This window comes from Manis pentadactyla, chromosome 2 (assembly GCF_030020395.1).
Source record: "Manis pentadactyla isolate mManPen7 chromosome 2, mManPen7.hap1, whole genome shotgun sequence".
NCBI lineage: Eukaryota > Metazoa > Chordata > Mammalia > Pholidota > Manidae > Manis > Manis pentadactyla.
Window position 1 is genome coordinate 220,882,681 of NC_080020.1, and position 127,689 is coordinate 221,010,369.

Below are 127,689 nucleotides of genomic sequence, written 5' to 3' on the forward strand. Positions count from 1 at the left end.
ACTGGCTATAGATCAGAGGTGCCCAGGTTCCCAAGACACCCTTTTCAGTTTCAGTTAATTTGCAAGAGCAGGTCACAGAATTTAGGAGAATACTTTACTGACTAGATTACTGGTTTATTGTGAAAGGACACAATGCAAAATAACCAGACAGAAGGGATGCATAAGGAAAGGTATGGCGGAAAGGGTGTAGTTTCCATACCCTATCCAGGTGTTACCCTCCAGCATGGTCACATGTTCACCAACCTAATTGAGGTCTATTGTTTAGGGGTTTTATGGAGGCTTTATTATGTAGGTTTGATTGATTAAATCTTGGCCATTGGTGATTAGTTCAACAACCAGCCTCACTCACCAGAAGTCAGAGGAGGCTGGAGTCCCAACCATCAGATTACTGGGTTGGTTTCCCTGGCAACTAGCCCTGCCCTGAAGGGCTTTCCAAAAGTCACCTCATTAACATAAACAAGTAAAGTTAATTGGGACTTGTTTTGAATAACAAAAGACACTTTCATCTATCCTCATTTCGGAAATGCCAGGGATTTTTAGAGCTTGGTGTGAGGAAAGGGGATGAAGACCAAATACAGATTTATTACATCACAGTATCATAGTAAGCCTGCTGCACTACCATGAAGTTTTCAGTAACATTTTTTAAAATTTTGTTATCATTAATCTACAATTACATGAAGAACATTATGTTTACTAGGCTCCCCCCTTCACCAAGTCCCCCCCCCACCCCATTACACTCACTGTCCATCAGCATAGTAAGTTGCTGTAGAATCACTACTTGTCTTCTCTGTGTTGTACAGCCCTCCCCGTACCCCCCATACATTATACATGCTAATCATAAGGCCCCCTTTCTTTTTCCCAGCCCTTATCCCTCCCTTCCCACCCATCCTCCCTAGTCCCTTTCCCTTTGGTAACTGTTAGTCCATTCTTGCGTTCTGTGATTCTGCTGCTGTTTTGTTCCTTCAGTTTTTCTTTGTCCTTATACTCCACATATGAGCGAAATCATTTGATACTTGCCTTTCTCCACCTGGCTTATTTCACTGAGTGTAATACCCTCTAGCTCCATCCATGTTGTTGCAAATGGTAGGATTTGTTTTCTTCTTATGGCTGAATAATATTCCATTGTGTATATGTACCACATCTTCTTTATCCATTCATCTACTGATGACACTTAGGTTGCTTCCATTTCTTGGCTATTGTAAATAGTGCTGCGATAAACATAGGGGCACATCTGTCTTTTTCAAACAGGGCTGCTGCCTTCTTAGGGTAAATTCCTAGAAGTGGAATTCCTGGGTCAAATGGTATGTCTATTTTGAGCTTTTTGAGGAACCTCCATACTGCTTTCCACAATGGTTGAACTAATTTACATCCCCACCAGCAGTGTAGGAGGGTTCCCCTTTCTCCACAACCTTGCCAATATTTGTTGTTTGTATTTTAGATGGTGGTGATCCTTACTGGTGTGAGGTGATATCTCATTGTGGTTTTAATTTGCATTTCTCTGATGACTAGCGATGTGGAGCATCTTCTCATGTGCCTGTTGGCCATCTGAATTTCTTCTTTGGAGAACTGTCTGTTCAGCTCCTCTGCCCATTTTTTAATTGGATTATTTGCTTTTTGTTTGTTGATGTGCATGAGCTCTTTATATATTTTGGATGTCAACCCTTTATTGGACCTTTCTATCTGATAGATATCAGATCTATCGTCATTTATGAATATATTCTCCCATACTGTAGGGTACCGTTTTGTTCTATTGATGGTGTCCTTTGCTGTACAGAAGCTTTTCAGCTTGAAATAGTCCCACTTGTTCATTTTTGCTTTTGTTCCCCTTGCCCAGGGAGATATGTTCACGAAGAAGTCACTCATGTTTATGTTCCAGTAACATTTTATATCTGTTTTTTCCTGTGGGAATGCATTTCTAGTCTAATGACAACATGAGAAAATACAATTTAAAAATATTTATTTAATAAATATACAAATAAATGTATAGCATAAGGAATACTGTCAAAATATTGTAACAACTTGGTATGGTGATAGCTGGTACCTAGAATTTTCATGTATATAAATGTTGAATCACTGTGTTGTACACCTGAAACTAATGTAATACTCTGTGTCAACTACCCTTCAATAAAAAATAATTATCTACAAAAATAAATAAATAAATAAATAAATAAATATACTAATATATTTAAAGAATATAGAAATTAAAAATCTATTTTTAAAACTTGCATTCCTGGCAGCCTATAAAGTAGAAGATACCTGTAGATTTTCCTTGACAACATCCATAGACTGGTGGTGATTTATTTTGGAGTTTATGAGCATAATTTGACTCCCTGACTCACCTTTTCACAGCCTCAGAATCACTCCGATGGTATGCAAGTCATACTCTGGGAATTATAGAAGTGTGGCTTGCCTATGATAGTACAGTCTCCTGGTCCAGTTTTGCTCTTGCGTTAGTCAGAGACATTGGACCAAATCTTAGGCTTCCCTGTGTCTAGGACCCATCTTTCTTACTTTAAGCTGAGGAGAGCGCTTCTCTACTATGAAAATTCGAGGACTAGCCAGGATTTCCCCCTGGGAAACCACAACGAGCTGGGAGAAGCCCACCCTATCCGGGCTTGTTCAGTCAGGGAAATGCCTCTGGCTCTCCCTCTACTATTCAGTTGGCCTCTCCTTCAGGAGTCAAGAGAACACACAGGATTATGACAGCACTGGCCTCACACACACATTCAGAGAATGCAAGCAAATAGACCACAGCTACCACAGCTTATCCACGCTAGAACAACTGTTTCCAGACCCCAGAACATGTTGCAATCCAGATTCCCATTGTTTTATCATCTGTTATGGAATAACAATAGGTAGTTGAGGTTTGGCTGACAGTGGGGTCTTTATTTTGTGTAAGCTTTAGGACTAAGGAATGGAATTCAAGCCTGCACTAGCCATGCAGTTCCTTAGAATACTATCAGAATGACAGAAGGAAATTGTGGAAACTACTTGAGATGGGAGATGAAAGCTTTGGAAGAATACTGTACTTTAGACTGGATGCTTCATGTGGGGAGCAAGGGATCATCCTGTTTCATGCAAGGTTACCAGACTAAGAACATCAAAGAGCTTTCCTAATAGTTTTGAAAATGGGAAATTGATATAAAGCCATTCTCCACAAATGTACAATTCCTTAAGAAACTGGGCTTTGTCCTGAGGGCAAGGTAAGGTAAAAGAAGCTCACCGTAGGATGCAGAGGCTGGTCAGGGCTCTTGCTTTGCTTTAGCCCAGAGATAGGGCTCTAACAGACCAGGTTGCTGCAATGCAACAAGCCCGGAAGCAAGGTGGATGTCACCATAGTTTGCTATCTTCCAGGACATTCATAGTTGAACAGAACGAGCTGAACTCCATGAAGAGTCGAATAAACCCTCAAATGGGTGGCATGGGCCTTGGCAAAGAATGTTCAGGAGGATCTCTATTAAGTGGCCAAAATCTAGAGCACTCAGCAAGAATCCAGTGTAAGCACTGAAAAAGTGTGAGTTGGTCCTGCCCCCCCATGGTTTCCTCAGGCTACAGAAATGCAGCTTAAAACTACACCTGACCTCAGATGGTAGTTCTAAACAGAAGACACATTGGCCCCATGGAGTGAGAAAGGTGTCAAAAATATTTCACCTACACTAGCTCAAAGCACAAAGAAGGTGTGCCAGGTCTAACCTTGAAAAGCAAGAAAAAAAGTTGCCTTTCCATTAGACAAACATACTACAAGGGGAAAAGAAATAAGCAAATCACATAAAAGACTGAGAGCCCAGTCTTAGAGAAATCAAAATCTAAGGACAAAGGCCCTCCACAAGAAAACTTGCACATGAATGTTCACAGCAGCATTACTCATAAATTGTTATAGTATTATTTGACCATAAAAAGCAGTGAAGTACTGTGTCACATGCTACAGCATAGATGAACTTTGAAAACATTATGCTAAATGAAAGAAGCCAGTTTCAAAAAACACACATATTTGATTCCATTTATATGAAATGCCTAGAATAGCAAATCATCTACACAGACAAAAAGTGCATTAATGATTATTTAGGACTAAGGGGTTGGAGGACAGCAAACTAATATCCTAAGGGCATGTGGTTTCTTTTTGAAGTGATGAAAACTTTGCACATATCTGTGGATATCCTAAAATCCATTGGATTATACATGTCAAATAGGTAAATTGTATAGCATGTGAATTATAGCTCAACAAATCTGTTTAAAAAATACAAGTTAAGAATGTTGTCTAAAAGAGACTCATTTAGACAAACAAAAAAATAAGATGCAGAAAAGCTGGCAATACAGGTGTGGGAATAGATTTCATTAAAAAAAAAAATGAAGCAGTCACATTTTCTGCAAATGCTAATAAAATAAGTTCCAAAAGATGATGCATCAGTTCAGGTCCAGAAAACAGAGACCACATCAATTATTTTAACAGAGAATTTAACACAGGGAATTATTAAACAGGCATTCAAGACCTGGTGAAACAAAAAGGATGAGTGAATTAACACAGAGTTAGTAACTGTAGCTACCACCTTAGGAGAAATAAAGGAAAGAGAGGGCCATTAGCTGAATTCAGAAACAAAGCAGGAGCCTCACGGAGTTGGGACTTGGACCTCTGAGGAGGGGCTGCCCGGGCTGTTCCTACCGCCTCAGGAGCTCAGAGAAGCATCCACATGGAACTGCTGCGGCTTAGTTCTCCGAGGAGAGACACTGTCCAGTAGCTGCTGATACCTCCGAGGGGGTGCTAGAAGGCTAGTTCTAGGAATCTGCAAAGAATTTAGAAACTGGAACCAACCACTACAGTTGGGCAGAAGCATTGTTTTGGGATCATTCTGACAGGAATAACATGCAAACTGGGAAGATCAAGAGACTTTTCTTTTCTTCCACCTTCTAGTCTCTTCCCAGGTGACCACTACTGACAATGTTGACCAGGGAACCAGCTGGTAAAGAAGTGCCATTTGCAGAATTCAAACCTCAGCATCTCAAAGTCCGGAGCTGAGAGCCAACAGATCACTAGTACAGATGATGAGAGAACACCAAAATGACATGAAAAGTATGATTGGAGAGATAAGGGAGCACTGAAACCAAAATAATTTGGCTGAAAATTGAATTAATAAGATGGTGAAAAGGCTTGATTTAATCACAGTGAATTCAGAAGAAGACAAGGATATTAAAGCAATTAGCAAAGAGATGATACATTTGGAGGACAAAATGTTTTTTCTTTCCCCCCATTTTTTTTATTGGCATCTTCACATTAGCTTTACAACTTGTAGTTGTATAAGATGTCTCAAATAAGAATAATCATTGTCTCTAAAGTAGAGATCTATCAAAGATCGGAGAAAAAAACATTCATTTATTAGAGAAAAATTTCCCTGAAATGATAAAAAAAAAACTTAATTTCAAATATCAGGGTTATATCATAGTATCAGGAAAATCTCTTCAAGACTGATTGATAATGAGACATATTGTGGTTAAGACACTAAGCTTCAAAAGTAGAGAACAAACTCTTAGGTAGGTTAAAATCAAACCAGTCTCAGACTTTTCCATAAAACTCTTCCACAAGACCAAGGTCCACAAAGTCCTGAGGCATAAAAACAGCCTGATCCAAGAATAGTTGTTTAAGTTTAAATAAAACAGGAAGGCATTTTTAAGCATGAAATAAGGAATATGAGGCTATGATGAAAGATTGTAAATAGACACAAATTCTTTGTAGCTTCTCCCATCAAAAGATAAGTCTGTTCTTATTCATCTTTTGCATCTGGGCTGGTTTTATGATTTGTTCTGGCCAATGACTTCTAGCAGAAAGCACACTGTGAATTCCAAGCCTAGGCCTCAAGATGCATTGCAGCTTCTGTTCTCTCTCTGCCACCACGTGAACAGGTCCGGGCAAGCCTGCTGGAGATGCCTTGGTTGATCGCCAGACTGGAGCCCTGCAGCCCTAGCCAGGCCACCTGCTGACTGCAGTTGCATAGGTGAGCCCAGGAGAAATCAGAGGAACCTCCCAGTTGTACTCAGCCCAGCTGACCAACCCACAGAACTGGGATCTAGGAAATGATTGTTGGGGATGGTTTGTAACCCAAGAAAAGACTAACTGATACATGATCCATATAACCAAATCAGAATGAAGTCAGAAAAGAAGCAGTGAACAATAAATACATTTAAATACTGAAATTAAGACAAAATAATAAGGAACTGATGGATAAAAATAGAATATAAATGATACAAGCCCTGACAAAATGAAAAATAATATAAGCCAAAAATTAGAAAGCGTGGTGTGGGTAAATTTGTAACATTTCCAGAATATCTCGCCTGGCTTTAGTGCATTTGCATATCATCAGGGGTGGAGAGAAGTTCATCTCCATATCAATGGGTAATTACCTGGGCAACCGAGGGTGTGTCTGAATTTGAGAGTTTAAAGGGAGGGACTGGCTTGCTTGCTTGCTTGCTTCTTCAAGAGCAGAGGGACGGCCCTGGACTGCAGTTTGTAAGCAATAAACAGGTTTTAAACTTAATTTCTCCCTTTGACTGTTTTTGATTTTTAGAGATATTTTGCCCCGGGATTTCCTATTCCTGGACTTACATGTGGGGAAGAGGTAAAACAAAGGAAAAAGTGTTAATCTATCTTGTATAGCAGGGAGCTTAGTATGGCCAATACTGAAGCATATAGTTCGAAAGAGTGACTCTGTCCTATTAATGATTTTTATCATTTGGTTGACCTTTGAGAAACCTTTTATGAATCAATCTCTCTTGTGACGAAACATATCTCTGAGCAGTTCTATTATTTCTTTTGTTACTTCTTTTGTTCAAGTAAAACTAAATTCAACACTGTATTTAAAAATAGCATGTGTAGCTTGAGCCAATTTCTGTATTGTCACTCTGTCTTTGTAGCTATCCATCTTTCTATCCAGTATTTAGGCATGTCATCATGGTGCTCACCAAATGTGGATATTAGTATTTCTGGGATATTAAATTGGGATGATTTGAACATTTCTGTATTTCTGGAAAATTTTTAAGTGCTTATATTATTTTTATAAATACAACAGAGTTATAAAAAGTTTACAAGAGGTTTCATAAGTCCCATTCGAGAGGGGGCATTTGCATAGAGAATATTAAAATTACATTATACTCTAAGATGTGATCTGTCTCAACTGCTGGTTCTCAATGGCTACTGAGAGCTTAACCATAACTACTCTATCTCAATCATAACCACTGAGGAGCTTTTTAAAGATACTGATGTCCAGGCTTTAGCCCAGACCCGTTAAGTAAAAACCTTTGGAATGGGGATTGGAAACTCATATATTCAGGAAGATTCTGATGTGCAACTCTGACTGAGAACCACTTATCTGAACAGGCCCTATAGGTACGTTTCTAAGCTGCAATTCATGTTGCTGTAAAGTCAGGGCACTGATTCCATCCTATACCTCTTCTAGGCCACAGGAACATCCATCCACAGGACCTCTAACTAAAGAAGACAGAGAGAATGAATGCTCTGGGTAGAATGAATAATCTAGGTAGCAGTCCTAGCCACTGTCTGGGTTCCTTTGTGGTCACAAGATGCCTTTCAGCAGGAACTGGGGCTACATGCTTTCTTGTTTATATCCAGAGGAGAGAATGACAGGATTTTCCCCCCAGATACTTAGTTAGCACATCTGTGTGTCTCACTGCCTCAAAATGGATGACACACTACTCATTATGGAATCAATTCCTATCAAGTGAGATGGAATTACTGTGATTGGTTTACTAATGGTTCTTAAACTTTATTGTGCAGAAGAATTGCTCTGGACTCTTGTTAAAATGCAGATTCTGATTGAATAGGTCTGAAATAGGGCCAAGATTCTGCATTTTTAACAAGTTCCCAAATTATTAGAATGGCTATCAGGCTCAGGTACAACGTCCACCTTAACTATCAAGCACACCTGATACAGTAGCTACGGAGCACATGTTTTCCTTGTAGATGAATCTAAAAGAGAAGCCAATTATAATCAGAAGGTGATTAATGAGCAAGGCCAGACTGCAAAGCATATGGCAGGCACAGAAGCAAGAAACTGCTCACAGTGGATAGGGAATCAGGAGCTGGAGATGGGGGGAATCAGATCACTAAAGGGTTGGGCTTTAATCTGTGTTCTGCAGAGCACAAAACCTCCAAGAGGTTTTCCATGAAAAAATAGTCTCCTAGAGTCAAATATGTTTGGGAAATGTTGCATACTATGTCTCACACTTGGATATCTACAATGTGTATTTTGATTTTAAAGATGCTAAGAAGTCTGGCAGTAAAGAAGCCTTTTGTCAAATAGAGATAATATCTCATAGACAGGATATATTTTGTGGAGCCCAGTGCAAAATGAAAATGAAGGGCCTCTTTTCCAAAAACTATTAAGCATTCTAGATGATGACAACAGAGTATTAAACCAATTGTGGGGCCTTCTAAAGCTTATTGCCTTGTGAGACTGCACATGCCACATGCCCATGAAGCTGTCCTGCCCATGGGGATATTGGGAGCATTACATGAGACAAGGTATGGAAAGTGCTTTAGTGCTGGCATACCATAAGCACTAAAAAAATCATAACTATGGTACACACAGCTTTAATTAGGACACTGGGTTGTAATGCAAACTCACTTCATCTAGCTTAAGCTAAAAAAAAGCAGAATTACAAGGATCCAGCATGTGTTTCAGAATCTGAGGGTAGAGGAAGCCAGCACGGTACAGGAACGAAGGGGAAGAGAAACATGGTCAGGACTTTTCTCTCTCAACTCCGCTCTTCTCTATGGGTTCCCTGTCCACAAGGTGGGACAAGCCAACCCAGAGATTCCAGGTTCAAGAGAATTCGCCAGAGGACACGGAGGTCTCTGAGTCCCAGTTCTTAAGGAGGGCCTCTGACAGGTCCACCTACTTTCACCTGGACTAAGCAACTATATACAAAGACTCTTCTGCAGTTATCAATGGAAGGGGAAGAAGGCAGGCAAAATCTGTAAGTCATATTTACTCAATCCCTCATACTTACCCGATCATGGGGCATTTCTTAAAGAAATATTTATTAGCACTGAATAGAACACAACTTGGGGAAAGCAGTTGTGGATAATACGAAACAATGGAATAACTGAGGAGAGACATGAGTGCCAGGTACCAATTTTCATTTTAGATGGCAGTGAGCAGAACTGACTGGAGGGAGTGAGACTGAACACAGAAAGGTTTAGAGTCTGCTTCAGAAATCCAGACCTGGGAAGCAAGGCTAATATCAATGGGGATGTAGGGGGAAAGACTATCTAGAGAAATATTTAGGAAGTAAAAATCAGTGAGGCTTAGCTAGTTACTTCTAAGGGGAAAGCAGTATAAGGAGAGACAAGGTTGGTTCAAAGAACCAGTATGGGGGAACTAAGTGGTGGCAATCACCAGCTACTGAGATAGCAAGAGTTGGGGTGGGGATGGATATAAGTTTAGTTTTTAACATGTTTGGTGCCAGGAAGAATATTCAAGTGGAAATATCTAGAAGCCAGAAATTTGGGCCAGAGTTGAAGGCTTGAGATGGATTTCAATGTTATACCCTTTATGGCACTAATTAAAAACCAAAAAACGCATGCATCCAACAAGTGATGATTAAACACCATAATATATAGCCCAGACACTGGGGACATAGTGTAGACAAAACACACATAATCCCTGAAGGCTCTTGTGGAGCTTACCCAGGAAGGTAAGAAAAGTGATTATAGCAAAAACAAAACTCTGTTTCCTAAGTACAGTGTCAGGAGAGCCAGGAGTTGTGCAAACCACGGAGAACAAGTCCGACACCGTGCCAAAGCCTACCACATTACAGCTGTGTGACAGGTACAGGCCACGAGTTGGGTCTCTAGACTGGAACCACCGCTACAAAAGCCACAGGGCCAGGCGTACAGCGCAGATTTGGAGTCTGTTCTGCGGAGGGGAGTGAGCTCGGCGAGGGCGGACTGTGTATGTCAGCCGCGAGTGAGAATCACTGGCCCAGCTGGAGAACGACCTGTGTGTCCTTTGTGTTTACTCCGGCCAGACACTGTGGCCTGACGGCAATGCGCAGAGCTGGCTCATTTGCCCAGGTGGCAACGACTAGGCGAATGACAGCCCACTTAAAGGGTTCACTTTTCCACCCAAGATGCGTCTCCATCGTCTTGCCGCAGGGAGAGGGTAAGGGTGATGCCCAAAGGCCTGGGTTACTGTCCGGTTCCTGTGGGTGCCAGCATCCCGGAAGCACGCGCGAGTTGTACATCGCGGTCGGGGGCGCTGACAACCGCACAGTTGGGGAAGAACAATGAGCTACCGGGGAGGAGGCGGAGGGTAAGCAAATTCGGGAAGTCGAGGCCCCACGCGGGAATACAGAGCAGAACGGAGCTTTTGGACACACCACGCCTGCGCCACCCGAGCAGGGCGCACGCTCCATCCTGGCGCCACAGTCGAGCTCAGAAGCAGCGGCTAGCCTACAAGGTTGGTGGGGCGTGGGGAAGCGCAAGCTGGAGGGACAGCAGAAATGCGCGAGCGCAGAGAGCGTGCGCACGCGCAGAGCTCCCGCTGGCCGGCGCCGGGAGTGCGGGACAGGCTACGGAAGCCTCAGAGAAGAGCCGCTCCTCGGTGAGTGCGCCCCACCCCTTTCTCCCGGAGTGCACTGCGCGCGCCCGGTGGGCGGGGGGGGAAGGGGAGGGGAGGGGAGGGGAGGCGGTGGTAGCCATGTTGTTGTGAGTTTCTGTGTCTCACCCTCGGTACCTCGGTGGTTCAGAGGAGGAGGGGCAGGAGAAGGAGGAGGTGGGGTGGGGGGGAGGGAGGTAGGTGGAGATTTTTTTTGCCGCCACCGGAGGCGGAGGAGGGGAGGACGGCCTAGAGCGACGCCGCCGTGTGCCCAACGGTCGGGGTCCCCGGCTGAGGCAGCGCGGCCGCAGCAGCCCTGTAAGTCAGTCGGCGCTTGCTCCCTCTCCCCGAGCTCTGGCGCCGCAGGGGCTGGCTCCTGGAGCTGTGTGTAGCGGCCTCAGAGGGAGCAGCCCGCCGGCGGGAGGGCGGACGGGGCCTGCGGGGTGTTTGGGACCGCTGCGGCCTGGGCCGGCTCGCACAATGCAGGGGGAGGGGTGCCGGAAGAGGGGTGTGCTCTCGGCGCGGGGGGCTCTCGGCTTTCCCGCTTCCTTCCCTCCCCCACGCCTCAGCGTTGCGGCGCTGGGGGGGCCCTCCCAGCTCTTTTGGTTTCTGAGCGCTTGGGGTTAGAGACCCAGCTGTCTGTCCACCCAGCCCTGGGGTGCGGAAAGGGGGGAGAGGCTGGTGGATTTAGAGAAGTGTGCGAGTTGGAAGTGGGCGAAGAGGAAGGAGTGGGCTTATGGAAACAAGTGTGGGAATTCTCCAGGGCCCCAGTGTATGCAGGGAGAGCTTGCGGTAGACAGGTGTGGGTATGAAACAGCGACGGGAGTTCGACTTGTTAGGTGCCATTTGTAAGGAATGCTACGTTTTTGCGATGGAAACCGATTTCAAAACTCGGAAAGATACGTAAATAAAAAGCAAAGAAAAGAGGCTTCGAACATTTTAGCAATCGTTTCCTATCTAAATTGGGTCAATTTTGGGAAAATCAAATGTTGAAAGTTCTATGCCCAAACACTAGTGTAAAAGTGCTACTTTTGAGAACTTGGCTAAGGAAAACCCACTTTTCTTAGCTTTTCTTTCTAACACATATTTAAACATTTTGGGAGGTAGTATTGCGGACGTATTGAGTGTATAGTAAGACAGTCATGCCAGTTGAAACCGGGACTTCAACTTCGTGAGGTTTTAACTTAAGGAAACTGGTGGTACGTATTTTCGGTAAAGATTTTTAGAGAAAGCTTTAGTAGAAAAATGCTTCTGCGCTTTTTTAAGAGAAATGTAATGCCTGTAAAGGTATATCAAGGAAACAGTTTTAACAAAGGGAGTTACCTAAGTATTTTAAAAGCTTGTTTACTGCCTACATTCGTGTTTAATAGGTGACTCCTCACCATGTGACTTGGAATACTGGAGGAGGATTTAAGGAATTCTGGCTAGGAATCCTGTTAAAAACACAAAGACAAATATTTCAAATTGGCTAGATTTTTGTACTTAGTCTTCTAATGTCCTGCTTTTTAGAAATTATTTGCTTCATCCAGTCATAAGAAATAGTTGTTGGCATTTCCCGTATTGCAAGAATGTCTTTAAAAGTCCAATTTTCGGTGAAATTAATTTATTTAAAATTGTCTTTTGGTGTCCTCGAGGATGACCAAAAAGTGTAAAAAAAGTTTACACTAATTTAAAATAAAGTTTAATTTCACGACTTTGGTTCTTAAAGCTCTTAAGTTCGGTTTTCTTATTAGCATAAGTCTAGCTGTTTTATCATCGAGTAAATTTGCTTTTAAACTTAAGCATATTCAAAAAATTTAAGTTTTAATACATGGCTTAATTTTCTGAGTCCAGTGTTCTCTTAGATGTCCAATATTTAGTAAGATTTCAACTTTTAAAGTCTATAAACTACTGCCGTATTTAAATTGGTATTACAAGATAGTCACTTTAATAGGCCATTTTTTTCTTAGGCATTACAAGTGTATAAGCCAAATAATGCAGTCTTAACACACGTACTAATTTTAGGGTTTTGTTTCTCTTAAACCTTCCATACTTGCTTATAAATCTTTCTATTGTTGAAGGATAATTTGTCTTCCTTTGTAGGTAGGTACTTACCCTAGTGAGCAGAGGCAGTTATTATCAAGAGATTTGGGCCAGGTTTGACATCCAAAACCAGTCTTTTCGGTGACCAGCTTGCGGCACTGACAAAATCTGCATAATTTTAAGTGAAGGTTGGTTCCTGTCTCCTGGGCTCAGTTTCTACATATTACCTAATTCAGTGACCTTTGAACTTGTTGGATTTCTGAGATATGAAACTATTCTATTTTTTCATGTGCTTAAGACTTAACAGGTATTGTAATACCTGAACTTTTGTATCTCATATGGCTTTGCCTGTCTTGTATTTCACAGTTTGAGGCCCTTTTACTGACAGGTGTGAGAAAGATGAAAATTGTACTTTTAAATGGGTAAATTAGTTTGTGACCTATTAGGTTTCTTGCTGTTTTAAGAGGGCATAAAAATAGTCTAATTTGCTCCTTTTGTCCCACGTTCTCCCTCTCCCCTTTGATGAATTTGTAAGAAAGAGCTGATCAAATACAGCTCTGTGTCTTTCCTCTTTTTTCTCTTTGGGAGTCTGCCCCCTGCAGAAAGCACTTTGTTCTGCTTCTTTATGAGGCCACCAGGGATAGACTCTGCCCCTTTCTAGAGGAGGACCCTGGTTATCCATTGCTACCTGTGCCTGGGTTAGGGTAATTATGGGATGTGGTGGTAGGAAGACCAGTGGGTCTACGTCTAAATTAGGCTTTCCAGTTTAGCTTTATCAGTAATAAAGGAGAAATTTGGATTGCCATCAGTCTAATTTCTGTATCTTTCACTTATGAATTCTGATGTGGAAAAAGTTTTTCTCGAATCCTGTCATTTAGAAGCTAGTATTCTAATAAATATTTTTATATTTAGCCATTGAGGTTGATGGCATTTTAGTATTTTGTGCAGAGAGTGAGTTTACAGAGAAACAGTATTTTCAAGCTTTTCCAGTGAAACACTGTAGAATTATGAATTCTTTTTCTTCTCAGAATTTTGGGTGGCAGTGTGTTTAGAGACATATGGTTAGTGTATTGTTTCCCTTAGTGACTTTTTCTTCCAATAACCCAAAAGATCCAACTTCTTTCTAAATGAAAAAGTAAGATGTGCTTAATTAACTACATGTGTCACCTTCCAGCATCTCTTCAATTCTTAATGAAATGCAGAAATGTTTGTCTTTTGTGCCCCTCCCACTGCCTTTTTATGAAAAGTTTATCTGACCCTTTCCTGGCTCCTTTTTATATTTTTCTAAAGTGCTCTAAGGAATAAAAAGGATTGATTATTCAACCATGTTGTTGGCAAGAGGATAGTTCCTTTAGTGTATTCCACCTCTGCAAATTTAGCTACTGTAATCCCATCCATTTTCAGTTTACATGTCACAGATTTTCACTTAATTTACTTTTACCATTCTCGTGTGGAGAGATAAAAGATTTTAGAGTAGAGTGCTGGAAAACATCCAAGTGCTTACATTCTTATGTGCATATTACCAGGATTTCATAGTAGCTGCCTAGTGTGAAAAAAGGGAAAGAAGTGTGAAAGGAGAAGAGATAATGTCAGAATACTTTGTGAATTGGACAGAAAAAAAAAGTTACCACCTACCTAGAGCAAAATACATATTTTGACCACAAAAACCTCCAAAAATCTGCTTCCTGGAAGGGATTTGGTGAAATGACTATAAAATGACACAATAAAACCACCTATGCAACACCTTTTTAGGAGAATAAAACCTGTGATTGACGGCCAAAGTACGTAAAAGGTGTGGGAGGTTACTTTCTTTTTTTAGATCTTGAAAAGCCCACCAATAAGTAAGGAACTTCTTAAGGACAGATCTTTGAGATTCCTATTGTAGTATACATCTTATAACCAAGAGTAGCAAGTTTTAGATCTCAAAGTTGTGATCTCTAATTTTAAACACTGTTTCTGAAAGACTTGTTAGGGATCAGTGGGAGATAGTCTTAAACTATGTAAGATGCAACTGGTTTTATTCATTCAGAAATTAAAGCAAATGAGTGGTAGGCTGGCTGACTCTTAAGTATAGGTCTTTGCTAGGCAGTCAAATGAGGTAAACTGTAGGTAGAGAAAAATACAGACTGTATTGTATGATTTTGTTAAATACCTAGAAAGAATTATGTGCAGATAGGAGCTACTTGCGACTTGTATATTTGGTGACCAGGTCATTTATTTTAGCATCTATATAGAATTTTATCAGTACTTTTAGCATGATTAAACGCTAAATGCAAAACATTGCTTCCTATAGTAAAACCGGAATGTTTAAAACCAACTTGATGTAAACAGAATTAAGATTTGTTGAAGTTCTGAGAGGATGGTAGCTCCAGGTTTTGCATACAGGTGTTTTCTTGGACAACCTTGTGGTTGATGTATAATTGCTTTATGTCCAAAGGAAAAAAAGTCTTAGATGCCGTCATTAAATCTCTAAAGTGGCTCCTACACTAGCAAAAATAGGAGTACCATAGGATCTTGTCAAAGGTAAATTGCTAATTTTTATTAAAAGTCTGGTTGAGAAGATACTCATGGAGTATTATTTGAGGAATATTCAGTCTGTTTGTAACTGTAGATATTCTAAGTGTATCCTTTTATCAAACTAGACTACTAGAAACTTAACATTTTTTGAGGTGTGCAGGCCTGTGGTGTGCCCTACTATGCTTAGGTGTTGGGTGGTATCTAATTGTGCCTAAGGAGTTTATAGTAAAGTGGAGATGAAGATAATTAAGTTTGTGGTTGCAGTGCACTAAGCACCATTGAGGTGGTATTTACAAAAGAGCTGTGGATTCTCATAGGTAGACACTGCAGTGGCCAGGAAGAGCTTTCCCCAGGAGGTTGAATCTAAAAAGACTTAGAGAAGTTAATTTAGTCAAAAGATGGGTGAAATGGTATTCAGCCAGAGGGTATATGTAATGTTCCTGATAGAGGAGAATGGCAGAGCTTAAAGTATGGAGGTAAGAGAATTGAAAAGATAAGACTGGAGAGATAGGTAGGGGCCCACCAGATTTAAGGTCCTTATCTAATTTGGACAACCTGAAAGATTTTGTAAATCCAAGATGGTAATTTGAGAAAATTTAGACCATATTGTCCCGGAACCCTTACACAATTACTGGGGAATTGTTTTGTATTATGAGTTAGGTACATGACTTCCCTTGAGGGACTATTAAAAATGAAGTTATGAGACCTTGCATCTCTTAAGAGAATGTAGTTGAAAATATTTTCTGTTACAATTTTGTATCCTCTATAATACCCTGTATGGTAAATTCCTTTTGAAGCTTAGTGCTAGAAATAAGGTTGTCTCCGAGGAATTGGTATTTCTTTTTATGGATAATGAGAACTGTATGTAATTTGCTGTGTTTTTCCTGCCTTTTATCTTTGTATCTTCAGAAGTTATTAAAGGTTTACTTACAATTTTTGTTACTCAGTATTTTGTTATTCAGTATTACAAAATAACATTTTCCAAAGATTAGTTTTTGTCTTACTATGTATATCTTTAATGAGATACTTAGTCTGCCTTCTTCCAGAGTTTTTTATTTAAATGAATACAAGTAAATTTCATTTAAATTGTACTCAGTATTTCTACTACAGACCCTTTTTTTGGTATAAAACTTAATATGTCTTGAAACAAACATAGATATGGTTTCTCTTCATATATTGCAGTGTAGGTGTTTGGGGTTTTTTGTTTTCTAAGCAACAACTTAAATTTTTGTTTTTAAACTTCAGTATCTTTAGGAAATTTGGTCCTCAAAGTTATTGGGAAACAAATGATCTCTAATTCAGGGCTTGTCCTTGAATATTGGAAGAACTTTAAAAGTCACAATCATACTCATCACCTAAAAGATCCTTCTTAATTCAGATATTTGTACAGCTCCTGTTTTTTTACACTTCATAATAAACTAAACATTTCTTTAAACTTTTAACTGTTACAAGTTACTGTTTTTCCTAGACAAAGATTAAGACAGTTGAAATAATGTTATATAATTTACTTACTCATTTTTCTTTTTTTTGGTAATGACTAGAAATACTGCTTCTCAAGATACTTCCTTTTCTGTTAACATATTTACAGAAGAGTATTATGATAATACTGAACTAAAGTTAAGCAGTTTTAACTGTAAGACTTCTCTGAGCCTTTACTATGCTAACAACAAAGAGTGAATTACAGAGTGATGGTGTGTGCTCAGCTTGCAAAAGAACAAGTGGGTGTTGGAGAGCAACGTAACTTACGATGTGTTGGACAAGGAGCCTCTTATTTCAGAGAACACTGAGTTTGTGATTAAGGAACACATTTTGAAAAATTCTAAAAAAAAAATCCCTTTAAAATGGCATTAAAGGCTGCTGCTTAAAATGGTTTTTATTTTTTTCCCAGTTGTCTCAGACCATGCATTCAAATGACTTCCTTTAGTTTTCAGTTACAAGTTAATTAAAGTGTCGTAAATTATTTCTCCTTCCTGCTATATTGATTCACACTGATAATGTGTGACAGTTGAAAATCAAAAGATCAACCATTTAAGCCAGGTCTTCAGTTGCTGGGCATTCAACCTAGTACTAATATGAACTGAAAATAAAGTAAGACCGCTTGTACTGTATTGTGTGATAAAACCTTTGAACTGTAGTGCACATAAACTGTTAATATGGACTTTTAAAAAACTTTGTTTAAAAGTAACTTAAAGGACACTTACAGAGAAGTACAAAGATAAAGCCAGTAGTACCTCATCCTCTTCCAAAAGTTAGGGCTTTTTTTCATCCTCTGTGCATACATATAGTCTGTATTTTCCTTCCCTTTTTTTTAAACAAAAATGATATATGATACACTTTAGGCAACTTGGTACTTTTATTTAATGCTCACAGGCATGTTACCATTTTCTACTACAACTTTAATTTTAATAACTTGTAATATTTAGTGCATGGGTTATTATTTTGCCAAACCATTTTTCTGTTGTTCAGTTTCTATATTTGAACAGCTTCAAGCAGTGCTGTAGTAAATATTGTTAAACAATTCATTCTTTCATGTTGGTTTATTTATGTAAGGTAAACTTCCAGAAGAGAAGTGGTCAAAATATTTTACATCAATTTTTAAACAAAAAAATTATTTTCACTCATTAAAGCGAGAGTCATTAAAATTCTAGAAAACACTTACATTTCAGTTTTACATATTATCTCATTTAGTCTTCACAATAACCCTATAAGTTGAAGTGTTGTTTTCATTTGCAGATGGGGAAACAGAATTAGAGAGTTGTGATAAGTTCATTCAGCTAGAGGCAAACATGGAACATATATTCTAGGTTTTTTGATTCTGGGTTCTGTTTCTGTTACACCATGATGAATGGTACAAATTATTTAGTTGGAAAACCGCTAGGGTGTTGTGGATATACTCCTTAGCCGTAGGTGGTATGGTGTTGTATAAGGATCCCAGTCCTCTCTGCACAGAGCATCATCACCTGGAGAGCTTAAAAAATAAATAAAATTCTGTTCCTGTCTTTCTGCCCAGACTGCTTCAAGTAAGCATTGGATAGTTGGGATCTGAATACAGTGTGTTTAAAGCTACCTAGATTCAGATGCACTGTGATGGTTTGAGAACCAGTGACCTTAACATTGGGGTGCTCATTTCCCTGAGGGATACATGAAGAGTTTCCAAAAGTTACCACAATTAGTTTTCTGGAAATCAGTTAACAGGCCCTCTTCATATGTACTAAGAAAGGTGTAGTTCTGATCCATTTCAAATCTTAATATGTGTTTTACTGGTGGTTAAATGTTCAGGGTGTAGCTTCCTTTAGTGATTTAATTTTGTTTATTCATTTCTGTTAGGAATGAAACATAGCAGAGAACTGGAGTATGTGGGCTTCCATTAGTATTTTTTGAAGTCAGAGCAATGATAGTCTTGGATGGTAGGGCTACTGGCAGATTTTTTTTAACCATTTCATCTCTTCCCTAAGCTTTTATCAAAGAATAATCACAAGCAAAAAGTAATACTATAAGCTACTTTGAAAACTAGCAATATGTAAATCATGTTTATCACAGCATACTGTTAAATATATTGAGTTAAATGTATGACTTGACATTCTGTCATTGTTACATGTACATAAATTAAATTGTTACATTGTTACATAAATTACGGAAATTTTCAAACACGGGTAGTAGAGATCACCTTCATATCTATCATCCATATTCAGTTTTGTGTTTCTTGTTTATACCCACATTTTATGTTTTCATTTATTTATTTATTTATTTTTATTTTGGTATCATTAATCTACAATTACAGAAAGAACATTATGTTTACTAGGTTCCCGCCTTCACCAAGTCCCCCCAACATACCCCTTCACAGTCACTGTCCATCTGCGTTAGTAAGATGCTGTAAAATCACTACTTGTCTTCTCTGTGTTGCGCAGCCCGCCCCGTGCCCCCCACGCACTATACATGCTAATCGTAATGCCCTCTTTCTTTTTCCCCCCCTTATCCCTCCCCACATTTTATGTTTTAAAAGTGTATATCAAAGCAAATCCCAGACAATATGTCAGCTTAAGCATAAATTCCCTTACAAATGAGGACTTACTAAAAAGTACAATCCTCTTGCTATTATCACAACTAAAAATTCCTTAAAATCATCTAATTCTCATTCTGTTTAGATTCCCTGATATTCTCTAAAAAAGATCTTTTATAGTTGGATTGTTAGAATCAGAATTCAAACAAGGTTTACACAATATATTTGACATTTAAGCTTCTTAGTCTGTATAACATCCTTCTCTTCTCCCTTTCTAAAATTTCATGTCACAGATATGCTAGTGAAACCAGGTGATTTTTCCTTTTTTCCATGTTCTGGATTGGGCATTTACCTTCTTGTGCCTTTTATTGATGTTGTTCTTCTATTTGTCTCCTATTTCTAATAAGTCAGTATTTAGATCCAGCAGGTTTATTAGATAGGTTGAAGTTTAGTGTCACTTTTTTTGAGGCAGTAATTATTCACAGGTAGTGATGCTGTTTCATATTACATTATGTATGAGGCATATAATATCTGGTTCCATTTCAGGGTGATGGCATATTAAATCACTTAAAATAATGTTAATTTAGAAATACTGCTTTGGGGTAGGCTCATTTCATAATATACCTGACATTTCAATGTATCTTTGACTCCTAAGAACCACTTTGTGTTATTGTAACAGTTTTCTAAAACATCACGTCACCTTCATTTCTATCTGAAGTCATTTGACCTCCTCTCAGGTGATATCTAAAAACATCAAAAACTAGCATCAATTGAGGTTTTTTTAGTGAGTAGATTTTCTCTACATTTTAAACAGTATTTTGTTTTTCAAAGTAAAGTGATTTTCACAAGCTCTATTTTATTGCTTTAAATGGAATGCCTTATAATAAGAGAGACTGTAAGGACTTCAATGTATATGTGTGGATTCTTTGAGAGAATTTTAAGGAAAAAAAAAATCTTGCCTTCTATTTGCATATATATATATATAAATATGTACTTATCCTATTTTGCCTCTTTGAGAATATAATCTCAAAGAGTTAAAACATTCTTGCACAAAAATATTACGTAAGTTCTTATTGAATGTCTAAATGCCATTATAATCTAATTTCTAACTTAATTAGAAGATTCGACCTGGGGTCTTTGAAGATTTCTGGTTTCTGGGAGTCTATATTGATAACACTTTTTTTGGGGTTCAAATTCATCCAAAATGTAAAACTTGACTTTTACTTAATCTAGTTGAGTCAGTAATACTATTCTTTATGCCAATTGAACAAGCATATATAATTCCCTCATGAAGTACATGGACAATCAAGTAGCAAATATCAAAAACTGTTGATGTGGATCTTGGCTCAAACACTAGCTAAGTGACTTTTCCAGCATCGCTAGAGGAATGTGTGATTCAATTCATGCCCCAGAAAAACAACAAATTACTAGGTGTTGATGGTGATTAGTAGAAACTTACAATGTTAATTCTTTGACAGATAATGGTCTACTACAAATGCTTAAACCTGAATTTAGATTTGTTTACTTTTGTCATATGGATAAGAAAAGACATTGCTAAACAAATTAATTTTGCTGGCAAATTTGCAAAAGTGATTTAATATGCTGAAAAGATGAAAGAGATGAAGGTATTCTTAAAGTCATTAACCTGTTTGTTTGCAGCAGACACCACTAATGTTCAATAATTATGTTCATTAAAAACAGTCCAAGGAGGATGACTACCAAGACTTATTTCATAAGCAGCTTAAGTTACTCTTTGTGTTTATTGACATTTATTTATGTGAATTAAGCTTCTCTATAATTTTGTTGTTTTTGTAATTGATACACAAGGTAGCAAAAGCCTCTAGGTATTAAAGGATCTACTTGGTGAAGTAGTATTAATGGGAAGTTACATTAAGTCATTTTATTTTTTGTTGGTAAATGTCCAGTACAAAAAAGCTGAGGGAAGGTCTTGTTCACTGTCTATTATAATGTGCATTGTGCATTAATATATATAAAAGTATTAAAAAATTGTCACTATCTAGGTATTGATTCCATGATCTAAATTTACATTTCATAAAATGTAATTTTTTTCATTCAATGTATGTTGAACATTTAGATGGCTAAGGCAGTTTCTAGCCCCCTTGATGCCAGAGTTTAATTTGTGATGACCTTGAAAAAGAACTAATTATAATACTATGAAAATGTGATTAGTGTCATATGGTAGTAGAAAATGCTTTAATACCATTTATTGTAGCACTAATTGGCTTTTCCCCCTTACGTTTTATGGTAGACATATGGTGAGGAATTGGATCAGATGTTGTCTGAGAAGAATTAGTACTTTTAATGATATAAGGGTACTTTTTAATGTATATTCTTGATTCTTTACACAAACTATTTATAGTTTTGGATCATACATTAATAAATATGAACATTCACAGAATTTAAGTTGTTATTTGAGGTACTTTTATTTTTCTTACATAACTAGTAATGCTGCCTACAGGAAAAATAACTAATATTGTTAGATTTTAGAATTTAATGAGACAACTGTTCTTTTGTTAGGAATCAACCATAACCTCAAAAACTAAATTTTTTATTCAGATGTACGTCAAGGTTACACAGGGTTTTGGCCATAGTAAAGTTATTATGTACCTTATATAGTAGCAAATTCCAATTGTTTATTAAAGAAAATGATACTGGGAAATCTCAGGTTTAATAACAGACAAAAAATTAGACTTTACACCTCAGTACTGTGTACCATAACTCCTAGATACATTTTTTTAAGTAAACATACTCAATTCAGTATTATATAACTGTATGCCAGATATATATTCTGTTGCTTGTTAGAAGAAAAGGTTGTTCTGTTTCCCCCTAAAATCTAACCATTTAGGGTAAAGTTGTTAAATTCGTGTGCAAATTCTTTTCTCTTGCCATCAGACAATTCCAGCATTTCTAGCTGCATAGGACATAGCAAATTGGCATTTTGCAAAACTTTGGAGTCCCACTTGCTGGAATATATGTGACACAAACCCAACCTTCACCTTTATTATTGTTAATATGGAGGTTATTGGCAGGAGAGTTGAATCAGCGTTTATTGTCTTTCTATTACATTGTTTTGCCCACTTCTTTATTCTCTTCCTCAGTGCCTAAAATTTTCCCAGAAAAAGACCCCTGCAGGGAAACAAAATAAAAAATGAATAAATGGGACTAAATCAAACTAAAAAGCTTCTGTACAGCAAATGACACCATTAGAACAAAAAGGCATCCTACAGTATGGGAGAATACATTCGTAAATGACATACCCAAGAAGGGGTTAACATCCAAAATATATAAAGAGCTCACATGCCTTAATACCCAAAAAGCAAATAACCCGATTAAAAAATGGGTGGAGGATTTGAACAGACACTTCTCCAAAGAAGAAATTCAGATGGCCAACAGGCACATGAAAAGATGCTCCACATTGCTAATTATCAGGGAAATGCAAATCAAAACCACAATGAGATGGCTGTGTGGCCACCACTGATTGGCCTCACACCAGTTAGGATGGCCAACATCCAAAGGCAAGGAACAATAAATGCTTGCGCAGTTGCAGAAAAAGGGGAACCCTCCTGGAAATGTAAATTAGTTCAACCATTGTGGAAAGTGGTATGAAGGTTCCTCAGAAAACTAAAAATAGAAATACCATTTGACCCAGGAATTCCACTCCTAGAAATTTACCCAAAGAAAACAAGATCCCAGATTCAAAAAGACATATGCACCCCTATGTTTATTGCAACACTATTTACAATAGCCAAGATATGGAAGCAGCCTAAGTGTCCATCAGTAGACGAATGGACAAAGAAGAGGTGGTACATATACACAATGCAAGATTATTCATTCATAAAAAGAAAACAAATCCTGCCATTTGCAACAACATGGATGGAGCTATAGGGTATTATGCTCAGTGAAATAAGCCAGGCAGAGAAAGACAAGTACCAAATTATTTCACTCACTGGTGGAGTATAACAACGAAGCAAAACTGAAGGAGCAAAATAGCAGCAGACTCAACAGACTCCCAAGAAGGGACTGGCGGTTACCAAAGGGAAGGGGTTCATGAGGGTGGATGGGGAGAGAGGGAGAAGGGGATTAAGGGACATTATAACTAGCACACATAATATAGGTAGGTCACAGGGAAGGCAGTATAGCACGGAGAAGACAGTGATTGTAGCATCTTACTATGCTGGTGGATAGTGACTGCAATGGGGTGTGGGGGGAATTGATAATATGGGTGAATGTTGAGACCACAATGTTGATTATGTGAAACCTTCATAAGATTGTGTATCAATGATACCTTAATAAAAAAGACTCCTGCACTGGGGCAAGAGTCACCCCAAAAGTAAGAAAGGATCCATAGAGCTAAGAGACCTCTTACATTTATCCAGAGGTTCTTTAATTTATGACCTCATGTATTTGGACCCTAGATGAAAACCTGGAAATAAGCCAAAAAGAGCTTTAGTAAGGCTCAGGTGTTTACTCTTGAGAAAATTTCTTACAAGTGTACTTTGTTCCCTTTTATATTATTAATAAAAATTTCCCTCCTCTCATTCATAGGTTATACAGATTTATTGTAGAAAGATAAAATACAGATAAATAGATGAAATAATTGGTGTACTCCGATCACTTAAGGAGTGTATGGATTTTGGTTTATTCCCTTTCAGTTTTTCTTAATGTTACTGTGTAAACATTTCCTGAATTAGAAACTCAAAATATTTAATAGCCACGTGATACTCTGTTTTATATAAATATTGTATCACTTATTGTGGGGCAATTGTGCAGTTCATAATTTCAGGATCTGCAAACAATACTACAACAAACATTTTTTGTACATAAAGTCTTTTTATATTTAAGTTGTACTCATAGGATTGATTGCCAGAGTTGGGGAAACTGGCTCAAGAGATATGAACCTATATATATGATGCCAAATTGCTTTCCTAAGAAAGCATAACTTTTACGTGTTTTTGTGTGTGTTAGAGGTAGTTTTCCTTCTTAGAGCTTGTTTACTCTTACAAGGCTACCATACTTGAATATCTGAGGCTATAGATTACTGCAAATTAAAAGCAACCTAATTAGAAAGGGTCAGAAGTGGCACCGTTATGTTCAAGTCAGAAGTTCAGTCCTCACAACAAGGTAGGAGGCTGAAATGCTAACAAAGCAGATGCAGGAGCCACAGACATTGAGCACCACACCCCAAAAGCTTCAGAAAGTATGAATTCTTTCTAGAGTAGTTTGTAATGATCTCTTAGTAATGACTAGTATTTCTTGAGCACTTTTTATTAATAGCTTACAAAACACTTGAGTACATTCTTTCATTTGGTCTTCTCAACAGATAAGTATATTGTTTAGGGATTAGACAACTTGGAAACTCAAAATGCAAACTCATAGTCTGAAGCTAAATCACATAGTATTTATGCTCTACTGCTTTGATTTACATATAATGCTTGTCTATTATGCTTTAAGACAATAATAACCAATATTAGAGCCATTTCCATTTTAAATAATAAGAATTTTATGTTTGGGGCCCTAATGGAACAGTTATGTTAATAAGGATGATATTTTTTCAGAGGGTACATATAAATGTTATGTGGAAGAATTTTTTTTTTAATTACTAATTGGTATGATAGTTGTATGTCGAGCCCAGACTTCAGGGCTTAGTATCATTTATTGTATGTTTATAAGTTGAATTACAAAGTCAAAATTATGTGGGTGTATCGGCAAGCTGATAGAATTTAAATTTGAAGCATTCTTAAGAAAGCTGTATAAAATGAAGTCTCTAGGTGATTGAAAGTATGTGATTTCTAATAATATGTTAGCAATATTCGGATGCTTTCAGATTCTTAGTCATTAGATATGAGAAACATTTAATGCTTGGAAGAAGTTGAGGCTGCAAAGAATGGGAGATCTAGAAAATATAAGATCTGTAAAAGATGAGGCTGTAGATAAAGTGAGGTCACAAATGTAAAACCAGGGAAAAAAATATAAAGGACAGATTCTAGGGCATTATGGGAAATCCTATTAAGTACTTACAGAATAATAGAATGGATTGTGTCCAAATTTAGGGAAATGTAAAGAAACATTCAGAAACCAAGGATGGTTTAAGTGGACTGTACTAGATATTAGAATGAATTGTGTCATTAAGATGGAGATCTTTGTGTATGACAAATGTAGGAGGACACCTTTGGACCAAAATTCTTTTGATATTGGGGGTGGTGGTGGATATATATAAATACTCCCACCTCCAAAATATATATGTATTTAAAATATTATGTATGTATGTATACATAAAAGAATATTTTGATCTCTAACGGGTTTGCTTTAAAACCTATAGTGTCGTGATGATACGGATAGAGATGTTTATTATAGTAGGTATTGGATGTGCATGTAAATTGGTTCATCTACATGTGTTAATAAAACTCATAATACAGTGTTGAAGTTATTGCTTTAAATGGCCATATGTATTTTGAAGAAATTAAGAGGAAAAAATAGTCCTTTGTACTTAGGCACATATTTATCATTTTTTGTGCTTTTCATTCCTTCTTGGTGATCTCAGTTTCCATCTGGTATCATTCCCCTTTAGCCTGAAGAATTTTATTTTTAAGCATTTCTTGAAGGTGAAGTCTATTGTAACAGGTTTTCTTTTTATATAGAAATGTCTTTTAGCCTTTATTCCTGAAGGATATGTCCATTAAATGTAAACTTTTAAGTTGGCATTTATTTATTCTTTCAGCACTTCAAAGCCTGGTCCTTTATTAAATTCTGGTTCCCATTGTTTCTAGTGAGAAGTCAGTGATCATTCATATTACTTTTCTCCTTTATGTAAAGTTGTTTTCCCTTATGCACTTTCAGGATCTTTGGTTTTCAACCTTTTTATTTTTTTATTTGTGTGGGTATGGTTCCCCCCTATTTATCTTGCTTGGGGTTCACTCTCTTGAATCTGTAAAGTTTGCTTTCAGCAAATTTGGGGGAATTTCTGGCCACTGTTTCTCAAACAATTTTTCCACCCCATTCTCTCTCCACTTTTTTTTCTCCCTCTTTTCAGGTAGGAAATCTTCATTATTCTATCTTCGAATTGACTGACTCTATCTCCAATCTGCTATTAAGTTCTCCCAGTGAAGTTTTTTAAACATATTTTTCAGTTTTAGAATTTCCATTTGGTTTTTATAGTTTTTCTTTCTATGCTGAAATTTTGTATTTTTCACTCATTAAGAACATACTTTTTCCTTTCATCTTTGAGCAGTTTATAACAGTTGCTTTGAGAGCTTGGCTAATTCTAACCTCATTTTGGGATTGGTCTTAATAGATTTTTTCTTTGAGGTCATATTTTCCTGTTTCTACATTATGTCTAGTAATTTTAGATTGTGTTCCAGACTTTATGATATTCTTTTTATTTATTTTTTCAGCATACAGAGATATTGCAATATTATTGACTGTATTCCCTATGCTGTATTTTATCCCTGTGACTAATTTATAATTGGAATTTGTGCCTCTTCATCCCCTTACCACCTATTTCACCCACACCTTTCCTCCGTGGTAACCACTGATGTGTCTTCTCTGTGTCTACAACTCTATGTATTGTTTTATAGATTCCAGATATAAGTGAAATCATAGTATTTGTCTTTTTATGCCTGGCTTATTTCACTTACATACTGCCTTCTAGGTCTGTGTATTTACCCAAAGGAAAAAAAAAATCACTGATTTGAAAAGATACACACATGCCTATGTTTACTGCATTATTTACAGTAGCCAAGATATAGAAGCAACCAAAGTCAAGATTTTATAGAGTTAAATACCTTTAAGAGTTTAAATCAAGTCTCCTGTTTCCTGGTAATTGGAGGTGTCTAGCTCCTATCAGACCAAACCCTTCTGCATATAACTATAAACTGGACAAATTATAAAAACAATTTGAAGGCAATGGAAAACACCTACCAAAACAAACTGGAGAATAGTCTGCATTTAAAGGACAGAATTTATATACAGAGTTTATTCCCCTACTTTCTGAGACTTAACCTCCTCAGTTACCAGCAGCTCTCTTTGCCCCAAACCCTATCCTTTATTTCTTCAAGCTTTTAAGACTGGCTTTCTTATAGGAAAAATTTGACACCCCACTTCCACCCTCAGGGCTGTCCTTAGGCAAAAAAAAAAAAAAAATCCGTTAAAAACCCTCACTCTGTGCCTGTCCTTTAAACTCTTAAAGGTATTTAACTCTATAAAATCTTGACATATTTTTTTCCCTCTACAAATTCTTACATGTTGAAGATGCCCAGCAAAAGCTTACTTGATCTAATGAAAGGGTGAATGGAATGTTCACTTTGTGAAAACTTAATGCATCCAGCTTTTCTAGCAGGCTAAGAGAAAAGAATAGCTTATTTGCTATCCATATATCTTTGATGTAGTATTTGTTCAGATCTTCTGCCCATTTTTAAATTGGGTTTTTTGTTCTCATTTTTTTAAAGTTTTTATTATATTCTGGATACAAGCATTGGATATGTGATTTGCAAATACTTTTCTCTTAGTCTGTGGTTTGTTTTCATTGTCTTACCAGTGTCTTTTGTAGAGTATGTTTGTATTGATGAAGTCAAATTTTTAGACATTAGTTTTTCTTCTATGGACTCTGCTTTTTTTTTTTTTGCTATCATTAATCTGATTACATGAAGAACACTATGTTTACCAGGCTCCTCCCCTCACCAAGTCCCCCCCACACACCCCACTACAGTTACTGTCCATCAGCGTAGTAATATGCTGTAGAATCACTACCTGTCTTCTCTGTGTTGTACAGCCCTCCCTGTACCCCCACCCCGCAACACTATACATGCTAATCGTAATGCCCCCTTTCTTTTTCCCCACCCTTATCCCTCCCTTCCCACCCATCATCCCCAGTCCCTTTCCCTTTGGTAACTGTTAGTCCATTCTTGGGTTCTGTGATTCTGCTGCTCTTTTGTTCCTTCAGTTTTTCTTTGTCCTTATACTCCACATATGAACGAAATCATTTGGTACTTGTCTTTCTCTGCCTGGTTTATTTCACTGAGCATAATACCCTCTAGCTCCATTCATGTTGTTGCAAATGGTAGGATTTGTTTTCTTCTTATGGCTGAATAATATTCCATTGTGTATATGTACCACATCTTATCTATCCATTCATCTACTGATGGACATTTAGGTTGTTTCCATTTCATGGCTATTGTAAATAGTGCTGCGATAAACATAGGGGTGCATCTGTCTGTTTCAAATGGGACCTTCTTAGGGTAAATTCCTAGAAGTGGAATTCCTGAGTCAAATGATATCTCTATTTTGAGCATTCTGAGGAACCTCCATACTGCTTTCCACAATCGTTGAACTAATTTACATTCCCACCACAGTGTAGGAGGGTTCCCCTTTCTCCACAACCTCGCCAACATTTGTTGTTGTTTGTCTTTTGGATGGTGGCCATCCTTGCTGGTGTGAGGTGATATCTCGTGGTTTTAATTTGCATTTCTCTGATGACTAGCAATGTGGAGCATCTTTTCATGTGTCTGTTGGCCATCTGAATTTCTTCTTTAGAGAACTGTCTATTCAGCTTCTCTGCCCATTTTTTAATTGGATTATTTGCTTTTTGTTTGTTGAGGTGTGTGAGCTCTTTATATATTTTGGATGTCAACCCTTTACTGGATCTGTCATTTATGAATATATTCTCCCATTCTGTAGGATACCTTTTTGTTCTATTGATGGTGTCCTTTGCTGTACAGAAGCTTTTTAGCTTGATATAGTCCCACTTGTTCATTTTTGCTTTTGTTTCCCTTGCCTGGGGAGATATGTTCAAGAAGAGGTCACTCATGTTTATGTCTCAGAGATTTTTGCCTATTTTTTCTTTTTTTTTCAGTTAAGGCCTTTATAACATGTTTTTTTCTAAGAGTTTATGGTTTCATGACTTACGTTCAAGTCTTTGATCCATTTCCAATTTACTTTTGTGTATGGGGTTAGACAGTGATCCAGTTTCATTCTCTTACATGTAGCTCTCCAGTTTTGCCAGCACCATCTGTTGAAGAGACTGTCCTTTCCCCATTGTATGTCCATGGCTCCTTTGTCATATATTAATTGGCCATATATGTTTGGGTTAATGTCTGGAGTCTCTATTCTGTTCCACTGGTCTGTGGCTCTGTTCTTGTGCCAGTACCAAATTGTCTTGATTACTGTGGCTTTGTAGTAGAGCTTGAAGTTAGGGAGTGAGATTCCCCCCCCCACTTTATTCTTCCTTCTCAGGATTGCTTTGGCTATTCGGGGTCTTTGGTGTTTCCATATGAATTTTTGAACTATTTGTTCCAGTTCATTGAAGAATGCTGTTGGTAATGTGATAGGGATTGCATCAAATCTGTATATTGTTTTGGGCAGGATGGCCGTTTTGACAATATTAATTCTTCCTAGCCAGGAACATGGGATGAGTTCCCATTTGTTAGTGACCTCTTTAATTTCTCTTAAGAGTGTCTTATAGGTTTCAGGGTATAGGTCTTTCACTTCCTTGGTTAGGTTTATTCTTAGGTATTTTATTCTTTTTGATGCTGTTGTAAATGGAATTGTTTTCCTGATTTCTCTTTCTTCTATTAGTTTATTGTTAGTGTATAGGAAAGCTACAGATTTCTGTGTGTTAATTTTGTATCCTGCAACTTTGCTGAATTCTGATAGCAGTTCTAGTAGTTTTGGAGTGGAGTCTTCAGGGTTTTTTACATACAATATCATGTCATCTGCAAATAGTGACAGTGTAACTTCTTTACCAATCTGGATTCCTTGTATTTCTTTGTTTTGTCTAATTGCCGTGGCTAGGACCTCCAGTACTATGTTAAATAACAGTGGGGAGAGTGGGCATCCCTGTCTTGTTCCCCATCTCAGAGGAAAAGCTTTCAGCTTCTTGCTGTTCAGTATGATGTTGGCTGTGGGTTTATCATATATGGCCTTTATTATGTTGAGGTACTTGCCCTCTATACCCATTTTATTGAGTTTTTATCATGAATGGATGTTGAATTTTGTCGAATGCATGGATGTTGAATTTTGTCGAATGCTTTTTTAGTATCTATGGAGATGATCATGTGGTTTTTGTCCTTCTTTTTGTTGATGTGTTGGATGATGTTGATGAATTTTCTAATGTTGTACCATCCTTGCATCCCTGGGATGAATCCCACTTGGTCATGGTGTATGATCCTCTTGATGTATTTTTGAATTCGGTTTGCTAATATTTTGTTGAGTATTTTTGCATCTACGTTCATCATGGATATTGGTCTGTAGTTTTCCTTTTTGGTGGGGTCTTTGCCTGGTTTTGGTATTAGGGTGATGTTGGCTTCATAGAATGAGTTTGGGAGTATTCCCTCCTCTTCTATTTTTTGGAAAACTTTAAGGAGAATGGGTATTATGTCTTCTCTGTATGTCTGATAAAATTCCGAGGTAAATCCATTTGGCCCCAGGGGTTTTGTTCTTGGGTAGTTTTTTGATTACAGCTTCAATTTCGTTGCTGGTAATTGGTCTGTTTAGATTTTCTGTTTCTTTCTGGGTCAGCTATGGACTCTGCTTTTGATGTTCGTCTTAAAAACTCATTACCAAACACAAGGTCACACAGCTTTTCTCTGTTTTCTAGAAATTTTATAATGTTAAATGTTACATTTAGGTGTATGATCCATTTTGAGTTAATTTTTATATTAAGGTGTAAGGTGTGTGTTCAGGTTCCTTTTTTGCTCATGGACATCAATTGTTCAACCACTAATGAAAAGAATGAAGAGCCTCTTTTAATAGCTAACTTCTGAATGCTTATGTGCAGCACACTGTTTTAGGTGTTTTATGTTATCTAATTTAGTTTTCACAACAAGCCATGTGATAGTTGCTGCTATTACCTTCCCATGAAGAAATTGAGAAAAAACAGTTCAAGTAACTTGTCCAGAGTTACAAAACTACTGGTTGCCAGAACTGATTTGAATCCAGTTCTGTCCTTTAGTAAGCCACAATAAGGAGTTTGAACTGTTAAATCAGGGATTAAATTATGGAAGTAACACAATCAGAGTATTAATTCCGAAAGATGACTAATAACATTTTGGAGATTAAATTGTAAGAGAGTATTGCAATATTTTAAGTGTTGATGGTCTAAGCAACTCAGGTAGCTGGAAAATGGATAGATTTAAGTGAGGTAGGAAGTTGACTTTAGTCATTGGATATTGGTATGAAAAAGGAAGTAAGTTATAAGTGGGGGAGAAAAAAGTTGAAATTTTGTTCAGGGAATGGGAGAAAGGAGATAATTGGAAATTTTAGAAGAGGAGAGAGCTTTGGTTTATAAATACAAATGTGGGAGCGAGGGTCCTAAGTATATATGTATTTGGCTCTCAAAGCAATGAGAGTGGGTGATATTGCTTAGGATAAAGGGTAGAGAAGAGAGTACCTTGGACAGAATACTAAGGAACACTAATATGTAAGAGTTGAGCAGACAGTCTGTGAAGAAGCCTGAGAAGAAGCAACTAGACACAGGAAAGTAAAAAAGATTTATCATAAGAGAGAAAGTAGCAACAAAGAGTAGTATTACAAGAGTATTACTTCTTCATCTGACTTCTCAGACCTTTATTTGATTGTAAAATCAAATACTGAGGAGTATTAGAACAGACTGGAGAAAATCATTGGATTATATTTTAAGGCCCAAAAGTTGGAAGGTTATGAATTTGTAGTGACTTTAGTCTTGAATGATTTTCTCCAGCAGTACTTAATCCTAGGAAGAGGCAAAGGGCCTCCTGAGTCAGAAACAGACTGTCACATGAAAGATAAAAACAATTTAAACTGTTAGAAATGGAAAGATAAGAGTATATGTTTAATTTTAGTTTGAGGAGAAGGGAAAGGAATTATTCCTAAGAAAACCTCAATATTATAACTACTCTCACAGCTGATTAATTTTATATGTTGCTTTGAGGTAGAACTGGACCACCACTTAAATTTTTTCAGTTAAGTTTTTATCATTGGCATAAGATCTACAAATAATGAAATGCTGAGAAATTTTGAAAACTCTTAACTGGAAGAAATAATGCAAAATAATTTTGTAATAGGAGCTATAACATAGAGAGACAAGAGAACTATAGTACTTGAGCTTGCTTTTACTAGTCTTTACTTTCCATCTGTTTTCCTCAAGAAATTAGTAAGGATTTCTTTTGGCACACAGAACAACTCAAGAACCCATGGCCCCAAGTTTTCCCACAAATTTTAGTGTAGGTTGCTGTTATGTGCTCTATTTAGGAAAACCGGTCTTTATCGAGAAACTGATTCTTGCCCATCTCAGCCCATGCTAACATCAGTCATAGCAATATAATCTAAAAATAGTTGATGCATGTATAATGTGGGGGGGCATGCGGAGGGCTGTGCAACACAGAGAAGACTTAAGTAGTGATCTACAACATCTTACTACGCTGCTGGACAGTGACCGATGGGGTTTGTAGGGGGGACTTGGTGAAGGGGGGACCCTAGTAAACATAATGTTCTTCATGTAATTGTAGATTAATGATAACAAAATTTAAAAAAATAGTTGATGGCAGTCTATTGTTTAGATTTTTCTTCCTGCTAATTTTTTATTTTGTTTTTGTTTTTTAATAGGTTTGATCTGTGGATGAAATGAATCATGATTTTCAAGCTCTTGCATTAGAATCTCGGGGAATGGGAGAGGTAAATATTTATGACTACTAAGAATGTATATCTCACTTTGATTATTGGAGCCATTAAGACTTACTTTTTTTAACCATAAATTTTCTTGCAAATAGTGGTTATATCAAATTCTATGGGTTTTTTAAATCTCAGATTATACAATTCTATAGTTATAATTATAAGCTTTTAAAAAAAATTTTTAGTAATGTTTAATGAGATGATCTGTGTCTAATTGATTTGATTGACTTGTTTAGGTAGTCTTGTATTTTGGTAATGAACCATATTTACTTTGCTCAGAAAAGAGATGCCTTTATTTTTGTCCTGTCTGGTTTATATATATATGCTGTGTTTGCTTTAGCCACATATGGTTCACTATTCTCTCTTCCCAAATCTGTTCTGTTTACTGTTTGCTTAACAAACTTCTAATTCTCTACAAGACTCTACTGGAAAAGACTTACATGTTCCATTGCTGTCTGCAGCAGAATTAATTACTTCCTCATCTGACTTATCAGACCTTTATATATTTATTATATTACTGGTTACAGTTCATTTTATTTTATATTAGTCTCCTCTTTAGATTGTTAGCTTTGAAAGACTAGCACACAGTGGGCATTCTAAATCTTATCAGTACTGTTAATTATGATTTTTGTTGAGGCATTCCATTTAACCTCACCATTACATAATTAAGGCATCAAAAATACCCAGTTTTCCATGTATCTAATGAATATTTAGAAAACTTTAATTGTTATGAAAACCCTTGGGGGTCACATCTTTATTTTGTCATGTTCTGTAGTAATCAAATAGTCTGGATTTTGATAATCAAAAATAGTGGTGAACAGACCTAAGATGTGTAATAACTGCTTGTCCCTGGAGATTATTTTACTTGATAGATTAGAGACTTTCATAAGACTCAACTCCATTCAATGCTGTGCTCTTCAGATGCAGAAAGAGTCCAGTCACTTCTCTGGGCCACAAGAGGGCACCCTGCAGCTAGCTAACCCCCCCCTTCTCCAGAACAGCGTTTTTCAAAGAGTTTGTCATTTTCAGAGGACTGATTTAAGGGTGAGTTAAGGTGCTTAAGCATAAGTACTGCCAAAGTAAACTTGTTAGTCCAGTGCATAAGGTAAAATTCTGGGCCCTAAGAAAAACTTGAGAGAGGGGACAATTTTTTAGTTCAAAACAAAACAAACGATCTTCATTGCAGTGCTGTGGCTGCTTAAGCATTATTTACACAATGGCTGAGTGAAAACAAGCTGTTGAAAAGGGCTTGGTGTTTTCCCTTCTCCTTCTTTTCTTTGGTCTTTAGAAAGCTAAAGAAAGTATCTTAAAAGCAGGTTTGAACAGTGTTTCAGCATAATCTGAAAAACTTGATTTTTTTTTTTTAAGAACAAAGTCACATAACCTTAATCCTATTTAGACCCCTGACACACACTTTACTTCCCAGATCTACATTGTGTGTATTTACAAATTCACTCCTTTTTTTCTCTCTTTCTAAATAGTATTTGATAAATCCAAAAACATCTTTGCAGTTTAAAAAAATGTCATGAATAGACAGTGGTTGAAAGAGATTAATTAGATACTTTGCAGGGCAGGTGGGGGAGGGATATTTGAGGTTTTTAGAAAAGAGAGAAGCTAGGTTGAATAGTATGTTAAATGGTCAAAGCTTAAATTTAGGCTTTCTTAATGGAAATGTCAGATATGCAGAGTAAAAGTGAGTAGGGTTTAAGCTGCCTGTTTTTCTAGCAGATATTAGGTCAGTGCTTCTATGACCTTCATCTAGTAAAAATGTATTTTTAAATAAGCTGTTACTCACTAAATTTTTTTCCCAACAGTTTACCAACTATTTCTGTTACCTCTACTAGCTAAGAAACCTACTCAGGTTTCTGTCTTTGGGTTCTCTCTCCCACAAGCCTTTCTATCTTTCCTCATCTCACAGGCAGCAAGGAACCTTCTGGGATTTCCTTCTTTGCCTGTCTCTCTCTCACCAGTCTTCTCCTCCTTTCCTGACAGGTGAGGTTTTTTTGTTTTATCCCAGAATTCATTCATTTTAATAAATTAAAAGCAGCCCTGAGTTTCTGACCTTTAAGTTTTCTAAAATTGCTTGTGTATTTTTTAAATGCAACATCCTTTTTTTATAGATTGCCCTATTTTTCACTTTTTAAAAATACAGTTTTCCTTTTATGTCTGAAGTTATTGTAAATCTCTTTAATGTACAAAACACTGCATTCCATATAGGACTATTTTCAGATGTATTGGTTTTTATAGGTTATGGTAGCTTTGCTGAACCATCATCAGAAGGGCAGTCTCTTTTGGTTATTGATTCAGAAATAGGAACAAATTTATATTCATCCATTCATAAACCCATCCTTTCCATATTTTTCCACAGCACATTTCTGTCAAAAGACCTGATTTATATTATGTCAATATGGCTTAAAAAGAGCAAAAAATCCATAGGAGTTTAAGCTTAACTTCATTAGCATAGTGTTTTAAAACTACTTGGCAGAGGCATATGCTTATTACTTTTTATATGTATATCTAAGTTCCTGTTTATATTTTAAGTAAGCAGAAAGAGACCTCTGCCTGAAATTTTTTAGGGAGCCCAGTATTTAACTTTAAATCACTTGAGTTGATGTCTTTTGTTTGGGGCGTATTCAAAGCTTGGTATGATAACTAATGCTCCCTCCTTTCTTTTCTGATGCAGTAATGTTTAAAGTAAATATATGTACTAAGACCCCACCCAAGTAGTGCGGTGAAGTGGATTAGGGGAATAAGGAAACTTCTATTCTCTTTTGGATCTATCATTAGTGCTGTGAACTTGAATAAGACTGACTTTTTTGAAGACAGTAATAGAAGTAACCTTTTGTATGAATCACATACATCTCTCAAATGCTCTCACACTGAGCTGTTAGGGATAATGGGAATGGAAAATATCTGTTTCAAATAGCTCATCGTAGTTTTACGTATGTAAATCCTTATGTTAACAGTTCTGTCTTAAGCTTTATCCACTATAATGAATACCTACATTATATGGGCTGAATATCATGATAATACCATAAGTTTTTATTTTTTCATTACATCTAGTGGTGGCCTAATACTGGAAATTTTCAGAAATACTGATGAATTAGACTATGGTTGAAAAGAACCATCTTCTGTGGTAATTAAATGTAAAGAAAATGGGCCTTAAACAGATAATGGATTCAGATCCTTATGCAGCCATTTACTAGCTATATGTGTAACTTTGAACAGCTTAACTCTGATTATGTTTCCTTATATAAAATGTGACTGTTTAAGGCAACTTTGCTTCATAAGTAGTGGGGTTTCAAGATGCCTCTAGGATACTCAAAACAGACTTAAAGAGGCAAACAATACATAGACAAGATTTTTGTAATGAATAATATTACAGTCCTTAAAAATCAGGCAGTTAAATGTTGCTGGCCAGGGTGTTAGTCATGTTTTATAATAAAAGATTGATACTTCTGATAGGATACCTACTATTGTTTTGTCTGCTATGTGCTAGATGCTGTTTTAAGCAGTATATTTATTTCTTTCTAGCCTCACAGAAACTATGGCAGTAGTTTTATTATTATCTTGACTTTACAGATGAGGAAACTAAAGCTCAGAACTGTTAATTAACTGGCCCAAGACCATGTAATAGTGCTTGAATACCAGTTTGAACTAGAGAGTGCATTGAGGTTTACATACAATACCGATTCCCATTGGAAATGATCATATCTAATAACATTTGCTGGTGCTAATAAGGGATATTAGGAGTGGAGATGAACTGGAGAAGTGGTGTGATCTGAAAAAGTTAAGAAGTATTGGTGTGTTTTATTAACAGAAAAATTAATATTAAAGGCTGAGAAGTCCTCATTCTGGAGTTCTGAGGAATTACCTTGTGTCATAACATAATTTTTACTAGCATTCCCCTTTCTCGAAAGGATCCTAACTTGGGTTTTATAGAGCAATTTAATTTAAAACACCGTGATGTAGACATAGCCTTTTAAATCCCTATGATTCTTAGCCTTATGTTAATTTGGTTGGTTTGGTGATTTACCAAAACAGTTTGTGTTAACTCAAGTATCAATGCACCTCATAAACTCTAGCAAGAATTTTATTTATTACTTATTTTGAGGCAGTTTGCTGGAGTGTTGACTGACTTCTTTGAAGATTCCGGCAAGCCAAATGCTTTTTGTAGGAAAGATCTAATAAAATGGTAGACAGTTGGGGGATGAATTTGTATGTCCACCCAATCATTTCTGAGCTGAAAGGATAGAGGAGCAGGTTGACAAGAAATCCTGAATCACCTGTGGTTTGTTGAGAAGTTTTGTTAGTTAGGAAACTAATATGAAGTAATATTGGATAATATATTTTATAGATTTTTAAGATCCCTTAGTCCTTGTTTTCTGTAACATGCTTCCTCCTATTGACTACAGTGAAAGAGTCTCCAGGGGCAAACCTCTATTTTTATTGCTGTTTGAACCAGTGTACCTGTTAATGTTCTCTTTTTTTTTAACTGTTCTATCCTGAATTGTTGCCTTCCCCTATATTTAGTCATTTTAACTTATTCTCGGTCACAAGCTAGTAGTTTCTCCAAAAGTATTTGGAATCAGTATCTAAATTGTCACAGAAGGCTATTTCTGAGTGTTAGTTAAAGGCCTTTGTTAGAAGTGTTGATTTTATTAACTACTAGATTGTTTTCCTGTACGTGATAACTACAAATGTTTGTAAAATGAAGAGGAATTCATTGCACTAAGTGCTTGACGTAAACTCCTCCCCACCCCAGTTGTAGTTTGCGTTTTAAAGCAGTGGTCTGTGAGTTGCTACTGCAGCACTACCAGGAACCTTATCTCAAGACTTTGAAATAGTTCGCTCAAAGAGAATCTATTATTTCTTCTATCTCAGATTAGGTTGTGTCAGCTGCTTCTATGTCTGTGATAAATGCTTCTATTAAGTTGTTACCACGATTTTTGATTCCTTATTTGTTACTTTTATCTTGATATTGAAGCATTTTTCTTCACGAAATATGGGGTAAAAGCATTTCTTTGTTCTCTCAAGGACCATTTTCTTATGCCTGAAATGGCTTGCTTATACAATATTTTTAAGGGATTGAATTTTACTATGAGTAAATGTTAAATACATCAAGTATAACGTTTTAGTATTGTAGTATCAGCTTTACATTTTGAATATTTTCATGAAATTTACATGCATATGTACATGAAACTTTTAGAGTGAGATTTCTTAAAAATCAGAAGAACAGAGGTTGCATTTTACTGGGATCTTTATTAGAGCAGATTATTGTTTAAAATATATGTACTTTAAATATAAATCATTTTGTAGCTCAGGAATATCCTAATATGCAAAAACATTTCTTCTTTAAAATAGCAAAGTTAGTTTCCTTTAAAATTAGAAATAGTTCAGCAAAAGATTGGTAGGTTACAAACATGCCCAAATTGAATTTTTCCCCTTTCTTCAAAAAAGAAAGCTGCTCCTCCTGTTTTTTCTGTTTTGGTGAATACCATTTACCTTGCTCCCAAAATTATAAGTTTTATCTCCTTTTTATATAGGTTTTATATCCTTTTTATCTCCACCTGCCACCCACCCCCATTTCTATTCATATCTTAATAACTCTCCTAAGTGTGTTTTAAATCCATTTTATTTTCTCAGTCAGTACCTCTTTTTGTTATTGTCATCTTGGCCCTGTTGTAATTCTGAACCTATCTCCTTGCCTCTAGTCTAGAATATCCATTATTCTTAAAACTTACAGCTTGAGTTGCTTTCTAAAACATTAATGTCATTCTTGTCAACTTCTGTTGATATTCCCAATTGCTTCAATGTAACATATATTTCTTTAGCATGTCATAATCTGACCTAGATAGCTTTACCCGCATTAATATTGATCTTCCCACATTTATTCCTAAATCTCATATCCTGTTCTACACACTATGTATATTCTCAAATTGTTACCTTTGTTCATGATTACTATGTCTTCCTCACTTTCCATTCACACTTTCAGTCCCCAGCACACACACACGCACAGAGAGTCTTCTCTCTCAGATCCAATTCAGGTTTTACTACGTTCATTTTATTTCAGTTTTTATTTTTGTGAACTTGCTAAAGATAAGGTCACCATGCCTTTCAGGAGGCAAACAGGCAATTTAGTGTGATAAGTGTAGTAAAAGAAGTTATAAACAGGTTAAATATGAGCACTGCAAGACTGGGCCCCTAATTATGATCTGAGAGGGATGGGTATCTTAGGAATGCTTATTTAAAATGCCAAATACACATCGCAGAAAACCAGTAAACCAGTTTATCATTTTCAAATAAACATATGTACCTCCAGTCCACCTTCTCTGAGTGTCAGGGAAGGTAGAGAGCAGAGACCTGGATGAGTATTTAAGTATCATTAGGAATTGGCCTAATGTATATTTTGAGTACTGTGTGAGTGGTTGTATCAGAATTTTTATATGGTGTGTATGCCATAATATAGGATAGAGTACAGGGCCTTGAGATTTTTATCTCGAAAGTATTTGAGGGTCTTTCCTATGTGTCTCTTCCACCATCCTTAACTTCCTGATTTGGGAATGGATAGATTGCTGTTATTCAGGACCTAGGAAGAGTTGGAAAGTTCATTACCATTGAATAGGTGAAGAATGAAAATATATTTTCTATCATGGAGGCTCTAGGATAAGGGGTGATCCCTAAGGCAGTACTTAGAAATCAAGGAAAAATTTTAACCACATGTGTAGATATTTTTATTGTATTATCTGTATCGAATAAGAAATGCAGTAAGTCTTTGAAAAAATTTATAAAGAAAATCACATGACTGTAAAACCACTTGGAAAATGTAGAAAAGTCCTAAGTGGACATTGATGAATTTCAGGTCTAGAATTTTTAGGGCCAGTACCTAAATATAAGTGGGGATTTACTTTATTATTAACAAAACAAATTAGAAAATAGGTCACTTTGAATTTTCATTAGCATTGAAAACTTACATATCGGTAGTAAGCTTGCTTTCCCCCACATACTAGTTTTTTGTAATTAGAATAAAGTTTAAATGTAATATTTTTTTTTCTCCCAAATAGCTTTTGCCTACCAAAAAGTTTTGGGAACCTGATGATTCAACAAAAGATGGACAAAAAGGCATATTTCTCGGGGATGATGAATGGAGAGAGACTGCATGGGGAACTTCTCGTAAGTTATTGGTGTTATGTGTGAGAATTATGAGTTTACTTGAACTTTTAAAAAAACCCTGTCTACCCCCCAACAATACTTGGAGAAAACTTGTGATGTCTTTGTTAAGGATTTCATAAATCATTATAACACATTTTCTTAGGTAAATTAAGCCTTATCTAATGGTCCACTTCATGATTAAGTGTTAGTCATAAGGTTTTATAAAGTTTGGTTTGAAGTTAACTCTGATTATAAAATTTTGACACATTAGTATTAGAGAATATTAAAATAGAGAATATATTAATTTAACCATGGGTATTTTCAACCTTATATTTCATTAACTTGTATTAGAGTTTTACTAGACATTAGCCACACCTAGAAAGGAAGTATAAACTCCTTTAGGTAGAATTCCCAGAAAGGGAGGAGAGTGGATGTTTTGCCATCTAAGTAGTAGAGAGAGAATTAAGTCTAAGAAACTGAAGTGAAAAAGAACTGGTAGGTAAAGAGTATAATTCACGGGAGTGACAGTATTTGTAAATTAAAGAGCATGGCTATGTTCTTAAAATAGTACTGATTATATTTTTTAATGTTTCTGATTAGTAGAATTTTAGAAATGAACATATGGAACTACCAATATGTATTTTACAAATAAGTTTTCTCTTTTTAAAACTGAGTTTAATGAAGATTGCTAAAGGTATATAAAATTACCAAAGTAACAAAAACAAATTTCTGGATGATAATTATCAAATTAACCTTATATTTTGAGTGCAAATTATCAGATATTTCTTTATTCTCCATATCATTAAAATATATTCAAAGATTTTCAGGTCCTTTATAGTTTTAAAATTTGTTTTTAAACTAAAATAATTGCCAAAAAGTTAGGAAGTGCTAGAACATTTTAATGATTAATATACTTTTACATCTAGTGGAGAAATCAAAATTGGAGAAGATTGAAAACTTTGGTAACTACGAATTTAGACTAAAATTTCTTTAAAATACTAGGGATTTTCTTTGAGTTCAACCAATATATATATAATATGTTAGATTTTGAGAACAAATAAAATATCCTTGCCCTTAAAAATTTTTTTTCCTGGGTTTGAATTAACCTATATGAAATTGGACTCATAATTTAAATTATTCAGTTATTAGGACTGGGATACATTTCTCCCACAAAAGGTACTTTTTTTCCCTAAAATCATGTGCTTGAAAACTTGGTTGATAGACATGTTTTGTTTTTGGTTTTGAAGATTGAATGGTTAATTACTTTATTTATCAGAACCAAATATTTTTTTTAAGAGATTCCAGGACAAGCATTTTGAGAACAACATAGTAAAGAGAGATTATTTTTAAGATTGATGGTAGGGAAATATTTTTGGTGTGTTCTATTTGGAGGACAACTAGTACTAGCAATAAAACATTTAAGCAACATGTTTGTATATCCCTGATATTTCTTTTAGTGTCATATTTATAATTTTACTTTCTTGTACCACTCCCTTTCCCAATTTAGCTTTTTTAATTGGTTAAATTTTGAAGGTGAATATTAGTCTTTATCAGAAGACATGAGAAAATGAGAAACGGAGTCATTCTGTTTACTGAACAAATATTTATTGAATGCCAAGTTGTACACACATGAATAACATATACCTTGTCCTGAAAGGAATTGTCATTCTCAGAAAGATTAATATTTTCATCTCACTGAACTGAACTACTTGTGATTGTTCATTTCCCTTATGTTCTCCTGGCACTTCCAGGCCTTTGAACATTCTGATTTCTCAAACTGAAATGCTCTTTCCACCCCCATCCTCACTTTTTTGCTCACTTTAACTCTTTACCCTTCATCTTTTTTCCTTTAGGATTCACTCTAAGACTGGGAAGGATTGATACCCCTTCTTTCTGTTCCCATAGTATCCTGGATTACTCTCGAAGCACTTTTCCTCTGTTATGACTGCCTTTTCATAAACCTATGATCTCTTTGAGCGCAGGGGCTGTCTTATTTGTTCTTGGATTCCCCATACATTGCACAAGGCTTAGCATACCAAAAATAGTAAATCAGTATTTGAAATGGATAAAGGAATGGGTGAATTACTGAATGAAAAAATGTAACAACTAATCTCATACACAACAGTACTGAATGGAAATGTTTTAATGTAGATTTTAAAAAGTAGCAATGTCATTTAAAAATAAATACAGCTAATGAAATGTTGACTGAGTAAATGTGATAGTCAGCCCTTTAAGGACTAGATGTGATACTGTGCATGTTCATAAACAAGTCAGAGGTAGCTGGCAGCTTCCTGGTTTTAAAAAAAATTTTTTTTTGGCAATCTGTGAGTGTTGCCTCAAATGTTTTATTGTATTTGTATTTCATTTGCTCTCTGCTCTTAAATATTGCCTTTCCTCTGTCACAAAAACATGTAGAAAAGGTATTCACACCAGATGAATAATGCTTTAAAAATAAATGGGAAACTTTTAAACTAGAAGGAATTTTAAAAATAATCTTTAGGTGATACTTAGTTTTTATACCAAGAATAGAATATTCCTTGATTTTACTGGTTTTTTCGAAATTATTTGTGTTTACAGAGGTACAACCATGTGTTTTGAATACATCCAGTGCATAACTGTGAGTTTGAAAAGTGCCTCTGCCAATTTAGGAGGAGCTATTTTTATTATTCTAGGTTTTATCCTTTAAGATTTTTGTTTTCAATTACTATGAATCACCAAAAGAACTTTAACTTTTTACTATGATGCTTATAGGCAACTGAGCCTTCAGATTTAATGTTTCTGTTTTCATTGGCCTTCTTAGTATGATGGCTTTTCACATAGACTTTTACTTTTTTTTTTTTTTAACCAAATGGCCTTTTCTCTCTGTATTCCAAGAAATGTACCCAGGCCATGAGTCTCAACAGAAAGAAAAGCTTTTTATAAATCTAAAATAATATTCTAGATAAAACAGTATGATTTTTCTTACTTTAGTGTACCAACAGGTATACATACATTTTGGTTAGTTTAAAAGTACAAATGTGTAATTGTGTTCTTTCTTTAAAACAGACCATTCAATGTCCCAGCCTATTATGGTACAGAGAAGATCTGGACAGGGTTTTCATGGAAACAGTGAAGTAAATGCAATACTGTCTCCGCGATCAGAAAGTGGAGGCCTTGGCGTGAGCATGGTAGAATATGTATTAAGTTCTTCTCCTGCTGATAAATTGGATTCTCGATTTAGGAAGGGAACTTTTGTAAGTATTTTAAATAAAGAAATACTTAATAACTGCTTGATGGTTATTTGATTTGTCTTTAAATCAGTTTATTTTTCTGGCCCTTACTAAAGCTGAAGAAAATTTGTAGCTGTTGAAGCTCTTCTTGTTTTCTCTTCTTGGCCACTTCTTGAAGTCCATGAACCAATAGAACCACTGGGAATATTTATAATCTTAACTATGTTACAAAAATGAAATCATATTAATTAAAAAACAAATTTCAAGATTAAAATTGCTTATCATGATAGTACTTGATCTGAAAGTAAGCAAAATTATCTATGCATTAAGTAGAATTTTTCTCATTTGTGGTGTTACTGCTTTTCCAGCACCGCTATAGTTAAGGTTGCCTTAGCCCTTCTGTTATAAATCACTGGTTTGTACTCAAGTTTTTTGACCTTTGGTAAATTAGTTGACTACAAAATTAAAATAAGATTCAATGGTTTTACTGTTTACATGCACATAGTGTAGTTTTAGGTCACCGTATGGTACCTTTTTTGTGTTCTATTAAATATTCAGAATCAAACAGATTCTTTTTCCTCAGGGCACTAGAGATGCTGAAACAGATGGACCTGAGAAAGGAGATCAAAAAGGCAAGGCTTCTCCATTTGAGGAGGACCAAAACAGAGATCTTAAACAAGGAGATGATGATGATTCTAAAATAAATGGCAGAGGTTTGCCAAATGGAATGGATGCCGATTGCAAAGATTTTAAGTAAGATTTTAACTTTCTCAAGAAGAAAAACATATCTTTAGAGATTATTACTTCTAGCTGATGTGACTGATTTAGATACTTTTCCAATTTTGGTTTATTTTATACCTTGTGTTAATCTGGAGGCAAGATTTAATTTCTTCATATGGAATACTAATGATTATGAGCCACTTAAAATTCTTCAAAACAGTCTAAAACAGTGCATTCCATTGAAGGAGTAATGTTAGAAGTTGCTGTTACCTTTCTGCTAATATTGGTAGTCTAAATTGTAACTTTTTCCTCCCTGCTAAAACTCAGTGATTTTTAGGTGTGATCTGTAATTTTACTTGGCAAACTCTTTGTGGTGTTGAGCACCTTTCTTTGGAGTTTCCTTCTAGCCCTATATTGTATCCCCTATCTCCCATTTAAGTCTTAACCTTGGACATAAGGAAACCTAATTAACTTAGGAGCTATGATCCTTGTTATTACAGTATATGAGTTTGTGCTAATAATTGATATTCCTGAAATTAGGAAGTAGGGGGCATATTAGAGACTAGAAAATGTTAGCTTTAAGCTCAGAATTCTTTGAGGTGTTGCCTTTTAGTTGTCCATTTATGACAGTTAAGTATTTTCTTCTAGCTTTGGTCTTTAGATTAGGCACATTTATCTAAATATTAGGGAGTTTTTCTTCAGACTGATTTCCTGTACTTTAGACTTCAATAGTCAGATGCTTTGGAGCCTATATCTGAAAATGAGCTGTTTCTTTGAGAATTTGTAAACCATGGAATCTCAGTTAACTGAGTATAGGTACATGTGGGTGGTATATTTTGACCTTTATTGCCTTTAGTTATCAAAACCAGAGTAACAGTGCTGCTTAAAAACGGTACCATTAGTATCCATTCTAAGTGCAAAAAAGCATCCAAAACCAGTAAACCTCTTTTGACGAGAAATAAATTTAGTGCTGTTCATTTTGTTTTAGAACCTGCCTTATCCTGCTTGTGCTCTTCTGCTATTACCTAATCTAAGTTTCAGTCAAGGGCATGCATGTAAAATGAAGTTGATTATAAACCCTTTAGAATATACATTTATAATTGAAGTGTTAATACGCCATTAACTATAGCAAGAAAATAGCACCACTGATAGCACAACGACTTTTTTCTGTTGTATCCTCTACTTTTTGCTTTATTATAGTTGTTTTGTATGAAAGGCTATACTTCTCCATATTAATAAGAACTTTACATTTATTAGCTTTCTGATCTTATTCCATTAAGTTTGGGATATGTATTTAAAATTGTTTATGAATTATCTTAGATACAATATTGTACTTGATGTTGTAAGAGCTGTCTGTGGCCATGTGGTCAGAGTGCTAACACATAGTTAATATGTGCATTAACTGATACATCATCAATATGTATATACATTACTGGAGTAGAACTGAAAGAACTAGAAGGCTTTCTTTTTTTTAATTGGCTGATTTTAAAGAAGATCCTTTCAGTTCTGTTTTTTTTCCCCCATATATTCTGAATGAAAAATGAACTTTTGGAATATTCACATGAAAATTTAGGAATGGTTAAAAGTGAAAGGAGCTAGAAATTTGTCTAATGTTAAAAGGACATTGGTTGATTTTTTTTTTTAAGTAAAATGTAAGTTCACCTAAATATCTGGAAAGCAGTTCTTATATAAGTAATTGCTTTATAAAATGCTCCTTACATGTTAGTAAATTTATCCCAATGTAAAGTAACTGAAGTTGGGAGCAGAGTTACATGGGTGTAACTCTTTGAAGGCTAGGTAAAATACGTATTGCCATTTATTTAAAGTTCTTATGTTCAAATATACAATGAATTTATGGTTTCTCAGGACAGATTTATTTCTTGTGAGGAAAAGGATCTTGTTTAAAATACTTCTGTACAAGAAAAGAGATTCTAAATGAGGATCATTTATGTCTAGAAATAAAGTAAAAATAAAGTTTAGACCATGATGGATGTTGATACAAATAGAAGAGTCAGTGCTTGAAATTTAGTCCAATGTTAATAAACCTTTCAGGAAAATTGAGGCTAGTCTGTATGCAGTTGCTTTTTTTTTTATATGTAGAATTATACTTTTCATTGATATGTATACTTAATTTTTGATAAATTATGTCATACATTTCCATTTCTTTCTGATGACTTAAACTCAGACAATTTGGTACAATAAAGATGATTTTTGGAGAGCTGTCAGTATAGGGTTTTCACAAGTAGGTTTCTTGTTCTTAGTTGGAACAACAACAAAAAAAAACATCTCTTCAGTCTCCTCAATAAGGAAACCAAGGCCTGGTAGTCTAAATGATTTGCTCATATTTAAAGACAGAGTTGGAAGTCAACCTTTTTGTCTTAGTTCACGGCCCTTTTCTGGGCACTGTGTATCCCACATTTTACACTCTGAAGTTATGAAGACAGTGATGAAGTCATGAAACTGGTCTTTGTAGCCAGTTTTTTCTGAAATATTATTAAGCAAGATGTTATGGCAAAATTATGGGCAAGAGAGAAGTACATATAGTAGGTAGGTTTTATTTTTGAGCCTTCCCACATTTGTTACTTGAGAGTTGGCTATTCATACCCACCATTCATTTTGTCTATGATTCAAAGCAAAGTTAGCCAATTTTATTATCTGTAAAATTGAGTTATTTCCTTATTCTCTTCAAATTGAGAGAATAATCATTGATAATACAAAGAAACCATATGAGTCCAATATGAGTTCTTAAGAAAACTTAGGGAAAAAAATGTGATAAAATAGAATGGTTAGTGACCTAGAGTGCCTAATCTGTCTTCTGTATTCCACAGCCATTTGGTTTTCATGGTTTTCCTACTTCCCTATTTCAACTTTTGACTGATTTTTTACTTTTACCCATAATGCCGTTCTGTTTTCTTTATATAGTCGTACTCCTGGAAGTCGTCAATCCTCTCCAACTGAAGTAGTTGAGCGCCTGGCCCCCAATACTAATCCCCCAGAAGGATTGGGGCCTCTTCCTAATCCTACAGCTAATAAACCACTTGTTGAAGAATTTTCAAATCCTGAAACTCAGAATCTGGATGCCATGGAACAAGTTGGTCTGGATTCCTTACAGTTTGACTATCCTGGTAATCAGGTACCAATGGACTCTTCAGGAGCTACTGTAGGCCTTTTTGACTACAATTCCCAGCAGCAGGTAACTCATACCTCTCCTTTAAAGAAGCTCCTCTTAATCATGTTGGGTATAGCCTGAAGTGCTATGAGGCATTGACATGAATAGGGGTGTTCTGGAAACACTTAATGTTGTATTGAATAAAATGTCATTTTAGTTGAGAAAGTGAGTGTAATAGTGTTTAAAATATTCTATTTCCAGCTTTCTAAATAAAAACGAAATGCTTTGAGACTAATCTTTGTATTAAACTTTTTTCTAACAGCTCTTCCAGAGGACTAATGCACTAACAGTTCAGCAGTTAACTGCAGCGCAACAGCAGCAATATGCATTAGCCGCAGCTCAGCAACCACACATAGGTGAGTTTTCCTGAGTTACCATTTTGGTTAGACTGTTAGAAAATGTTGTTACAGTGTTTTAGAATGTTCCATTTTTCTTCTACTGAATGGTATTTCATTACTTTTTGAAATATCTCATTGAGACCAAAGAGTAATAGATTTCAGGGCAAGAGTAAAGATTAAGTCAGGAAGAACTGTTTCTGATTATTACTTGTGTCCTTGGTTAAAGAAAAATCTAAAACTTCATGAAAGCTGTCAGTGCATAAGTTTCTTTTTTCTCAATATCAAGTCGAGAGAGCCTAACGTGGAAATTCAAATGTTGTTTTTGTCCATTATAAAGCCAGAATATACATTAAAATGGTTTGGAAATTGGAATCCTGTCCTAAAACGTTTTCTTCATTAAGCTGTTTGTTCTTTGGCCATTATTCTTTACTGTAATGTGAATTATTAAAATTACACATTTGTTACTGCTAGAGTTAAAGTATTGGTACATGTCCATATTGGGGTTTTTGTTGTTGTTTCTAAGTTTTTACTTTGAAATGCAGGTTCACATGAAGCTGCAAAGAGAGCTCAAAGAGGTTCCTCACTAGTTTTCCCTGAATGGGTACATCTTACATAGTTATAGTACAGTACCAAAATGAGTATGACATTGGTAAATATGTGCATATAGTTTTATGTTACTTTGTCAAATCTTGGATCGATGTAACTAATACCATGTCTATTTGATTTTAGCTAACCTTGGTCTGTTAACTGGTTGGAAAAGTTGTGAATACTCTCAACATCAGAATCTATGGAAAGAGGGAATATAAAGTTGGTTCTCTTCCCTTAACTTTCTATTGCCAATCCAAGAAAGCCTCTCAGGTCCCAAGTTTTATTTCTGATTTTTATCAAAGATGGACCACACGTTTTTAGATGACTTCTAATAGCAGCATGTACTCTTCCCCCCAGCTTCCTTTATCCCTGTACTTAGTCCTTCCTTTTCATTGTTAGAAATGTATTAACTCCTGTCTACTCATGGCTGTTCGTACAATACTTTATTTCTTGAAGCTTTATGGTACTGTTTTAATACATGGCAAGGTAGTACACCACCCATCATTGCTCTTCCTTTTTGGTTTTAAATTTTCTGTTCTTATTTGCATTTTCTTATGAACTTTGGCATTCACTTACTTCCAAGAAGATGAGGTTAAAATTGTAAATTAGGAAAAGTGGACATCTTTATGATATTAAGTATTCTTATGGAGGACAAGGTACATCTCTACTTAAAAGTTTGCTTTTGTGTTGTTTATGAATGCTTTAAAGTTTTTGTATCATACAAGCTTGCATATTGCTTGGTTAGTTTGTCCTTAGGTTATTTTATCTTTTGCATTCATTTTAAATGACCTTCTACCTTTAAATTGGTATCTAGGAAAGTTCTTGATTTGCAAATAATAAATTTTTGAATGATGTTTTCTAATAGTTGAATCATCCCTGCATTCTTGGGATAAAAAAAGGCTAATGTGTAATTCTTTAAATTAACTCTTTCAATTTGTTTTATTTAGCCTTTTTGCATCAATAGTGTGTTAATGAAATCAGTCTTTAAGTTTGTGTGTGTGCATTTTTGCATTTTTTTGTAAGATTTTGTATCAGTATATTTGCTTCATAAAAAGGACTTAGAAATACCTTTTTTAAAAATGAATCGGTGTATTTTAAATAACACTGAACTGACATGATCTTTAAAGATTTGGCAGAACTTTTTTTTTATTGTAATTGACATTTCAAATTAATGGTAAAAGTATATTTGGAAAATAGCTTGGAGATAATTGGGCCCTATTCCTGATAGATTAAAAAGGTATAAAATTTAAATAAAAAGGTATAAAAGATTGATGTATTTTGCCTCTTTGATAGACAGTCATGGATTAAAACAAAAAAATCTTTAATGCTTTATTTTGAGTCTCAGATTGACAGCAGTTTAAAAAGTCTGATAAAGGCCTATTTTGGCAGGAATGTGAGTGGCATTCTCATATTCTCCTGACAGGAATATAAATTACTACAACTTCCCTGGAGGCTAATTTGGAAATAGATCAAGAATTTATATGTATTTGCCCATTTAAGTGAATTTTCATCATAAGTATATGAGAATAATGCAGAGACTAGTATACTTAAAGAATAATAGGATTACTTACAGCAAAAGATTGTAAACTATATATATAGTTATCTCAATAGTAGACTGGTTAAATCATGTTCTTTCTATAAAAACAGAATATATCCAAACAGTCATTAGAAAAAAATGAGCTAGATGGGTCATCTGTTGACATAGAAAAGGGGAATCTATCGTTAATTGGCATTCTGAAAAAAGTGTATTAAAATCACATTATAACTTAGAATATAAAATGTGTGTGTGTTAAAAAATTTAGAAATATATTTATACATACATGTATATGTAAATACAACTAAAATCAGATATATATATACAGGCAAACACAAATATATGGTCGGCATTTATTTTGGTGTTTAATGCACAAGCATATTGTTTTATGTTTAATATGTTGTAAGTATTTCTAAGTGAATCATGTGAACTTGAAATATAGGTCCTCCTCTTTTCAGCAGAAAGTTCAGTATATATCCATTAGGTCAGACTAATTCCATGTTTTTCAAATATTTGAACCCTTCATATCTGCGTTATATAATTATGGAGAAAGTTGTGTTAAAATCATTTCTAAAATTGAAAAAAATTTAGGAGGATATAAACTAACTTGTCTCAAAAGATTACATGAGGACTTTTGGCTTTCTACTTTGTATACTCCAGTAGTATTTGAGTTTTTAAAAACCATATGTTTTTAACCATAAAAATATAGAATATAAAGAAATTAAGCCCTGGCTCTAAGATTTTCTGGTGGTATGAATAGAACACGAATACTAATAAATCATTTTCTATTCACTGATAAAGAAAATTCATGATAAAGGAACTGAAGAGAAACTTTGAAACCTTTGATTGACCTAGGATATAGTTAAGAATGCAACCCAGAACAAATGATTTTTTTAAACAGTGTAAGGATTTTGTTGAACCTCAGTTTAATTCTTGCTTCCTTTATTAAGAAATAGATTTTTCAAATGGGTATGTTAAGGATACCAGTGTTGTAGGGTGTGACCAGTATTGTTAAAATTAAATACATTATAGAAGTTAACAAATAGAAAATAGGGTACATTGGAACTTCATAAGGATAAGGGTGGGTTTTTTTTGAGATGTTTGTTTGTGGCATATATGTGTGTATATTGACAGTAGGTCAATATGAAACATAATTCATATTGTGAGTCACAGCCAAAAGCTTAAAAGCCACTATAAGTTAGAATTTAAGTTTCTGAACCTTGATTTTAAGGTCTAGATTTTAAGATAAATGCTATTTTTTAATACCTTTTCAAAAATTACTTCATATCTACCTGTTTTTATACCCATATTCCCTTCTCCTTAATTACCTTTTAAACTTGAGGCTTTTTGAGCTCCTTTAACTTTAAAAACAACCTTTTCTGTTATTTCTTCATCTTCTACTTGCTCAATTATTTTCAGAAGGGGCAACTGTAGCAGCACAGTTTCAAGGTAATTTGTTATCAGCTTATATTAAAAAGTCCACAGCAGTGACTCTTCAATACTAGCAGTTTATTCTCTCAGTGAACATTTAAGGTTTTTTTTCTTAGCCTTTACTGAATCGCTGTTGGCATATATTAGACTCAGAAGTGGGCTTAAAGTCATTCTCCTTAGAACTTCATTGTTTTCCAATGGCTTTCAAGGTAAAGTCCAAACTAATAGGACTCAGGACGCTCTTCCATGGGTCTTCGCTCTGATTATAGCTCCAGTTTTATCTTACCATACATTATTACCCCTCTATCCTACCCACACCTTCCAGAGCTTGTTAGATGCCCTTCCTCTGTATGCCCATAGCACTTACAGTATATCCCGACTGCCAGTTTACTTGTTTTTCTCATTAGATGAAGTGACTTGTGAGGGTAGATCCTGTCTGTCTTGCTCATTGTTGAATCCTTAGCTTACAGCATGACTTAATAAATATTGAATAAAAAACTACTGTTCAACAATAGTAGTTTTAGCTCTAAATGTTTATTGGGTGTCTGTCATGTGTTAGTACTATACAGTCATTTCATATTTGATATCACATTTAATACAAAAATCCTCTAAGACAACTGGTGATACATCTGTTTCATAAATGAGAAACCTTAGAGTCAGGTTGTGTTACATGCTCAAGGCTACTCAGTAAATAAGAATCTGAACCATTATACACATTTTCCTCTCCCACCCCAAATTCAGAGTAGGAGTGTTATTCCTAATAAAATCATACTTTACATTTTCATTCATTATTTCTCCCCCTTTTAAATACAGCTGGTGTATTCTCAGCAGGCCTTGCTCCAGCTGCGTTTGTGCCAAATCCGTATATTATTAGTGCTGCTCCTCCAGGGACTGATCCGTACACTGCAGCAGGACTGGCTGCCGCAGCAACATTAGCAGGTAACTGTCGTCCTTGTTGCTTGTGAATTTAGTTCTAATTTGGTACAGGATTTACCTTTGTTTATTTGGGCAGTTTGAAGTTCTTAGGAATACCTGAAACATTTATCCAGAAGAAATTCTAGTGAGTTAGTTTATTTTTCAACCGTAATTCTTTTCTTCCTGTACATAGTTGATTTACATTTCAATTTTGTAGTTTCAGAAATCTTACATCATCAACACAAACCTTCATTCTGTGACCGATCCCATTACCCCCAGAGATAATGCAAAGTAAGGCTACTTCTCAGAAAATTAACAGAGGGTAGGTGCTGTAAACAAATACTCGGGAAGAGTATGAGATAAAGAGCTTCAAGCATTCTTGAGAGAGTTAATATCTAAAAAAAAACCTTTATTTAGCAATGTTAAAATGTACAAGTGAGCTGAGGGACAAAAAGGTGGGGTGGTGCTGGGAAGAACTTACTGAAAACTGTCAAAGCCTGAGATCACTGCTCAAAATCTGAAATAAAAACCAAAACAATGCAGTGTTACATGTCATTTGTATCTCAGTAAAGCTGGAAAATAAGTTCATTGTTTTTTTTTTTTAATCCAAAACTGTATATATTGTCTATTTAATTAAGGGATGGTTGTGTGCTCATTAGGCATGGTCTTACTGAGCAAAGCAATTTGCTGATGTACAGGGTTTTGGGGGAAAAGTTGTTTTAGGTTGAGTTGGTTATAGAGACAGAAATGTAGGCATGGTTAACACTGGTTTCTGAGGCAGGAACAGGGTGATGTTAGCCACAGAAATGTGTTCAACTTGGGAGAATCTGCTGATTGGCTGACTTTTGTAACTCCCAGACTGTCACTGATTTTTTGTTTTTACTTTCAGAGAAAGTTCACTGAAGTGAACTGTCAACTGATTAGACAATATAAAATCTTTTTCTGGTAGTCAGTTATCAAGAACAGTCAGTCTTCTCCTACGAGTTTGGGACTTGTTTTAAGACTCAAGACTTTGTTTTAAGAAGTGAAAAAAATGTTAATTTCAAATTCTTGTTTGATAAATAGTAGACAAATTAATCCATCACATTTGGTTGTTTGGGGTATATATCTGCATATGATTCCATAAGGATGGAAAATTTCCAGGTGCCATTTATCTGGATGTTAGTATGTAAAGTTCTAGCATATCATACTTACGGAGAATCATTAACCTCTGGAACCGAAAGAAACAACTTCAAGAGGTCATTCGTTTTGAGATAAGCATTCTAGGCATTCTGGAATTAGGCTTTCTAATACCAAGGCTGCCCAGTAGAAATAAAATGTGAACCAGGTCATATATTTAAATTTTTCTAGTATCCACCTTACAAAAACAGAAAACAGGTGAAATTAATTTCAGGGATATGTTTTGTTTAGCCCAGCATATCCAGAATACTACATTTCAATGTGTCATTAATATATTTAAAATTATTAATAGATATTTTACATTATTTTTTTACACTCTTTAAACCCTGTGTATATTATATACTTAAAAAAGAACATTTGGGCTATATAATTTTTTGATAATTCAATAGACAAGTGTTTCTGGCTACTGTTTTGGACAGAGATGTTCTAGGTAGATGTCTGACTCTTGTTTGTTTTGACAGTATATCCTTCCTTTATAAATCCTTTCCAGTGTTTTAACAGTGCTTAAATTATGCTTAAAATATATATTTACCTATAACATTTTAAATGTTTTCCATTTAGTTATTCAGTCGATTATACTTGGCTTTATTTTCCTCCAAGAAAAAATGAAACCAAGAATTTGACTTTAAAATATACAAATTAGATACACTAAAATCCTATCCATGGAATATTAGGATATGTTTATTACATCAATTAGAAACCATAACATCTTACTCATTAGTTTAATGGTGGGGCTTTTGTGCATGATGCTATTTATTCTTCAGGAATCAAATGTTAACTTGAATAAAGTAGAATAGAGCAAGGTGAATTCATTGTATTTTTTTCCCATTTTGCATTATTATGTCTGTGGCCCTCTATGCTTATACCACTAATTCTTCCTTGTCTTGACACACTAGTCCCATTTTCCTAACCACAGAAACACTGATATTTCATTCACTTTCATGTGATTTTTCAGTTTTGTGAGAATTGTAACAAATTCTGTTTCAAATACAAATATTTCTCAAATTTAAGGTATACAGTTGTAGCAAACTTGGTTACGGAATATTCCCCAGTTTTATATTACAGATTGAAAATCAAAAGATAAGTGTTTTATTTTTGTACTTCTTTTTAATAGTCAGAAAGTAACCTTTTTAAAGAGAAGTGATGAATTGAGCATAGGAATTTTTACAGTTTTACAGTGTCTTATGTTCCCTAAATGTATCACCTGTGTTTGCCGATGTCAAACCCTTAAACTGGCATTTAGCAAATGTTGAATAGAGAGTTACGTATCCTGTTAGTTCATTGGTCCTCTCGAATTTAGCTTCAGATATCTCCATGAAGGCCACTGCTGTCACTACTAAATATTTTCTCTTTTAATAATCAATGCCTGAATGAGAGACTTCCTTCCTAATAGAACTGGGAAAAAATAGAAAGGGTATAGCAGGTGTAAGTGGGTAAAGGACTATAGCGACATCTGCTCTGAGTCATATGCACTGTCCCTTTTTATGATCTAATGGTAATCTCATTTATCTATAAAAATGTAGTGACTGTTTTTCTTCTGTGGGGGGTGGGGCGTGGGGTTTAGGTCCAGCAGTGGTTCCACCTCAGTATTATGGTGTTCAGTGGGGGGTGTATCCAGCCAATTTATTTCAACAACAAACTGCAGCTGCGGCAAACAACACAGCAAGCCAACAAGCAGCATCGCAAGCTCAGCCTGGACAGCAGCAGGTATAAGTCTACCTTCATTAAGTCCACAAAGAGTCTTGGCAGTTCTGTGAGCTCCTGTGTCTAGGATCTGTGTCTTTTCATTTTCTTGATGTGTAACCTAATGCCTACCACATGGTTAGCATCCAAGTATTGACTACATGGTGGCCTTTTTTCTAATCAATATTGTATGAATTTGAAGATCTGGTTGTGTTCCATTTCTCTATTTGTTACTGAAATTGTCTTAATCTATAGCAATTTTTAATTTCATAACTTATTATAGTTAGTAATGTCACTATCAAAGTAACTGTCACTCTCATTTTCTTCTGGGTATTTATTTAAAATCACTGTTTTAAATATTTATATATTTCTGACCAGGAAGAGGAGATTACTGAGTACTTTATATTTTTAATCAAGAAAAGATAAAATATTTTCGCTAAAGGTTAGATTTAATTGCTTAAAACAGAAGATGTTTATCCCAAAGGATTTTTCCCAGCTCCTTTCTAGAACTGTTTGATAAATGTAAAAACTGTTGATAAATATCAGAATTCTGGTTTTCAAATTCATTATATTTATACCAAAGAAGCCACTTAAAGATAAGTGTAGTGTTACTTGGCAGTTAAATTTTATTCTGAATTTCCTTTAATTAAGTTTAATACTAGGTTGATGTTCCATTGAAGCTGTTCTTTGGCTCAGTCCTTATAGATTATAATATAGCACAGCATCACTTAATAAATTGTTTTTTAACCTATCTTTTTTGGGCAAACATAAAAATATCCCATACATACACCTGTATGTGATGCTTACTTACATGGATGAACTTAAAATAATCCTTGTCCTGAATTGTTTAAATATTTATCTTCGTGAAGTTAATGTTCAGCAGTCTTGCATATAATCACATTATAACAGCTTTAAATAACAAGTAAAATGTGACCAGCCTTAAGAATTTGATTTTGTTTTGATGTAATCTTGTGTTCTTTTTTTTACACCTAAAGTGAGCTTTTACTCACTTTTATTAAAGCTTCTGAATTATGAAAACTTGGTTCATTTTTGAAGTTTCTACTCATATACCACAGTGTCATACACAGACTAATTGAATAATCACACTCAATATACTCTCTCCTGTGTTTCAGTTTTCAGCCTTAAAAAATAATAAAACCTTAATTGAATTTTTTTGTCTTCATCTAAGATTTTGCTATCCCCCCACTCAAACAAATTTGTCTTATTTTAATACTAATTGGTAAGCTAGAGAACACAAATACTAGAAATAATTTTTCCCAAAGAGCTTCTAGAAACTCATGTTACTTATTAATAGATTGGTCTAGTATCAAGAGCCACTAATGGTATTTTTGAGGCTATTTTGTATTTTGTCTTGCTAACTTGACGTTTCATTTTATGTAAGTATGTTCAGAGAATATCTACAGGCTCTTTGTGATATATCCAGAGGTGTTCAAGGTAAATTTATTTGTTATTTTATAATTTCATTTTTAAGGAAATAATTTGCCCTTTGTAGGTTCTCCGTGCTGGGGCAGGTCAGCGTCCTCTTACTCCCAATCAAGGCCAGCAAGGGCAGCAAGCAGAATCCCTTGCAGCAGGAAATCCAACTTTGGCTTTTGGCCAGGGTCTTGCTACCGGCATGCCAGGTATATAGTTGGTGATTTAAAATGTTAAATATAAACTCTCACACTAAACAGTGAAAAAAGTCAAGAAGTGTCTTTAAAATGTTGCTTCACTTGCAATAAATTATTTAAAACTCAGATACCAATAGTTGAACTCAATACCATTTATGAGATTTAAAGATAGGAACAGCAAACGTATTAAAATTCTCAACACAGCCATTTTTTTCTTACTCTGTTTATAACATAAGCCATAGTATCTTTGCAGCCAAACATAGCCCAGAATTCTCAATGCAATACTTCAATAAATAAAATCAGCTGGTTATAGAGTTGGTATGTATGACAAAACCTGTTGGCCATTCCTGCCATGTAATAAGAATAGTCAGTTAATATTGAGAGGTTTGCTGCTAACATTTTCCACTTTGGACATTGTTCAGTCTTTCCCATTTTTAGTGTTTTATACTACTGGTATTTAAAACCTATTAAGAACAGTGTTTACTATAACATGCCTATGAAAGCCTACTACAGAGAAAAATTGAAAAAATGTCTTACCATTGCCACAGTACAACTTATAGAAAGGGCCAGCAAAATACTTCCTTTGTGAAGTAGATTTTTATGAAACTAGATACAGAATTACTACTTTAATCTCAAGAAGGAAGATGGAAGCAAGATATTTTTCTTAGGCCAATAAAAGCATCACTTGTTAGGTTTTTAAAGTGAGATTTAAAGGCTATATTTGAATATCAGTAGGAATGCATCCCTCACTTCCCAGTCTATTCCTTCATTCTCTCCACTCCTGAAGACTCACTTTTTTCATATGCTGTTATTTCACTTTCAGTGTATGAGCAGCTACTCCTCTTACTATATAGATTGCTTGAAATGTTAGTTCCAGTTCCTTCAAATGTAGTGTAGTTAAATTTTCTATTCAGATCATGTAGGAAATGTGTTTAATGTGTTATTTTGAGGTTTCCTATACAATTATTGTCATTCTATTTTCTCTGCAATTCTAAGATCTGGGTTTATCTATTGTTAAGCACACTGGATAAAGAGCAGATGTTAGTATTGCTGTCTGTGAAGTATAAATGATAAGAAAATGTGAGGGCATTCTCATTTCCTTTTTGAACCCAACTGCATGCTTGCTTTGTGAAAGCTACTGTTGTGGAGCCATTGTGGAGACTGGCAAAGGCAGCCCTGTGAGGAATGGACTGAAGCTGAAGTTGTTGGGAGGCACATAGAGGAACATGTAGACAGGACTAAAAGGAAAAGATTGAAGTTCATGAAAGCCACAGCTACGACTGCTCTAGGTTCCTCATGAGTTTTAGCTACAGGTAGAAAGTGGAGAAGAGTCATGCAGCACAGCAGTCTTGCTGCACTAGATTCTGAGCAGGACCTTGATTTAAGAGAGTGCTTCTGCTTTGTATGTATTTGCTAATGCCTCTACCTATCGCTAACTATTGCTGATTTTTCTAGACTTCAGTTGGTCCTATTCATTTTTTGTAAATGCCTTTGCTCCCTTTCTTCAAGTTCAACTCATGTTCTTGTTAACACAAAAACATCAAAGTATTTTGCTATTAATTTTATCAACTTTGGTTTTCTCAAAATTTATTTTTTTATTTACCTTCCTTCTTTCCGTGCCCTGAGAAAGTTCTGTTGCTTTTTGGCTTTGTTTTTGTTTTATTTAACAATGAACAAATAGAGTTGTATTTGTTAGCATAACATAAGTGTTACGCTACATTGTCTAAAAACAATTGACTATCTTTGGACTGATGTTAAAATTTAAAAAAGTAAGTCTTTTAGGAAAAAACAGGTTGTTTTACCTAATCTTCTGAATCACAAAATTTAGTCCCTTTACAAATGTGAATGTAAAAAAAAAAATTCTCATAAAAGGGATTTACTAGAATTAGTGTTTGTATACCTAAGTGACTTATCAACTGTTGACATGATTCCTTCACTCTAAAACCTTCTTTTCGTTCTTCCCAGGACTATGATGAAATAATTCTCACTCTCCTTATTCAAACGTTACATAATTAAAAAGTTTAATGAGCTAATAAAAGAGCTCATTTGAGAAACTTTGTGTTTCTTTTAAGTCTCCGTCTTTAACTTTTCCACCTTTTATTCTTCTTCACCTCTCATCCATAAAATCCCTAGTTCTTTTAATATATTAATTATAAACTTTTAATCCTGCCTTGATCCTGGGTGCCATCTGTTTTTTTTTTCAGTCTTGTATCTTCAGTCTTTATCCCTCTGCCACTTCCTTCCCTTATATGCATAGTGCTAATTGTCCTCTTCATTCTAAAAAGCTTTATCTCTATTTCACTCCCCCCTTGGGCCACTTATCAAAATTTGCATTCTACCCACATGACTTTTAAACCCTGACTCTATAATTCCTTTTAGTAGCTTTGATATTAACTCAGTGACAAATTATAAAGTAAGACCTTCTCTCCTCCATCCTTATTTTTCTCAATTCTTTGTTGTATTTCACATTACTAACTATGTCCAACTCATCCACACCTCTCTATTACTTCTTTTTTTTTTCTGAAGTATCACTGGTGTACAATCTTATATTAGTTTCAAATATACAATGCAATGGTTTCAACAGGTAGCCATAGTATTAAATCCTTACTCCCACTAGTGCAGTTACTGTCAACATAGGAAGTCGTTACAGAATCATTGGCTATATTCTTCATGCTGTACTATCATCCTCGTGACCAAGCTTACATTATGATTGAGATTTCATGCCCCTTTATCCCCCTCCCTACCCACCCACCCCATCCCTCCCCCATGATAATGACCACCAGTCACTTCTCAGTGTCTGTGAGTCTACTGCTATTTTGTTGGGTTTTTTTGCTTTGTTTTTATATTTCACTTAGCAATAATACCCACTAGATCCAACCATGTTGTTGCAAATGTTAGGATTTCTTTTTTTTTAATGGCTGAATAATACTCCATTATGTATATGTACCACATCTTTTTTATCCATTCATCTGTTGGGTACACTTTGATTGCTTCCACAAATTGGCTATGGTAAATAATGCAGTGATAAACATAGGTTTTTCAAATCAGAGATGTTGTTTTCTTTGGGTAAATTCCTAGAAGTGGAATTACTGGGTCATACAGTGTTTCTAGCTTTTTGATGAACCTCCATACTGCTTTCCACAGTGACTGCACCAATTTACATTCCCACCAGCAATATAGGAGGGTTCCTATTCCTCCACATCCTCACCAACACTTGTATTTCTTGCCATTTGGATAATGGCCATTCTAACTGATGTGAGGTGATATCTCATTGTGGTTTTGATTTGCATTTCTGTGATGATTAGTAATGTGGAGGATCTTCTGATGTACCTATTGACCATCTGTATTGCTTCTTTAGAAAAATGTCTGTTCAGGTCCTCTGCCCATTTTTCAATTGGGTTATTTGTTTTTTTGGTGTTGAGATGTATGAATTCTTTATATATCTTGGATGTTAAACCCTTATCAGATAAGTCATTTACAAATATATTCTCCCATACTGTACATTGTCTTTTTGTTCTGCTACTGATGTCCTTTCTGTACAGAAGCTGTTAAGCTTGATGTAGTCCCATTTGTTCATTTTTGCTTCTGTTTCCCTTACCCGAGGAGATGCATTCAGGAAAAAGTTGCTCATGTTTATATTTAAGAGATTTTTGCCTGAATTTTCGTCTAAGAGTTTTATGGTTTCATGACTTAAATTCAGGTCTTTGATCCATTTTGAGTTTACTTTGGTGTATGGGGTTAGACATAATCCAGTTTCATTCTCTTGCATGTAGCTGTCCAGTTTTGCCAATACCAATTGTTGAAGAGGCTGTCATTTCCCCATTGTACGTCCATGGCTCCTTTATCGTATATCAATTGACCATATATGCTTGGGCTAGTATCTGGGCTCTCTAGTCTGTTCCATTGGTCTGTGGCTCTGTTCTTGTGCCAGTACCAAATTGTCTTGATTACTGTGGCTTTGTACTAGAGCTCGAAGTGGGGAGCGTAATTCCCCCATCTTTATTCTTCCTTCTCAGGATTACTTTGGTTATTTAGGGTCAATTGTGGTTCCATATGAATTTTATAACTATTTGCTCTAGTTTGTTGAAGAATGCTACTGGTATTTTGATAGGGATTTCATTGAATCTGTAGAAAGCTTTAGGCAGGATGGCCGTTTTGACAATATTTATTCTTCCTACCATGAGCACGGGATGTATTTCCATTTATTGGTATCTTCTTTAACTTCTCTCTTGAGTGTCTTATAGTTTTCAGGGTATAGGTCTTTCACTTCCTTGGTTAGGTATTCTATTATTTTTGATGCAATTGTGAATGGAATTGTTTTCCTGATTTCTCTTTCTGCTAGTTCATCACTAATGTATAGGAATGCAACAGATTTCTGCATATTAATTTCGTATCCTTCAACTTTGCTGAATTCAGATATTAGATCTAGTAGTTTTGGAGTGGATTCTTTAGGGGTTTTTTATGTACAATATCATGTCTGCTGCAAACGGTGATAGTTTAACTTCTTCCTTAACCATCTGGATGCCTTTTATTTCTTTTTTTGTCTGATTGCCCTGGCTAGGACCTCCAGAACTGTGTCAAATAGAAGTGGGGAGAGTGGGCATCCTTGTCTTTCTTTCTCCTGATCTTAAAGGAAAAGCTTTCAGCTTTTTGCTATTAAGTATGATGTCTGCTGTGGTTTTGTCATATATGGCCTTTATTATGTTGAGGTACTTGCCCTCTATACCCATTTTGTTGAGAGTTTTTATCATGAATGGATGTTGAGTTTTTTTCAAATGCTTTTTTGGCATCTATAGAGATAGATGATCATGTGGTTTTTGTCCTTTTTGTTGATGTGGTGTATTATGATGGATTTTCGAATATTGTACCATCCTTGCATCCCTGGAATAAATCCTACTTGATCATGATGGATGATCTTTTTGATGTATTTTTGAATTCAGTTTGCTAATATTTTATTAAGGATTTTTACATCTATGTTCTTCAGGGATATTGGTCTGTAATTTTCTTTTTTTGTGGTGTTTTGCCTGATTTTGGTATTAGAGTGATGCTGGCCTTGTAGAATGAGTTTGGAAGTATTCTCTCTTCTGCTTTTTGGAAAACTTTAAGGAGGATGGGTATTAGGTCTTCACTAAATGTTTGATAAAATTCAGCAATGAAGCCATCTGGTCCAGGGATTTTGTTCTTAGGTAGTTTTTTTATTACCAATTCAATTTCTTTGCTGATAATTGGTCTGCTCAGATTTTCTGTTTCTTCCTCAGTCAGCCTTGGAAGGTTGTGTTTTTCTAGAAAGTTGTCCATTTCTTCTAGGTTATCCAGTTTGTTAGCATATAATTTTCCATAGTATTCTCTAATAATTTGTATTTCTGTGGTGTCTGTAGTGATTTTTCCTGTCTCATTTCTGATTCTGTTTATGTGTGTAGACTCCCTTTTTTTCTTGATAAGTCTGGCTAGGGGTTTATCTATTTTGTTTATTTTCTCACAGGACCAGCTCCTGCTTTCATTGATTCTTTGTATTTTATTCTTCTCGATTTTATTTATTTATGCTCTAATCTTCATTATGTCCCTCCTCCTACTGACTTTGGGCCTCATTTGTTCTTCCTTTTCTAGTTTCGTTAATTGTGAGTTTAGACTGTTCATTTGGGATTGTTCTTCTTTCTTGAGGTAGGCCTTTATTGCAATATACTTTCCTCTTTGCACGGCCTTCGCTGCGTTCCACAGATTTTGCGGTGTTGAATTATTGTTGTCATTTGTCTCCACATATTGCTTGATCTCTGTTTTATTTGGTCATTGATCCATTGGTTATTTAGGAGCATGTTAAGCCTGAATGTGTTTGTGGGATTTTTCGCTTTCTTTGTGTAATTTAGTTCTAGTTTCATACTTTTGTGTTCTGAGAAGCTGGTTAGGATAGTTTCAATCTTTTGAATTTACTGAGGCTCTTTTTGTGGCCTAGTACATGATCTGTTCTTGAAAATGTTCCATGTGCACTTGAGAAGAATGTGTATCCTGCTGCTTTTAGGTGGAGTGTTCTATACATTTCCGTTAGGTTCATCTGTTTAATTTGCTGTTCAGTGCCTCTGTCTCCTTATTTTCTGTCTGGTTGATTTGTCCTTTGGAATGAGTGGTGTGTTGAAGTCTCCTAAAATGAATTCATTGCATTCTAGTTCCCCCTTCAATTCTGTTAGTATTTGTTTCATGTATGCAGGTGCTCCTGTGTTGGGTGCATAGATGTTTTTAATGGTTATATTCCTCTTCTTGGACTTACCTTTATCATTATGTAATTCCTTCTTTGTCTCTTGTGACTTTCTTTGTTTTGAAGTCTATTTTGTCCGATACAAGTACTGCAACTCCTGGTTTTTTCTCCCTATTAGTTGCATGAAATATCTTTTTCCATCCCTTCATTTTTCATCTGTGTATGTCTTTGGATTTGAAGTGAAGGTTGTAGGCAGTATATAGATGTGTCTTGTTTTTTTATCCATTCAGTGACTCTGTGTCTTTTTTTTTTTTTTTTTTTTTTAGAGGACATCTCTCATATTTCTTGATCAGATGGTTGTTAACAATAAAATTCTGTATAGGGGACTCAATGCAGAATCATTAATCCACCCCAAGCCTAATTCTCGTCAGTCTCCAATCTTCTGAAGCATAACGAACAAGTTCTTACATGGTGAACAAATTCTTACATAGTGAATAAGTTCTTACATGGTGAGCCGTACAAGGGCAGTCATCACAGAAACTTTTGGTTTTGATCACACATTATGAAAACAATCAGGTCAAATATGAATATTCGTTTGATTTTTATACTTGATTTATATGTGGATCCCACATTTCTCCCTTTATTATTATTATTATTATTTTTTTTTTTTTTTTAATAAAATGCTGAAGTGGTAGGTAGATGCAAGATAAAGTGTTGTAAGAGAGCAAATGTAGATGATCAGGTGTGTGCCTGTAGACTATGTGTTAATCCAAGCTAGACAAGGGCAATAAAACATCCACGGATGCAGAAGATTTCTCTCAAAACGGGGGGTGAGGTTCTAAGCATCACCTCTGTTGATCCCCAATTTCTCACCTGATGGCCCCCCTGCGACTGTGCCTGTCTAAGGATGTTCCTCCCTTGAGGAATCTTACCCGTCTCTGGCTAACCAGTCATCTTCCGGGGCCATACAGGGAAATGTAGAGTTGGTAAGTGAGAGAGAAGCCATATTGTTTGAAAAGGTTAGCTTTTTACTTCTTTGCAGATTTATGCCCTGTGACTTCTATGCCCAGCATTTGTCTTGAGTTATTTACCACTTGGAGGAATTATGATACTTGGTAAATTCGATATGAGGCACGAATTCTATTTAAGGGTTGTAGTTAGGAAGGAAGAAGAAAAGCTATAGAAGTAGCAGGCGAAAGAAAACATGGGAAGATTGATTATTTCTTTGACATATCTTCTTGTAGAGTAACTTCAGCATGTATAGGTTTTGAACTACTAATTAAATTGTGCACACACATTAACATAATAGGAATACAGTTACATAACCAAAGCAGATCTATAATTACCAGCCATCTCCAGTGAAACCAAGAAAACCAGTTAGGCATCCTAGGCATTTGTGAAAATTTATCTATGATATGATGGATATTGTCAACTGTACTTGAACAGTCTGAGAGAAATCAGACAAATTAAAACAACCCATTCCTGGGGACTGTTCACATCCCATATGTTCTTTTAACAGTAGATAGTCTATAGTTGTAAGATTTTGGAGCGCTACAACTTGCACTTCTCCTAATTCTTGGTTGAGTTCCAACAGTATAGATCCAGTCAAATTTGTTGTTTTACTGTATGCACAGGCCAGCTTAGATATCTCCTTCTTCATTCCCATGGCAAGTCCAGGAACCGGTGGGATGAATGCAGCTACAGCTGTAGCAGCGCCTGGATCTTTGTTGAGGTGTTTTGATGATCATCTTCTGGCATGAGTCTTCCAGAGAGTGCTGATGTTGGAAGTTCTTCTTCATATCGTATCTTAGTTCATTTTCTGGGTCGCCAAATTAGGCTTTGATCCTCTGTATAAACACAAACAGACCCTTTGCCCACACTTTGATCTGCCCTTTATACCGTTGTGTAGAACTCATTGGAGGTCACCACACAGGAACTGCTTTTTTTTTTAAGAGAAAGGAATTTCATCAGAAAAATGTACCTCCATAGCCGATCATCTGACACCCTTTAAGTCATCAAAATTAAGGATATTTAAACTCTGTGTCTTTTGATTGGTGCATTCAGACCATTTACATTTAGGGTCATTGTCAATAGGTATGTACTTACTGCCATTGCAGACTTTAGATTCGTGGTTACCAAAGGTTCAAGTGTAACTTTGTTACTATCTAAGAGTCTAACTGAACTCAATTAGTATGCTATTAAAAACACAATCTAAAGGTTCTTTTTTTTTTTTTCTCCTTTTTCTTCCTCCTCTATTCTTTATATATTAGCATTCATATTCTGTACTCTTTGTCTATCCCTTGACTGGCTTTGGGGATAGATGATTAATTTTGCATCTGCTTAGTAATTAATTGTTCTACTTTCTTTAGTGTGGTTTTATTTCCTCTGGTGACAGCTATTTAGCCTTAGGAACACTTCCATGTATAGCAGTCCCTCCAAAATACACTGTAGAGATGGTTTGTGGGAGGTAAATTCTCTCAGCTTTTGCTTATCTGGAAATTGTTTAATCCCTCCTTCAAATTTAAATGATAATCTTGCCAGGTAGAGTATTCTTGGTTTGAGGCCCTTCTGCTTCATTGTATTAAATATATCATGCCACTCCCTTCTGGCCTGTAAGGTTTTTGTTGAGAAGTCTAACGATAGCCTGATGGGTTTTCCTTGCATGTGATCTTTTTTCTCTCTCTGACTGCTTTTAAAAGTCTGTCCTTATCCTTGATCTTTGCCATTTTAATTATTATATGTCTTGGTGTTGTCTTCCTTGGGTCCCTTGTGTTGGGAGATCTGTGCACCTCCATGGCCTGAGAGACTATCTCCTTCCCCAGATTTGGGAAGTTTTCAACAATTACCTCCTCAGTGACACTTTCTGTCCTTTAGTTTCTCTCTCTTCTTCTTCTTCTGGTACCCCTATAATGTGAATATTGTTGTGTTTGGAATAGTTGCACAGTTTTCTCAATATTCTTCATTCCTAGAGATCCTTTTTTCTCTCTGTGCCTCAGCCTCTTTGTATTCCTCTTCTCTAATTTCTATTTACCATCTCCTCTACCAAATATAACCTGCTTTTAAATCCCTCCATTGTATGTTTCATTTCAGATAGTGCATTCCTTAATGATTGAATCTCAGTCCTGAATTTGTCCCTGAGTTCTTGAATATTTTTCTGTACCTCCATGAGCATGTTTATGATTTTTATTTTGAAATCTCTTTCAGGAAGACTGATGAGTTCAGTTTCACTTGACCCTTTTTCTGGTGTTTGTGGTATTTTTGTTTGAACCAGTGTCCTTTGACGTTTCATATTTTATGTGGCACCCTCTAGTGCTCAGAAGCTCTACTCTCTGGAGCTGCTCAGCCCCTGGAGCAATGTCAGGGGTCACAGGGGAGTAGTGCTGGTTCCTGGGGGAAGGATAAAGCTGTTTCCTGCTTCCTGGCTGCTGTGCCTGTCTCCACTGCCAGAAACAGTGGGCCGAGCGCACAGGTGTAAGCCTCTATGCTTTGCGTTTGTAGCTGCCGTAGGCAAGGCCTTCCTCTGGCTGGTCTGACATCAGGGTAGTGGCTTCTTGTTTGTGAGCCAGTGTGGGCTGTGAGTCATAGTGGGGGGCCTTGGAGCTGCCTAGCCAGCCAGGGGGATGGAGCACCCGAAGCTCCTGAAAGTTCCCAACCTGCTGGACAGAGTGTGCCTGGACAATTTTGTCCACCTGTTCTTTCTCCTACGCAGTAAGCTCTGTGCAATTCTTGCCCCTTTAGCAGCCATTTCACTGTTAGGCAGTCTCTCAGACTGTGTGCCTTTCTTTTGTCCCAGAGCAGCCAGATGTGGATCCCTGTTTTCCACAAGCTGCTGGAATCTCAGTTTCTCCAGGGTAATCCTACTGTCTTAGCTTTCCAACCCCACTAATCTCCAGAGCACCATGCAATGTAGGTTCGTGCTCCCAGAGCAGATCTCCAGGGCTGGGTGTTCAGCAGTCCTAGGCCTCCACTTCCTCCCCGCTCCATTTCTCTTCTTTCTGCTGGTGAGCTGTGGTCAGGGAAGAAGGGCTTGTGTCCCGCCAGATCACAGCTTTGGTACATTAACTTGTTCCTTGAGGTCTGTTCTTTTCTCCAGGTATATGCATTTTGGTGCAGCCTTCTTTCCTGTTGCTCTTTCAGGATTAGTTGTATTAATTATATTTTCTTATTATATGTGTTTTTTGGAGGAGGCTGCTGTCTCACCTCTCATGCCTCCATCTTTAATCTCAACTCCGAAGGAAAGGTATTTCTTCCTTTCTAATACTCCTCTTGTTATTTGGGGTTTTCTTTTTTTTTTTTTTTTTTTTTATATAATTATTTTTTATTGAAGGGTAGTTGACGCACAGTATTACATTACATTAGTTTCAAGTGTACAACACAGTGGTAGAACATTTATATACATAATTCTAGGTTCCAGCTATCACCCTACCAAGCTGTTACAATATCTTGACTATATTCCTTATGCTATACATTACATCCCGGTTACTTATTTATTTTACCATTGGAAGTCTGTCCTTTTTTTTTTTTTTTTTGTGAGGGCATCTCTCATATTTATTGATCAAATGGTTGTTAACGACAATAAAATTCTGTATAGGGGAGTCAATGCTCAATGCACAATCATTAATCCGTCCCAAGCCTAATTTTCGTCAGTCTCCAATCTTCTGAGGCATAAGAAACAAGTTCTTACATGGAGAACAAATTCTTACATAATGAATAAGTTACATAGTGAACAGTACAAGGGCAGTCATCACAGAAACTTTCGGTTTTGCTCATGCATTATGAACTCTAAACAGTCAGTTCAAATATGAATACTCATTTGGTTTTTATACTTGATTTATATGTGGATACCACATTTCTCTCTTTATTATTATTATTTTTAATAAAATGCTGAAGTGGTAGGTAGATACAAGATAAAGGTAGAAAACATAGTTTAGTGTTGTAAGAGAGCAAATGTAGATGATCAGGTGTGTGCCTGTAGACTATGTGTTAATCCAAGCTAGACAAGGGCAATAAAACATCCACGGATGCAGATTTCTCTCAGAACAGGGGGGGTGAGGTTCTAAGCCTCACCTCTGTTGATCCCCAATTTCTCACCTGATGGCCCCCTGCGACTGTGCCTGTCTTAAGTTGTTCCTCCCTTGAGGAATCTTACCCGTCTCTGGCTAACCAGTCATCTTCCGGGGCCATACAGGGAAATGTGAAGTTGGTAAGTGAGAGGGAAGCCTTATTGTTTGAAAAGGTTAGCTTTTTACTTCTTTGCATATTTGTGCCCTGTGGCTTCTATGCCCAGCATTTGTCTTGAGGTATCTTTACCACTTGGAAGAATTATGATACTCGGTAAATTTGATATGAGGCACGAATTCTATTTAAGGGTTGTAATTAGGAAGGAAGAAGAAAAGCTATAGAAGTAGCAGGCGGAAGAAAACATGGGAAGATTGATTATTTCTTTGACATATATTCTTGTTGGGGTTTTCTTTAGTGTTGTGATTGGATTTCTCTTTCTTAATTTTTTTGTGTATAGAGTATAGGCAGTATAGGCTTTAGGTTTATAAGTTTCAAGGATAGTTTCCTAACTATATAACAGTCTTTATTAAGTTGATGATTGCTGTACTTCAAGCACAATTTAAAACTACTTTTTTTTTCTTCCTCCATACTTTATGTATGAGGTGTCATAATCTGCATTTTTTTGTGTCTCCTTTGATTTTGTATATAGTTGGATTTACTACTTTTGTGTTGTTTTAATTTGTACTTGATTTGTAGGTAATTGGTCTACTACCTTTACTGTTGGTTTATTTTCACTGGTAAAAGGTATTTTGACTTAGGAAGTATTACCAAGTATAGAAGTCCCTTTAACATATCTTGTAATGTTACTTCATTGGTTATGAATTCCTTCAACGTTTGTTTATCTGGGAAGTGTTCAATCTCTCCTTCAAATTTGAATGATAATCTTGCTGGGTAGAAGATTCTGTTTCAATACATTAAATATTTCATGCCAGTCCCTTCTGGCCTTTAAAGTTTCTGCCGAGAAGTCTGCTGATAGCTTGATGGAGTTTCCCTTATAAATAATCTTTTTTCTCTCTGGCTGCTTTCAATACTCTCTCCTTATCCTTAATCTTTGTTATTTTAATTATTATATGTCTTGTTATCTTCCTGTAGTTCTTTTTGTTAGGGGTTCTCTGCACTGCCATGACCTGAGTGTCTATTTCCTTTCTCAGTTTGGGGAAGTTTTCAACAGTTATTTCCTCAAAGACACTTTCTATCCCTTTGTCTATCTCTTCTCCTTCTGGTACTCCTATTATGCAAGTAGTGTTTCCTTTGGAGTTATCACACAAGTCTCTTATTTCATTCCTAGAGATTCTTTTTTGTCTCTGTTCCTCAGCTTCATTGTGTGCCTGTTTTCTAATTTCCGTCTCATTGACTGTCTCCTCTACTTGAAGCAATCTATTACTCATTACCTCCATTGTATATTTCACTGCAGTTACTGTATTCATTTCTGAGTGGCTGTTTTTCAGCTCTTCTGTCTCTTTGTTGAAGTCCTTCCTGAGATCTTCAGTACTTTTCTGCAGATCAGTGAGCATATTTAGAACTTTTACTTGGGAATCTTTAACAGGAAGATTGGTGATCTCCATTTCATTTAGCTCTTTTTGGTGTCTTGTCCTGTAGTTTTGTTTGGAACATACTCCTCTGCCTCCTCATTTTGTCAGGGTTTCTGTGTTTCTTCCTTTGTATTAGATGAATCTTCTGTGAGTTACAGCTTTGAAGAAGTCCTGTGGTGTTCAGAAGCTTAAGACTTTACTCTCCAGTGCCTGGTTTTCCTTTGTGGTGGTGCTGCAGTTGCTGTTGGTGGGCAAAGGGTGGGACCGCCTTTCTTTCTGTCTGCTGGCTGTGTTCTGTTTCAGGGCCTCAGCTGGCCCTTTGTGATTAGAGCAGTGGCTTCTGCTAGGATCGTTGTGGGTATGGCCCCTTACCCTGTACTGATGGTGGGGCTACTGGGTTAATGGGGTGTGCAGGGCATGCTTGGAGGGCTCAAGGCAGCAGTAGTGGGCTTGGCCTCCCCAGGGAGACACTCAGAGCTCGCTCCTGCAAGCGCCTCCCTATTTGGGCTGAGACAGGGCTGAGAAAGCTGGGAAAGCCTCTCTCTGCCTGCCAGACAGCAAAGTCTGATGCTTCTGGGCTGAGTAGGCTGGAGTGTGTGCAGGGAAGCACCTGGAGCTTAGCCACCAATGAGGGGGATTGAGCATGTGGGGCTTCCTGAGAGTGCCTGACCATCTGGGCTGAGGGAGGGCTGGGGAGGCATTGTCCACCTATTCTTTCTTCTGTAGAAAAAGTTCCATTCCATCTCATCCTTCTGGCACTCCTCCCACTGCTGGCAAATCTCTTGTACTGCTGCCTCTGCTTTGGGTCTCCGCAGGACTGGTGGAGCATGCCTGTCCTCCACAAGTGGCGTGAGTCTCAGCCTCCCAGAGTGTTCCAACTGTCCCTGGTGTCGAGCCCTGCTAATCACCAGAACCCAGTGCAATGTAGGCTCCTGTTCCCAGAGCAGGTCTCCAGGGCCAGGTGTGCAGAGTTCCTGGGCATGTATCCCCACCCCATTCTGTTCCTCTTCCTCCCTCCTGTGGGTTTGGATTGGGGAAGGGCTCAGGTTCTGCTCTATCATGTCTCTGCCTCTTTGCCCTTCTCTGTGTGGCCTTCTCTTCTTCTTCAGGTGTAGGTTGTCTGTTCAGTCTTTAGGTTGTTTTCAGATTTAGTTGTATTTGCTGTAGTTACTTCCTTCGTGTGTGTGTGTGTGTGTGTGTGTGCGCGCGCGTGCGCGCGTAAGGAGGTTTCCACTTCACTCCCCTACTCTGCCATCTTTTCCGCCCTCCATCCCTCTACTGTCACTTCTGTGATACTTGATTCTCTTGGCTTTCCCACTTTTCTCATTTTATTTTATCAGTTTCTTTCCTTTCATCTGTGTATGCCCTTAAAACATAGAAGACATGGCTTAGTAACTAGAAGCTTTGGAGTTAGATCTGCCATATTGCTCTACCACTTGTGTGACTTTAGCCAATTTACTTTTTTCTTTGAACTTTAATTTCAATACTGGAAACATAGAGATACTTTGCTTTGGGGTAGGGGGTGTCTATCTACTTTGATCTTTTCAGTTATCGTCCTCTGCCAGTAAACCAGTAATTTGATAGCTACATCTTGGATTCTTTTCTGAACACCTAACACATTTCTGCTTTTGTACTAGACATTACCCATGTGTATGTTACAACTACTCCTCAAGCTGAAAATGTCAAAAAATGAACTCATCTCTTCTAAATTTGCTTACTTTATTGTGCACTGTTTAACTATTAACTCTGCTGTCCTCTTAAATCAGAAACTATTGGTTGTAGCCTCAGATTCATCTTTTAACTCCTGGTTTTCTTTTGTGCTCCACATTCAGTAACTTGCTAGTTCTTGACCATTCTATCTCATTTTCATTTCTTTTCATCTCTACTGCTCTTGTTCAGCCTCTCCCTTATCCTCCCACTCTGTGTGCATCAGTCTTTGCTGTTTTATCTTTTTATTCTCCTTTCAGTTGCCTTTCAGAAATACAGGTTAATTTATACCGTTCTTGTTCTTAACATCATCAGTGATCTGGCCACAAACTACCTTTTTAGTCTAATTGGTAGTATCCCTTTGTAGTCCTATGCTAGAATAGGTACTGTTTCCTGAACATATGTATACTTTAATGCCTTGAGCCCCAGCTCTTTTTAGCTTAGAATACCCTTTTATATGTTTTAAGAAAAATTGGGGTATGTAGCCTAGCATAATTTTCCTTTTTTTTTAACCTCCATTTGTAAACTTTTTGTGATTGTTTTTCCTTCTCATCCTTTAATATTATCCTTTCCATGAAGCCTTCTCCTATCTTTCTTTCCCAGTGCTTGTTCATTAAGAATTACTTCTCCTGCCTTCCTGAGTGTAGCACATAACTTGGACCTTCCTTAGGATTCCTGTCTGTCTTACATTTCATTTAGCTATTTGTGGTTTATCTCCTCTATTCTACTTATTTTACTAAGGTTGAAGGTGGGAAGTGTCTTAAAATTAAAGGGCAAGAATTTTTTGTATTTCTCCCGAAGGAAAATTATTAGACCAATGTTATGTCTTAAAAGATTTGGCATCTTAAAATTAAGAAAATAGTATATTGTTTCTTCTAGATTGTATGTTGTTGAATGTGGCGACTATCTTTCTTTAAATTCCCCTTTGTCTTATCGTACTCTCAGTAACAAAAAGATAACACAATAGAAATTAGAACCTTTGAAGTGAATAATTAAGAAAATACTACATATTTAAACTTGTGGACCACACCTAAAACGGAACATAGAATATGCAAAAAGAGGTTTAAATGCATACATGAGAAAATAAGTTTCTATCTGGGAACTATAAAAGGAAGGAAATAAACCCTGTTCTTTATAAAGAACTGTAAAAGGAAGCCAAACACTAAAGATAGGAACTGATGTGAATGGAACAGATGACAAATGTACACTAAAAACTAGGGTCAGATTATCCCAAAAGTTATTTCTTTGAAAAGACTAATAAAACTGATAAAACTCTGAAAGGCTTATCAAAAGAGAGTAGGCATAAATAAACATTATAAAAATGGAATAATCATTAGCGGCTGTTAGGAACAATCTCTTGTTAACAAATTGTGAAATGTAGAATGTACTTAATCAAATAGACTCAGGAACATATAGAAAATCTGAAGTCTTTTACCATGTAAAAAATCAATTAATCAAATTTCCCACCAAGAAAATTCTAAGCCACCATAACTTCAGTAGTGTGTGATACCAGGCATTCAAGGAAGAGATGACTCCAATTTTTAAAATTCTAAAGAATTTAAAAAGGGTGTCATTTTATGGTACTAGAATAATCTTGATACTATAACTTGTGAAAGACAGTAAAGAAAAGGAAAATTGTAGGCCAATCACACTTAAAAACATGGATTTAGATTTAATTTAATTTTTAACTTTACCCTAAATTAAATATTAGCAAATCAGATCTAGTACTATATAAGCAGGATAGTATATCCTGAACAAATTGGTTTTATCCCGAGAATGCAAAATGAGCACCAGTAAATCATACTGTGTAATTTGTCATGATGTTAAAAGATTGAGAGTGATCATAAGAAAGTCTCAAAAGATTCAAGAAAGCGTAATAAATTAATGTGAACTATCCCCCCCCCTTTTTTTTTATTAGGGCAAGAAGATAGCTTTCTTATATGCAAAGGGAGAAATTGACCCTTAGATATATTACGGTCAGCTAGCATAAGCATAGCATGGCTGACAAACTTACTATTTGTAGAAAATACTGAAAGTATTATCGGAGACTAGGAACAAGACAAGGTTTCCTGTTAATGCTATTTCTCTTCAACATTATATTAGACATCAGTATATAAATGAGATATGATTCAGTTTATATATTAAAGATACATATAGCCAGTGCTATAAAATGGGAAAACTGGGTAAAGGAAAAAATAAAACTATCATTTGCAGAAAATATGACTGAGTGTGAAGTGCCTTTGCAGATAAAGTATCAGAATTAACAAGTTTTTAAAGATAATTACTTAAGTAGTAGCAGGTACCTAGGAATAAATCTAAGAAAAAGTAGGCATGATTTTTATGAGAAGCAGCCTCTTTTAAACATTAAAGGACACCTAAATAGAGAGGTAACATTGGACAACTCAACTTTTAAACATGTTAGTTCTCCCCATATTAACCTGTAGTTTCAATGCATTCCCATTCAAAAATCCTAACAGGGTCTTTCTGTGGTATTTTGACACTTGATACCAAAATTTAATTAAAATGGAAAGGGTCAAGATTAGCTAAAACAGTTTCAAAGAACAGAAATAAGAATACCTGCTCTATTCTGACTTAATCTAGAGAAAGATTTACTCTAAAGTTGCACTTAAGTTACTGTATGAAACAGTAGACCAATGAAGCATAAGAGAGTCCCCAAAAGTGAGAATCCCAAAAGAAATGAATACCTAATAACAAAGAACCTGTACAATACAGAACGGAGGAATGACTTGTTTTTTAAATAAAGAAAATTGATTTGGGGGAAACAAAGTGAAATTGAACCCCTGCCCTACCTTGTGTTCAATAATCAACTCCATTTGGATTTTAGACCTAAATGTAAAGAGCAGAACTTTATTAAAGTTATTAGAAGATAATAGAGGGAAGTTTTGTTACAAAGTTCAAGGAAATAATAAGTTTGGGCCTGTTAACCTCAGAAGTCACCGTAAAGAGAACAGAAGTTCAGGCTGGTGATGGAAGAAGATACTGGGAATACATTAAAACAGTGAAAAGGCTTGGATCCAGCATACATTAAGGATTATAAGTCAATAAGAAAAGACAGCCCTGTAGGAAAATGGATGAAATAGACTTGAACAAGCCTCTCCTAAGAGGAATTCCAAATGCCTAGTTAATATATGAAAAGATGTTCAGCCTCCTTAGTAATGGGGAAGGAAAATCAAAACCACAACAAAATACTTGTGCAATCTTCCAGACTGGCCAGATTTAAAAGTTTTAACAGTACCAAGTGTTACTAAAGTTAAGGGAGCAATAGGAACTATTACTAAGGTAGTAAGAGTTAAATTTGTATAGCCATATCGGAAGCAGTTTGGCATTATTTACCAAAGTTGAAAATATTCATACTCTGTGAAACAGGATATCAACAATTAGCTACATAGAGCTTAGATTACAGAAATACGTACATATAATACACCAGGATGTGTGTACAAAAATGTTTATAGCAGTACTGTGAGCAGTGGCCCCAAACTGGAAACAGTGAAAATGTAGAATGGATAAATGCATTGTGGTATCCATCTAATGAGCACTATAAACAGTAATAAAAATGGAAACTAGGAAGGTCTGTGTACAACTTCATGAATAAATCACACATGAAGATTTTAAATAGTCTAAACCAGATGATTGTGGGGCAGCATTTATGGTAGAATACTGTGTGACTCTAAGGGAAAGAGAAGATTGTTGAACAACAGGGGCATGAGAGGTGGGGTGCTGGTCACTTCTCTCTTTCTTGACGTGGATGGTGATTATACTCTTTTGTGTTAGGCCTGTCATACTGTACTTTCAGTTTTTGTACTGCTAATGTGTTTTATTGCATGGTAATAGTAAGTTTTTAAACAGTATCATGTGCTTTGCTAAAAAAGTACATTTTCTGGTTAAGAAAAATTACTCTCAATATCCCCTTTTCTCTAGCTCCCCTCTGGTCCTTATTTTAGCAAAAGTCCTCAAAAGCATTGTTATTTGTTTGTAGTTCTTCCATTCTTTATTGAACTTGCCAAGTTTGCCTTTCATCTCTTTCCAGAATGACTTCCATGTTGCTAAACCCATTGGTCAGTTCCCAATTTTAAAGGCTTTTAGCATTTGACATTATGAAGTACCAAATACCCTTAGTCCATAATCTCCTTTTTTATTTTCTTGGTGATTTAATCTTAAAAGCTTTAAGTACCAACTTTATTTTATAAATCCAGCTTAGACCTCTCTCCTAAACTCTAGACTTATATATCCTATTTGGCATATTCAGTTAGATACCTAATCTTCTCAAATTTATCCTGTTCATTCCATGAGGAGAGAGGACTTGGAAGCTCTGCACCCCTCCTAGATTTTGTCTTTCGCATCTCTTCATGTGACCAGCCCTCCTAATTTATAATCCATTATAATAAAACCATAGTTGTAAAAATAAAATTACTGCATTTAATTAAAAACCTTTGAATATGAAAGCACTGGTCTTTGTGGTGAAGGTAGTGTTTAAAGTTAACAATGTCAGAGGTTGCCTGTACATTTTTGTTTTTGCAAATAGTTGTCAAGACAATTGAGCCTGAGTCCTCGTCACTGTTTAAGGCAGCCTTTCTCAACCTCAGTCCTGGGAGAGCATTAAATCCTATTGCCTTAAGGTATCCACTGTATGTCGTTAACTTCCCTCCTATATATCTAGAATGCTACTTGTTATGTACCATCCTTGGGAGAATTAGCAAAAAGGCTACTTACTAAGGGAAAAACTTCACTCTCCTGTAGTTCTGAAATATGCAAATCGTCGTCTGCCCTGTGCTCAAGGCTGTAATGAAAGTAATGCCTGCATGATTTTAATTCACACTGTAGCTTGAGAACCATTACAAATATACTATTGCCTTATGATTTTAAGGAACTCTTCATATCATGACTAAGTTTTAAAAGGGATGCTTAAAGTGAAAACCTAAGGAATGCTCATGATGCACTTGGTTTAGAACTTTACTCAAATTGCATAATAAACATTGCTTAGTGTTCTACCTCACTTCCCTTAGTATTTCTATCCATCCTTCTCTCAGAACTGACTAAATGGTAATATTTCTCAAATATCAGCTCTTTATAGTGTATGGTTTCTATATCAAGAAAAGTACCTTGTCCTTTTGTGATAAGTAAAAGGCATCTCCGTGAAAATTTAGAGAAAAATATTTCAGTTAAACTGATTACATTTTCATATATTTAGTAATACCTTCTCAAATGTGTTTGCTTTTCATATGGTAACTAAGGGTTTTACATTATTAGTGTGGAATAGCTGTGTTTTCTGGTTGATAAAAAGAAATGGAGGGGGGAAAACGCATGTTTTCTATAATAAATGTTTTCATTAGTAAACATTTATTTTAATGTTATCTAGGCTATCAAGTACTAGCTCCAACTGCCTATTATGATCAGACTGGTGCCTTAGTGGTTGGCCCTGGAGCAAGAACTGGCCTTGGAGCTCCAGTTCGATTAATGGCTCCAACACCTGTTTTAATTAGTTCAGCAGCAGCACAAGCTGGTAAGTGCAACTGATGTTTTCAGGGATAATATTTTTCTGGTGTTTTGAGATATTTTAAAAATAGAGAAGAGCTTTCTGGGAAGTTCTGAGTGTCTGGATGTGTCTTGCAGCAGCAGCCGCCGCTGGAGGAACGACAAATAGTCTGACAGGCAGCACGAATGGTCTGTTCCGGCCCATCGGCACTCAGCCCCCAGGGCAGCAGCAGCCCCCGAGCAGTAACCTGCAGTCTAACTCGTTTTACGGGAGCTCTTCTTTGACTAGTAGTTCCCAGAGCAGCTCTTTATTTTCTCACGGACCTGGCCAGCCTGGGAGTACATCTCTTGGCTTTGGGAGCAGTAGCTCTTTGGGTGCTGCTATAGGCTCAGCCCTCAGTGGATTTGGTTCATCAGGTAAGTTTTCTTTTTAAGATGAGTGTACTCTGCTAAGTGGACATAAGATATATGTATGCTTTTTTAGTATTAAGATAAGCAATAATAAATAGCTTGTAGTGTAGAGGGGACAGGATTAATCGTGGTTTATTGGTTTAATTTTGTAGAAGAACTACTGCTTGCAAATCTTTAAGCTTATATGAATATTTAGCTTATTTCAAGCAGCCCATCCTTTACTTGAATATAATACATTTTCCCCTGGCTTTAAGAATTATATTACTGTAATTTTGTTCTAGTTAAGGTTTGTTTGGAGCATTATGCTAATTACTAGCTCTTCCTTATTATCTATATAATAATGTTTGAGGAAGTAAATATTTTGCCACCTTAATTGCCTTTGCTTATCAGATGATTTATTTCTTATTAGATGGTAGTGGCTCATTACGGTTTTCTTTATTTGGTATAATATATAAGAATAAAATATAATGAAAGTTCTAAACAGAAGCCCCTAAAAAACTACCAGTATGCTTTTTATTTTAAACAATATAGCCTTTATAACTAAAAATTCATTTTAAAGGATATATTTTCCCATATCTTAGTTTTATATATAATACTTAAGAAATCTAAATTTTAAATAGTTGCATAAAATAATTTACCCACAAAATTCATTTTGTCACTGAGGAAGTACTAAGTGGAGTCAAAAGAGGCCCACATTGATTCCCTGTTGATAATTTGTATGTTTTATCATTCCCTGGTATTTCCACAGTATTCAGGATACAATAGGGAAATAATGGCTTAACCCTAGTTCTGTTGATACAATTGGCAGCCTTTTCTTCATGAGAGGCAGAGGCTATTTATTCAGACATCAGGAGATTTTCGATTTCTATAGTGTTCTGGAAACATTAATACCTGCTTCTCATTTGTTTTCTTACCAACACTAAATTATATTCCTTATTGGTATGGAAAATGGCAAAATTAACATGCCAGTTATTATTAACTATGCTTGCCAGTTTTCTGAGGAAGTGCTTCCTGAACTTATAACATTTATATTTATAATAGGAGTGGTCTAAAACAGCTATAAACTTAAAGATGAAGAGTGCTTTTTTTTGTTACAATGAAATACAGTGGGGAAATATACCTGCCTAACACAAAATTACCCAAAGCATGGGCTCAGAAACCTCTGAGGGAAAATCTAGTGACCATGGAAATTGTTTTAATCTTTTGATTTTCCTCCTCGAGTTGCCTTATTCCTTTCAGAATTAGTATTTTTATCTCCAGCCCAAGCAATCCCACAGGACTCATTTTTTGTTTCTGACAGAGTTGACAGGCATTTGCCCTGAATAATTCTAAATATGCTGAAGAAAATCAAAAGAACATGAAACTTAAAAAAAAAAACTTTGTGGAAATAAGTAGTTTCTAATTATAGATTATAGACCCTAAATAATCCAGGAAAAAGAGAGATCCTCAATAAATCTTGTGTTCCCTTTCTAATAAAATATGTCATTGATGGGTCTGGTATAGATTTGTAGTCCTCCTTACCCAGTTCTTCCAAATTCCCATTTACCTCTTAGTTGTTAAGACCTTACCCCCAGCATTGAAGAACTGGTTGTCATGAACATTTTGTTTCCCTACAATGTCCCCTGCAGATGCCTTTCCCAAAGACTGATCTTCATGCCTCTCTTATTTATAATATTGCTCACTCAATTCTGATTTCCATTCTGGGGTACCTCTGTTTCACCTGGCTTCAGAGGGCATTAGCAATTGCCACTCCTAATGCCAGTAAATAGTCTATCATCTTCTCCCTCCTCTTGGACATTTTGTGAGTTCCTTCAAGTGCTACACATATGTTCTCTTAATAACAGGTCTATCTATTGCAGTTGCACATTATCGCAATTCCATACCTATATGAAATCTAAAGTACAGTATGGTTATATGCACATATATGCATATAGTAGCCGTGATTCTCCTATCTATATAATGAAATTATTAATGCTTAACAGTTAAATATCCCATTTTATAGCACAGTTGGCTAAGAAAACTAGTCATTATAATATAGTAATTAAATCATCCTTTCTATGGCCCATTATTTAGGAAGTGCTGTTACAATTGCAAGTTTGTAATTTAACTTTTTATATACAGTTGATAAATGATAGTGACTCCATTGTCTAGCCTCTTAGATATTTTAGGTAAACTTCATTTCATATTTGCTAGTCATACTGTTGCATGTAATTTAGACATATAGTAGAACTTTAATGAGCCAGCTTGTTTATGGTTAAAGTAAAGCTATTTCTGAATTACTTTTAAATGTTTGGCTTGGCATTTCCTGTTTGGAGGAAAATAATATTGCATGTGTCAAAACTGGTTTCTTTGGTTACTTGCCAGGAGAATGACTGGCTGCACTCATTAGGGAGCTGTTGTCTTTTTCCTTGTCAGTTAAACTGTTTTCTGAAATAAATAGGAATTTTAAATGTAGCCATGGTTTAGAAAAATCACTTTGACAGTGTCCTTTTAAATTAGCATAGTTAATGTAGTGTACATTGACAGTTTTGCTAAAAACAACTCAAGAAGAGCTATTACATTAGTGTTTATATTTGTTTTTGCTATTAAATTTTTGCTATCTTATGGTTACCTAGTATTGCCCTATAATATAGCTTAAAATATGAAAATTTCAATAAAATTTAATCAGTCTTTCAGAAAACTGCACTGGCTTGTATAAAACGTTGAATAGTGTTACAATATTTTGCCTAATACAGTAGTGTGAGCCTGGTATTTTCATTTATACAATTTTGAATTTGGTAAAACCAGTGTAATTCAGTTTCCTATCTGTATTACAAGCTTAACTTGGTCTACCCATCATGTGCTCTGCTTAATTTTTCTCTTTAATCTATACCCTTATGACCTACTTATAATTGATTTGGGATTAGAAAACCAAGACCTTAACAGAAACTTTAAAATTCTCTTGAAAAGAATTATCTACCATATTGGTCCGAATATAGAGCTTGTCCTTTAAATACTTGACAGGTTGAGAAATGTTATATGAAATTCCCTTAGTTGTAAAAGATGTTCAATTAAAAAAATGGTAGAGTTAGGAACTGGAAAGCAGCATGCTTGAAAATATGAGCTCTAGGTGAGACTTAAGAATTGAAGTTTCAGACAGGCCTTTTAAACACTTGGTAAAGAATTTGATTATACAGGTATGTGTTGATGAACAGTCAGATCCTTGGGTTGCTCTTCTGAGCATACACAGCTACATGGTAATATTATACCATTTTTTTCATGATTTTATAGAATACAAAAGGAAAAGAGGAATAGAAGTTAGTAGTTGAATTTGGGATTATACAAAAGAAATTCAGTACAAAAAGTGTGTGATATAAGTTAATTGTATGTTATCTGAGGGGGAAAAAAAAAAGAGGTTGATCAGTCTTCACTTAAGGGGCTCACAAGGCCAGTGATAGAGTTTAGGAATGGAAGATCCTGAGGGGTAAGTGAAAACATGTAATGTTTTCATTATCATTTGTTATGATAACAGTAATGAGTGCTGTTAGTTTTCTAAAGAAACCTCGTTTTTTCTTTTTCATATATATGTATGTTGTGATTTAGTTGTTGAAGGAAAGGGGAAATATGCAGGGTGAGAACTACTGAGGGGTAAGCTACCGTTTGTATTTCACAACTGATTAATATTCGGGCCAATATGGACTTAAAGGATTATGGCTTGAACACAGCTAAAAAACAAATCAAATGTGAATGGTGAGGGAAATGTATTAATATTCTATTTATCAGTATAATCTTTTCTTGGCATGGAGTTGAAGTCTAAGAACCTGGTGCCAGAGTAGGACACTACCAAAATTTAATCTCAAGCATATCCTAAAGCAGATGACTCAGCAATTCCAGGGTTTATAAATCATACCAGGGTATTAAAGCACAGTAATCATATGTGTCAATGGTAAATATGTGTGAAATAATGAACATATGACTGCTCTGTTAAGTATTTGGTTACAATAGGGGTGCATTTATACCCTTTTATGATTAATAAGTAGTATATTATATATAGTTATCACAGTAATTATCTTCTCCATAATGTTTCTAAAAATAATTATTGTGATCACTTCTGTTATTTCCCAGCAAGAGTTGGGGATAGGTTTTTATTCAGTTAACACTGTATGTAATTAGGGTTTTTTTTATTTCTTCTTCAGTTGGCAGTTCTGCAAGTAGTAGTGCCACAAGGAGAGAGTCTCTATCTACTAGCTCTGACTTGTACAAAAGATCTAGTAGCAGCCTAGCACCCATAGGGCAACCATTTTACAATAGTCTGGGATTTTCCTCCTCTCCAAGTCCAATAGGCATGCCTCTGCCAAGCCAAACTCCAGGACATTCACTTACGCCACCGCCATCACTTTCATCACATGGATCCTCATCCAGTTTGCATTTAGGTAAAAAAAAAAAACAAAACCCTTTTTATTTGTATGTATACATGTAAGTGTGTTTGTGTGTGTGTTTATAATATATGTAAAATATTTAATGTTGGATAAAACATGCCAAATTGCTTTTGCTTTTAGATACTAGCCTTTTGAAAAAGTTCTACTTTCGTGAAAATTCAAAGTGAGGGTCTAATGTACAGTAAGGTAAAGACCCCTGTTGTATCTTATGTTCCTTTTATGAAATACAGTGGTGTGTTTTTTTCTTGTCTGTGCTTTTGATTTGTGTGTGTTTTAGATCATCTGAAAAGTCAACTATTTATACATGATAGTAAAAGAGAAATTTCACTGTCAAAAGTTTTTGCACACCAAAAGAAAAACATCAGTCACATATTTATTGAACTTAAATGATTTAGTTTAGTACAGTGGTTTTTGCTGTGGCCTTTGAATGCCTGGCCATTTTATCAAAGGGTTATATCAGGGTAAATGGATTTAGTATGTTGGGAATTAGAGAATCTTATGGTCCCCATATTTCTTTTACTTTTGAATATGTTGTTAGTTTAAGGAAAAAAATGTTTTAGGCTTGTAATACCCTTGAAGTTGGACATTTAGAACTTTTTTTTATATCTGTATATTAAGATTTGCCTCACTCCAGGATTGTTGAATTGGTGGTTACCTTTTTATCTGGGAAGTATGTTTATCCCTGTAGTTAACAGTATTTTTCAAAGGACTTTTGGATACCAGAAGCTATGTGTGAATCCCTATCTCTTCAAAGAAAGTATTTCATTAAAATTAGATTTTGGATTTTTGTAATCCTAGTTACCTCAACTAAAATGTGAGGAATTTTATTGCTGATTTTTGTCTCCTTGCAAAGATTTAATTAGCCTGCAATTTAAGAAGAAATGTTGCTGTTGTAAGCAGATAAATATGGTAGTGATTATATCTGACCCCCAATCATAAGGATAAAGCTGTTTTTTCCTAAAACTCATTAGTACAATAAATGTCCATATACCAAAGGTGTCTTCTGCAGTGATCATCATGTAGATTTATGTCATTGCAAACCGGACTATATTTTTTTAAGGACTGGTCTTCCACCCCAAACTCTGGGCATTTGCTCTTTTGGGGATACTGAATATTTACAACCAGTCAGTTTATTTGGGTGGGGTTCTAAGATCTGCTTTACAGCACTGTTTGTGTAAACTTTTCCAATTTCTAGCCTAACATCTTCCTTTATCATCTTTTCTTAGTCAAGGAGCTGCTTAGTTCCTGATTTCTGTTACTTCTATTTTCTCCCACCAACCCCATATAAGACATGCCTTTGAAACTTTGAAATAAACAAAAAAATTTGGAGCATAACAAACCTAAGAATATACCTTGCATAATAGTTTTGTGTTTTATTTGTTAAGATTTTATTTGTCATGTCCTGTCATTTTTTTATAGGTAAGTTTCAGATCAGAAAACTGTCAACTGCTATTGTGTGAATGTAGTGATTTAAAGCCTGTATAAATGGCATTATTTATCCTACATAGCTTGCTTAGAAATTGGATTATAAATTAATTTTCAGATGTCTCTATAATTAAAGAATAATCTAGACACTTTAGACCATAAAGAATTCAGCCATATAAATACTTTAGAGAAGGAATTCTAGTCAGTTATGAGAAATAATCATCACTTGGGTCAGCAGTTCTACATTATTGCCTGATAATTTTTTACCCAGTGTTAAACTCCTTAGTTAACTTCAACTTGAAATCTGATTTTAATATACCTCTAATGAATTATCTACAGGTTATTTTCTTTTGTGATCTCCTAATTTTCTTTGGTTTTAGTTGTAGCATGACTGTCAATGTTGTTAACAGGGAATAGACTGCCAGGTTGAAAATAATTCAGTAGATTTCATGAATTTGCTCTTTGCCTAGTGTTCATGGAAGTAATTTGTCTTTCACTTTCTTGTGACTGAATCATAATACAAGGCTAAACATGCCGTCTTCTAAAAACGTTTTAGATTATATATCCTTGAAGTGGATTTCTTCATGAATCAAGTTATCAAGAACTGCTAATTTATAAAATAGCCATGGAAATAAACTTGCACATCTATTTTTAAAAAATAATCTTACTTCACATATTAAGAATATAATGTCATGAGATAAAAGAAGTTCTGTTTCATTAGAAATGGTTGAAATTAATTCGTTCTAGGTTATTGTGAGATTTTAAGACATGTAATACTTTAATAGTGGTAGGCTTTGATTTCTGTATTTTTGGTATTGGGTGAAATGTATTAACTTCTTTTAAAATCAGTTCTCCCATTGCTCATGCTAGTTATTTGATTCACAGAAAAGCCCTAATAGCAACATCATGTGCTTCGGGCTTTCTAAAAAAAGATGACTGAAAAAAAGTTGTTGTCACTTGCTCAACATAAGTATTTTTAGCAGGATGACTGGTAGTCACTTTTTAATTAAACAAGTATTTCAATTCATAGATTTTGATTCTTTTTTTATAAACTAAGGTTTGTAACCTGGTTACCTTGTTAATATATTGAAGTACAGAAACAATTTTATTCTTTCATTTTCTAGTGTGAAATTTTTAAGAGATTCCTTTTTTTAAAAAATTATAACCACATTATTTAAAATTAATAATTTCTCATTACTCTAATTTCCCTAATGGACTTAAAATGTCAATTTTTAGAGTTTTGTTTGAATCGGTATCCAAATAGGTCCATATATGACATTTGTTTGATAATATCTTTTAATATAGAACTGATTATTCTTCCTCATTTTTTTTCTTTCCATTAATTTGTTGAAGAAACTTTTCTGTTGAATTTTCCATATTCTTGACTTTCCTGACTGCTTTCCCCATTGTGGTGGTGGTTAACATGTTCCTCTATTTCTTATATTTCATGTATAATAGAATTAAATCTTGAGGCTTGGTCTTATTCTTCGTTGTTTGGTTTGTTAGTTTTGGCAATATGTCTGTATTATTTCTGTTGTACTGTATCAGGAGACACATGTCTGGTTGATTCCATCATGTGGTTGTCAGCCTGACCCACCTAATGGCTTAGCAGCCTTTGATTATTGCCTCAGTATTTCTTCAGAGTGTGGAAAATGTTGATACTATAATTCTTTCCTGCATTTATAAGTTGGAACTTTTGTATAAAGATCTTTTATCAGTTACGGAGTTACCCTGAAATGTATTTCATTTAGGAGTCAGTGTAATGCTTGATGTCTTTTCCTTTATTTTCTAACTCTGAGAATTAGTTAATGCCATAGGAACTCACAAAGGTGGCTTATTTTTTTTTTAATTATTGTTTCTTGTAAATTGATAGGTTTTAGGATCATTGGTATGTTTCAGTGTGTTGAAGTCTAAGAGACATTAGTTCTGTACCTTTTTTTGATCCTAAAACTTAACCATGATTGGCCATTTGGAGCCCCTTCAGATTAGCTCCTTATGTTGACTACAACTTTTTAAAAGCGCACTTAAATTATTGGGGGTCAGAGAAACACTTGGGAAAGAACAAGGAAAGAGAAGAACTTTAAGATTAATGGTTTTTATGTTTAAATACTAAGATCAGCATTAAATTCTGGGCTTCAGATACAGCATTGACTATTAAGGAAATTTATTTTCTCACGTTATGTTGATCTATAGAGGTGTATGTTGTAGGGGGAATCTTATACCTGAGGTTGTTTCTTTAGTCATTCGTTGTGATGGAAGTCAGCATGTTATCTTGATATACTTCACTTCCTGTAAGAGAACATTAAGTATTTCCAGTATTGTTTTATTCTTCTACCTGAAACTAATTATTTCCTTTCTTGTTTCCTTTCTTTTTCTTCTTTTAGTAAACTCTTAAAATATTTCAGTGATTTCTGATTTACTTTAATCTTTATGCTCATAGTAATTAGATTGATGTGGAACTTATTGGGTATAAAGCAGCATTCTGTATATTTAACTAAGGGCTTAACAAACTGAACTGGCCGCTTTTTTTTTTTTAAGGGAACTAAAAAGTGTAATGCAAACTTTGAACTCAGTGAAATCAGCTTATTAAAAGGTGTCTGTCAGTTCTGAAAATTCATTTATGTCATGTATCCAGTAATCAAATAGTACTTTAGCTTGCTGTGAACTAGAAAATTTTACAACCTATCTTCTAATCAAGAAATTTTATATTAAAATATAGGCAGTATAATAATAACTTTAAGATCATTTTTCCTGTTAAGTAGGCGTTACATCTGTTAAAATTACTGACCTTTGGCAGATTTAGTCAGCTGCTTGTTTTAACAGTGAAATGTTAAACAATTGAAACAAATATGGCTGAATTCATTGTAAGGCTATGTGCAATTTTTCCAAGTTTCATACATGGTCCTTAAAGCAAAAAATTACTTTTATTTATAAATTATTTATAAATTATTTATTGATTATAACAAATTATTTATTTGATTAATTATTGATAATAAATATTAAATATATTCAATAAAATGTTTTATTTATAAATTATTTTGAAGCCGTCATTGAAAGTACATTATCCTTGAAGTAATAAGTTCCTTATAATGAAAGAGCATTTGATAGTTTTCTAAAGCACCTTTATTTTCACTATTTTATTTCATCTTAATTGTTAATGTAGACTGGCTGAGTGATATGTCTATTAAAGATGAGAAAATTACAGGTCATATGAGCCCAGGAAACTTGCCAAAACCAGGAAATGACAGAACTAAGACTGGAACACAGTTCTGATTTCCTGATAGTATCCTAGCTTTTTCTGCTTATGCTATTAAGTAATGAATTGAACAGTTTTACAAAGTGTATAAATAACACTATTCTAATCAGCCTCTCAAAAACTACCTCACAATGGTACATTTATATAGGTTATGCCTTTATTAAGTTGTATGTAAGATTACCAGACTTCTAGATCCATTTCTTTCTCATTTTAGTTATTCTTGAGATTTGTGGAAAGGCTGTTGTGTAGACATTTTTAAAGTCCAAATACATTATCTATTCCATGAAATAAGTAAATGTTCATCATAAGGCAGGCAACACAGGGACTGGCTGTAGGAGAGCATGTCTGCTCACAACAGAATAGTATTTACAGGTTCTTGTGGTGATGTAAATTAAAGCACTGCTTTAGCCTTTTGGTATGTCTAAAAGTCATCGAATTGTTGATGAGTATGAAATATGTTGGGAAGAAATTCTAAAATTACATATTATATGGAGGAATTTGTTTTGTTTCTGTGTACAGATTTAATGACCTAAGTTCTTGTTTGGGGTCACATGATTAATTTTGGCCTTTATGGTTTTATTATTACCCTTTAATAACATCTGTGACTTTGTAGTTCTAATGATTGAGAATGTTTTCACCATTTTACTAAGGTAATCTCAAATTTAGGACTAGAAAACACTTGATGATCTGAGTCAATGTTTCAACATCAGAATCATCTGGGGTGTGTGTTTAAAATACTTGTATGAGGAAGTGCACAATTTGGAAATGGGTGGCAACCATTTTTCCTTATGACAATGATTGTGAAGTGCCTTTTAATATTAAATACCAAGCAGCCAGATGCTAAACTTTTCATAACAAAAACAGGATTATCCCACTGAAATTTCCAGTAGCACCTACATGAAGAGAGAGACCTTGGGAAAATAATCACATACAACATTACTCCAGTTCATCGTTCCTTTTTAACTCATAATTCCAATCCCTTGGGTGTTTATAGGAGCCTTTGAGCTTGTCTTCCATCATCTCCCTAATGCATTTTTTCCTTCCTACCCTTTTTCCTTCCATTGACCTGAACTCTGCCTTCCATTACATATTTTAAATTTTTGAAAAAAGATTACAGAATGACAGAAAAGTCTGATCTCTTTTAGTATATGTTTTTAAGTGCTTTTATTCCCTTGGCAGTATTTTGCAATTGGAGCTTTTCTTCATTTACTTTTGCTGACTATAATTCTGTATATCATTATTTACTGTCATTTTGTTTTCCTTTTTATTCATCGGCCCTACTTTTCCTTTATGTTTGCATTTCAGCTCCTCATTCGTTTCTCTAACTTTTCCTTCCTATTGAAATAGCAAATAAGTCTTCATGTACCTTAATTCTTTTAATCTACTAAGAATTCACCTAAAATTTACATCATTGTACACTCTGTTTACACACTAATGTATGTGTAAGTATACATGGGATCAAAAAAATAGCTCTTAAAATAAAGACAGGTGTGCTTCATGGGAGAGCTGTAGCCTTTAGCCAGATAACCTTTAAAATGAAAGCAGCGTGTGTCTTACTGAATGACATTGGAAATTAATTTGTATCTTTTATGTTGAGGATATTTTCATGTGAGACTATTTTCCTGTACCCAGGAATAAGCCTAATGGAAGATGGTTAAAATCTTTACAATTTAACTATGAAACACTGACAGAAGTTAAAGAAGACAAATGGAAAGACATATAATGTGTGGGTTGAAAGCCTCAAACATACCAGCTTTCTTCTAGTTAATGTAGGTGTAGTACAATCTCAAGAATTTTTCTAGCTTTTTAAAGAAACTAGCAAGCTGATTTAAGTAACTTAAGTAGGGAAAACAAGAGTAGTCAAGATAATCTTGAAGAACGAAGTTCAGGAACTTAACTTTTCCAGATACCAAAACTTATTACAAAGCTACAATAACTAACAGGATGCATTAACAGACTAGTGGAAAAGAATAGAGGATCCAAGTAGACCTACCCATTTAGTTACCATATTTGTGTTCAGTATGTGCCACTCTAGTATATTTGAAAAGGATGGTCTTTTCAATAAGTTGGACTGGAGCAATTGAACATTCAAATGGGGAGAAAGAACTTTGACTCATCTTTCACAATACATAAAAACACACACATACGTGCACACATGCACACACACAAATTCTCAAAGAAATAAAATAACTTGCTTGTAGTCATGGAGTGAATAAAAATTTTGAGCCTAGGTCTGTTTGGCTTATCCAGGATGTCACACTGCTTCACAAAGAATACTTTTATTTCTGTCTAATCTATCTGAATAAATAATCTTTCCCTGTTTCGTATCATAAGTTTAGAATTTTTGTGAACTTTATAAAATTGTTGTAAAATGTAATTTTGTGAGTTGGTGGGAAAAGTGAATTTTAACCGTCAATATATTGGCCTTTTTGTGGATTTTTACTTGCTAACAGTTGGCCTTTCATCCAAATTAAATACTTTTTACCTCAGGGGTCTCTTTAATTTTTTAAAATTAAAACTGATCAGCTAGGATCTTCTTTATGTGATATTCTTAAATATTTTAAATAGAATAGTAATAAACTTAATTTATACTGAGAGTAATCTCTATTTTATGTTAATCTTTTGTGTCTTGTTTTTGGCCTCCATTTTAGAAATTTTTGTGTCTGATCAAAATTTTTGCTTATTTATTCATTCATCCAATATTGAATACCAGACTCTCTGCTTGACTAGAGGTAGTGTTGAGGATAAAAAGACCATCCTTACCCACTGTCATCAAGTTGGTAGGTTTGTGGTGAATACAGACAAGTAAACCAGTATTTACAATGTAATGATTGTAATGCTTTTGCCTTATTGCACTTTATTTAGCAGTTCTATTTTCTAAAAACATAGTGATGCTCTCCATTAGAATTATCATCTTTCCTTTGTAGTTTCGTTGTACCAACATTACCACAGACTGGATTATATTAGAGTTACCTGTGCATTTATTTCCCCACTAGATTCGAAACAAGAAAACCCAGACTTTTATCAACAGCTTTCAGAGTATCCGATCTCAGCAAATATTTGGGTAATTGAATTTGAGTGTTTTGTTTCTGTGTTTTATTGATGAATCTATTCTTTGACACTGACTACTTGTTTAAAAAAGCATTTTACATCCTACATAGATTTTTACCTTGAAACATCATTTGGCTGTTCCAATCAGTGTATTCTCATCAATGTGTTAGGAACATATTCTTTAGTGTACTGTTCTTTGAAAAGTCTTATGACAGTCAGTTGTGGAGTTTTTTGTTTTTGCATGTGTGTGTTTTGTTCTTAGTCTGGGGGATGGTTAAGGTTTTTCTGGGTTAGTTGTTTATTTTGCAGTAACTTCCCAGTTCAACCGTCTTCCAGCCAACATAACATCGTCAAGAGAGAAAATAAGTGTGCCTGTAATGTTTGTCTAAAGTCAGAATTATTCTCATAGTATTCAATTTATGAAGCAAACCTTAAGACTGCATAAATCCTTCTTAGTAATAGTGATTTAAGAGAAAAATCCCACCTCTTACTGTTCTCCTTCACCCCAGTCAGGCAAGGCCACCTGGCCATGAAATCTCACCAGGAATATTCTAAAGGTATAGCCTAATGATTAACTATCACCATAAGTACTAACCAGAGAAAGGAATTCAGGTCAAATCTGAAAGGGGTATTTGAGATATGGAGGGAATACTTTCACCTACATGTTCATATTAGCAAATAGAGTTCACCCCACTACTTTTTCTTTTGGAGGGACTAGGTAGTTTTTAAAGTGTCCTCATGTTCAACAATCACAGAGGTAGTTAGCTTTAGTAAGAAAATAAGATTCAGGCAATTTTTGAAACCATACAGAAATTGGTCTTTTTGATGGAATAATGGAAATTGGAAAGGCAAGTCCATAATAGAAATCATCTAATACTGGTCTGAAGATTATGTAGTTCATAAGTTACAGTCTGGTTATGTGCTTTTCAATGAGTGAGAGATTATTAAATATCTTCTGTGGTGCTGGTCTCTTTTTTTTTTTTTTTTTTTGGTATCATTAATATACACTTACATGAACAACATTGTGGTTACTAGATTCTCCCTATTAGGTCCCCACCACATACCCCATTACAGTCACTGTCCATCAGCATAATAAGATGCTATAGAATCGCTACTTGTCTTCTCTGTGCTATACTGCCTTCCCTGTGTGCCCCCCCACACACACATTATGTGTGCTGATCATAATGCCCTTTTTCCCCTTATCCCTCCCTTCCCACCCATCCTCCCCAGTCCCTTTCCCTTTGGTAACTGTTAGTCCATTCTTGGGTTCTGTGATTCTGCTGCTCTTTTGTTCCTTCAGTTTTTCTTTGTTCTTATACTCCACATATGAGTGAAATCATTTGGTACTTGTCTTTCTCTGCCTGGCTTATTTCAGTGAGCATAATCCCCTCTAGCTCCATCCATGTTGTTGCAAATGGTAGGATTTGTTTTCTTCTTATGGCTGAATAATATTCCATTGTGTATATGCACCACATCTTCTTTATCCATTCATCTACTGATGGACACTTAGGTTGCTTCCATTTCTTGGCTATTGTAAATAGTGCTGTGATAAACATAGGGGTGCATATGTCTTTTTGAAACTGTGATCCTGTTTTCTTAGGGTAAATTCCTAGGAGTGGAATTCCTGGGTCAAGTGGTATTTCTGTTTTTAGTTTTTTGAGGAACCTCCATACTGCTTTCCACAGTGGCTGAACTAGTTTACATTCCCACCAGCAGTGTAGGAGGGTTCCCGTTTCTCCACAACCTCACCAGCATTTGTTGTTGTTTGTCTTTTGGATGATGGCCATCCTAACTGGTGTGAGGTGGTATCTCATTGTGGTTTTAATTTGCATATCTCAGATGATTAGTGATGTGGAGCATCTGTTCATGTGCCTGTTGGCCTTCTGAATTTCTTCTTTGGAGAAGTGTCTGTTCAGATCCTCTGCCCATTTTTTAATTGGATTATTTATTTTGTTTGTTGAGGTACATGAGCTCATTGTATATTTTGGATTTCAACCCCTTATCGGATATGTCATTTATGAATATATTCTCCCATACTATAGGATGCCTTTTTTTTGTACTGATGGTGTCCTTTGCTATACAGAAGCTTTTTAGTTTGATATAGTCCCACCTGTTCATTTTTGCTTTTGTTTCCCTTGCCCATGGAGATATGTTCACGAAGAAGTTGTTCATGTTTATATTCAAGAGAGTTTTGCCTTTATTTTCTTCTAAGAGTTTATGGTTTCATGACTTACATTCAGGTCTTTGATCCATTTTGAGTTTACTTTTGTATATGGAGTTAGACAATAATCCAGTTTCAATCTCTTACATGTAGCTGTCCAGTTTTGCCAACACCGGCTGTTGAAGAGGCTGTCATTTCCCCATTGTATGTCCATGGATCCTTTATCGTATATTAATTGACCATATATGCTTGGGCTAATATCTGGACCCTCTATTCTGTTCCACTGGTCTGTGGGTCTCTTCTTGTGCCAGTACCAAATTGTCTTGACTACTGTGGTTTTGTAGTAGAGCTTGAAGTTTGGAAGCGAAATCCCTCCTGCTTTATTCCTCCTTGTCAGGATTACTTTGGCTATTCAGGGTGTTTTTGTGGTTCCATATGAATTTTAGAACTATTTGTTCCAGTTCGTTGAAGAATGCTGTTGGTATTTCGATAGGGATTGCATTAAATCTGTAGATTGCTTTAGGCAGGATGGCCATTTTGACAATATTAATTTTTCCTAGCCAACAGCATGGGATGAATTTCGATTTGTTAGTGTCCTCTTTAATTTCTCTTAAGAGTGTCTTGTAGTTTTCAGGGTATAGATCTTTCACTTCCTTGGTTAGGTTTATTCCTAGGTATTTTATTCTTTCTGATGCAATTGTGAATGGAATTGTTTTCCTGCTTTCTCTTTCTGCTAGTTCATCATTAGTGTATAAGGATGCAACAGATTTCTGTGCATTAATTTTGTATCCTGCAGCTTTGCTGAATTCAGATATTAGTTCTAGTAGTTTTGGAGTGGATTCTTTGGTGATGGTCACTTACATTTTTAAAAAGTTAAAGTACTAGAGGCTAAAAGGAAAGATTACTTAAATGTTTTTAGAAAAAACTACAAACAACAGAAATTGAAACAACAGGTTTTTGTTTTGTTTTATAGTTTGTACCTAATGTTCTTGCTTATAGTTATAAAATGTACAAATATAAGGTAGCATACCTCACCTGTATGCTTTTTGTTTTTTATAATAGCCTATTAAAATAATGAAGATTATATTTTTAACTAGAATTACATTGGATTTTAAACTTACTGAAGCCTCAGTCTTTCCCCAGTAAGATTTTTGTGTCTTTATATGGCAAATACATAGTGATGATTAGAAAATTTTCATGTGGCTTATTCGTCATGTAATCTCAAGCGTATCTAGATTTGAGAACGGCATGTGACACTGAATGTTCCTCATGAGGTGTAGCAGTGTCACTGAGAGCTTTAATTGAATTATTCAGACATAATGGTTTAAAAGAAAATGACCTCAGTCCATTTTTTAGCTGTGTACTTGCTAGCTTGGATAAGCTCTTCTAAGCCTATTGTGTCACAAGTAAAATAGGAGTATTTTTGTCTAATAGGGTTTTTAAGAGGATGACATATATACTTATATTAATTAGCTGACTTAAACAAATTTATTGTTTCACAGTTCTAAAGGCTAGAAGTCAAATCAAGGTATGGGCAGAGCCATGTCCCTTTGAAAACTATAGAGGGCAATCTTTCCTTGCCTCTTCCTAGTTTCTGTTGTTGCTGGCAGTCCTTGGCATTCCTTTGCCTTGTAGATGCAACACTCCCAGTCTCCACCTCTGTCATTACATGGCATTCTCCCTGTGGTCTCTTTCCTAACTTTCCTCCTCATATGAGGATACCAGTCATTGGGTAACAGCCCAACCCAGTCCATTATGACCTCAACTTGATCACATATGCAAAGACCCTATTTCCAAATTAAGTCAAATTCACAGGTATTAGCAGTAAAGACTTTTAACATATCTTTTGGGGAGACTCAGTTCAGCCCAGTACAGTCTGCCCTCTAGTCCCCCCAAATTAATGTTTGATCCACATGCGAATTACATTCACCCCATCCCAGCGTTACAGTTTTTTTTCCCCAATCAAAGCCATTTAAATATCAACTCACAAAAGTCCCAGATCTCATCTTCTATATCAGATGAGACTCTGGATAATATGATCTGTCCTGGGGCAAAATTCTCTCCATTTGTGGACCTATGAAACCTACAGAACAAGTTATCTGCTTCCAGAATAGTTGTGAGACAGGTATAATATAGACATTCATATTTGATAAGGGAGAAATAGGAAAGAATAAAGGGGCTTCCAGTCCCAAACAAGTCTGAAACCCAGCAGGACAAATTCCATTCGGTTTCAAGGCCTAACAGTCATCATCTGTGGCTGGATGATCTGTTCTCTAGATCTGTTGGGGAAGCAGCCCAGCCTCTCTGACTTAGGCATCTGTGATTCTGCCTTCAGAGTTGTCATTCCTTTTGTCCATCTCTGTCTGTTTCAGGCCAGGCTGGCAGTGTTCCTGCTGATAGAAAATTATAAAAAAACACTGTCAGCTTTCCATTAATGTCAAGCCACACCTATTGACTCTCTTTCCTCAGCATTCTATCTGGATAAGCTACAACTTTTCCAGACCATCATGTGCTCATTTTCTTTTGCTTAATAGTTCCCTCTTCAAATTACCTCTTTTCTCTTAAGCTACTAGGTGAAAACAGGCCACACCTTCAACACTTTGCTTAGAAATCTCCTTAGCTAAATATCCAAGTTTGTCCCATACCAAATTGCTTTCCACCTAACATAACAAGTTTTAGCCAATTTTTCTGCCACTTTATGACAAGGACTGTAGTTTTTCTCCAGTTTCTAATAACATGTTTTTTATTTACTCTTGAGACCTCACTTGGAGCATCTTTAGCATTCATATTTCTGCCAGCATTGTTCATGATAGTATGTGTATTCTCTAAGTCAGCAGAAGCTTTATTGTGTTCATCACATCTATCTGAGCCCTCATCAGAATTGCTTTTAATATCCATGTTTCTACCAGACATCTCTTCAAAGCATTCTAGGCTTTTCAGTTATGTACCTCAAAATTCTTCCATCCTGTACCCATTACCCAATTCCAAAGTCACTTTTTTATTTTTTTATTTTTCATCTTTTGTTTTAAACCATTTATTTTTTAATTAAAATATAATTGATAAATAATTTTATGAAAGTTTCACATGAGCAGCATTGTGGTTTCAGCATTCACCATAATATCAAGTCCACCCCAACACCCCATTGCAATCACTGTCCATCAGCATAGTAAGATGCTACAGAACCATTACTTTTCCATGCTATACTGCCTTCCCTGTGACCTTCCTATATTGTGAGTGCTAATTATAATGCCCCTTAATCTCCTCCCTCCCTCCCCACCCATCCTTTTGGTAACATCTAGTCCCTTTTTGGAGTCTGTGAGTCTGCTGCTGTTTTGTTCCTTCTGTTTTGCTTTGTTATACTCCACCAATGAGTGAAACTTTTGGTACTTGTCTTTCTCTGCCTGTCTCATTTTACTGAGAACAATACCCTCTAGCTCCATCCATGTTGTTGCAAATGGAAGGATTTGTTTTCTTTTTATGGCTGAATAATATTCCATTGTGTATATATACCACATCTTCTTTATCCATTCATCTACTGATGGACACTTGGGTTGCTTCCATATTTAGGCTATTGTAAATAGTGCTGCAATAAACATAGGGGTGCCAAAGTTACTTTCAAAGTCATTTTTAGGTATTTGTTATAGTAGCACCTCAATCTCAGTACCAGAATCTATATTAGTTTCCTGGGGCTGCTGTGGCAAATTACTCCAGCTGAGAAGCTTAAAACAAAACAGGACAAACTTTTTGGGGGGACACAGGTCAACACAGTTACAGCATTTAATGCACAGTTCACTATCTCAGTGTCCAAAAGAGCATGCTCAATAAATGGTAGCTGTCTTTTGAAAAAGTTACTGTGTACAGGATGGTAACAAGGCCCTATTAATGGACAGGTCCTAGGTGGGTTAGGCTCACAGATAGTTGCCTTACTGTTTCTCAACAAAATAATAACATGCCATGGACCCGCAGGGCCTAGCATATAGTATCGACTATGAATATTATCATTAAATGAACTTTCTAAAGGAGGTAGAGAAACTAATTTTTGAACACGTAAAACTTATTTAGCAGCCACTATGGAAAGCAGTATGGAGGTTCCTCAAAAACTAAAAATAGAAATACCATACAACCCAGTAATTCCACTTCTGGGAATTTACCCAAAGAAAACAAAATCACTGATTTGAAAAGATAACACGCATGCCTGTGTTTATTGCATTCTTTACAATAGCCAAGGTAAAGAAGCAACCGAAGTGTCCATCAATAGATGAATGGATAAAGAATATGTCAGCAATAAAAAGAAAGGAATAATGCCAATGGTGACAACATGGATGGACTTAGAGGGTGTTAATGCTAAAAGAAATAAGCCAGGCAGACAAAGACAAATACCATATGATATTACTTATATGCGGAATCTAAAATACCCAAAATGAACAAAACAGTAGACTCATAGATACTGAGAAGTGACTAGTGGTTACTGTCAGGGAGAGGCTGGGCTGAGTGGGTGAAATAGGTGAAGGGTATAGAGGCACAGAATCTAAATCATAATATAAATTAGTCACAGCATAGGGGTGAAAGTGCAGCATGGAGAATATGGTCAGTTCCAAACATCTATGCTGACATTAACTCCACTAGTTGGGTGAGCATTTAATATAATGTATATAACTATTGAATCAATGTATTATATACTTGAAACCAATGTAATGTGTATCGTATGTATGTATAATACATATATTTATGTATTATATATGTAAAGATTTATTATATAGATGAAGGGAAAAAAAGAAACCTATTTAAAATGAAATGCCAGAACTCAGGACAAAGGTCTGAGCAATGTTATCCTTTGAAAAATTACAGCTTTTAAATCAGAAATGTGTAAACCAGTATCCAAAAGTGATGTATGTGCATATAAAGAAGCACTGCTTCGAAGTCTTGTTTCATTACTAAAGTCTAGCAACATAAAGGTAAATGTACTAATCAGATTGTCCATGGCTGTGAAAGTGTACTTTAAGATGTTAAGATGTTCCATATGCTGCTTTTGAAAAGTGATTAGAGAAAAAATACTGAACTAAAAGTACTAAGTGGACCTGTTAATGGGCTTGAAGTAATGTAATACCATAAAATGAAGTAGACTGTCATAATTTTAAACTTTTTCCAGCTATCCATTCTGTATCATTGGTTCTCTACCTACTCCAACTAACCAGTCATCTTCCATTATCATCTTACCATTCCTTGAGCTTTCCAGAGCCTTGCCTTCTGAAACGGACTCTGCTTAGTAGTCTATATGTAGTTTTACCCTTTTCAGGACCAAAAATTTACTTAGATCACCATTTTTGTTTGAAATTAGTAGTTGACAAACTGCTATAAAATGAAACCTTAAATTATCTTGATTCTAATTCATTAGTCCAAAGACTTCTATGAGGATAACCTTCACATGGTTGGGTGTTTTTGTTTTTGTTTTTGTTTTTGTTTTTGTTTAGTAAAAATTACCCACTGAAGGTAATTAAGGTCTTGAGTAAGGCTCAAGAATCTGTATTTTTGAAAGAACGGTTGAAGAGCTGCCGCAAATCCACGTCCCAAGGAGGGAGAAAATAATAAAAAGTAAAGTCTAGTTCGGTTTATTGATTCTGTAGTTGTTTCTGTTGTATTCCTTTCCTCCCCTTTTGTTTTCCCAGTATTGTAAAATATTTTTGATTTCTGAAAATAGGGAAGCATTCTAAAACAATAGGCTTCTCAAGGAAATTAATGAAAATATATAAAATTGTATTATTTCTACTAGGATGATTGTATTTGTCTTAATTGTCATAAATGAACTTGAAAGATACCTATATAAATAGCATATAAGAGTTAGCGTACTGTAACATATGATAAAGCTCTCGCCTAAGAGTCCTGGCTGAACTAGCTGAGCTGCATGTTACATCACTTTGGACCGTATGACTTTGTTTGAAATTATACAGACCTCCATATCCCATACTCTTTTTCAAATAATGATTAAGAAGTGGTAAATGATAGTATGGATGTCAGTGATGAACTGGACAGACTTTTATCTCTTTAATATATTTGATGCAGAATAAATACATCTGCTTTTTGACCACAGTAGCAGTAGTACTATGACTATAGATGATCTGTTAGTGTGTTTGTTTTAATTAAGAAATAATTTCAGACTTACGGGAAAATTGTAACACTAAAACAAAAAAAATCCAGCATACCCTTCACCAAGATTTTCCAGATGTTATTTTACCACATGTGCTTTATCATTCTTTCCCTGTCCTTCCTGTACCTCTCTTTCCTCTCACACCCAATTTTTAACCCAATACTTTTGAAAAAGTGTTTTCCTGAAAATGAGAACATTCTTGTATATACCCACAGTTATCAAAGTCTGGAAATTAAGAATGGTGTACTACCACTATCAGATCAGCAGACCTTATTTAAACTTTGCCATGTGTCTCACTAATCTTTTTTATAAGAGAAGGAGGGAGAAAAGGAGATTGATTGATCTGGGGACTCACACGTGACATTCACTTGTCATGGTTTTTTACTTTTCTATAGTGTTGAACTATTTCTCGGTCTTTTATGACCTCCATGTTTTTTAAGAGTATAGGCCCGTTAGGTTGTAATGTGTCCCTCAACACTGAAATAGGTTTTGGATGACATGCTTTAAATGTTTAGACAACCAAATTTAAAATGTTTCTATTACAAATTGGCTTTCAAATGCTTATTTAATTAATTCGTACCCTGAACAAAACTGATTTTTTCAAATTTGAAAATGAAGTACAAATTAGTCTTCTAGAACTAAATTCTAAGATTTTTAAAATTCAAGGCAGTTAAAGCATTTATCAGACATTTTAAGTTGTCACAGAGTGAGTGCATCAGGAGTTTGGTGTCAGGAGCTGTTGAAATGTAATCAAAGAATGTCTAGACTTAGGAGAAATTACTATTGGGTAATAATAGGACTCCTTGGAAAGCAAATAAAATTGGCTTAATCATTTTATGGGGTAATTATGTATTTGGAATTTGTTGAAAATCTTCAGTACATTAAGGATTAAGAGGTAGTAGATTAGGCCTTATGTTTGAGGTTACAATAAGCAGTGGTACAGAGATAGTAATGAATAAGAGAAGTGAAACAATTAGTGTTCCAAGAAATTTGTGTGAGAAATAGGTTTAGAATATGAAAACTAGAATGAATTTAGAGGACGTAGTCTAGCAGGATTCTGTAGGTTTCTAGCAGTAACACCATCAGAGTGGCTTTTCAATGGGGAAATAAATTGTTTGTAAAAACGGTTTGATGCTTCCCTACCCTACAAAAAGGCTAAAAAATTATTAGAGACTCAGATGCACTAGTGAACAGTTAGTGAAACTATATAAGATATAATAATAGGGGATAGAAAGGTTTATAATAATAAGGAAACTGACAATACTGAATTTTCTTACTTTCTAGATTTTTCATATATGAGCACTAGTTAATGTAGAACTGGAATGAATGTGAGAATTTGATGTTAGTAATTTTGGTATATAAAATAGCTTGTTCAATTATACACTTTAAAGAAAGATACTACAACACTGGACCTTAAACAATTGATCATACATAAAACATTCATGAATATTTATTGTGTATTCACTGTCTGTCAGACGTTTTATATACCCACCATGTGGGTGAATGTAATTTTATGGTACTTACCTTAGCAAAGGGACTGAGGATTCAAATAATACGTATAATATTCTGGATGATAGGACATTCAGTGAAGAAAAATAAAGCTTAGGGCAGTAGGGACTGAAAGGAAAAATGTTCTAAACCAAATTCACTTTTCAGGATTATAACTCTCTTACTGCTCCTTGTCTTTATAACTCTTTTTGGCCTTTAGTACCTCTGTCTAACTTTGCACTGACAGTGTGTCCTTGGAATCATCTGTGGTCTGGATTGTATATAAATAGCACTACTCTACATAGAGGTGGTATACAACAGTATAAAGCTAATGGTCGATTTTGTTTATCTGAACTACTAAATCTGTAGTTTGCAATTTTCTGTACATTTTTTCTTTTTTAAAAGGACACTGTCAAGTACTTTTAAACAGTTATTTGTAATAACAGTTTCCTGCTTGTATTTATTTTTGTTTCATTTGACTGCCCTTGAATTTTCTTTTTGGAATGGGATATAAGTAAAAGAGGCTTTTTATTAATTTGTGTTAAATGATTACTCTTAAAGCTCTATTATTACTACTGTTTGTAAAGTAGTATTTCTATGGATATTTTTTAATCAAATATTTTAATAGTGTGTACTTCTAATATTGTAAGGTTCTTAAAATCAGTCATTGGGTAAACTGAGTTTTTCTTTATATAGTAGTATATGACTTATTGCATTTTTAAATACATTCCAAAAAAAAGTACAGATTGAGTGCTTGGTATTCCACAGTAAATATCAGTCAAACTTTTTTGATCCTTAAAACCTGAGTTTGCTAGGTCTTTGTGACTTGATTATTAATGTGACTATAAAATTTTGTTGGTGGTTTCCATATTCTGGTATTGATAATGTGTGACATTAGTTACATTTTAAACTGAACTTCTAAGAATAACATATTTTGTTTATGACATTAGATGCTATAATTGTTTTAACTGAACTGCCAAGAACAAGTACAGGTTTACTTTTTCTGTTTTCTAGTCTCTTTTTTCCCCCCAGATCCTATAGCCATACACATTAAGTAAATGTGTGAGATTTCCCCCTCCAGTGTTAATTTCTTGTTGTATCATACAGGAATCAGTGGGGTGAATATTTCTTTACTGACTTACTTTTAGGTTAAGTAATTTTTACTTGAGGAATGACTGTCAAAAAATACCTGCTGACCACAGCTGCTTTGTTGTAGGAGGACTGACAAATGGTAGTGGTCGATATATCTCTGCAGCACCTGGAGCAGAAGCAAAGTATCGAAGTGCTTCAAGCACTTCCAGTCTGTTCAGCTCCAGCAGCCAGCTCTTTCCTCCTTCTCGGCTTCGGTATAATAGGTCTGATATTATGCCTTCTGGCCGAAGTAGATTATTGGAAGATTTCAGAAACAACCGCTTCCCAAACCTTCAACTTAGAGACTTGATTGGACATATAGTTGAGTTTTCTCAAGACCAGCATGGTTCTAGGTAGGTGATTATGATTAAAGATAATTTGCACTGCATTTGTGCTTTAAAAATTGCTACCTTGTATGACCCTAAATTTTTCTTTGCTAGTATCATTTCATCTGCATAAAAGTTGGAAGCTTTTAAAAAATAAATACCCAATATGGAACTTATTCTTTCACATTAGGATAAATGATAAGAACATAGGTTTTTAGTTTATTTTTATGGTTTTTCAGTTTTCTATGATAGGACATTTTTATAATGAAAAGATAGGAGTCAATAATTATTTTCATTACATTGACTTTGAATACATTTAATTTCCTTTTGGAAATAATGCTCTGAATTACATTTGTGAACTTAAGAGATCCCCTTAACTTTATCCTAAGAAATCAAAAAAATCAAAAAACAAAGTGAAATGCTTCTATATTCCTTTATAGATTTGTATTCAGTGTGACTTGGCTTATTGAAACATTCCACTTTTGTTATAGGAAAATTTGGTACATTTGTACATTAAGCATAATACATATGTACTGTACTATTTGAGATACATGTGAATTGGTGTTCTCAAGGTAGCACACCAAAAGTAGTAGAATTCTCAATTTGAGGTGTTTTCTCTTTTTATAGATTTAAAGAAAACAATTTTTTTTAATGGTTTTTGATTAGATAGTTGCTTACAAACTTTATCTTCTTAATAATTTAAATGAACCTTGTGTCACAGTGACTAACTTAGGAATTCGGATGTGTTTGATGAGTTTTATTTCTGATGTTTTTAATTCTAAAATTAGATGTTTAATAACTAATAAAACATCTAGTAATTAGAAAAAAATTCAATATTTAAAAATCAGAAATTTAGATAACATGTACTATGTCTGGAAATAATTTGATCTGTGTATGTGTATATTGGGGTGTGTAATAACTCAAGTGAGATACAGATTTTACAGGAGCCTGTTTTCAGTGTACTGTCACAGCATTTAATACTTTTTTCCAAATAGATTCATACAGCAAAAGCTAGAGAGAGCTACTCCAGCTGAGCGACAGATGGTATTTAATGAAATTCTACAAGCAGCCTATCAATTAATGACAGATGTTTTTGGCAACTATGTTATACAGAAATTTTTTGAGGTAAGCATATATAACATGTTTGTATGTCCAGTTGCATGCTAATGCTTACAGAAGATCTGAAAGGTGGTAAGAGTCATTTTCATATAAAAGTATATGAGCTTAGGAGAAAATTTTATGTCTGATAAAGATTTTATATCCAGAATATATAAAGAATTCTAAAATTCAGCAACAAAAAGATAACCAGTTAAAAAATGGGCAGAGGACTTGATGAGACATTTCTCCATAGAAGATCTCCAGATGGCCAACAAGCACATGAAAGCAGCTCAACATCCTTAGTTATTAGGGAAATACACAAAATCACACTGAGATTCTCCTTATATCTACCAGGATGGCTGTAATCAAAAAATAGAAAATTAAAAATGTCAGTAGAGATGTGGAGAAAGAAACCTTGTACATTGTTGGTGGGAATGTAAAATGACACAGCTACTGTGTAAAAGTTCAGCAGTTCCTTCCAAAAAAAAAACCGAATCAAAATTACCATGATGATCCAGCAGTTATGCTGCTAGGTATATGCCCAAAAGAATTGAAAACAATCACCCAAAAACACTAGTGTTCATTTCATCATTATTCATAATAGCCAAAAGGTGGAGACAACCCAAATGTCCAACAAATAAATGAATAAACAAAATGTGGTATATGTATACAATGGAATATTGTTCAGCCATAAGAATGGAGTTCTGTTATACACCTCAATATGGATTAATCTAAGTGAAATTAGCCATATACAAAAGGACAAACATAGGGTTCCACTTACATGAAATACCTAGAACAGGCAAATTCATAGAGACAGAAAGTAGATTAAGGTTTACCAGGTGCTGGGGGAAGAGGGAAATGGGGAGTTACTGCTTAATGCATATAGTGTTTCTGTTTAGGACAGTGGGAAAGATTTGGAGACCAATTGTAGTTATGGTTGTACAACAGTGTGAATATAATGTCACAGAATTGTACTCTTAAAATGATAAAATGACATTTTATGGTATAAATTTTACTACAAAAATATTTTTAAAACATGTGCCTACTTTAAGTTTAATGTTAATCCTGATTAGTATTTGAAAATATTAAGCATTGAGAGTGGATCTTAGATGAAAAAATGAATAATAATACAGCCTTCATTTGGATTTTTTAGATACAATTTATTTTGTGATTTAGTTAAATTTTAGTTTATTAACTAAGCATCGGTGTTATAGCCTGACTTAATAGATTTTTCCATAGTTATACCAAAATACAGTTGAGAATATTATCTGGTCTGAATGTATGGCTCAGAAATTCATTGTATTAAAGACGAGGGTTTTTTGTTTGAAATGAAGAGTGAACATGTTCACCTTAAAAAAAAATAACAGGTGGTTAATATGTTAGTAACAAGGAGATTTTAGGTAGTATGACCTAATCCCACAAACAAGTAATAGTTAACCATTTCAAGCATCTCTGGGTCTCTTATTTGACTGTTACCTAAATGTCTCTCCCGTACATAATTACCAAATGTGGTATTTTAAAAATAGATTGAATAGGCTGCAAACAGTGCATTATTCAAGTTTAACAGAGTAATACGGACACTTCTTATTAATGTTTTCTTTTCTGTCAGTTTGGGAGTTTGGACCAAAAATTAGCACTGGCTACTCGTATTCGTGGTCATGTTCTACCCTTAGCCTTGCAAATGTATGGCTGCCGTGTTATTCAGAAAGCATTAGAGTCTATTTCATCTGACCAGCAGGTAATTGTAAGTTAAAACAAAATTTTTGTATTATTTTACTTAATTTTTCAATTACTGCTTTATTCTTTTTCATCTTAGAATAATCTTGGAGTGAAAAATATTTCCATACTTAGAATAAAATGCTTTTAAAAATCTGTCTCAAATAGTGCATTATTAAAGTTACACAGCAGATTTTTTATTGGTCTTTTTTCATTCTCTTCAACATCTTTTCATCTCTAAATGAAGATATATTTAAGTAACCTATGTCGCAAACAAAGTGCCAGATAATGAGTGTTTTGCTTTCACTTAATTTTATTTTCTTTAGTATCAGGAATACATTTTACTGTTTCCAGTGTTTATGTGGATTGTCCTTACATACCTATAAGAATAAAATTTTAAAAACCAATTTTTCACCTATGTGCCAGTTAAAAATACAGTTTTTAAAATTCTCACTTAATAGGAAGAGTAACCTAAGAATCCTCTTGATGAGATTTATAGTTCTTTGAGAGAAAAGGGAACATACAAATTAAATGGTAAATGCAAACCATGTTCTTGGATGGGAAAGTCCAAATATTTTAAGTTAAAAAGATTGAGGCAGTTGCAGTAATACAGTCACAGGGATTTTCTTGTAACTAATCAAAACAGTTTTTAAGTTATTTAAAATAAACAATATTGATAGTAAGGGATGAGGACAAATGCTGATCTGCTACATTTCTTAAAATGTAAAACATCACTAGTTAGTATGGTTCACTTATGAGATTAAACAGATTTTTTAAATGAAATTCATAACCCCAAATAGATACTGTTTTGTATATAACTGGTTTATGTATTACAGTGAAACATACTAAAAGAAATTATTTCTTAAAAAGGTACTGGTGGCTCTGCTCTCTCTGCGCACTCTCTCTCTCTCTCTCTCTCTGTCTCTCCCCTCCCCCTCCCAGGGGGGGGCAGCCACTCTCTCTTTAAGATAATAAAATCTCTTGCGTGGGTGGGCCTGTGTCTCCTGAGTCTTTCTGGGTAAGGAGGGTCGCAGCGAGATAAACATCCCGTCCCTCCCCCAAGGCAACTGGCCAAGCGGATCCGCCACAATAAAAGGCACAACTCTGCACCACGTGGCTGCTCTCTGCTCTCTCTCTGCTCTCTCTACCTCTCTGTCTGTCTGCCTGTCTCTCTCTGTCTCACTGTCCCGCTGCTCTCTCTCTCGCTCTCTCGCTCGCTCTCTCTCTCTCTCCCCGCCCCACTCTGGAGGCAGCCACTTTCTCTTTCAGATAATAAAGTCTCTTGCGTGGGGAAAAAAAAAAGGTGTTGGTAATAAGTTCAGAAAGAGATCAGCCTTAACTCTCAATCCACATACATACAATTAATTCCAGAAGTAAAAACAATAATAATATATGGATGGATGGATGGATGGATATGTGTATGCATTAATCACAGTACTGAAAATTTGTGAGAGAATAGCATTACTCCTCTTGAGGAAATCCTGAGTTTTAGAATAATTGATGATATGTCACAATGGAAATACAACAACAAATTTAATTATATAGAAACTTAAACTTCTCTTCTGTTATGTCTCAGACTGATACTTTAAAGATATTTTAAATATCTTTAATATTTGAAAATACAAAGCACTGGGAGTAAGCCTTAGATTAACTAGTTAATAATGGTATTCTCTGTATTCTTAAGTACATTTTTATTTTGTAGTTTAGTCTCTGTTCAGTTTATAACTACACATCTGTGTTACATCTTGACTTAGTAACAAGATTCCTCTACAGTTATGTCAGAATATAGTTAAGAGTTCTTTGGGTAGCAGAGATTATAACTGTGTCTTCACAATACTATTGCACTGATAAACATACAGATTATTGAGAGGCTGGCTACCTATATTTTTCCATAAGGATTAAGATGTAGTAAGAAAAAGATTAAGATTGTTAGCTGAAAGGAAATGTAGTCAGTAAAAAAGTATATAAGTAGTAAGTATATATGTCTAACCTTATTAATAAAGAAATAGAAATTTGAAGAGATCATTTTTGTCTGTTAAATGAGCAGAAATCTAAACTCTCCTGAGAATCTGTCCCTGAAGAAGGAATCAGATGATAAAAGCTATATTGAAACAAGTTCTTACAAGATGGTTGAAAAGGAAGGATAAAAATGTCCAAATGTAATTTCTTCCTATATGTGAGATAACATATAAAAATCATAGAGCCTATAAGTGCTCAATTCCTTACCCTGTTCCATGCACTTGGTAGGCTCATGCAGCCATTAAAGAAAATTACTTGGGGGGAGGGATGCTAAGTAGAGAGAAAGTACTGAGTTCTGAATTATGTTAGTTGTCTGCTGAGAATGGTGAGTGGAAGATATACACAATGAAGATAGTGTTTAAATATGGCAGATTGGGCATCACTAGGTTATATTTCAGCAAGTATTATTTACATTATAATCCTGTAAAATGTTTTAGTCATTCTCACCTTCAGTACCTTCTGCTAATTATACTTCAGGGGGAGGAATTTAAAACTTCGATATATAAGAAAAATTCCAAACAAAACTTTTGAGTCTACTTCTTCCCCATCTCAATGTTTTTCATCCTGTTATGTTGTTTGGTGAGAAAGTTATTTAAATGTCATCTCTTTTGCAGAGTGAAATGGTAAAGGAGCTAGATGGTCATGTACTCAAATGTGTGAAAGATCAGAATGGAAACCATGTTGTACAAAAGTGTATTGAATGTGTTCAGCCACAGTCACTCCAATTCATCATTGATGCTTTCAAAGGACAAGTAAGATTGATATTTGGCCCCTAATTAGTTTGCAGGGTGTTTGTTACTAACACATTTCTTTGTAAGTCACAAGATAGTCCTTTCATATAAAAACAGGAAACAAAAGAGTGAATGTGCATTAATTTCTGGCTCTTTCGTAGAGTGTCAGTAGATAGCTTCATTTTTTTGTGAAGCTGAAAAATGTAGAAATATAATTTTAATTATCTTTAAGAAGTAAATGTCATCATTATTAGAATTGTAAACCCAGTGTTTTCCAAATTTCCCAGGAGAGAGAGGGAAGGCTTAAGACTAGAGTAAAAGACAGAAAATAAATACCAGTAGCAACTAATATACAGTAATTAATAAATTTTAATTACAGTGTGCACTACCCCCACCCCTCAGTCCACTTCCTTTAATTATATTACATGCTGTCTATCTTCTGGTTAGGTTCCCTTAGATCAGAATAATCTGTTAGCTCCTAAGCAGCACCTCACTTCCCCATCTGCCATCATATTATGTTGATTATATTAAATGTGAATCCCCTACCCTTCCTTTTATTTTAAATTACTTCAGCATGTCATGAAAAACCTGTCTGTCTCATAGAACTTTCCAAAAATGTCAGATGATGGAAATTTATTTCTTCCGATTGTTTTAAGGTGTTTGTACTTTCAACACATCCTTATGGCTGCAGAGTAATCCAGCGCATCCTAGAGCATTGCACTGCAGAACAGACCTTACCTATCTTAGAAGAACTCCACCAACATACAGAGCAGTTGGTACAGGTATAAACTCCCTAATAATTTGAAATGCTTATAGATTTTTGAGAGTGGTTTTCTTTTTGTTTGTTTTTTAAAGAACGAACATTGTTCTTAAGGAATGACTTAAGGAAAGTAATTTTTAAATGTCTGTACTTAGGATCAGTATGGCAATTATGTTATTCAGCATGTACTAGAACATGGTCGACCTGAAGACAAGAGCAAAATTGTTTCTGAAATCAGAGGAAAAGTATTGGCCCTGAGTCAACACAAATTTGCCAGGTATTGCAACATTCTAATTCCAACGGTCAGTTTTTCAACTCTTTGGCTTTTATTAGTAAGCACAGAAATGCATGTAAGAATATGACATTGGCATATAATCTTTTTTAAATAGAAACAGAAGCATGTACAGAACGTTGCTTTCATTCTTAAAGAATCTACATGACAGGTTGTTTGCACATACATTCCAGTTTTTAAATCTTTACTTAGTTCATTTGACTCTAAGACGTGTGAGTAAATGCAAATTTGATTTACTTAGTGCATGTTTGTAGAAGTTTAAGACCTTATTTAATGACCTAGTTCCCCTTTTTTTTTGAATTGTAATTTTACTTACAATTTTAAGAGACTTGTAATTAATTGAGGAGTTAGTGTTAATTTTCTAAGTTGTAATATACATAAAAAGATGCATACTGAAGCATATAGGTGAAAATTATATGATGTCAGATTTGCTTTCTGATAATCACTTAAAAATCTTGAAAATTGTTAAATTGTTAAATAAATGGGAGTTTACTATTCTCTTACTTTTTGATTATTTTTCAAAATTCCATAATAAAAGTTTTTAAATGGGAAAAAAAGACCTATAATTAAACTTGTGGGTATCTTAATATGGGGTTCTCCTATGACACTAATTGCTGTTTTAAAAGTAATTATAAGAGAACTACAAAAGAATTCTGTCTTAATTATTTTGTCTTCCAGTGTGTTGAACACATCCTTTCAAAAGCTAGAAATGTTTTTAGAAAGAAAAAATAACAATTTTTTGTGTATGTACTTTAATCGTCAGCAATGTAGTGGAAAAGTGTGTTACTCATGCCTCCCGCGCTGAGAGAGCTTTACTGATTGATGAAGTTTGTTGCCAGAACGATGGTCCTCACAGTGCCTTATACACCATGATGAAGGACCAGTATGCCAATTATGTGGTTCAGAAGATGATTGATATGGCTGAACCTGCTCAGAGAAAGATAATCATGCACAAGGTAAGAGTTTATAGCATTTAAAATAGATGATTCATTTTGTGTGACTTTACTCATACATGTTATAACTGGAGAAAAATACCTAAAATCAATGGATAACCTTTGGCAGATGTAGCTGTGGTGTACCCTTTTATTAAATTCCTTAAGGTAGTCTACTTAATAAGATCACATTCATTTTTCATTTGTTTACATATGTTTAGCATTGTTTTTCCTCTCCCATCTTTAGGTATGTTTGATTTGCCATAATATGTGGGTTGAGCATTGATTTTAAAATCTAGTTAAATTTTCTTATTAAAAATACATTTTCCTAATCACTTTTTTAACCTGATTATTCTTGTTTTTATCAGTTAAGCTGTTTTCTCTCTCTATCCTCCTAGAGTCTAAGAAATCATTCTCTAAGAAATCATTAATTTCCATAGGAAAACTTATTATTAAAGAGAACACTGGAAGAAATAATATTTAAATACTTTTAAAATTTTTCTAAATGTATTCCTTTAAGAGATAGACAAATGTGCATAGCCTCTTGGGACCAGGACTATAGAGAGAAAATAAAGTGTAAAAACTTTTAAAGTACTTTTGACCTTCTGATTTTTAAAATTCTTCAACTCAGTGTATTAAATTTTATATCTTCTTTTAAATTTAATATTTCTGCTTAAAAATACATACTTGGGAAGTTTTTTCAATCTTATCTTTAACAACTACATTATTTAACCAATAGCATATTTATGACATTTGGATTATTCCTGATTTTTTTTTTTTAACTATTATAACCAGTGCTTTATATGAATATCTTTACTTACTGAAGTGTCTTTGAAGGATAAATTCTTATGTGTTGAATTGCTGGTGCAGAGTGCATAAACATTTTACATTTTGATAATAACCAAGTTTGTTCTCAAAAAATCTTGTACTACTTTGCAATTCTGCCTATCCAGTATATAAGAAGAGTCCCTGTTTTACCATTATCACGTCAATACCAGTTACTATTTACAAAATCTTGCTAGCCTTAAAGAAAAAAATATGATTCTTTTCCTTTGCATTTAAGAGCTGTTACTGATACATCTTAAGTGTATTAGCAGACATCACATATCTCTTTGCTCATTCATGTCTTCTGCTCTGTTTTGTATGGGATTTTTGCCCAGCTGCCTCAAGTTATAAAATGCTGCCTTCATAAATATTTTAAGAACTTAATAGCTCACCAGTGGCCCTTTCCTGCCATTTGTGGAACCCCTTTACTATCTGTAAGTGTAATAGTTGCATTGAGGGCCAGAGCTACTTCTGAAAACTTTCTTTGGATTTGATTTAAAAATTTCAGTTATTCTTCAATATCACCAAGATTTGGGATGCTTTTTTAAGAAATCAGAAACTAAAATAAGTTGTATTACCTAAGCAGACTGTTTGTTTTTCAGATTCGGCCTCATATTACTACTTTGCGCAAATACACATACGGGAAGCATATACTGGCCAAGTTGGAAAAATATTATTTGAAAAATAGCCCAGATCTAGGGCCTATTGGAGGACCACCAAATGGAATGCTGTAAAGGAAAAAGGGACAGAAGATGATGTAATCATGTGAAAAGAACGTTTCTTTTGTGAATTATCAAAACACAACTCAACTATGAACCTTCAGATTTTTTTTAAAGCAAAACTATTTATTGACTTTATTCATCCATTTGTAAATTTTTTAAGGTTCTTGTGTATATTTGGGGGTTGGGGTGGTGAATTATAAATTATATTCAGCCCTGAGTGGAGACCTATCAGATTGGATTGCTGGCAAAGCACAGAATGCCTGTATATGATGTAACTGTATCAAAAAAAAAAAAAAAAGCTGTCACATATTTTGTAAATTTTTATCTTGTAAAGTCACAAAAATAGTTTTTAAAGGAAAAAGTACAGTATTCTTTTAATAAACTGGCTTGCAGTCTGGTAGGTCTGGACCCCATAGCACAACAGGTTTATAGAGATGTATATAGAAATACAGTCCTTATTTTCTTTTTTGTCCTTTGTGTGAAACCTTTTATAACAGATTAATAATCAACTGCATAAATATTATTAATATTTTAAAAAGAAAGTTAAGTTGTATTTTGGTAATTCACAAACTATCATGCAAATAAAAACTTGGCAAGTAAGGCCAGAATTAAATTACTAGAGATGAAAAGAACTTAGATATTTACAGTGGATATGGTTTTAATACAGATACTGCCCTGAAACATCTGGCAATGTACAGAAGTCTTGTATATACTTATATATGTAACTGTTGTAAGAGGTAGAAAAAATACAAAATCATGGTGACACTTCCAACCAGTTAAGTGCACTAAACGAAAAGTTAAGTCTTGTTTTAACTTTTTGGTTTGGTTTGCAGTGAGAAAGAGTGGAAAATTGTATATTGTTTTGCTTATAGAATTATAAGGACATGTTGAGGAAGTGTTGAGCTTTATTTTGCTTTTGCATAGTAGATTCAGAAAGTAGGAACCAGATAGAGGTGAAAAGGGGCCATGAAAAGTGAATTTGATAGCTCAACATTTAAGCATGATTACATATTCAGATAGCTTTTTTTGCTTCCTATAAATATATGCATTGTGTGTGTAGTAATAGATGTAAGTTTACACTTTGAAAGCAAATCTTGTTTCAGTGTTTATAAAAGCCTTGCTAATTTAGTAGTGATGCTTTCCTTGGTTGTACAGGTGTACATTTGTAAACCTTCATGCTGTAAATGAAATTTGTTTTATCTCTTTGGGAAACATCTGCATTTTAGTGTACATTTATGTCCCTGCCCTCTTTGACCTGGCATATAGTGTTGTATAATGTAAAGTTTATTTCTCCAAATTGAGAGTGATTTTTTAAAAATTTTTTATCTTTATATGGTTTCAGAAGTATGAACCAGCTTTCTTTTTATTAATGTGAGAAACATTTTGTTTTATAACATAGTTGTTGACTCTGTTAATATGGACTTGCTAGGATTTGGATCACTTTCAAGAAGTCAGGGTATTGTGCATAATAGAAAGTATTGGACTGAGATATTTGGTTACCATGGAGGCCAATGCTTTTTCCATCTTATTAAATGTGATGTGACTTTTTTCTTTGTACAGAAGAGTACTGTATTTTTGAATAGCTTATTCCCAAGTAAGAGCAAATCTGTATGATAACATTTTTTCTCTGGACATAAGACATAACAGTAACATGATGTACATTTACAAGCGGCCTTATGTACATTTCCCAACAATCTTTTTAAGGCAAAATTGTGACCATATGTGTATAATTAAAATCGTTTTTAATCCTTTGCCTATGAAAATATTTTGGAAAAAAAACTTGCTTTGTATATTCAGTTTCTGAAAGATAAAGAAAGTGCTTTGTATTTTGTTGAAGTCAGTATTTTGTATAAAACTTTTATGTTGACCCACTTACATTCAGTGCTGAAAACTAATGAATCATGCTATCTCTTTTGATTGAACATGTGAGGGATTTTTTATTAGAATTCTGCAGAAGAAAAGCAGTCTTCTGAGCACAATATTGAATATAAAGGTTTTATCACTTAGCTGTTCATATCATGAACCTAAAAATAATGGCATAAAGTTTGGGGTGCCAGGCATACTTTTTCACATTTGCTGTTGAGTTACTCTAGTTTTCTAACCCAACATTCCATGTTGAAACAATTAAATCCCCAACACTTGTCACTGGCCCTTCTCATAGTCACATGAGCTCACCAGTATATCCGGTCACAATGGCAGTGCTTCCCCCCCTTCGGCTCCTACCTGTTTTGTTTTGCCAGCTTCAGAGTGTCTTGGCCCCATGTCAAACTTTTGTCCCCAGTATCAGTTCGTGGTTTCAGGATCAAAGTTGTCGTTGCTGGAGGTTGATAGTGACTTTCCTGGACTTGCACAATTGAACTGGTTTTCCTATATCCTCACCCTCTGTTGGCATAGGCAGTTCTCTCTGCAAATTCGGAAAGTCCTAAAGAAAAGCAGACCGAAAAACTGAGCCTTCCTGAGGTTCCCATGTGTCCCATTGTTGACAACCTGATCTTCCTAATACTTTGGGGCCTATTTTGGAAAAATGTCTGTTGTAGAAATTTTATGGTCTGACATTTTTGGTGCCCACCTTTCTGATTCCACCTTTTAATAAGTTGGCATGGAGTTTTGGTAAAATCTAAAAATGACATTTCAGAATAAAGAGATCTAATTGGGCAGAACCACTTAGGCTTTTACTCTTGAGTGTCTCCTTTTGATATGGATTGTTTCTGGACCAGTTTGTCTAAGTCCTGGCTCTTATTGGTTCATATGAAATAATGTTATCTTCACTTTGTATATTATGTATAAATTAGAAAATGAAAAATGTGTGAATAACATTGTATGAAATAAACCTGGTCTTGTGTTTTTCTCTAGATGAAATACATTTCTGCCCCTCAATTATAATGTTGCTCATTCAAGTTATTCTGACTTACAGAAAACAGTATTTTTGTCACCTAGATGCTAGTCTGGGGCCACTGGTCACTCTGATGGTGTTAATCCTATCTTTTGACTAATATTTAGTATATCCAATTACAGAGTCTAATTACACACTTTATAGGGTGAAACTTTCAGCCTGTTTCCTTACTGATAACATAATACTTCTTCAAGACTTGAGGATTAAATTAAATCACCTATCTTCACATATGTGTTTGTTTCCTTCCACACACACTCCAGGAGATTGTTGTCAAAGGGAGTGCGGTTTAGGTTCAGGCATCTGAAGTTTCCCTTGCTGTTTACAAACCCTGTGAGCTTGGGTGTGTTGTCTAAAGCCTCGGTGTCTACATTGTTACTGAAGGATAGCACTGTTTTACCTCATTGGTTTTAAGAATTCAGAATATATAAAAAGATAACTAGAACCTAATTCTCAACCAACGCTAATGTGATTTGCATTTTCCTGTCTCTCTATAGCTTTTTAAAAAGCCATACAGATAATTTGAAAATCCAAAATGGAGATCTACATAAAACTATTAGGGTTAAGGAAATTTAATCAGACACATTGTTTATCCTCAAGTTTATTTTCGTTTGGGTCTATTCTCAGCTGAAAGCAGCCCTTCTGGAATTGCTGACCAACCCCATTAGTAGTAAATGTAGATGAAATTAAAAGGAAGTAAATACCACATCCATCCTAGCTTACCAACCTAAGAAAAGTAGTTTCCTAAAAGTGACCTGCGGAGTCTATTTGCCCTCATGACTGGTTTCTTAGAAAGGCTGACCGGGGAGGGGGCTTAGGAGAAGAGCAGAGAAACCCCCAGGGAGCAGTATTCACTGCCTTACCTACCTGAACAGTGTATTTAACATATTTGATGGGATTTGAATGCTCCCAATGCATAAAATTCATCTGAAACCAAGTGAGAAAGAATGGAGTGCTGTGGCATAGGTGTTCACTTCCAAGGGGCTGCAGTGTGCCCCCTGAGTTGTAGTGCCACCCTTCTGAGGGAAGGAGGGAGTCAGGCCTAGATTGGGCCCAGAGGAATGTGGGCTTGGGCAAGTTTAACACTCGAGGCCTCTAAGCTACCTGACTGTAAGCTGGGAATGATATCCTGACTGCCTGCAGAACATGGGATCTGAGAAGTACTTGATGCTAAGAACCCATGTACAGGATAGATACTATAAGGAAGTCAGAATTAGGTGGAATTTCTATTGAACCTCATTCGCTCCATATCCTGTAGATAATTTCTCAATTCCTATATGTTCCAGTTACAGAATTTTTTTCTTAAGTATTTACCAGGAACTTAAACCAAATAAAATAGCCCTCTATTATATTTAGTATTTGGGCAGGCATCAGACTAATGGTTCAGAGTTTGGACTCTGGAATTTGCCCAGGGTCCATATCTTTTTAGCTTTACATTGTTACGCAAACAGTTTTATCTTCTAAGCCTTAAATTTCCTCATGTGTATGTTAGGCAAATGATACCCACCTAAAGTAATGAGAACGTATGTGATGTGCAGGGGCAGTGAGTACTCAGTGACTCTCATTACAGTGAGTTAGCTAAAGAGGTTTTGTTTAACTCCATACAGCCTCAAAACGTCTGATTCGGAGCTCATGTTTCTGCAAATGAGCTCTTAATTCAAGTTGTAGATCAATTGCCTAGTCAGTAGGAAAACCAATGTTGAAGACATCATTAAGGAACTTTACAGTATTTTAATTCTTTATCTTGGTACACAAATATTTTTCTTGGTACTAATACGAGTAATAGCAGCTTTACCTTAATGCATATGGCTGCCAGGATCCTCATCGTAAGGAGTTGTCATAAATTCTTGAGCAGGGTAGTGATAAGTGCAGTGCTGTAAAAGACCACCTTATGTAATAGGCAAAGCAATGGAAGTAGGGAGAAACGGGAGGGGGGAGGTGCAAAGTGAACATTGCAAATTGGAGTTAAGGAATTCCAGTTAAAACTGCCAACTCCCATCCCTTGCTTCAGTCTCACCCTAGGCCATTCTTGGGAAGAAACCTTGGAAAGTCAGGGGTCTTAATACAGGAGCCATCCCATACCAGGAATTAGGAAAAAAAGCATTGGATCACCCTAGAGGAGCGCAGGGCTGTTTGGGAGCCCTTGCCATCCCTACTTCTGTGAAAATCAGTTCTAAAGTCTTATAGACACATTAATTGAATAAAATGCAGTAAGAGTCACAGAATAGAATTAGGAAAGAAGGCCAAACATAGTAAGAATGTATCGACTAGAAATACATAGTAGAAATGTTTAGAATACTGTTCTTAATAACCCCTAGGTTAAAGAACTAATCTGGCATAAACTATTGGGGCTAACTTCAAAATTAAAAGCATTGAGAATACTATATATCAAAACCTGGAGATATAGGCCAAAAGCTATTCAGAGAAAAAGTGTTTGGCCAAGTAAGTCTGAAGAAGCTAGTAAAATAACTACAAAAAACATGAAAGGGATTAATAACCGCACAAAAAAGAATAGACTTGATCAGTTAAAAATAGTAATGAACCAGACATGCTTTTAGCAAATCGGAGTTTTGATAAAAGGTGGAAGACATGGGGGATATAAATTTTGTAATTATAGGAGGGCATTGTATTAAAAAAACTATAAATTCAAAGTGAAACGGATAATTTTCTAGGAAATACAAAGTTCCAGGATTGATTCAAGAAAAAAATAGTAAACATGAATAAACAACCATAAAAGAAATTAAGATAGTCAAAAGAAGAAAGTTGAAGAAAGATTTCACATTTCCTGATTTCAAAACTCATTTCAAAGCTACAGTAATCAAAACAGTGTTTAGATGCTAACTAAACTTACAATGGTGTCATTTCACAATATACACAAAAATAGAATCATGTACACCTGAAACTAATATGTTATATATTAATAATGCCTCAAGTAAAAAAAACAAAAGAGAAAACTGTACAGGCATAAAGGCAGAAATACAGAATAGAACAGAACTCAAAAATAAATCCTAACATGTATGGTCAAATAATCTACAACACAAGTGCCAAGACCATTCAAATAGGGAAAGGTCAGTCTTTGAACAAATGTTATATCCTCATGCAAATGGAAAATGGGATATCCTTATGCAAAAGAATGAAGCTGAACCCTTATACCATATACAAAAATTTAAATGGACTGAAGACTAAATGTAAGACCTAAAACTATGAAACTCCTAGAAGAAAACATGAGAAAAGCCTCATGACATTGGGTTTGGCAATGATTTGCATAAGGCATCAAAAACTCATGAAACAAGCAAAAATAGATAAATGGGACATCAAATTTAAAAATGTCTATGCATGAAAGGAAACAGTGAAAAGGCAACCTACAGAATGGGAGAAAATATTTGCAAATCAAGTATCTGTTAAGGAGTTAATATCCAGAATATATAAAGAAACTACAACACGAAGAAAAAAATCACAACCTGATTTTTAAAATGGGCAAAGGACGTGAAGAGACATTTTTCCAAAGATGATACACAAATGGTCAACAAGCACATGAAAAGATGTTCAACATCACTAATGATTAAGGAAATACGAACCAAAACCACAATGAGACATCACCTCTCACCTCTTAGGATGGCTACTATCAAACAGAAAACAGCGAGTGCTGGCAAGGATGTGCAGAAATGGAACTCTCTTGCATTGTTGGTGGGAATGTAAAACAGTGTGGCTGCTATGGAAAACAGTATGGCCATTCCTCAAAAAATTCAAAATTAAATTACCGTATGATTCAGTAGCGGTACTGGGTGTATATCCAAAAGAATCAAAAGTAGGATGCCAAAGGTATTTGCAAGATCATGTTCATAGCATTATTCACAATAGCCAAGAGTTGGAAACAACCCAAGTATACATTGAAGGATGACTGGATAAAATACAGTATCTACATACAGTGGAAGACTATTCAGCCTTAAAAAGGGAGGATATTTTGATATGTGCTACAACATGAATAAACCTTGAGGTCATTAGGCCAAGTGAAATAAGCAGGTCACAAAAAGATATACTGTTATGATTCTGCTCATATGAGGTATTTAAAAGTAGTTAAATTCACAGAAACAGTGGTTTGCCAGGGAGGGGGGCCGGATGGAGAGTTGCTATTTAATGGGTATATGGTTTTAGTTTTGCAAGATGAAAAAAGTTATGGAGAGCTGTTTACAACAATGTGAATATGCTCAACACTACTGCACTGTACACTTAAAAATAGTTGACAGCAAAAAAAACCATTCAAAGATACACCCTTAAAATAAAGGCATGAACCCAGGCTGTTTTGGGGACAAGTTCTACTGTAAATCTTCAAGGAATATAAAATTATATTTGTATATAAGTCTAATGTATATAAGACTTTACAGAGCATAGAAAACAGTGAAAGTTTCCAAAATTACTCTACAACCATGAAAACAAAACACACCGATAATGTATGCACCATAACCATGGGCTATTTTCATTTATGTATATAGATGCAAAATTCCCAAGTACTATGTAAAGTAGTGGAATCCCCTGGATTAATACCTCATGGACAGCCAAGCACAATTTATCCCAGGAATTCAGGATGGCTTAATGTTAGAAATTTTATTAATGTAATCTATTAACAGATAAGCAGGAAAAATTATGTAATCATCAAATACTGAGAAAAACACTTGGTAAATGTCAATACCCATTTCTGGTAAAAACTCATAACAAGCTACCAATGTTGAGAAACTTCCCCAACCTAAAAAATTGTACCTATCAAAAACTCAAACAGCAAAATTAATGATGAAACAGTAGAAACAATTCCATGAAAGGCAGAAGCTAGACAAAGATGTCCACAATCACCACCACTATTCGACATTAAGAAGGAGCTCCTAAGAAAGGCACTGAGAAAAAGCATAAGAGGTATAAATATTAGAAAGGAAGAAAAGATAGGTTTACCAAAGAAATCCAAGAGAATCAACTGAAAAATTTTGAGAATAAGAATTCAAGAAATTGGCCAGATACAAGATTAATATACAAAAAGTAATAATAGTTACAGCTTTTCTGCACACCAAAAAGGAGCCAACATTTTAAAAAATTCATGTTAGTAACAAAAACTATAAAATAACCATGAAAAGCAACTAATAAATTTGCAAATGTGAAGAAAAAAGTTTTTATCAACAAATGGTAAAGAAGATCTAATTAATCCTTCTATCCATATTCCTGGATAGAAAGATTCAGTGTTGCAAATTCTTATTTTCCGCCACATTGTAAATTCAATGCCAACTGTGGTCTCCAAATGCCATTTCTCATTGGCTAATTACAGGTCTAGGAAAGGAAATATACAATATGAGTCTGGAATATTTGGTCATATTATAATGTGTTTCACTTCACTTTCGCTGTGAAATAAACCTCCCCAAAACCCAGGGGCTTAAAACAAGAGCAATTTCTTTTTTTTATTACTCACACATGAGCAGTATGGGCAAGGATCGGCAGGCAGCGTGTCTCTGCTCCTCTTTGGTGTCAGCTGAAGTTAGAGGCTGGGGGCTAGGCCACCTGGTGGCGCATTCGCTCACAGGCCTCAGTTGTTGCTGGCTGTCAGCTGGGCTTCACGGGGACTGTCAGCCAGACAACCGGACCACCTGTAGACTTGAGGTTTTTCACCTCGTGATGACTGGGTTCTAAAGGAAGCATCGATATGGTGAGAGGGAGGGGGAGGGCCCCCCACCAATCACCCTCACACCTGCAGTCAGGTAAGTACCCTTGACTCTTTCAAGGTACTCAGACCTAGAAGACTAGTAATTCATTCCACAACTTCCTGGTGTGGACTCTAACTTACACAGCCAGAGCACACTTTCCTTGTGTGTAAAATCAGCTAAGCCTGGAATTAGGGGACAGGCTGAGGTGGAACCTTGGTGTTACATACAGTAGTGTTGTTTGCTTTGTTACCCACAACTGTATTCATGTATTATGAAATTAAAAGGGAGTCTTACCTTATGACCCAGCCACTGTGGTCCTAAATATTTACCCAAAGGAGTTGAAAACTTATGTCCACACAAAAAAACTGCACACAGATGTTTATTGTGGCTTTATTCATAATTGCCAAAACTTGGATGCAAACAAGATGTCCCTTGGTAGATGAGAGTGTAAAGAATCTGGCACATCCAAATGATGAGATAGTACTCAGCGAGAAAAAGAAATGAATATCAAACCACTAGAAGACATGGAGGAAACTTAAATGCATATTGCTCAGGGAAAGGAACAGACCTGGAAAGGCTACACAATGTGTGACTCCCAACTCCATGACATTCTGGGAAAGGCAAAGGATTTCAGGAAAAGGATGGGGGTTACCAGGAGTTGGGGAAGTGGGGAGGAGGGACCAGTAAGTGGAGCAGAGGGTATTTTAAAATTTTTTTCAGTGAAATATAACTGACATACTACATTAGTTTCAGGTGTACAACATAATGGTTGGATATATGTATATATTGCAAAATGGTCACCACAGTAAGTCTGCTTAACACCCATCACCACACATAGTTACAATTTTTTTTTTTCTGGTGATGAGACCTCAGAAGATCTCTCTCAGCTACTTTCAAACATACAAAACAGTATTAACTGCAGTGACCCTCCTATACATTACATCCCTGTTTTTAGGACAGTGAAACTATTCTGTATGATTCTATAAAGGTGGAGACACAATATTACACATTTGCCAAAATCCATAAAACTGTAAAACACCAAGTGAATCCTAATGTAAACTATGAACTTTAGTTAGTTAACATATCAATATTCAGATGTGGGGGCAGGGATGACAGATGTTAATAGAAGAAACCGGAGTGGGGGATATGGGAGCTCTCTGTACTTTCTCCTCAATTTTTCTGTAAACTTAAGTTTCTCTAAAAAAAAAAGTCTATTCATTAGAAAAAGAAGGAAGAAAGGAATGAAAGAGGGAAAGTAAGTAGAAGGGAAGAAGAAAAGGCCACTTCATCTAGGGACACAGGGCCTGGTTCACGGTGGGCTCGCTGTTCCTCTTTCCCCTTCCATTCTTCCATTCTTTGTGGGCAGAGAGAGAGAGAGAAAAGAGATTGTGTGTGTGTGTGTGTGTGTGTGTGTCCAGGAGAGCTCTGAGCACTGCATGAGGAAGCCTCTGGGAGCTTGCGCAGCAGCAAATCTGTGATAGCAAAGTATTTAAAAACGACACCCTTCAGAAGAGGAGTACTTAGATAACCAAACCATGGAATCCCAGCTGCAGTCAGCAAGACTGAGTCTGGTTATACATACTGACATTTCTAAGACATATTGTTTAATCCAAAAGGTAAATGCAGAAGGTGTTTAAAAAAAACCACACACACAGTCATGTGTTTGGATCAGCACCATTTCTGTGTGTAAATGCATAGGGGTGAGGAGTAGAGGGAGAAGGGATGGGAGAGAACCTAGGAGGGACTTTTACTTTTCCTCCATTTACCTCTGGGATTTTTATAGAAAAAATGTATATAGTATTACTTGTATTTTTTTAAAAATGGGATGAATCTATATATGTTGACTTGAAAATATGCCCAATATGTGTTGTTAATTAAAATACTAACATGTACATGCAATTGTGTATGCATAGAAAAAAATCTGGAAAGATCCATAATAAATTTTTAACAGTGATTATCCCTGAGGAGTGGCTAAGGGAAAAGGAAATTTCAATTTTTACATTATTTGCTTTGATACTGTTTGAATTGACAATGACAAACAAATATAATTTTGTCCTGAAAACCACAATAAAGCCTATTTTCTAAGGAAAGTTTTGGTGAATGAATAACTGAACTGAATGGGTGAGTGAGTCAGGTAAATGAAGAGACCCTGCGGCAGGCGGCTCGGGCTCTCACTCCTCCCTGTCTCCTCAACGGAAAGGGCTTGTCCGGAGGAGTGGAAGGGGACGCAGGCCCTCCCGGTCCGGCCAGAAGTGCAGGAAAATTATCTGCTAGAGAGGGCTCCCCACCACCTGTGGGGGCAAGATTGCCACCCTGAGTTGGCATTCACAGCCAGCCGTGATGCCAGCCTACCCCTCCTTCCCAACATACACTTTGCGGCCTCTTCCACTTTGCTCAAGAGGTGCCCTCTGCGGGGAGGACCCTTCCCTTTCTGCTTTCCGGAAACAAGCCCTACTTCTCAGTAGAGGCTTCCACCTTCGCCAGGGCCTCTAGACTTGCCTGGCCTAACTGCCTGGCTCCTGCTGTGCCAAGTGTCTTGAATGCATGTCTGCCTGCCTGCCTGAATATGTCTGTCTCAGATGGAGGGTGGGGTCCTTGAGGGCACAGACCATCTCCTTCTCTGGTGGTCCTTAATCCTGGTCTTGATATTTATAAGAATTCTTTTTCAGCCTCTCCAACACTATATGTGGGATTCCAAAAAGGGGATGTAAAGATAACCAAATGTAGAACCCCATGGAGCTCATGGGAGTTCTGTGTCAACAGTAAGTGTTTGTCCTGATAGGGCCTAAAAAATATGTGCATCAGGGGTTGGGATGGTCAACATGTGCACATGTGGAAACATCAGGTCTGGAGAGAGTTCCGCTTCCCACGGCGTGTCCCCGGGATTATCAGCCAGCAGGGTGAGACCTGGGGAGAAAAAGCTGTCCAAATTAAGGATGGTCCCTGCTGGTCTCCATGGAGGTCAGCTTTGATCCTGAAATCATGCTGCATGAACACACTTTGTGGCATGCAGGGGCTCTGGAATGCAAACCCCATGGCCCCAGGAAGGGGTGGATGAGACGAAGTGCACCCTTCACAACTCTTGGCTTCATCATCCTTACCATGAAGGACTATGGGCCCAGCAGAACTACTCTGACTGCTAGAAAATCAGAAATCTGGATTCTTATGTGCAATTCTCTTATGGAAATATTTATTAAAACACTGAGGGCAAAATGCTTCTTTAGGTCAAATGTAGCCCTGGGCATTGGCAACCTCTGCCTAATACAGCCTCTGTCACAGAATGCAGTCACCTTCTATTTCTGGAGTGAATTTTTATGTGTATCCTGGGGCTGGAGGTGAGGGTCCCCTGTGTGTGTGTGTTTGTGTGTGCGTGCACACGTGGCCATGCACACACTACACCCAGGTATCTGCACCCACAGAACACCATGCCTTCCCCAGCCTGGCTGCTGTGAGCAACTCAGTCCCTTCAGAGCCCACCCCAAGGTCTCCCAAGGGGGGTTTAGAATGCCTAGTTCTCTATTATTTCTATTCACCCGGCCTGGTGCTGGGTAATTCCAAGTGTTGTATATGTATTATGTCATTTAATCTTCACAACAATCTGAGCTCAGAATACCTCAGGAACTTCCCACAGGCTGCATGGGGAGAGGGTAAAGCTGAGGTCCAAACCCAAGTCTGTCTGCTGCTCCCAGTCCCCCTGCACATCTTCAGCATCACTAACAGGTAGGGAGCATTTCTGTGGGTGCCAGGCACCCTCCTAAACCCTTCACAGTGCTTATTGCATTTAACCCCCACAATGACTCTCTCAGAAGGTATTACTATTTCATCAGTTCAGAGAGGAGCAAATTCAAGCACACAGAGGTAAGTTAAGTTGCTCAAGGTCACACAGCTAAAGTAGTGCTAAGAGTTTGTAGGAGGGAATTGCCTATAGTTGCCTGCTGAGAGGGTGGGGGTGCACTAGACAGACACGGCCTACAGCTTCCTGGCTCCCCTGCCCTAGGAGCCCTGGCATCAGCACCCCTTCCCAACAGGAGGCTGAGTCAGAGATTGCTCTCAGACACCAGGTCATTGGTGCTGGCCTCATGCAGACGGGCTGGGCGGGCCAGTGACAAGTGGCCCCACCCAGGAAGTGGCTCAGGATGAGTCCGCCTGACTGCACCTGGGAGGGTGCGACTGGTGTGGCACACACCTGCCCTCTGGAGAGCTTCCTGTCCCAGCCTCGGGCAAAGGCTGCTCCCGAGGTGGCCCAGAACTAGTTGCAAGCCACAGGGGGAGACTACCTCATGCCTCCGCATCCAGCACTCCACCCCTGGGGCCACTTCACACACCAAACTGGCCCCTCCGATGCTGCTATTTACGTAAACCAGATGGAAAGATGCTTCCACTGATTTTCAGAATTGCACCCTCATCCACCTCTCAACCTTATCGAATTCTACCTCCTCCAGATTTTCAATCCTGCTCCCTCCCGTCTTCACTGCCACCCTTTCAAGGCCTGATCCTCTCTCCCCACTGGCTTTCCCTGTATCCCAGCCAGCAGTCTCCCACCTGCAGCCGGCCCTCCGTGCAGCGCCTGAGCGGCTTTCTAACGCGCAAGCCTGGGGGAGTGCCCCCTCTGCTCTGAAGGGTCGGGGTTCCTCTTGCTGAGGGAGGTCGCCCGTTAGTGACACACAGGCTGCACGGAGGTTTCCTGCGGACCTAGCTCTTGCCGGAGCGCCTGTGCTTGGTCCAGTGCCGCAGACTCGTTCCGGTTCCTGAACATTCTCAAGCTCTTTTCTTTCCTCCCTGCCTGGAATGGCCGCTCTCTGCCTGCCTATGGTTGGCTGAATAATCGCCCCCAAAATAGCCATGTCCTCATCTCCAGAACCTACAAATGCTACCTTACATGGTGTGGATAAAATGAGAGTTCCTGTGTCCAGGATTCTCACCCGGCCCTGGTTGACTAGCTCACTGCACACCCGTGGGCAATACATGGCTGTTGAGTCTATAAAAAGAGCTCCGCCCAGTGCTCTGGGCACGACACGGTGGCAGGGCTGCACGGCTGCAGGAGAGCAGAGCAGAGGCTGGAGTGGTGGCAGCACTGAGGACAGAGGCCCAGAGGACGGCTGTGTAGGATGGCTGTGCAGAGGGGCCCAGAGGCAGAGACCGGCCTGCTGCATGCAGACGCGCTCTGAGTGAACGGGATTCTAGTGACTGACCTTGTTGTGCCCCGTTTCCTTGAGTCCCCGTGTGGAGCTGCAGTCACCAGCCTCAGTCGCGAGATGTAAGAGCAAAACAGGTCTTTATTGCTAGTTTGAACTAGGGTCCCAGTGACCCGTCAAAACACAGGACTCGGTCTGAGACCCTGAACAAAGTTCCCTTTTTGCTTTTATACTTTTGGAACAGTTAGGGGCTTTCCAAGGGGGGTGGTTTATTGTGACCTTAGCTGATTGGCTGAGGAGGGTCAGGGTCTTGTTGCACAGGTTGCTGGGCATGGTTTCCATGGGAGTGGGTGTGGCTTGAGTGGGAAACTTTTTACTCAAAATGGAAGACACAAAATGGGGGTAGGGGGTTATGTTAAGTTATTCAAGATGGAGGACACAAAATGGAGGCACATAGTTATTCAAGATGGGGGACACAAAATGGAGGCACATAGTTATTCAAGATGGGGGACACAAAATGGAGGCACATAGTTATTCAAGATGGGGGACACAAAATAGAGGCACATAGTTATTCAAGATGGAGGACACAAAATGGAGGCAGGGGGTCAAGTTTTTCAAGATGGAGGACACAAAATGGAGGCACATAGTTGTTCAAGATGGAGGACACAAAATGGAGGCAGGGGGTCAAGTTTTTCAAGATGGAGGACACAAAATGGAGGCACATAGTTATTCAAGATGGGGGTCACAAAATGGAGGCACATAGTTATTCAAGATGGAGGACACAAAATGGAGGCAGGGGGTCAAGTTAAGTTTTTCAAGATGGAGGACACAAAATGGAAGCACATAGTTATTCAAGATGGGGGACACAAAATGGAGGCAGGGTCCCACAACCTGCCACCTGGAAATAAAGTTGGGTATAACCCTTTCACCCCAAAGAACATTTTGCTGTCAATTTCTTTGGTCACACTGAATCCATAGCAAACTTGCCCAGGGCTGAAACCCATTGGCAAGACACATGGCAAGGTGGGGGAGAGGGGTCTCTGCAGATTGCAGGTGTGATTCAGTTCAGCACTTTGACATGGGGAGATTGTCTTCAATTATCCAGGCGGGCCCTAAATGCAATCACTTGTGTCTTTATAATTGGAGGGAGGCAGAGGGATATTTTACTACACACAGAGGACGAGGCAATTGAAGAGGGAACTGAGGGATTTGGAGAGGCTGGCTCTGCAGATTGCCGGGATGCGGCCTCGAGACAGGAAATGCTGGCGGCCCCCAGGAGCTAGAAGGGCAAGGTACAGATTCTCCCTGGAATCTCGGGAGGGAGCGCAGGCCTGGCCGTATCTTGAATTTGGCCAGTGAAACTGATCTGGGACTTCTGGCTTCCAGAACTGTAAGACAATAAATATGTGTTATTTCAAGCCACCAAAGTCGTAGTAATTTGTTACACCAGCCACAGGCAACAAATATGCTGCCCAAATCCTCTTTCTTCATGTTAAGACAGGTTCTAATGGCTTTCCCCAGACCCAGCCCTGCCCTCTCTGTGAAACCTTTTGGAGCCTTTTCTTTGTATTGGTGAATCAATTGTTCCCTCCAGTTGCCAGTGAACAGGCTGGCATGGCATACGTTTCTTTGTTTCGTGATTGTTTACGTCTGTTTATCCCCAAAGACAGCAACCTCCTCCATCCACCTTGAGATCCTTGTGCGTTCACCTTGTATCTCCAGCATGTCCAGCAGGAGCTCCTGCAGCTGTCATCTGTAGCACTGCCCAGTGCCAGTGTACCATTCAGGCTTGGGGACTGTGGAATGTGAATCCCTGGAGCAAAATTCTAAGGGGCACTGTTTACCTGGAAGGTACTGGGAATGGAGCTTCCTGAAGTTGGGCAGCTCTGGAAATGTTTATCAAATGAATGAGCTGTATCCCACCCTTCTCTGTCCTCATAGAATCCGGAGGCCTCCCTAGGGTGATGACAGGTGGGCAGCATTAGGTGGTTAAGTTCAGTCTCCCAAGGGGCCTGCCGGCAGGAAGTAAATACTCTGATTTGAATGTGTAAATGTCAATGATACTTACAAAGGATGGATTTATTCCCTCTCTCCCCTGCTGACTTTCTAACAAACATTAGCAGCAACTCAGAAAGTGAGGGCAACTGTATGTTAGAAATGGGCAGATGAGGCAGGGGGTGAGAATGGGGTGGAGAAGCAGGATGTCAAGGCCAGTCCACGTGCAATAACACACTCACCTGTTGTTTCAGAACTACCTGAGCACAGAAGTGAAGACAGATACAGGTACTTACATAATCCTCAATATCTCAGTGTCTACAAGTACAAACATGTTAGCTGCTTAGAAGAAACAAAAACTTCCCACAGCCTTTAGTTCTCCGTGTCTCATGATGGACTCAAGCACAGCCCCACAGTGGGCATGAGGATGGGGCTTCCTGTAGAGCCACTGGAGGTCTGGCCCCGCCCCACCTGCCAGCCCATGAGAGCAGTCCGAGTACATGAGGGGAGCAGAGGGCTTCAGACTCTGGAAACATCCCCTCGCTCCAACAAGATCCTTCTTGTCTGCCCTTCTATTTTGGGACAGAGGTTTTAGGTAAAAAGTCAAATCTGGGATAACAGTCCCTGAAGCAAAGCAGAAGTCTAATCTCCATCATGTAAGTCTAGGTGGGCAGTCCAGGGATGCCATGGGGCTTTCATGTGCCAGTAGCCCACAGTCCTTCTAACCTGTTCCTCTGCCATGTTCATGTCTGAGATAACTGGTCCAGCTGTAGCCATTACATCTGCCTGACAGCCAGGAGGAGAGAGAAAAGAGGAGAAATGCCTCCTCCCTTTGACACGTCCCTGAAGGTACATACACCACTTTTGCTCACGTCCCTGCTCATGGTAAAGACCTAATCATGTGGCTACACATAGTTGAAAGATGCTGGGAAAAGTAGTCTTTCTTTCAAGTGGCCATGAGTCCAGCTAAAATTTAGGGGATCTTTCATAAAAAAGTAGGGGGGGAAACAGATGTGGGAGGCAACCAGTAGTGTTGGCCCAACCAGTCAGCAAACAAAGGCTTTAGCAAAATGTTTCATAATGGGAGATATCAAATAACAATGAGATATCATTTTACTGGCATCGGATTGGCAACAAATAAAAGGTCCAATAAATGCCAAACTCATATAGGGGATGTAAAAAAATATGAACTCTCATAACTGCAGCCAGAAGTGTACATTGCTATAAACCCTTTGGAGAACAATTTGTTCAGAGAAATTGCTTAGAGCAATTCCTAAGAAAGATGTATTTACCTATAAGAGTTCTATCTCACATGTGCTCAGAAAGAAAGGTATAAGAGCTGACAACAGAACTGTGTATAATATTGAAAAACTGGAAACAACTGAATGTTCATGGATAAATTATGGTAGATGCAGCAAATTATAATACAGCTATAAAGACAAATGACCTAGAGCCACATGTATCAACATGGATAATTTCAAAACATAAACCGAGGAGACTCAATCGAATCTGTACTGTTTCATTTCATTAAAAAATACAAAGAAAAAAAACCATGTTAAAATATGATAAAACTGGGTTGTAGTTGCACAGGTGTTCATTATTATTTTTTTAGGATTGCAATTGAGGGTGTTGGGGCATTTTTCAAATTATAAAATATGCATAACAATATTTACCATGTTAACTCTTAAGAGTACAGTTCAATGGCATTAAGTACATTCACATTGTTGGCAATAATCACCACCATTCCGCCCCCACAACTTTTTCATCTTCCCAAACTAAAACTCCATATCCATTAAGCAATAATACCTCATTGCCACTCTACAGTCCCTGGCAACCACCATTCTACTTTCTGTCTCTGTGAGTCTGACTATTCCAGGAACCTCACATAAGTGGACTTACACAGTATTTGTCTCTTTGCATCCAACTTGTTTCACTTAGCCTGAACGCTTCAAGGTTCACCAATGTTGTAGCACGTATCAGAATTTCCTTTCTTTTTAGGACTAAATAATAGTCCATTGCATGTATGTACCATATTTTGTTTATTCATTCATCTGTCAACGGACACTTGGGCTGCTTACACGTTTTGGCTATTGTGAAAAGTGCTGCCATGAACATGGGTGTACAAATATCTGAGTCCCTGATTTTAATTCTTTTGGGTATGTATTCAGAAGTGGAATTCCTAGGTCATATTCTATTTTTAAGTTTTCGAGGAACATTATGCTTTATTTTTACTTATTTATTATATAAGTATTTTATGTATAATATATATTATATATTTGAAATAGTTCACAATAAAACAATTCTAAAGTGCTTCATGATGGGAAAAAGTTGCTTGGAAAAATGTTTTGTATCATCTTGAAGAATGCCTTTTCATGCATCTGATATGCTTTATGAAGTCACTGACATCGGCACCCCCAAATCCAAGCCTCCAGAAGGTTAATCTACACATACACCGGTACTCAGCTGGCCAGCGATGGCTGCATGAAGGTGTGGGACCCACTTCAAGCCGGCGAGATGAGAAAAGAAGTGTGTATATTGGGGGACTTCAGGGAACTATTTCCTTAGTTCTGAGAAAGGCACTAGGTGAAGGTGGCTCTTGTGGAGTGTGGCTGGGATGGGGACGAGGAAACTGTATAGCTCCAGGCAAACCTGCTGGGTGGGTGAAGGAGAATCCAGGGGCCTGCAGCCAATTATCCCTGCCTGCATAACCCAGGACCCAGGAATTTTTAATCTGTTAA

The 127,689-nt window shown here is 36.1% G+C and overlaps 1 protein-coding gene across 11 annotated transcripts; it reads left to right on the forward strand.

The window, feature by feature from the left end:
- The first annotated feature begins 10,594 nt into the window (after nucleotides 1–10,594).
- PUM2 (pumilio RNA binding family member 2) lies at nucleotides 10,595–112,110 on the forward strand. 11 transcript variants are annotated; one of them, XM_057497429.1, is made up of 21 exons: nucleotides 10,595–10,613; nucleotides 32,743–32,811; nucleotides 39,873–39,981; nucleotides 43,006–43,193; nucleotides 43,753–43,922; nucleotides 46,812–47,082; nucleotides 47,321–47,414; nucleotides 51,763–51,888; nucleotides 54,608–54,750; nucleotides 56,240–56,369; nucleotides 76,225–76,368; nucleotides 76,479–76,757; nucleotides 80,927–81,163; nucleotides 99,912–100,179; nucleotides 101,148–101,277; nucleotides 102,860–102,994; nucleotides 105,600–105,737; nucleotides 106,373–106,498; nucleotides 106,632–106,753; nucleotides 107,532–107,724; nucleotides 109,128–112,110. In XM_057497429.1, exons 2-21 carry the CDS (start codon nucleotides 32,761–32,763, stop codon nucleotides 109,257–109,259), a joined length of 3,186 nt encoding a protein of 1,061 aa, XP_057353412.1. In that variant the 5' UTR covers nucleotides 10,595–10,613; nucleotides 32,743–32,760; the 3' UTR covers nucleotides 109,260–112,110. The 11 variants fall into 11 exon arrangements, with proteins under 11 accessions (XP_057353412.1, XP_036737826.2, XP_036737829.2 ...); XM_036881931.2 differs by lacking the exon at nucleotides 10,595–10,613 and adding an exon at nucleotides 10,776–10,925; XM_036881934.2 differs by lacking the exon at nucleotides 10,595–10,613 and adding an exon at nucleotides 10,776–10,925 and having other exon boundaries at nucleotides 102,860–102,988.
- Nucleotides 112,111–127,689: the final 15,579 nt, after the last annotated feature.

Bases quoted from the DNA above. Each gene is read 5' to 3' on its own strand.
- PUM2 (XM_036881939.2), top strand. From the start codon at position 33,730: ATGCAGAAAGAGTCCAGTCACTTCTCTGGGCCACAAGAGGGCACCCTG. The intron at 43,194-43,752 runs GTAAGTATTTTA...CTTTTTCCTCAG, and splicing joins GATTTAGGAAGGGAACTTTT to GGCACTAGAGATGCTGAAAC. The intron at 54,751-56,239 runs GTATAAGTCTAC...TGCCCTTTGTAG, and splicing joins CTCAGCCTGGACAGCAGCAG to GTTCTCCGTGCTGGGGCAGG.